Source organism: Triturus cristatus, chromosome 1_1, assembly GCF_964204655.1.
Source record: "Triturus cristatus chromosome 1_1, aTriCri1.1, whole genome shotgun sequence".
In the NCBI taxonomy this organism is placed as follows: domain Eukaryota; kingdom Metazoa; phylum Chordata; class Amphibia; order Caudata; family Salamandridae; genus Triturus; species Triturus cristatus.
The window spans coordinates 84,327,981-84,472,159 of record NC_140579.1 but is presented as its reverse complement, the minus strand read 5'-3'; the positions used below and the strand labels follow the sequence as shown (position 1 = coordinate 84,472,159).

At 46.7% G+C, this 144,179-nt stretch overlaps 1 protein-coding gene across 1 annotated transcript; it reads left to right on the top strand.

Annotated features, from left to right (window-relative positions):
- The first annotated feature begins 25,310 nt into the window (after positions 1–25,310).
- LOC146869529 (phosphoenolpyruvate carboxykinase [GTP], mitochondrial-like) lies at positions 25,311–127,688 on the top strand. The gene is made up of 10 exons (XM_085603826.1): positions 25,311–25,630; positions 87,591–87,845; positions 106,537–106,721; positions 110,231–110,434; positions 111,039–111,226; positions 111,452–111,614; positions 111,776–111,994; positions 118,658–118,795; positions 120,785–120,880; positions 126,908–127,688. The coding sequence occupies exons 1-10, from the start codon at positions 25,605–25,607 to the stop codon at positions 127,360–127,362; spliced, it is 1,929 nt and encodes a 642-aa protein (XP_085459952.1). The 5' UTR covers positions 25,311–25,604; the 3' UTR covers positions 127,363–127,688.
- The last annotated feature ends 16,491 nt before the right edge of the window (positions 127,689–144,179 follow it).

The following is a 144,179-nucleotide window of genomic DNA, read 5'->3' as shown; positions in this document are numbered from 1 at the left end:
GGTAGCATTGTGCCATTGGTCCCCTGTCAACCGATGCGATTGTCGTGAAGTCAGTGGCTACTACACCGCGCTAGTGGCTACGCAGTCAGTTTAATAGAGGGAATTCGAGGGTTCCAGTCCACTGCACTGACCTTTGCGGGACTAGTTATTCACCCACAAAGCCAAGGTTAACATCAGAAGTTTGTTGTCTGCGACGCCATAAACAACTGCATGGTGAGACACGTCTGTGGGGGGAGCCGAGCAGAAAGAAACCATTGTTTCGGGAACTTGGGCAAGTTAGACCCTAAATAACCCCATTTGAAAGCAAGCGCCAAACGCACACAATGGAATCTTCCACAGAGCAAGGCGCTGCTCTAGGTCCAACGGAAACTGCGGATAGCTCAGAAAAGGAATCTTACTTGAAGTACCTTCTAGTTCCACCACGGGAGACAAACTAGCCCTCTATCCCTGGCCCTGCACTTCTGGTTGCCTCCTGTCCACAATCTTATTAGATTATCCTCACTCGACCTCCGGAATATGCGCCCTCCTATTCTTATTCTTCTTCTTTGCTCTATCGCTACCCTGGTGGCCCCTTCCCTCCCTATCATGGCTGCCATTCGAATTAAGTCCGTAGTTAACTGCTTCAAAGTCATTTATCCCCCTAATCTGTCCAAAGCAGCAGAAAAACGGTTCAAGCACAACACCCTTGAACAGTTCCCCGATTCCCTCTTTGTTGATCAATTCCACAATGGGTGCCTAGAGAAGCTCAAAAATTACCTAATTTTTTTCACTCATGATATCCCTTCCTGGTCCACCAGCTACTACAATTCCTTTAACGTCTCCTCCTCCTCATCTATCCCGCATGGACAGCAGCTAAATATTTCCCCTTCCGCCAGCTTTAGTGGCTCTCTCACCATTACACTTTACAATAATGGCACTGTCATGATTCAAGCTACAGTCTCATGTCTCTCTCTCTTTGACCATCTTTTCCACTCCCTTTGTCCAACCCATACAACTATGATCTCCCTAGATTCTTCCTTGAGCTCCTCTCCTTTCTCCCCCCCTGACTCCCCGATGCGCCATCAGGCCACGTTCCCGGGAGTCACAGGCCCACCCTTTATTCCCCCCTACTTCTGCGCCCTCCTCTCCCACTCTTCCCACTTCCCAATATGTTCCTCCCCCTATCCCGTCTGCCTTGCCTCCGGCACCCACTCCCCTCCCCACCCTGCACCTGCCCGAGTCTCTAACGCTTTCGCCTCCCCCCTAATCCATCCAACCTTCCCCCTTCTTAGTCCACCTGTTTTACAACCAGTTCTACCGTTCAACTTTCCTTACCTTCCCCTTTCCCTCCCCCTTTCACCCTATCCCTTTCCTCTCTTCCCCATCCCCCTTACCCCAAATTCTTCTCTTCCACCTCCCCGCTCTCCTCTCTCTTCAACCTCCCCTCCCTCTTCCTTTGCTTCCCAACCATGTCTCCCTCCCCAAATTCTTCTCTTCCACCTCCCCTCTCTCTTCAACCTCCCATCCCTCTTCCTTTGCTTCCCAACCATGTCTCCCTCCTTGACAACTCCTTCCTCGTCTCTCCCTCTGACCTTGCAGTCCCATTCTCCCTCAGTTTCCACCTAGCCCAATCCCCCCCACTCCACCTGGCACCTGTCCCCCTTCATCCACCGTTCATAACCTACAGTTCCTGTCCAGCACCATCCTCTCTTTTCTCCCCATACTCATGGCCTTCCTGGGACCCCCCTCATCCCCCCCCTGTACAGCCACCTCTCCCCTCTTCTCCACGAACCTGTGGCATTCATCTAACCCCCTGGCCTCCCCTCCCTGCTCAGCCTCTTCTCCTCTCCTATCCCCTTTCCTTTGGCCTTCATTTGACCCCCTCCTACTCCTCAACCTTCTCCTCCTATTGTTGATCTCCACTCCTCCTCTCTGTTCAACACCAGTAATAATTTTTCTCTTCCCACCACTGTGTTTCCATACACTCCTATCGCCCACCACCTTCCCACACCTTCCACCTTTGCTCCCCAAATCCCCACCCATTCCCCTACCCCTCCGACCCTCTGCACTTCCTCCCTTATCCCGTTCCCCTACCCTGCCCTGTCCTCCCACACTCCCTGCTCTCCCTCCAGTTTCCCGATCCCCCATCCCGCCCGCCCTCAATCACCCTCTGCACCACCTCCCTTATCCTGTTCCCCCCACCCCTCCCCGTCCCCACACACCCTCCGCACTCCCACCCTTTTCCTTCGTGCCTCCCAACACTCCGTGCTCTGCTCTCCTCTCCCTGGAAAATAAACTTGATTCTCTCATCTCTTCTATCTCCCAGCTTGTAGCTTCTATCTCACTTTTAAGCGCCAAGATGTCCCCCTTCGCTAATATCCTCCCGAGGAGTTCCGTGCTCCCGCACCCCAATAAAGCCAACAGTCTGTCCTCTACAGGCATCTCCAACTTACTAGCCAGCTACATGTCCACCAGCATCACCCCCCCCCTCCACCATCCTCTCCTAAGAATTCTACGCTGTTCACTATTCAGACTATCTCCTCTGTCAGAACCTACCAGCCTCCCTCTTACCGGCCAAAGCCAAAGAAGCGGAGATAAAAATATCGCGCTAGCAACAACAGGGTGCTAACATGCAAAATTGCATGTTAGCACCATTTTTCACTACGCTTCCCTTTGCATCTCTAATGAGATGCAAAGTGGCGTTCCAGAGCAAAATAATAGGAGAAATGTCGCTAAGCAAAATTTCTCCTATTATCAAGCTTCACGCTAACCCTGTTAGAGACAAAAAAAAGCAGCGGTAACCACGGTTAACGCTGCTTTTTTACGTCTGCTAATTTTCAGACTTAGCTATGTAATCCAATGGGAGGTGGATTACATGGCTAAATCCACCATGGGCTATCAACAAGGATATAAACTATACTGAAAAGTATCCCTCTAGACCTATCTTGCTTTACTTAAAGTGGGTACAGATGGGAATAGATATCACAACAATATTTTCATTTTTACAACTTTTTTTTATTGTTTGTATTTATTTTTTCATAATTTATACTACTTCACAATAATTTCTCATACTGTGCAATTCATCTCTATTTAAATAAATAATTATTTCTTTATGTACAATACAAAGTATGAGACACCCCAATGCTTAGCAACTGGCCAGAAGACACAACGGCTTGCCCTGTCTTGGACAAGCTTTACCATTGCTGTTCTTCTCCACTTGGGGTGCTGTATGCAAGCTGTTGTGTGAATGTGATATGTATGTAGACTTTTTTTGAGGTGTGATTGGTGTGGGGACATTTTCATTTGTTGTGAATTATTGATGATACTCACATGGTTTGACAACCCAAAAAAATTTTTGTTGACACTTTGTATTGTACATAAAGAAATAATTATTTATTTAAATAGAGATGAATTGCACAGTATGAGAAATTATTGTGAAGTAGTATAAATTATGAAAAAATAAATACAAACAATAAAAAAAAGTTGTAAAAATGAAAATATTGTTGTGATATCTATTCCCATCTGTACCCACTTTAAGTAAAGCAAGATAGGTCTAGAGGGATACTTTTCAGTATAGTTTAGGTTTTTTCCCCCTGTTCCCTGACCTAAAATTAACTCATTAGGGGGTTACCTTTGTTAGTGTGCTATCAACAAGGATATCCCTATACTTGTAGTTTTATCGCTGCATTACCAGCGATAACCTCCCAAAATGCCGCTGTCGCTGGATTTTTTTATCGCCTAGGCGATTAGCGTTGTTAATAATGCGATAACCAGGCGATATTATCCAGCGATAGCGGGCGTTAAAAAAATTAACGCTAAGCGCCCTTAGCGTTAATTTTTCCTGTTCCTTGTTAATATGCCCCTTAAAAACCCCTATCCTGTCCGCTCTTCGATGGCTTCTGATTGAGGCAAGATCCATTTACAAAACTGCTTGCATCACACATAAAACCTTACACACGTCCTCCCCTCGTTACCTGGCAAACAAGCTCTCGACCCTCTCGCAATGCGGAAAAGCTTCCGCTTGAGCCCCCCCCCCCACCCCCTCCCCGTCTTCAAAAGGGAAAGATCGATGGCGCAATCCTTCTCAGGCAATGCGGTGAGAATATGGAACTCACTTCCCCCATTGCTCCGTGCTACCTCCTCTACCCGGATCTTCAAAGCTGATCTCAAATCTCTCCTCTTCCAAAGACACTTTGAGAACTAATACTTTCATTCTCAGGCCCCTCTTGGAAGTTCGCTCCTCATTGTAAAATTTTGTATTTTTTTTCCTGTACATTCCTCTCTCCTGCGTGCTTTATCTGAATTTGTGTCTATGTAACCATCATTTTTAGTCTCCTGTTTTTCTTTGCAATGTTTTATTGTGTTCCACGGTTCTTTTGTAATGTAACTGGCTCTATTGTACAGCGCTCTGACACCTTCGAGTAATGTCCGCGCTTTATAAAAATGCGCATATAAATAAATAAAACCAATGAGAACGAGTGTGTATGGCTCTCCTCTCCGGTCCTCTTCATCGGTTTGTGGAACGTGGGATGGAAGGTATCGAGGGCAGACATTGGACGTTACCCTGGTCCAATGAGCAGAAGAGTTTGGCAGTTTACTTTCCGGCCATGAACGCACAAGCTTTCCGGTTCCTTCATTTTTGCAGTTTTATATAGCGTGAACTCGACCCGAAGGCATCAGAGCGCTTTACACGGGCACCTGGTACGTCACAGAAGGACACCGTCCTTTTTGGTAGGCAGGGAGTGTGGGGGGGGACAAGTGGTTTACACAGAGTCACAGGAAGCTGAACTGACGCCAATGGTATTTTTGTCCAACGAGGGTCAACATCGCAGGCATTTCAGGAAGTACAGATGAAAGGAGTCATGCTATTGGACGTTTTTGTTGATCCAATGAGTTCACACGGTGGGTAGTTTCCTCTCTGGTCCACCGCTCCTGCCCGTGGAGAATGTCTTGGATTCATGTATTTCCCAGTTATGCGGTCGGAGATAAACGTTTGTGATTGGCTGCAGCTCTTGGCCAATGAGTGGGTTTGCTTCTTACACCTTCGCGCTGAAAATAACGAGTTTTGACACATTCAGACTCCTTATTGGTGCCAGCTATTTCATGGCATTTTATATCCAAGGAGGGCGCCTACACCGTGCTGCCCTCTCTGGTCCAGAAGCAATATTTTATTTCCACTTGAAGGATGACACGGGGCTCCGGATTGGTGGTTTTACATTTTTTGCGTAACATGATTGGCCACATCGCCCTTTAAATATGTTGGTAGGGCATTTGGATTGGGCAAGAAGGCCTCATAAAAGTGATGTTGCGCTCTTCTAGATGACTTTTGCAGGCTAGTGGGCCAGGAATCCAGAAGCACTGGAGTGTGTTGGAGAGTCGAGGAGCTGAGAAGTATGAGAAGGAGAGACCGAGCAATGCTGTGTACTTCCAATGTGAAGGCGGTATCGTCGAGAGAGCCAGGAGGCCTCCGAGACGGTGCTGCGCGGAGGTACGCTCCAGGAGGAGCGTGGCGTCAACAGGTACGGGAGCGCGTTACCGGGTGGGTGGGGAGGAAGCCTGCTGCTTAATGTCCTTCCCGTCATCTCGCCTCAACCCCGGATTCCCTGCACTATCACCCGCCTAGATTGTGTGACACTGCACCGGTGATCCCTCACTCCTTTTCCCCTTCACTCATTACTATTCCCAGAACCTCAAGGACGCCATATTTTTTGTCTCTCTCTTTCTCCCTAACACCAAGTGCACCAAGAAGACCTGACCCACGGGAGAGAAGATGTGCTAGGGGGAAATGTCGCCGGCCTTACAAGGAAACGGCGATAAGAAACATTTTAACAATCCGCTTTCTGCAGACCGGAGACCACAAACCCTGTTCCTAACACGGAGCAGGATAAGAAGCATTATCCCCACCAATACAGACTGGAGTACTATACAAAATAGTCTATCGAAAAATAAAACCTGCATTAAAACGTCCTTCTGTCTCCGCTACTCATTACCCTTCCCTACACATAACATTATGCTTTAACTTAACCACTAGTGAGAAGTGAGCAGTGTGAGCAAATGCACATCGAAGTGCGGAAAACAACGGACCGCCTGTGCCAGGGCACACAACAGAGCCCGATAGAGACCTGTTTCGAGGCCCCCTTTAAAAAACTGCCAGTGCTCAGCACCGGTGAAACCCGGCCCAATTAAAGCCCTGCCCATCACAACAAAAGTTACCGGCTTCATGGTATTTTTTAAAGTTATTTTATTACCCACATGTGAGGGATTCTTTTATGCAAAAGGTCTCACTAATTACTCATATCTTGTGGTTAAACATCTTGTGTCAATACTGCTCTATAATGTATGTGCAGAATCTCCAGTTAAAATTGTATCTTTCTTAGGGAATCCCATTTGCCATGCTCAGAATAGCAATTTGAGTGGGAAACGTGCATTTTTAATTTATATAATGGTTAAAGTGCTAAAATTGTCAGTGTAGATAATAGTGGTATGTATGGTAGGTTAATAAATGTTATAGTTTTATTAGTCACAATTGCAGCTTCTAGCATTTTTTATTCAATGCATGAACTGTGTTTAGTTCTTGTTCCAAAGATTTGTATCTCTGGCTTGTAGAACTTAAAGGCTTGTCTGCCTTAGTTAGTCAGACAGACACCAAACGTCATCCACATTTGAGCTGTTTATTCCTTCAAACAGGGAACTCAAGTCATAGGCTTAAGTACTCCTCCACTTTCATTTGTGAAATCTCATAATGCGCTCAAATGTTCTCATGATAGAGCTGCTAAACATGTGTGAGGACTTAAGATCCAATGCCACTTCTTGTGGTCACTTTCTGTGACTTTGTGAGGCCGCCACCTGAGACTTCACTTCCTGTGATGCAACACGCTGTGATGCCACTTGTCTACTGCATACCTTGGGTAGTCCACCCCACCCCACCTCATTTTGTTTTGTTTTAAAATCTAATGAAGTCTAAAAAATTCCCATAAAACTCTTTCTGCTGCCACACATTATTGAGAGGGACCACATTCCACCTCATATTAAAATAATCTGGATCCTGCTCTAAAAAGCTAGACCGTGGGCCTGCTTCTCTCAGTGCTACCAGTCCATACCCAGTGCAAGTCGTTTGATTTCTGACATTTTATCAGGGACAGAAAGGGGAGAGGCGCGGCCAGAGAACGCCGGTGGATGGGCGGGCTAGGGGCTTGCCATGGGCGAACAAATCGCATCTCTGGCTCGTCCCGGCCCCTTTCCTTTCCCGCCCTGCAGGAGGGGGCATTAATTAGACCACGGGTCAGTGGCGCCAGGACGGCTGCCCATACTAGTTTTAAACCAGTTCTTCCCAGTACCTCATGGGTGCATATACGTGAAATTGTCTGTCGTGCCACTCGCCCATGGACATGTCAGTAAATTGTAGAACAAATGATAAAAATGCGCTGCTATTTTACCAGAAAAGCTTTAATGCCGTAGAGTTAGCGCTATAAAAAAACAAGCATTTGCAATGCAATAGGTCTCGCATTTAGGAGAGTTTGAGCTACTGGCATTGTTAATGACGATGCCCTTTATTTTTGTGTTGTTTTTAAAACCGATAAATTAAAGGCATTGCCATGTACAATGCCAATAGCTTAAGCTCTCACAATTGCGTTCTGTGCCCGTGCTGTAAAGATTTATTTTACAGCGTTATGAGAGAGCGTGTCCAGCCTGCAACAGAAGGCAGGACAAAGCCATTTGAGAAAATAGTAGGAGGCTGTAATTAAAGCCTACCGAGTAACAACACACTTAACAGGTGGTGTCCTCAGGGGAGGGTACAAAATAAGACAAAGCGGTACTAAGGGAGGGACTACAAAGCTTAGACCAATTAAAAACACACAGTTTACAGTGGACAATAACACAAGCCAATGAAAAATATGGGCACAGAGTGGGCGGAGCTTCAAGTCCATACCTGAATACAGCATGCCTCGCAGAGCAGCACATGCGCTGCCCAGGCTCGACCTAAAAACAGTATTTGATGCCCAAATGCCTCAACTAAGAAGCTTATAGGAGCAATTGGCTCTCCAATTGCTTACAATTGACAGTACCGATTATAAACTGTAAAGAGAGGTTTATCTTGCACAGAGGCACCACATAATAAATGACCCATCATTAGTCTCCTCAGCAAGCAACATCACTGGCATCCCACCAAAACCAACTTGAAAAGGAGAAGCCAACAAGAGGAGATCACTTCACTTCCCATCATCCATCCGCACAGGAAGTGACATCACATCCTGCCTTCTCCTTACTTCAGTCAACTCCCCAGGGCACCCCAGGAAAGCACGGACTCAGGCAAAAGCACTGACTGTTTGTGCCAGAAACACCCTGCATCACCCAGCCCTGCATACTATAAACCCAAACACCCACATCGAGATGAAGACAAGCCAGACACTTGCATAGCATTGGCACTACACATAGACACAACCTTGTACACCCCCCACTAACTACCGCGCACACCTCTTTAACTACAGAGCACACATGCTAACTCATGCTCATTAACGATCACTCAGCATACTCCATGCACCAGACGTCGCAGACCTCATCACCTATGACAAGCTTGATACCCTCCTCATCACAAAAACATGGCTCACACCCACATCCTAGGAACCATCTCCACATAGGCTACAGCAGCCATCGCGTGGACTGTGCACAAAAGAAGGGAGAAGTCTTCACTGTCATCCGTAAATCAGCCTGGTCCTGCACCTTATGTAAGTAATACTCGACGCCAAAGGCTTCTTGGGCATACAAGAACATAATTGATGAATTCTCGGGTGGTCTCACCACCTCATCTTTCAGACACACCCGCACCACCCTCTTGGGTAACTTCACCTTCTCAGAAAACCAGAGCTCAAAAAACACAAGAGACACCCTCACCTACCTCATTGACACAGTCAACATGATGCAACCCATTGTTCAACCAATACTCTTCAAATGCCACAACTATGACCGCGTCATCTCAACAGCACCAGCAATCTAACGCAAGCCACACATGGTCCAGACCGAACACCTCACCATCTCTATCTCCCTTCTCAGCATCTAACAACAAAACAAAGTCAACCCAGAAGAGAAAAACTAAACCTGCAGATGCTTCAAAGACTTTTCCATCGGCAACTTAATTCATGAACTCAACTCCCACCCTGCCAGCTCCACGTCCAATGCAACCACCTTCTTAGGTGTCGTCAATGCTTTTTTTGGCTCCACTGAAAACAAGCAGGTGGAAGCCAAAACTTTCAGCACCCCGATACTCTAAACACATCACCGAAAATAAACAGTCCATCCGCAGGCGGGAAAGAAAATGGCAGAAAAACAGAACTCCTGATGACGTCATGAAACTGAAGTCCCACCACGCAACACGTAGACAGTTAGTCACATCAGCCAAAGCAAAGTAGTGTCCAACACCATCAATGACGCGCCCAATAGATGCAGAACACTCTTCATGACAATCGAGCACGGCCTCCACCCCCTGCCGGACCCTCCTCTTCCTCACTCCACAGAAAGATGCAGTGCAATCAACCTCTTCTTCAGTTGAAAAATACAGGATGATCTGACAGTACATCAACGAACGCCCGATTCGCCTCTTATGGCCACACCTACTCGTAGAATCCCATCATGGTCGCCCTTCAAAGCCCTGCCTCTTACAGATCTCAACGAGATACTCAACTCCGTCAAAGCTAAGAGAAGCGAAGCTGGTAGTACCTGCTAAGAACCAGCAGCGCAGCCACACATCCAGCATTCCCAGCCTGGTCTCGGATGTTAGACCTCTTTATTAGAGCGCACGATCACCCAAGGTTTCTTGGCGCGCGGTCACTCGTTCAAACCTGCAAACAGCGGGTGGTTGTGACGGCACCTCTGCTCCTGAATCTGGTGCAGGACCCCCATGCTTCAACCCCCCCCGTGCTGCAATCCGCCCCCCAGCCACCGACAGGCACCCCTTTTACGGTTCATGCATAGCTGCAAGAGCTGGGCACCCTACCAGGTGCCCTGCCTGCCCCCCCCCCCCTGCTTGTCCTATGATGGGGCCAGGGGTGGCAACTGGCATTCTGTGGTGCCTCTGTCTGGGCAGCAGGACAGGAGACACGACTGTGGGGGAAACCTGCCAAAAGTAGGACCATTGGTCGGCCGGCTCATTGGGCATTCGTTAGGTGGTTAATATAGCGCCTGATCCAATGACAACACCAAAGTGGCATCAGGTGACCTCTGACCTCTCAAGACAATATAGAAATTGACTTTTTATTGTGAGGAAAGCACTGGAAGTAACATCAACAAAATCAGTTTTCAGTTGTGGTTGGTGTTGGCACCCAGCATGCTCTCTCTGCGACACAAAGTGATGGGGAGTCCACGCGGTGTCGCAACACCGACTACGCGCATCGGAGGGTGGCGACAGGGCGCATCCAGCATGGAGACAGGAATGAAATGAAATGTATTGATTTATATAGGCCTCATCCAGATCCACAATATATTAAAATAATATATACAGATTTCCAGTCCCATAGTATTACAATATATCATGAAATTCTTTATAAGCAAAAAAGATTATTATTCTTATCCTGTACATCTCTAAAATAGCGGGAATAACACTTTAAAAAAGATTTAAACTTTGTAACAGGACTTTTCAATGGCAGCTGCCAAAGAATGGAACCAGCTTCCCCTGGAGCTCCGTACGAAGGTATATATGTGAGATTTCTAGAGCGCCAACCTAGTCAAAAGGCAGCAAGGGATCAATCAAACAGGATTTATAAGCGCAGCTAATCACCCGGGAGGACACCCATGCACTGAGAACCAAGCTGCACGGGTGGCATCAGTTGAACAGACAGGTCTTGAGCCCCCTTCTGAATTCCTGAAGAGAGGGTGAGGTCCGGACATGCAGGGGGGAAGCAAAGCGCTGTACAAGGAACTTCTCCCACAACCTTCCACAAGAGCTGAAAACTGCTCCTTCTAATGTTTAGCAACGGGTTTCCATTAATAAAAGTCATTTGTTATGGACTAAAGTCCACTGCAGTTTAAAAATGTTGAATATGTTGCTGCCCTCTATAGTGCCAAGAAACTCCGGGATACCAGTGCTTTAAAAACCTACCATGACATTTATGACATTATATCAAAAACCAACACAAATCTGTTTGGTACTGTTTAGAGCACAGGAAAATGTGGGTCTTGTATGTGTGCATCATACATGTGTGTGGCTGCAGGAGAGAGCAGCGGTGCGCATGCGCAGGACACACACGTGGCATGTAGGGCGACAACACACAATATCATGTAAATAAGCCACTTTGAATAAAGTCCTAACCTGCATTCGTTTGTAACTTGTTCCAGCAGGAGGCGCTCTGCAGCCCCTGAGCTCTGCCTTCCACCCCTGACACTGGAGTCAATGCACCAGGTACTGTCACCAGTGCCAGGGTGCATGTTTGGCAAGGAGGGTGGTGCTCTATTGCCCACAGCCCCAGTTCTTGCCCTCATCACTTGTTAAAAGCCCTTTTCCTGAACTGTGGTAAATAAAATTCCTTTACCGGGACTGAATTTGATACAGAATCATAATAAAATAGCTCAGTAAAATGAGAGGCAGAATCCGTGATATTGGAGGTTCGGAATGGGCTTTATTCCAATGATCGATTATAATCGGATGCTCCAAGTTCCATCACCACGGGGGTTCAGGAAGTGAAGTACATACTTTATTGACAAGAAGTAACTTTTATAGTACATACATTACAATGAAGCGAATGCAGTAGGCGTAACAATTGATAAGGAAATTGACGTTTTATCTGCGTAACCGAAAATGGGTGTAATAAGGAGTAAAAAGGAACATGATTGGTTATGATGTCATATATAGGTGGATCTATAAGATAATGCTTGGCATAGATGCGCGCGCAGCAGCATGACGTGTAATTGACGTGTAACTAGGGGGTGAAGGGGACTTGACATTAGCTCTACATGTGGAGACGAAAAGTCTGGGGGGTCAAGTCAACCTAATCCCAAATCATATCTAACATCCTATGTTTGAAGAACTATGTTATCCACAAAAGAAGGACTCTTGGACAAGATCTATTCTATACTGACTGTGCGTGCGGGTACAAGCGTCTAAGTGTCTACACTGAATGCGAGGGGGTAGGAATATTCCATGGTAACAGGGCTATGAATTACTTGCATGAGGACAGAGAGGCCGAGCCTTTGCTCAGTAGCTGGAAGAATGTTTACTTAAGCTGCGAGACTGGAATGCATCGGCTAAGGAGTGAAGCAGATAATTCGAAGGTGAAATACAGTTCTTGGCAGAGAATAGGCTGATGTCAGGCTTCGTGAGCCGCGCAGAGAATGAGACAAAGTTCATGGTCACAGATGCAGGCTCAGACTGGAGCTTTCAGAGGCAGAAGGCAAGAGGAGTTTGATGACAGAATCAGGGCCTACTTGCCTGGACTGTAAAATGGCATAAGTGAACCATATAAAGCCGGTGGCCTTTCATATTTAGGAATGGAATATCCGGCCTATTCATGGCGGATCTGACAGAGGACATGTTGACGGTGGACGCACATGTATTTGCGTCTTCATAACTGGAACTGGAGGGAACATACATGTACTTGTGACATGCACATAGAACCGTTGGGGTCCAAGATAGGGGACATAACTGACCAGGAAAATCCACATTTCCACATTCCCTCCTTGTCCCCTACTTGCCCTTCAAGAGATATCAATCTTCATCAATCCATTGATCTGTTCATATAGCACCATTTGTTCTTCTTTCTTCTTCCGTGATCTTGAATGAAATCTTGGTGGTGGAATACACGATGTGGCACACAGACCACAAATCGCTGGTCCACATTGTAGACATAGACAGCAACTGAATAGTATGAGAAGGCCAATACCTAGGAAGGATAAAACTCTCCATCCCCAGGCTGATATCACACTCCAAAACCAACTGGACCAAGTCCAAGTGCCTGGGTTCTGGTGTATCTGGTTTACAATCTTATGAAGGCGAGTGATGGCTTTATATACAGATGGCGAATTTTCTGGTATGAATACGCAGCAGCTTGATCCGATGACCCTACAAGCTCCGCCCCTATCAGCCAGGATGACGTCAAGGACAAGACGATTTTGAAGCACAACAATCCGCATAGCAGACTGCTCTTCCGTTAAATTGCCTAAGGCGGAAATAGTCTCATTCACTACTGCTTCAAGGGTTCTAGTTAATCTACGTATCAGCTTACTATTAGTAACAGTACCTATATAGGGAAAGATGCCTTTATTAAAATCTACATACTTGTCCCATGCTGTCTCAGTGTAATCGACGATGGGGAGATCTCTCCGCTCTCTGTTGTGTACTAAATGAATATTTCTGTAATAATCAGGAGGAGCTAGGAAAACAGGTGGCAAAAGGAATGCAATGTAGCAGGTACCATCCCAATCTAGAGGTAGACGCATATATGCAGTCTGACCACATATAAAGTAGGAGTGGCGAGAAGCTCTAAATGAAGATTTGCCTTGATCACTGAATTCTACTATAGTAGTGCATTTACTATGGCCCATATGTATGGAACCAACCTTTCTTACACACAATTCACCCTTCGCTGGGAATACTGACATGGTGGGTAAGACTAGTTCAACTTCGGATACGACATTTAGAATCATGAGATTAGGTGTAAAATTACCTAATCCATATACTTCATTTTCTAGATCAGTTCCTGTTCTTTTGGGGCGACCCTCCTTGTCAGGGTAGCAGACCTTGAGTAAAACTAGGTTCAGGTTTCCCCATACCCAATGATCTTGGTAAACTGCTGTGTCTGAGTCTATGGAATTGATTAAACTAAACCATGCTCCACAGGAGCCATTATGTGTAAATGGATGTGGAAAGAAAGGAAGGACTCCTTCATAATTCTGATAGGGAGGGAGTCGGCCACACACCCAACAATTGGTGGCATTACTAGTCTGATGGGAATGATGTAACATACTAATGAAAGTGTTATTGCGCAGCGCAAGTCTATAAGACAATTCATGCGGAGGTAAGTCACTAAAAGAATGTTCAGCAGTAACATTATAAACGTGTCTAGAAATAGGGTAATATATGTGCAACAACATACTTGTAATAATTATTAAAAGACTCAATAAAAACAGAATTAATAATGTCACTATACAGTGGCTACGCAGTGATTTACAATACGCCTGTCGTTTCAACATTTTTCGCGACTGTCCATGATTCAGGTCTAGAGGATACATGTCAGGGACAAATTCAACCGCTTCACCTTGGAGAGGACTTAAACAATCAAATTGTCTGACGTTCTAGGCCTCAATTTCACTTTATAGAGTTCGGTTTCAGTCTTTTCAACCAAAGGAAGTTTTGAATCAGTCTGTGAGGGAGTGCATGGCACAATGTCTATATCCGAGGATAGTCCATGAAATTTCTTGATATGACTTGAATGAATCCAGCCCTTGCGGCCCTCGATCTTCACGGCTGTCCTTGTGGTCAGCACGACCAACTTGGGTGATTTCCACCTGGGCTCCAGCTGAGTCTTTCGGTCGAAATTCCTCACAAAGACAAGATCACCCGGAACAACGTCATGGGGTTTCACCTCAGTGTTGTCGGGAAAGGCTGCAGCTACCTGTGAACGACAAGATTGTAGTGCAGACATCAAGGAAGCCAAGTAATCTGTCAGCATATTACAGTCAATATCAGTTATTTTGCGTGGTATAGGCGTCCCCCACATATTCGGTGGTCTGCCGAAGATCACCTCATACGGGGATAGCCCTGTTCGAGAGTGTGCTACCATTCTCATGTAAAAGAGTGCAACGGGTAACGCTACTACCCAGTCGACACCTTTCTCTCTGCATATTTTGGACATTCTGATTTTCAGTATCTGGTTATGTCTTTCTACGAGACCTGCTGCCTCGGGGTGTCGGACACAGTGGAATTTCCACTGATATCCTAACAGAAGTGAAACGTGTTTCATTAATTCGGATGAGAACGGCTGGCCGTTATCTGAGTGAACAACACGTGGTAAACCGTATCGTGGGAAAAATTCTCGAACCAACTGTTTGGCAGTAGTCGGGGCAGTGTAATCTGAAACCGGGTATGCCTCTGTCCAACGGGACAGAGCGCAGACAACTACAAGAACATATTTGAATCCTCGACATCGTTCCATCTGGATATAGTCCATCTGGAGTACTTCAAAAGGGTGATGAGGAGGATGAAATCCACCCTGTTCTACGGGAACGCTTTTTCCTGGGTTAAACTGACAACAGATCATACAGGTACGGACCTTTTGTTTGGCTGCTGTTCGTAAATGTTTATTGAACCAAATGTGTTGAATGCTGTCTAGCATAGCTTTTTCTCCTAGATGTGCTGGACTATGTATAGTGTTAATTATAACTTGGACCATTGAATCAGGAAGGAACCATACAGACTTTTCCTTCATCATCCATCCTTGGTCCGTTTGGATCCCTCCTAATTCAGTCCATTTCTTTATTTCGTCTGGTGTAGCATGTGTCTGTATGTCAATTACGTCAAGAGTAGGATCTTTAACTGTCATACAATGTGTCGGTGTCGGGACTATTGTCTTTGTCATGTCGGAGCTTTGAGTTTGAGCAGTCTGTTTAGCTGTTCTGTCGGCTAGATCATTGCCTTGGGAAATGATATCAGTAACCTTCGTATGAGCCTTACATTTCATAATTGATATTGCAGTGGGTAGATGTATTGCATCTAATAAGGCATGAATGAGGGGTCCGTGCTGAATGTGGGTACCGTGGGAAGTTAAATAACCTCTCTCTCGCCACAGCACGCCGAAGTCATGTACAACTCCGAATGCATAACGTGAGTCAGTGTATATGTTGACTTTTTTATTCGTGGCTTGAATACAGGCTTGTGTCAGAGCGATGAGCTCTGCGGCTTGAGCTGACAAAGTATTTATACGATTAGTTTCAATGACTTCAGTATCTGTTGTGACTGCGTAAGCGGCTACTAACTCTCCTGTACTTGTTCTCATACATGAACCATCTACATACAAGGTCAGGTCTGGATCTGACAATGGGACATCGGTTAAGTCTTGTCTGGGTTTTGTCGTTATAGTAATAACTTCAATACAGTCATGAGCTAGTGGGTCTGTTCCTATTACTGGCAAAAGTGTGGCAGGATTCAATGTGTTACAGCGTCTGATTTCTATATGTGGCTGAAACAATGTAAGTTCATACCCTGTAAGTCGCGCTATAGTCAAGTGTTGTGTTTGCGTTCTATTCACAAGAACCTCTACTGCATGTGGTACTTGAACTGTCAATGGATGTCCTAACACTATGGCATCGCTTTGTCTGATTGCTAAAGCTGTCGCTGCTACTGATTTCAGGCACGCAGGCAAAGCCTGAGCTACGGGATCTAATGTACTAGAAAAATAAGCACATGGTTTGTGTGCTCCTGCTTGTTCCTGTGTGAGTACTGACAAGGCAGTACCTTCGCGTTCTGTAACAAAGAGTGTAAACTGTTTTCTGTAACATGGCGTTGCTAAAACAGGTGCTTGACATAAAGCTTTCTTTAGGCTTTCAAAAGCTTGTGTGTGTTCCTGAGTCCAAGGGAGAACAGTCGGTGTGGCTGCCTCCTGTGTGGTTAACTGAATGAGTGGTTTTGCTAGAAATGCGTACTGAGGGATCCACTGCCTGCAATATGACGTGAGGCCTATGAAAGCTCGTACTTCCTTTTGTGTCTTGGGTATTGGCATGTTAGCTATTAACTGAATGCGGTCGGGTGTAAGCTGCCTTCCCTCCTTGGACAGCGAGTGTCCAAGATAAACAACTCGCTGGACACAGAATTGCAGCTTAGAAGGGGACACCTTGTGCCCCTTTTCGGCTAGAAATTGTAAAACTGTCAGTGATGCTGTTTCGCATTCCGGTTCGCTTCTAGCGGTGATCAGCAGATCATCGACATATTGAAGCAGGGCAGTGTTGACTGGCATGTGGATACTGTCAAGTTCTCGTTTCAGTGCTTGGCTATAGATGCTGGGGCTTTCTGTAAATCCTTGAGGTGCGCGTGAGAATTTAAAGCTACGCCCATTTAAACTAAATCCGAACAAATATTGACTTTCCGGATCTATTGGGACGCTGAAAAAGGCATTCTTGAGATCAATTACAGTAAAGAATGTTGCTTCGGAATCAATAGCTGTCAATAATGACGAGATATCTGGGACCACAGGAAATTGTGGCACAATGCATTTGTTTAACTCGCGCAGATCAATAACCAATCGATATACTGGCGGGGCTGTAGGATCTGTTCGTTTAAGAATCGGAATTATCGGTGAATTACATACATTGGAGTCTGTTTCCACAACTACTCCTTGGGCAATTAGCTCGTCAATGATTTGTAGTAAAGCCACCACAGCATCTGGTGGTAACTTGTATTGTCGCATTCGTGGTAGCACCACTCCTGCCTTTAGTGTGACTCGATATGGTGTAATATTCATGCAACCAACATCAGTAGGGCCTTGTGCCCATAGATGTGTAGGTAAAGTCTGCAGTCGGGGATCCATGTCTCTAGATACATAGTGACCTTTAAAATCACGTAAAAACAACCTTACTCCTCCCGGAGAACAACATATTATGGCTCCTAGAGCTTTCAGGGTTTTAATTCCTAACAGATTTTCTGGGCATGATTTAGTGAGCAATAAATCTGTAGTTCGGGTCAGAGGTCCTATCGTAAGTGGAAGAGGCTGTGATACTTCATTAACAATAGGTTTTCCTGAAAAACCAAGGGAAATATTCTGAGAGCCTGAGAGGGGTGCCCCTGGAACTTCACTACGTTTTATAGTTGTTCGACTTGCCCCTGTATCGAGTAAAAATTTTCTATCTTGACCTAATAATTCACTATGTACATAAGGTCCTTCTTGATCTACAGGAATCTCGATAAGGGGTAAGTCAACTTCCCTCTCTAGGCTAGTTCATGCGTAACGCTGATACTCAGGATATTCATACTGTGCAGTCTGATACATTTGTCGTGTTGTGGTCTGTGTGGCAGCAGCAGGCAACGGTGGTGCAGCTGGCACAAACTGTATTGGCTGTTGTGCGGCTGGCATGGCCTGGGCATGCTGCATAGCTCCTTGTTCATTCTGATCTTGTCTGAGTGGCCGTGATCTTTCTTGTGTTTTACCTATGGCGATATTATGTTTTAAAACTGGACAATCGTGTACGTAATGACCTGGCTTTTTACAATAATTGCATGTCCCTTTTACAGGTCCTGCTGAATCGGAATGTGTCATACCCTTTTTATGTCCTTCAGCTGGAACTGTCTGGGAAACTAGCATTTTCATTTTTGTGTCTTTCATGCGTCTGTGTTCATGTTCTTGTTCCTCTCTAATTCTATTGTGATGGTACTGTAACATTTGTAACATTTGTGATGGAGTGTTACCTTGCCAGGTACTCTCGAATTTTAATACTCTATTCTTTACTGGGGGCAGAGCATTTTCTACTAATTTTGTTACAAACAGATGCGGGTATGATTCGCTACTTGCTTTTATGCCACTATTTATACCAAAACATTTCTCGAATCGGGCATAGTAATCACTAGTGTCTTCATCTTGCTTCTGTTTACAGGCTGAAATTGTACCCCAATCTTCCTTTTTCGTAGTTAATAAACGTGGCAGTACCTGTACTAGTAGACCTGGTAGTGCTTTAGTTTTGTCCCCAAGCCCCGAACCTGGACCTCGGGCCCTTTCTTCTGCTTCTAATGCTGACCATTCTATCTTTTGGTCTCCTACCTCCCACTCTTTTTCCTTGAGTTTCTCATAAATGCCAGCAGGCATCAACACCTTTAATATTGTCATAATGTCGGGATAGGTATACTCTCCCATGAGTAACATGTCTTTAATTTCTCGGTGAAAACCCGCTGGATCTTTGTCATGACTGGGTACCACTTTCTTCATTTGTAACAGTTCTATTTTTGATATGGGCGTATATACAAATACGCGCCTAAACTCGTTGTCCTCGCCTTTTATTGGGTGCACTTCTCGTAAGGGATTCTGTCTATCCATGTGATACGTGGTTCTTTCCTTGCCGGGCAATGAGACATGCTCTGAGCATACAAAAAGAATATACTGCTTTCTTGATACTAGAATTTCTTTAATTAATTCAGTACCTGGACCTCTCCATTTATTCATAAGCAATTCAGTCAATATATCAGGTAAGGGACCAGGGTCCGAATGCTGACTCCGATATAGTATAATGAGTTGTTGAATCATATAAATCCCAGCTAACCTCTGTTCATCTGGGGTGAGATTCAAAAATGTGCGTACTACTGTATCGTCACTATATTTTCCGGGACTGTCCACCCAATGGACAGCTGCCCTGGCTAAATCTTGTTCATCCATAGAATCGAGAAAATGATAACCCCTTCGTTCTCGGAGTAGTTTGTCGGCGGTTTGGAACGAATGCTCGTTAGACCTTATATTAATTATAGGTATTTGGAAATTCTTGTTATTATCTGGACATATCGGACGTATTGAGTCAATATGACATCTAGTCTGATTTCTATTACAAGATCTTCCTCTACCTACATAGGCTATGGTGTCCGACTGTCCCGCGGGCGGTCCTGACCCTTCTTCCTCGCTTTGTTCGAACTCGTCTGCCTCTAATCTCTCTTTGTGTAGGCGTTCTATTTCTTTACGGATCTTTCGGCACATGGCTATTATACAATTTTGCTTATCGTGTCTCCCTTCTGATATATTCTGGCTCCATCTTGTAAGAATTTGCATTGCATCCGGGTCTACCCCCGGTCGGTCTTGATTTCTGATCACACAGTTTATGAGGAAACGTAACAGTTCCCCCTGTATCTCTACTTTCTGGTATTCCATAGCTCTGTTAATACATTCTGGATCTCGCCCTGTTTGGACAAAATGGTATATTTTATCTAGATGCGCAGTCATTCCTGGTAACTTCGCTAAATACACTGCGGCTCGTCTGATACGCAATGATGCCAGGATCATTTCGTCCTCTTTACCGAGCACCGGGTCATATCTACAATCTATAAGAAGTTCCTTAAGCGCACGGTCACTTACGAATTTGGGTGTACGTGAATGCGCTGACTCTTGAAAAGTAAGTTTATTTATTCTAGGTGGCGTAGAAAAAATATTGGTAGCACCTCCCGTGGCCCCATCTGGGGCGTCGGGTGTGAAAGGATTCGTCGAACGTGACACAGCAACTATAGGTGTGGACACAGCTATAGAAGTGGCTGTAGGAACAGATGCAGAAACAGATGTGCTTGTCGGAACTTGTGACTCGATTTGTTGCTGCAGGGATACGGGTGCTGGGTCTTGGCGTTGGACCTCCCTGGTATGCGGTCTATGTGGGGCGGAATTAGCATACTCGGGAGCTACGTCATCTAAATATGAGGAAAGAAAAACATCTTCTGCGGTTCTAGGATGCCCCTTAGGATGTACCTTAATTGGGAATAATGGGGGTGGCAAGTCTTTCGGTATCTCTGGAGTAGCCTTAGGTAATCCTTCGGCTAGAAGGGGATACATACCATTCATGAGGGCATTTCTTTGTCTATCTACTTGTTCTGATTTCACTCGGATACCTTCCTCAATTAATAGGTTTTCTTGAACTTTATTTGAACTTTCTTTACTCTTCTCTTCCTGTCTACGTGCTTTTTCTGTACGTCTATGAGATTCTTTACGCCATAACTCAACGGCGTCTTTCTGTGACTGTCTGACTTTTCTTTTCCATAACTCTTCCTCGACTTTCATGATGCATTCTGCATCCCAGGTCCCCGCTGCGGGCCACCTCTGACTTTCTGGTAATCCCTTGGTGTAGTCTACCCATAAATCAAGAAATAATATAGCGTCTAAGCCATGTTTGTGATACATGAAGTGCCCCGGAGTATCCCTAGGAGGAATAGGGACGGCTTCTTCAAGTACCCCTTTTCTAGTAGTGATCTGTCTTAATTTCGAGAAGAGCGGCATATTGACAACTGATCCGATACTTAATCTTGAACACACTTAATACAAAAGCACACTAATGAACAACCATTCATACCACAATATGCAGGACGTTTAACACATTAAACATTGAACATTAAGCATTTTTAACCTTTAAAATAAACGACAATGATGATCGTCTGCATAACTGATCACCAAGCATAATTCTTGACAATAACTAGATACTTCGGAATACTTGATATACTGCTAAACAGTACAGATACACTGCTAAAACAGTGCAGACCGGATTTGTGTACCCAAACCCGTCTTGACCGGCACAACCTATGTGCACGTCAGAAATGCCTCCCCAGTAATGGTACTCACCGGGTAGCTTCGGAAACGGAAGGCCTCGGTAACTTGAACTTGAACCGGACTGGACTGGACTCGACTCGTCGGAAACTGGGCTTGACTTCGAACTGGTGGGTCTCTGTATACCTCGGATCTCGCTCTCTCAGCTAGGCTCTGGTCGGGATACTTCGCACTTCTCACCGCCTCGTCTGGGTGTTGATCGCAGTCTCAGTCGCCCCCGCTTGACCGGAGGGAGATACAGGAAATCCTGCTGGTACGCGTAATTGTCCGTCCAGCTGTGGCAGGAGACCGGGCCTGCAACTCACCGCCGGCGCGTGAGATGAGAAAGTGTCCCTATTCGGGCGCCATCTTGTGGTAAATAAAATTCCTTTACCGGGACTTAATTTGATACAGAATCATAATAAAATAGCTCAGTAAAATGAGAGGCAGAATCCGTGATATTGGAGGTTCGGAATGGGCTTTATTCCAATGATCGATTATAATCGGATGCTCCAAGTTCCATCACCACGGGGGTTCAGGAAGTGAAGTACATACTTTATTGACAAGAAGTAACTTTTATAGTACATACATTACAATGAAGCGAATGCAGTAGGCGTAACAATTGATAAGGAAATTGACGTTTTACCTGCGTAACCGAAAATGGGTGTAATAAGGAGTAAAAAGGAACATGATTGGTTATGATGTCATATATAGGTGGATCTATAAGATAATGCTTGGCATAGATGCGCGCGCAGCAGCATGACGTGTAATTGACGTGTAACTAGGGGGTGAAGGGGACTTGACATTAGCTCTACATGTGGAGACGAAAAGTCTGGGGGGTCAAGTCAACCTAATCCCAAATCATATCTAACATCCTATGTTTGAAGAACTATGTTATCCACAAAAGAAGGACTCTTGGACAAGATCTATTCTATACTGACTGTGCGTGCGTGTACAAGCGTCTAAGTGTCTACACTGAATGCGAGGGGGTAGGAATATTCCATGGTAACAGGGCTATGAATTACTTGCATGAGGACAGAGAGGCCGAGCCTTTGCTCAGTAGCTGGAAGAATGTTTACTTAAGCTGCGAGACTGGAATGCATCGGCTAAGGAGTGAAGCAGATAATTCGAAGGTGAAATACAGTTCTTGGCAGAGAATAGGCTGATGTCAGGCTTCGTGAGCCGCGCAGAGAATGAGACAAAGTTCATGGTCACAGATGCAGGCTCAGACTGGAGCTTTCAGAGGCAGAAGGCAAGAGGAGTTTGATGACAGAATCAGGGCCTACTTGCCTGGACTGTAAAATGGCATAAGTGAACCATATAAAGCCGGTGGCCTTTCATATTTAGGAATGGAATATCCGGCCTATTCATGGCGGATCTGACAGAGGACATGTTGACGGTGGACGCACATGTATTTGCGTCTTCATAACTGGAACTGGAGGGAACATACATGTACTTGTGACATGCACATAGAACCGTTGGGGTCCAAGATAGGGGACATAACTGACCAGGAAAATCCACATTTCCACAGAACTGCAGTGGTTTTTACATCCTGGTGTAAGAGAGCGCCTTTTGGCAGCTGAGTTCAGATGCACAGTACAGTGAACGAGCCTGCACAGGCACATGGAGAGGATGTCACCCAACAACCAGAGCTGACGACTTCGGAGCGGAGGATCCGGGTTCATTGGACTCTCGGCATCGGCTTAACATCCTGTGATTCTGGGCAAATCACGTATTCTCCCCCTGCCTAGCAAAAATGAATGTGTCCTGTAACTTAACTAGTGCTCATATAAAGGGCTCCGATACCTTCGGGTCAAGTTCACACTCTATAAAACTGCAAATGTAGCGCCAAGAAGCAGAGGCAGAGAGCACTTGTCCTGCCAGCATCATACAACGTGCGTTCTTTCCAGTGTAAAAGAGAGAGGCGGGTGCACACACAGCTCGTGTGCCCCAACAGCTCTCACTCAGCTGTGCACCCTTAAAATCACATGGCGGGGCTTTCGTTGCCTCTCTTTTTCAAATGCAAGCCCATGGCACAAAAATAAATGAAATCAAATGCAGGTGTCTGAACTTGGCTGCTATACGCTCGCAATAAAAATGTTTACATTATAAAACATTCACTGAGGCGGCTGCTTTACTAGTGGGCTTTTTTTAATAGCAAGTCTTTCACTTTACGGTACATTGTATAATTATTTAAGAAGGAGACGAGAATAAATCAACACCAAACACTCCAATCACAAGCACTCTAATCACAGGGACCTCTGGCGTGTCACGCACGTGCCTTATTACAGCAGCTTTAAAAAAAAAGACAGAAAATAAATCACCATCTCACTGGCCACCAAACACAGCTGAGAATGTAAAGTGGGTGAGAGGAAAGGCAAACTGCGTAAGGATGAAAGGCAGAGCTGATGGAAAGGGAATAATGTCTTTCTAAAGATGATGGGCGGAGAGGATGAGAAGATGCGGAGAAAGGGACAGAGTGGTGGGGTGAAGAGAGGAGAACTGTTGGGGGGTGGAGGAATGATAGCGGATGTTGGATGTCTGGTAACCAATCCCCGCTGAAGCACAAAACCAAGCAACATAAGCACATCGGCAAGAGCTTCTAAGCGCTTCCGGACACCGAGGAAAAAACAAGGGTTTCAAACTGTGCCCAGCATGTGTGAGGATAACGAGGCCATCAGGTTAGCCAGCTACATCCATGCCATCAGGATAACATTTTTCTGCTGCTGGGCTTTCATTTGACAATCCCATGCATTCTGGGAGTTGAAGACATGGGTTGTTTACAAAACAAGCATCGATCTCTTATCTTTATGGGGCCATGTGTTTCTAATTAGCGTGGAGGCGCACACTGCCCCCGACCTCTCAAAGGAAAAAAATCTTGACAAAAGCAAGATTTATTTCCTTTGAGAGGTCGGGGCAGTGTGCGCCTCCACGCTAATTAGAAACACATGGCCCCGTAAAGATAACAAAGTGCTTTGCGACAGCCGCAAAGCAGACGAGCCAGTCCGGATTGGCCAGATGAAAAAGCGAAAGGGCGTCACCAAAAAACCCTCATTTCCAATGGCAGGCCACTGTTTAGAATAAACGGTGACGCCAGCCAATGAAAATGAGGGGCGGGGCTTCAAGTACCCTTCTCAAGTCTACTCTCCTACAAAATCTCTCGCCCAGCGAGTAGCGCTGCAACGCCAGGCGACACCTAATAATACTAGGGCCCTATTTCCTCTAAGGAGGGGTGTGCCCCATAATACTGGAAACGTTATTGGTGGCACTTTATTCAGTATCGTATTCACTGGCGGCGCTTGCTTTGCTCCAGATGCAAAAAGAACTATTGATGGACAGAATGCAGAACAATGTCATACATTCACATTCCGTCCATCAATTGTGTGTCTTTTGCTTTCTCGCCCTAAGTGCGCCAGGTATGCTCAGACGTGAGTCCTGGGCTCACTGTGCCACTGGAATCAAGCTATCCTGGCTGAAGAGGGGTGAAACCCCGAAACCGGTCCTAGGATGCTTGTTTCCGGTCCAGGGAGGACCTGGCTTGGCAGTTTGGGCTGGACTGTTCCCATGAGGCACAGGGTCAAGACTGATTTGCATATGGCCAGGTCTGAACTGGGGTGGCATGGTGAGCTGAATGATGGATTTAACCCAGATCTCTTGACTGGGGGTGAATGTTTTGATTTGTTCTGCATTCCATCCATCAATTGTGTGTCTTCCGCTTTGCTCCAGATGCCAACGGACCCCGGATTGATTGGTCAGACCCTCACTGTAACTGCACTGTCTTGCTTAAGTGCACGTTTTTTGTGCGACCCTCCAAAATATTAATCGTCTCTAATATACTGGGAAGGAAAACGATGTGCAGTCAAAATAAATGGAGCAAACACATACAAATCGCAAATACTGCAAACATGGCCTTGTAATACTCTGCGTTGGAACCTTGTGTTTTGCGTGTGTGTTTTGTGAGTATATCATGCCCTCTCCGGCCATTGTTCGGAGGATTCTCCCATCAAGTGTCTGCAGGCCGCATGCCCGCCTTCTCCTCCTTACATCTTCTTATTACCCCTCCTCTTTCTCCTCCTCCGTCCACGCCCTCGGGTTCATAGTCCGGCCCCTACCGGTAAATACTGGACTCTGCTTCCCTCTCGACTGGTTCCAAAGGTCCCAAGTCACCTGGGCTTCACAAATAGTCCTGTCCCCTCTCCGGGTCCCCTGACTGTCCTTCTTGAGTCTCCTGTCCCGTGAGTCCTGCTCCCCTCAGCTGTCGTTCTTTCCCAAGTCTCCAACTTCTCTGCAGTGTGCTGCCTCCTGTCTCCCCCTCACCGCTCTCTCCGGCTGCAGGGTGCAGACCGGTCTGCAGAGGGCGCAAAGGGACGGTGATCGGGGGCTCGCAACATGCCCTCCTACGGACGGATTTTGGGGTGAGTAGCGCCATCATTTCCTTTACCCTTGTACAGGAGAGTCTCGCGGAGCTCTCAAGTTTCCCTGACGCAGCTTCGATTTTTTTTTTCTCCCAGAACGGTATTTTTCCTTTGCATTTTGGGACTTGTAATCCTAATAGGGTCATATGAGAGGTCTGTGTCATCAGAAGCCAAGAAGGGTCCTGTGCGTGGTGTGGGGAGGTATTAGGGTTCACCGTTCATGTGAGCAGTATAAGATACGAGGCACCCGGAGGTTAGTTCACGGACACTGAATACAGTAAACTGGCAAGATGTGCAAAAGTTCGACCAGCAGCGTCCATGCCACTAACGATGCAAATACCCCTCGCTGCTTTACCTGTGCAAGCTTTTATATTCTGCTAATTCGATCCACTTGGTTTCAGAGACGTGAACCAAGACTGCAACTACCAGAATACACTTGATTGTAACATAAATGCCCGGATGTGGAGCCTTGTGACTGTGGTGAGATGGAGTCCTATCGCACACCTGCCATGGGCGGTGTAAAGCAGCTAAGGACTGTCACGGGTCATGCTGGGAGATATGAGGTTGTGTAGTATGTGTTGAGGGCCCCTATCGGTGGTATACAATGGTAGGCAGTTTCTATAGTTGGTATACGATGATAGTACCTGTGTTGTATTTGAAAGTATTGGGTTTCATAAGTCTAGTTTAAGGCAGCCACAATCAGCAGTATAGAAAGGTACAGGGGTCATCCTTGGTGGTATAGGCAGGAATAAGGGTTAGTTCTGTTGCTGCAGGTAGTTTATGAACAACCTATGTTAATTTGAGGAAAGTTATTGGTTGTATAGGAAAGTATTAGTTCCCCTGTACTCAGATTTAGCAGGTGTAAGGGTCTGTCTGGGCATAATGGAAAGACATGCAGGTGCCTATGGGTGGTTCTGAAAGGTGTGGGGGTATAACTGGACTGCATCGAAAGTTCTAAGGCTTCTATGGATGTGTGAGGGAGATATGACGTACTGTTTAATGGTGTGAGCGCTCCTATAGGTGTATGGATGGGATATGGAGGTAGAAAGGTCCCTCAGGGCAGTACGACCGTACATACCATCATACGAGGAACCCTTTTGATGGTGAAGGTGAGTATGAAGTTCGTGTGAGTGGAAGGTGGAATAAGGTGTAAGGATTCTTAAGGGTGGTTTGGAAAGGTATGGCGGTCTCTATTGGTGTTGAGGCTGTATAGGAAAGTATAACCAAATGGTACTAGAGTCTCTGGGGTGGGCCCATTTACGTGTCTCCAGTAGTTTATTCGAGAGAGTGAGGCTCGTTGTCTGCAGTATCAGTAGGTGAGTTAGCAAGATGGGTTTTGAAGGTGTAAGAATGTCTGTGGGGCACATGTGGGGGCTCCTTGGATGTGTGGAAGTACTTGTGTTTGGTGTCAGACCCCTAGATATGAAATCTACTAGTCCATGTATTTGTATCAAAAGTGTAAGAATTCCTTGAGGTGTACCAGAACATGCATGGATCCATTTGGATAAGTCAGAACGTGTGTGGGTTGTTGCTGTCATGTCAGATGTGAGCGCACCGGTGGTGATACCAGATGGTGTGTGGCCCTTATGGTAGTACCCAAGGTGAAAAGATTCCTAAGGTTGAATTAAAAAAAGTTGAGGGTCATGGTGGAGATGTCTGAGGGAGCGCAGGGTCCTGGTGGTAATATCAGTAGTATGAGGGCTGCAAGAGTGCCTGCGATGTTGTCAGTGTCAGGTCCTTGGGTGTGATGGAGGTGGCATGAGAGTCCATGGGGTACGGGTGAAAAAGAAGGTGCAAACGATGATGCTAGATGTGTGGAATACTGGGGTCGATATGAGGTGTGAGAGGCCCCTCATTGTGATATCAGAGGATGTGATGGTTCACGTTGGTGTTTCTGTGGTTTGTGGCCTCTAGGGGTAAAGGAGGAAATGAGAAGGTCCATGTGGAGATGTGAGATGGAGTGCGAGCCCGTGGTGGTGATCTCAGAAGGTCTGATAGTCCACGGGTTTGATAACAGGCAGCACTGGGCTCTCTGGGTGATATTATAATGTGTTCTGGTCCGCTTATTTCAGTCACATCTATAGATGCTAGGGCCTATAGAAGTGGCTTACATCTATAAGGACCCTTGGCGTCAGAAGGTGTTGGGATACAGGTGGTGTATCAGGTGTGAGACCAGTTTGTGGGTGGTGTCGGTCCTGTATTTGGGAATTATAATGTGTGAGGGGCCCCTCTGGTGCAGTGGGGATAGTTGTTGGTGCATAGGTTCAACAATGTGTGGGTTCTACTGGTGGTTTCAGAAGATGGAAGGGCCTAAGAAGAGACATAGGGCACAGGAGGTGTGATCATGAGATCACATGATAAGAAAAAAATGCCTGAGGAGGGATGCCAGTAATGAAAGATGAGAATACCCATCAAGCACTACATGCGTGTCCTGGCGGACAGGGATCAAGCGCACTGTGACATTAGACACCCCACTCCTTTGGCCAATACTCGCTGTGACTGAACAAACACTCTGCATGCGTGCACCTTACTTGATTTGGAAGGCTGATGATGTCCCCTGAGCAAATGTTGCTCTGTTATAAATAGGGCTTACAGTTTTATGGTATTTATATTGTCAATACATTTCTGTCTGTATTTTTCCATGTTTATTTTTATCATTTTGTTTGTTTATCCATATTTATTTGGGGTAAGAAAACATATCTACGACTAGTGCATTTCTGCACTTATTCAATCAATAAAGGGCATTCTTACTTGAAAGGATGTTAGCGCTTTCAGAAGCCCTGTTTAATGCAGCACTCCTATGCAGTGCAATGAATCATTCAGATTGTAGCACAAGTGTACGCATATCTACAGCTGTTTAAAGGTTCAAGACACAGACCCCTTTGTACCCTCCGCCTGTCGTTATGCACAGATGAGTCATTGTTGGCAACATTAAGAATCAGAACACAAAAACGGAATCTGGGGGTCTAGTAGCAAAACAGCACGAAAATGATGAGCAAGAAAGAGCCAAAGTGCACTAAACCAACGCTAACCATGAGCAGAGCATGGATAACCATCAATAGTGCTCAGCAAATCGAGCAAATAGTGAGAGAAAGATGACTCTCATGATCATTAATCTCATTTGGTAATCCAACTGTTGGCAGAGATATATCCCTTGATCATGGGGATTGTCTCGCAAGTTAGAAGCTCTATTGCTCGAGCTGGCTAGTAAAAATTGGCCAGCAGCACACAAGGTGTGAAGGGTACAGAGATAGGAAAAGATCCTATGAAGTGCAGTGCAAAAAAGAAGATTGGTGAAAGCTAAAAAAGGTTATGTAGGAGGGATAATTCTCAATATTCCAAACAGTCTACACACCTTGATTAAAAGAGTGTAACAAGGTTATAGCAGTGTTGATGAATAACTGCTATGTTAAGGTCAACATGTTTCAGCCAGCAGGGTTGACCTGCCTCCGGCTTTCGTCAGGACCTATGTTGCACAAACACCAGCTACTGCAGAAAGACACATTGATAAGTGTGAAAATGTGACTAACATATATAAGGTTGAGAAAGGAGAAAAATACAACCTTCAGTAATCTAAATCCTCTAGATCAAAGTGTGTAGTCATCACCTAAAAAATAAAACAATTAATGCACCGTGTGCAGCCATCCAAATCAAACAAAAACGTGCTGTAAATTAAGGCAAGAGTCATACTTTGCATTAATAATAAAGCAAGAAAGCATTGCTTACCCCACGTAATCTGGGATTGTACCTCACCTACCCGGGCACCATGCTCGTGTGTAAGGGGCCCCGCTCTATATCGAGGGTGAAAAAAATCACAACAAAAACAACATATTTATTGAGTTTTGCACTTATTTACTGTTTGTTATGATTTTGAGTATTTTATAATTTTTTTAGTATTTAAGATTATGATAAAAGAGATCAGTTAAAAGTACTATCAATTAATCTGAGTTCGAGAGAAGTTTTCTCCTATTCTGTAGTGTGATACTGGTTGAACATCCAGGATCGTGTTACATCAATTCTTATCTGTCAAGCAGAACTTCCCACCCTACGCCCACTCGGAATCGCCAGGTGTACTTCAATCAAAGTTTAAAAATTGGGTGTCGAAAAAGAGAAGACGGTCGTGCTCTGATAACAGTCACCAAACCCTGACTGTAAGGTGTATGTGGACTCGTGATGCCCGTAGTACCGAGCTCCACGTTTTAGCAAAACACGTTTCAGCACTACCCGAGAGCAACATGTATTTTAGACTTAAGTTCTACCCAAACTACAGCGCTTACCTGTCCGTCGTTGCCCCGAGGCTAAAACGAGCTGGAGGGGAGGCAGCGACGGACATGGCACGGGCGTTTAAAAAGGACTGTCCAACACAGCTGAATCTGATTGCTGCTTAAGGACCCGCCCCTACAGATGACACGCCGATGCATCGACGTCGCGTCTACCGAGAACTACAGACTAGCGTCATCCTTGATGGGAACTGTAGTTTAAGGTGTCGGCATTTGTGAAATGTTACTAGACTTTTGTATATATATATGTATATGTGAGGCGCTACCTCCACAGCTGAACAGTATCGAACAAGTAAATAACAAATAGTGGCTGTAACTATTTGTCAAACACGAGCAAAGCAAAAACTCACAATTCGCTCATTGCAACCGATCATTGGCTCTTAAGGACTACAAAGTGATGTCAGCAGACTTGGGAAATGTAGTTCGATCGATGTCTAGGTGTGCTGATAGGAAAGAATCGATGATGGCTCTCAGGGTCGCCTGTCTGTTATTGTATGTTAAGGACTGTGTGGAAAGTATAATTCCAATAGGTATTACCATGTATCGAATACAGCAAAATCTATGGTAACTAGAAGAAACGTTATTAGATGGATAGAATCAGATATCAGAATTGTAATGGACTGATGGGCTACCCATGAGCTGCTATAGATATTATAATAGTCCATTCTTGTTGTAAACCGGTCATTATACCAATAGCAAGGGACTAGGTTAATAATATTTCTCTGGAATAGTCTAGTAAATCAATTGTCGCGATACTCACATATACCATCACACAACTGGAAAGACTATTAAATCCCCAGACAGCACTTAGTTAAGACAAGAGAAGAAACCTTGGTGAAGATGTTTGTAGGTCTCCTAGGTCTAATTGTAAGCCCAATGTCTACAGATTAATCCAGGGTATGTCATCATTTAGACCATGGCTATCACTTTGAAGCTTATGTACCCATTTCTGTTCTTTAATGTACAAGTATCTGGAGATGTCGCTCGTATGTGGTGGTATGATGGGTTTCTCCAGTACTGGCCATTGAAAGTCTATATATATTATTAGGGGATTGGAACTTGGGCAGGTCTATAAATATTGTTTTCCCTTAGACCCACTGTTCACCAGATGTATTGATAACATTAAGAATCACACAAAGAAAGATGCACTTTCCAGTTTATACAACATTTAAATAAATACAGCCAGAGAACTAGATGGTTTTCTGTCTGTTTGACTTTAAAAATCTGTAAAAATAAATAAATATATCAAATCAGCAAACTTGAAGCCTTCGTTATAAACCTCGGCTGCAGACCTTAAAATGCTTACAGTGGCAATGGTGAATCTCTGACAGCAGGAGCACTTCCAGGAGCATCTTTTAACTCTCATTTGGAGGATCGCAGGGGTTAAGAAGGCAGTGGGACACCTCTGAGGTTTCTCTTTTGTATTTTGTAGTTTCCATAAATAACAGCGCATGCACGCTCATACACTCGCCAATCATTCAGATAAGTGTGCACTGACCTGGAGAAACATATTCACGAGTTGAAGTTTTCTTAATAGCCTCCTCGGGGGTAGTAAGCGCTATATAAAATACGGGTACAAATGCAATTTTGTTTACTTAGGGCTAATAGCCCTTAAATTATTATTTAATTGAATGCAGGTATAACAGTCACTGCCTGCAGCGAAGATCTGTACGAAACCTGCAGGTCACTGTGAGGCACGGGAACCATGCAAAAAGGGCCTATTTTAGAGTGTATTATAACGAAATCCTTCGGCTTTATTTGGGGGGATGGTAACGCCGCGTGTTGCAAGGTACTGAAGCAACAAGACTGTAGTATCCTTAAATGAGACTCAACCCAAATAAAGATGAAATTGCTGAGTTCTTTATTTCAGCCCCCCGCATACAGGAAAAGCACCTCCAGCGCTGACAGTCTCCGTAGCAGAACTGTCTTAAGAAAGAATCTAAGAATACAATACATTCTACAATCTAGAATAGTGTGACTCATCTTAAAGCAACATACTACACAATCCCCCTTCTTAAAGGAAACAAAACAACCACAACAACAACAACAACAAAAATCTAAATAAAATCAACTACAATCAAAGATTTCTTAAGATTTTGGTTTTTCAACAATTCTACCACTAGATGTTTTTACGATGTTTTCATTACAAGATAACTATGGTGTAACAGAATCCTGAACATCATGTGTATTGTGTCACCCAGGGGAGAATTGACATCTGATGAAACCTCCGGCAAGGAAACACTTTTAGGAGAGACAATACAATCATGTGAATCCTCAAGATTAACATCAGAAGATATCTTGGAATAGTAGAACAATCAGAAGTTACACTTTCATCATTTGAGTTAGAATTATCAATATGTTGTGAGAAATCACATGTATCTAACCACCAAAAATTCTTGCATTTATGACATTCTTCTGTTTCAGAATTATATGAAACTGGTGCAAGACGACTACAATGCCAAACTTCAACATTTTGAAGTAAAGCAGTGTTGTTCATAACCTTGACTTCGAGTTTAGTTTCACTAAACTTGCTTTCGGTTTTTGAAACTCTCTTAGCATTTTTAACTCTAACCCATTGACCTCTATGTAAGTTAACCTGTTTGGTGCCATGTTTCAAATTTTAATAGGTTTTGTTTTTCATCTGAGATTCTTTAATATTCTCTCTCACAATAGGTATGTCGCAAGAAACGATTCCACTTTTATTTAACCAACCAGGATTGATTTTTGAATGTGGAATTCTGCCTCTCATTAAAGAAAAAGGACTTTTACTAGTAGTACCATGGATAGTATTTCTATATGCCCAAAGGAGTTTTTTAAATTCTTCTTCTTCCCAAGATAGGTTACTTTTGTTAGCAAGTTGGATAACTCCTTTAATACTACGGTTGGCTCTCTCAACAATACCATTACCGCTTGGGTGATACAATGCCGTGAATCTCTGTTGAATCCCAGAAGCATTTAAATAGTTTTTCATTTCAAGGGATTTAAATTGTACTCCATTGTCAGATAGAATGAACTTAGGGAAACCTTCCCTCAAGAAAATATCATCTAAAAATGTTATTACCGTTTTAGTTTTGATGATATCTACAACACACATTTCTAACCATCTTGAAAAAGTATCAATGAGTACCAAAATGTATTTCTGTGAACTATCTTGCCAACAAATTGGTCCCATACAGTCAATGGCAACAACTTCCCAGGGAAAATTAGGGCAACCAGGAGAAGCTAAAGGTGGATTGGATGTTTTAAGCGTTTTATCAGAAATCTCACACTTCACACATGATCTCACACATCTTTCTACATCTAAATCAATCCTAGGCCACCAATATAATTCTTTCAGACGTAGTTTGGTGTGTGTAATTCCTGAATGTCCTTCATGACATAGATCAACTATTTTATTCCTTGAGTTTTTTGGTGGGACAATTTTATCACCACGTAAAACCAGTGTATCAGAAAGACTTAGTTCATTCCGAACTTCCCAAAAACCTCTCAATTCATCGTTGACAAATTTTTTATCAATTCCATTCCATCCATGCATAATTAATTGTTTGAGGACAAGTAATATTTGATCAGAGTTCTCTGCTTCGAGCCATTCTTCTTTGCTAAAACTACTTTGAGTCCTATTTGATGATATGTGAGCTACTGAAAAATCATTCCAAGAATTCATGTCGAGCTCAACCAATGGTAAAGACATACGACTTAGAAAATCTGCAGTAAAGGTTTTGACACCAGGCATATATTGAACTTCATACATGAAGTCCTGTAGTCTCATGGATAATCTAGCAATTCTGGCTGTGGCATTGGTCAAACCATCAGTGGTCAGTAATTTAGTCAATGGTTTATGGTCGCATCGTAAGATAAATTTCCTTCCCCAAAGAAATTTCCTAAAATGTTCTAGAGCCCATACACAAGCTAGGGTCTACAACAGAGTAACGTTCCTCAGTAGGAGTGAGAGAACGTGATGCGAAAGCAATAATGACTTCTTTGTTGTTCTCATCTAATTTTGTCAGTACGCTACCTAACCACCTGCTACTAGCATCAGTGGTGACAATGGTTTGTGCGCAAGGATCAAAACCTTGAAGACTAGGTGCTTGCGCAATGGCTGTTTTTATTTCCTCAAATGATTTTTGTCAAGAAGCACACCAAATAAACTGTGCCTTGTTTTTAAGTAGGGATCACATTACACAAGTTTTCTCTGAGAACTTGTCCACAAATTTTCAGTAAAATTCTGCAAGTCCTAAGAAAGATCTAAGATCCTCTTTCGATTTGGGTGGAGGAGCATCTTTAAAGGCACTTACCAGGCTGGTTTTGGGTCTAATACCTAAGGCACTGACTTCATGAATATTTATGTTAAACCCTTGGCAACCATAGTCGAACAAGCTGGGCTAACCCTGTTTTCCTACGCAGATGACACCCAGATTGTCTTCTCCTTGTCAGGGAGAGACGTAAACAACATCTCCGCACTCAAGTCGGGCCTCACTCTTGTGGCCGACTGGATGCGGAGAAATTGTCTCAAGCTGAATGGGGAGAAGACCGAGGTGGTCATTCTGGGACAGAACAAACATCTTTGGGGTCCTCGCCATTGGCCCATCGAACTGGGAAATGCGCCTACACCATCTACTGCAGTTCGCAACCTGGGCGTCATTACTGACGACAGGCTAACTATGAGACAACAGGCTACTAAGGTCTCAGCCATCTGCTTTTCAACCTTGCGATGGCTTCACAAGATTTTGTGGATGCTCCCCCTCTCCTCTCGTAGAACTGTAGTCCAGGCACTTGTAACATCACGCCTGGACTATGGCAACATTCTCTATTTGGGCGCAGATAAAGCTACTATACATGTGCTGCAGGTGGTGCAAAATGCGGCCGCGCGCCTGCTAAAGAATGTCCCCAGACGCACCTCAGCCACTGCCGCTTTGCGTGACCTCCATTGGTTGAGCATCCCAGAACGCGTTAAATTCAAGGCACTCTGCTATATGTTCAAGGCTAAGCAGGGTAGCGCCCCAGTATATGTTCAGGGGCTGGTAAAACCCTATAGACCCCTGCGCTCATTAAGGTCATCGGACATTGGCAATTTCACAGTACCAAGATGGAAGCTGGCAAAAATGGGAGGCCGCTCCTTTTCCACTCTTGGTCCTAAATACTGGAACTCCCTCCCATTGGCATTAAAATCTGAGACCAACCTACTCCGCTTCCGTAAGGCTTTGAAGACCCTGCTCTTTACTAAGCGTGACCAATAGTCGGCAGAGGCCTTAAGTCAAGGTGACATTCTCTTTTCTTCTACAGTCTATCCCTGGCGCCGGGAAACCCATTGTGGGTAGCTGTGCGCGGTACAAGCTTAAATAAATAAATAAATATGTCACGTTATTTTCTGCAAATTTACATTTTGAAAGTTCAGCTGTAACTTCTTTATCTTGTAAGATGCCCATAACTTTCCTTTTGTTCATCATTAATTTTTTTGTTAGGACCCATTATAAGAATATCATCTTGGAAGAATATTATACCTTGCATATCGCCAAAAAATTCATGCATGAGCCTTTGAAATACCGCAGCTGCGGACGCTAACCCGAATGGCATGCAGCGAAACTGGTAACAACCAAAAGGAGTACAGAAAGGTGTGAGATTTTTACTCAAAGGATGTAAAGAAATTTGGTGATATGCACACGATAAATCAATCGTTGAGAACCATTTTGCACCTTTGGTTAATGAAAGCATTTCATTGATTCTCGGGAGAGGAAATTGATCAATGATTATATTTTCATTCAAATACCTTAAGTCTATGCACATGCGAATTTTCCCATTAGCGCGTCTGGCAATAACAATCGGGGAAATCCAATCAGGTGCTTCAATTGGTTCAATAACTTCTGCATCTAGTAATTTTTTTAAGTTCTGCTTTTACCTCATCTCGAACAATTAGTAGAATGTGACGTACTTTATGAATTTTGGAAATTGCATTGGGTCTGACTAAAATTTTATGTGTAAAACCCTCAAGATTCCCAATGCTGCCACTAAAAACTTTTGGAAATTCTTTTTTCTTTTTTTTTTGACCTTTGTAAACCAACTTTATTAGTTGTTCCCATAGAAATAAGAACAATTGATTAAATTAAACTGTATAGAGCAAAATAAAAATGTAAAAAGTCCAATTTGATCCTAGGGTCTGTTGACCTACTAAATCAAATACATAAGAAGGGTGACCAGATGCCGGAGGAATAAACCGAATACCAATTACTGAATCCAGTGTTAGGTTATAAACGTACATTTACAGGGGTGATTGCAAGCTGGTTTACCTTGGATAGCTATCAAATTTTTAATTATTATTATTTTTTAAATTATTATTAAATGGTGATGCAACCATAATACATACAATACACAGACAAATCAGCATATACAAAATGCACGACCAGAAGACACAGATATACAGAAAAGCAGGAAGGCACTGGGGCATGTCCACAGTTATTAGTAGTTTTCCCTGGATTTTGCAGTCACATGAACGGGGACATTCTGCGGGATACAGTCTGCACACCATTTAGTCCTCCCCCAAACACAATACATATCTTTGTGTAGTCTCTATTTTCACATTTTTCTTCAGATGTGTCATTTCAGTAGCCCTAAATATATAATATATGGCATATTGCCGTAATCAGTGCATTCCCATAGCTTACCACCCACCGTTACTGCCGTTCGAGGAGGCACCATCAGCTCCCCGGATTCCGCATCAATTCCCAGTCACAGGGGGGTGATTCTACTATCGCTGCTATCAGGTCCGTCAGGGGGGACCCACCAACTCGAGCCTGCAGATATTTCGGCTGCAAGAACCCAGCCTCTATTCCTCCACATCTATCACACCTGTCTGTGTCTTGCAGCCCAAAACGGCACATCCCAGCCGGGGTGCAGTACATACCCTGCAAAAATGTATAATGAATGATACGCAACCGGGCACTTGCTGAGATTTCCGCAGTCTGTGAGCAGCAGTATCGCCATTGTTCATCGGTAATGTCCCTTTTCAGGTCAGTCGCCCAGTGCGTCCGCGCCTTGTCATGAGGGATCCGCATTCCGCTCGTATCGTGCGATACATGCTGGACACCAGGTATCCAGGATTTACACTCTGTAGCATCTGGTGTAGTGGCTTCAGTATCTCTGGCTCCCGCGGAAAGCTCGGGAGAATGGCCCGCATGCCCTGCCGCAATCTTACGTACAGAAACATTTCCAGGGTGGTGTGTTGTACGTCCCCAAAGAACTGAGCGGACGTACAAAATTTACCACTACTAAACAGGTCTCCCCAGGTTCGTCTGCCCACTCGAGTGCATAATTGTCTGAAACCTGTCTCCTGCAACAGCGTCAGCCGGGGGTGATACGTCAGAGGCAAAGTTGGGAAATAAAGGGTCGAAACCCCCAGGGTCCTCATAACATACTGCCAGGCGTCAATAGTGCTTGTGATTGTAGTTGGTGCATTATTCCGAGGGCGAGGAGGCGCAAGTATCATTCCATCCAGGGGAATCGGGTCTGCCAGCCAGTAATAGGCGTAATGGGCTTGGGCGCAGGCATGATATAGCTCGAAGTCCGGGATGTCAAACCCTCCATTCAGTGCAGGCCTGGTAAGCAAATTCCACTGGACCCGCGGCCTTCTGCCCTCCAAAACAGTCGTATAAGCTCAGAACGCAGCGTTTTAAGGAAGAAACTCCCCGGGTAGTAAGGGAGATTAAGAAATAGGTATAAAAACTGCGGCAATATCACCATCTTAATCAATGAGGCTCGTCCTGCCATTGACATGGGCCAGGCAATCCAGCGAGTGACGTTGTCGGTGAGCCGACTCATGGCAGTGCCATAGTTTAGTCGGATCATTTCCTCCCTATCTCCCGAGATCTGGATCCCCAGATATCTCAGGTCTGTGTCACACCATTCAAGCGGGTAGTCCAGTGGGAATTTGACCGCTGCCACCGTCAAGGGAAATACATGCGATTTTTTCCCAGTTAATATAAATGCCAGACAGTTTCCCGAAGATTATAAATTCTCGCAGCAGGGGGTTGAGGTTAGTCTGGGGGTCTCGAACATAAAGAGTCAGATCATCTGCGTACATTGATATCAATATTTGTCGCAGGGGGCATCGGAGCGCTCTATCATTATGGTGCTGTCGCAGTCTGCACGCCAGGGGTTCGATCGCAAGGGCGAACAGGAGGGGGGACAGTGGGCACCCTTGTCTGGTCCCTCTTGTAACGGGAAATGCATGTGAAACGCGTCCGTTAACGAGTACCCTAGCCGTGGGCTTTCGATATAGCAGCTGGACCCAGGACACAAATCCCGGGGGGAACCCCATGCGGAGCATAATGCCAAATAGATAATCCCATTCGACGGAGTCAAACGCTTTAGTAGCGTCCAGGAACACCGCAGCCAATGGGAGCTCCGGTGATACATTCCGTAGGATCGAGCACAGCGTACGAAGATTATGAGAGGTTGCCCTCCCTGGAACGAATCCCGCCTGATCCGGCAGGACCAGTTTGCCTATGAGGAGGAGGACTCGATTCGCTATGAGCTTTGCCAATATCTTGGTGTCACAGTTAAGGAGCGATAGCGGTCTGTAGGAAGCGCAAAATTGTGGTTCCTTGCCAGGCTTTAATATTGACGTAATCAGGGCTTCACGCATGGAAGGGGGTAATGTTCCACCCTCAAGAGCCTCCTCAAAGAGTTCTTTCAATATAGGGGCCATAGTATCTACATACGTTTTATAAAATTCAGCAGGGAGTCCGTCGAGGCCCGGCGCCCTCCCAGATTTCTGCTGCATTATAGCCTCGCGGATCCCGTCTAACTCAAATGGGGCGCAGAGGAACTCTCTATGATGGTCCTCCAACCATCCCAATGCAACGTCTCCCAGGAACGTCTCGAATTCCAATGGGTCTCTGCGCTGTGTCGCATACAATTTGGCATAATGGTCAACGAATATATCCTGCACCGTCCCCGTGTCTCGGCATAGCTCCCCCCCTACGTCTGCTATTTCAAGAATATAATTGGAGAACCTAGGTTTCTGTATGGCTTCAGCTAGCGCCCTTCCCGGGCGTTCTCCCTCCCCATACCTCCAAGCCGTCCAGTATTTCCCCAAGAACCTAGATTCTCTCTCAGCCGCATCTGTATATTCCGTTAGCTTGTCCCTAAATTCTGCATGTGCCCGTCCCCTGGCGTCCTGAGTCATCCGCACCTCCAGCGCCCTCAGCTCGGTTTCTAGCCTCTGGAGCCTCCCACGCATATCTCGGAGCACCCCACAGCTCTTTGAAATGCACACACCCCTGATCGTGACCTTAAATGCTTCCCATATAATCTCGACCGAAGTCACGGAACCCCTATTTCTCTGGAAGAAAAGCCCAATTTCCTCCTCCAGCTCGGCATGGAACACCGCATCCAGCAGTGCTGCGGGCTGCAGCCTCCACGCCCGCTGCGCTCCCCTCCCACCCAGCAGGTCAAGCACAAGGTGTACTGGTGAGTGATCAGAGTATGTGCGCGTCAGATGGCGGACTCCTCCAATGCATGGCCCCAGTCCCCTGGATGTTAGACAGTAATCTGTCCGAGGCCATGCTTGACACAAAGTACGTGCCCTCCATGGATTGTGGGTGCATGTGGCGCCAAGTGTCTATTAGTCTGCCTTCTTCCATGATCTCTCGCATCGTGGCCTGTGTGCGATTGTAATGGTGTGGCAGCGCCCTTGATCTGTCCATGACAGGGTTGAAGGCTACATTAAAGTCTCCGCCCCAGATGACGTGTGTGGTGCCTAGCGCCAGTATTTTGCCCCAGAGGACAGTGAAGAAGTCTGGTGTGTCCACATTTGGCCCATAGCAGCTCACTAACGTGAATGTATCAGCTCCCAGTCTCCCCCACACTATCGCATATCTTCCCTGCGGATCCATTAGTTCTCCCTGCGGCACGAAGGGCGCATGGCGCTTTACTAAAATGGCAACACCTCTGGCATAGGAGGTGTAGGAGGAGAAGAGCCTGTAAGTCGCCCATCTTCCCGCGAATGTATTACTAGTGTGTGGAGCACGGCGTGTCTCCTGCAATAGTGCAATACTGATTTTATGTTGATCTAAATAGGAGAGTATTTGTCTCTTCTTTCTAGGGTCCCCCATTCCCCTTACATTCCAGGACAGTATCCCTATACAATTGTCAGGCACCCTGCCTTCCGCTCGCTCCATTAATAGTTACAGGAACCTTCCGTATCCCAATGGGTGTGTCACTGTCTACTTCTGTACAGTTGCACATTCTGTCTGAAAACATCTGAACCAATTCTAAACCATTCTCCCTATCCATCCCCCAACCCTCCTCCCACTGAAGCATCCCAACCATGCCAGTACCTCTGTTCCCTCCCCCCCTTTCCCTTCGCAACTTAACCCCCAACAAAAACAAAGACACTTCAGCTAATTGCCGAAGAGATTCTTCAAAATGGAAAAACACCCTGAGGGATCTCCCAGATGGGGTTGTCACCAGGTGGCTCACAGGTATCACCTGCCTCCCCGGGGACTCGCAGGAACGTGCCGTACACCGTCAGGAAGGCATGGGTGTCCGGTGTGGTCCATGGAAAGTCGTCATTACCAGGACTAGTATACTGTATGATGTGAGGAAATATTTCAACAAGTGGTGCAGGTCCGTCGCCAATGTGAGGTGCACTATTCGCTTCCGCGTTGGTTGCCATCCCACGACAGATAACGCCCCTATCAATCAGTCAATGTCCAAGGTGGTAGTCGATTGGGACCCCGCAGTAAGGCGTTCCCCCTTTATTTCGGCACCTCAATTGCTTCAAGAAGTCCTCAGCTTGCTGTGGTGTAGTGAAGAATGATTGTTTGCCCTGGTGGGTGATGCGGAGCCAGGCCGGGTAGAGCAGAGCATAGTCTATTTGTGCTTGCCTAAGCTTTTGTTTCACGGGGAGGAATTTTCTCCTGTTCTCCTGCACCGTAGCAGTAAAGTCCGGGTATATAGTGAAAGTGACTCCGTCATACTGAAGCTGCTTCTTCTCCCGTGCCACCCTGAGGGCCACATCCCGATCTCTATAGTTGAGGAGATCCAGAGATCGGTGCGCGCTCTCCACCACGAATTGAGAGGATTCTGCCCCCACTGTCGCCATGAGTAGTTTCTCTACGTACAGCTCCATCCTACCTGTATTCGTAGTTTCAGGTATTCCTAAGAGGCGGAGATTGTTACGGCGGCTCCTCGCTTCCATGTCCTCGCTCTTAGCTGCAATGACTTTCAAGAGTTTGTCCATTTGAGTCATTGTGTGTTGCATGCGTGCAGCAGTGTCCTCCGAGTCTGATATGCGCGTCTCCGCCTCCTTGAGCCAGTTTTCATGCCCATCTATTTTACGCACAATAGTGTCCATTCGTGTGGTCATGTCATCCATTTTGCCCACGATCGAAGCTATTCCCTGTCGTACTTCCATAAGGATAGTTTTCATGTCTACGTCAGGTTCCATCGCCAAGTCGGGGGTTTTCGTTGCCATGGGCTCGATGTCACCTTCCGAGCTTGCCTTGGGATTTTTTTTCGACATGAACTGGAGCCGAGGCTGGCGAGGATCCGTCTTACCCATCTCTGCGGGTCACGGGTTGCCACTACTAGTACCCAGGAGAGCTCAGGCAGTGGCTCAAATCTTTCCGCCGAGCGACACGTAGATGTCCCTATCGGCCAGTGTTCGGAGCGCTGCAGCACTCGCTGTGTCTGGGGTGCCTTCCCTCTATAGATTGTCCCCAGGGGTTTTTCGTATCGTGGTCTGGTCGTGTAGTGCTCCGTCCTCCCCGTCGCAAGCGCAGTGCCACACGGCCTCGGCAGCGGTCACCCTTCACGTAAAGCCCCCGCCAGGATATCGCCATACACCGTGCCGCGTTGTAGGGTGTCGCGCAATGGAGCGCCTCATAGGCCCCACTCACCGTCCGTTCGAAGGGCGCTCTCCCAGCACCATGCGACAGAATGGAGACAAGGCCTCTTCAGGTATGTCGCAATGTGTCCGTTTTTGATTGCTCTGTTGTCTCCTCTCGACCTTCGCAGCTTCAATAGCAGCTCCACAAAGCCAGCTCGCACGGCCCGTCCACCCCCGACCTGCCAAGCACCTCTATTCCTCTAGGCCTCAGGACTTAGCCCCGTGTGGCGCCTCCAGGGTATTATGTGGGCGATGTCCTCATGCGTCTGCCCGGTTTGTTTTCTTTTTTTTTTCTTTTCACACCCTCCCAGTCAAAGGTCGCGCTCCCAGTCGCCGCTCCTCGCTGTGCCCACAACGTTTTAATAGCACCTGTGTCACAGCTCCCTGGCGCTACAATAGAGTCGTATACACCTCAGCGCCGCTATCTGTCAATTCTAGGAGCTTACTTTGTCTTGGGCAGCTCTCCGTTGTCAGGACCAGGGCTCTGCCGCCACTACCTCTCGGGCGCCTCCGCTCTGGTCTCAGGTCGCCACCGAGGGTCGCAGTGTGCGATCTTCCCAGTCTTCCGGTGCGCTACGCGCTTTCCGCAGTCCGCCCCCATGAGTTCCCTGGACGTGTCGCTCTTTCCTGCCGCTGCAGGCGTTGTCACTCTGGCATCACAGCGACCTGTCCGCCCCTCTATGGCCTTCTTGTGCCTTCGCAGCCATGAGTCCCAGACCATCGTGGCCTGCACACCTCGTGGGCGCACCGATCTCTCGTAGCTGTGTCCTGCCTAGCACGGTCTCCAGTTAGGCAGACGTCTACCTCCGGTCTGGGATGTTACCTCCTCGTATCGGCTCCTCACCCCACCACCAGCCGCAGAACTCGCCAGATGTGTAGACCGATCAGTTCCCCATCAGTGCCATGCATTTGCAACTCATGCCTGATCAGGAAGGAGGATTAATGGACGGATTATTCCACCGGACTGCGGGAACTTCACCCAAGGGCAGCCATTCTGCAAGTGCGCCACCTAGCGCCAACTTTTGGAAATTCTTCCAAAATCCATTTCTTTGTGTTCTCTGCTTCACACATGACTAACACTTGCTCAGGACTATTGGGCTTCAAAATAATATCAAGAGAACGTTGGTCTTTCTAACCTAAAACTGAAGGCCCATCTTGGGCTACATACAATTTACACAATGCCCTTCTACCCTTGAACTCGAATATTAAAGATCTAAAGCCAAGCATATCAATTTTTTGTCCAGTGAAGCTTTCTGGGTTCACATCAGTTGGTTGTAACTGTGGGCCTATAGTGTTAACGAATTTATTATCCCACACTGATTTAGCGATGATGGTGAACTGAGATCCAGAGTCCGCTGCAACCTGTAAAATTATGCCACCAAAAGAAATCATACATAAGGGCTTATTGCTATCATTGCTTGTAATATTGACCACAACATGCTTAGTTACACCACTGGAAACCTTCGAGTTCTCTAAAGAGTCTTCATCTTCATTGTTATCTGATAAATCAGAATTGCTGTTCGTAATACAAGTTACATGTGATTTTTTTTATAACGTTTCCTCCTACAAACTTTGGAAAAATTTCCAATAATTCCACATACTGAACATTTCGTAGATTTGGCAGGGAATCTTTCAAATCTTGCTGTATTAGAAGTACTCCCACATCTGTAACATACAAAGCCAGACTGATAAAGATTTTCTTCTTTTTTAGAGTTAGAGATTTGATGTGGTTTCCAATTATTGTTTTGATAAGATCTAGGTTGCTTGTAAGTAAGACCTTTGTCTTTCCTGGTGTCAGTAATTTTATTGACAGTCACTGTTTCACTTGAAGGAGAAACTGCTTTAGCACATCTTTCTGATAATTCTGCTTTTTTAACTAACGTAATTATATCTTTGAGACTAGCATCACCTTCAATCCAAAGTTTGTCCTGGATACTCTTATTTTTGGTGCACATAACTATTTGGTCTCTTATCATGTCGTCATGCAAAGAGCCAAATTTGCACTTTATGGCAAGACTTTTTAAAGCAAAGACATAATCCTCAATCGATTCGTTAGTCTCTTGTTTACGTTTATAAAACGTGCGTCTGGATACTGCTGCGCAAACAATAGGTGAATAATGGTCATCTAGGTCAGCTGTGGCACATTTGAAGACATCAACATCACCACTTCTTTCATTTTTCTGCATTTGGTTATAAACTCAGGTCCTAAACAATGCATTAAAATTCTTTTTTTTCTTTCAGGAGACATAACACTACCATTATCCTCAAGAGTAGCAATATAATTAATGAAATATTCTTGCCATTTAATAATAGGTTCTCCAGGATTGGTCAGAAATTCTTTTGGGTTACTTAGAGTAATGCTGACATTTGTATTTTGTGTATTATTGCTTGCTGTGGATGTTGTACTGGATTCACCATTTATATTCACTTACTTAGAAATGCTGTTGAAGTATTTAATATAATAGAAATATGTCAAACAAATCTTACTGTAGAATAGAGTGAAAACGGTCGATTTTCAGTTTGTAACTCCTTAAAATGTTGAGAATTCCTTGTAACCGCTGTTACAATCGAAGTACTTCACTCGTACTGTATTTCTAACGAATACTCAAGATGGCCGCCAGGGTCACGTTGCGTGACCTCGAAGCTTACGCGAGCTGCCAAGAAGCACAAAATAGACGCCTCTTTCTAATCAACGCCGCGCCGAGGAATGGAAGCTGCTGTCATCTGCACGAGGTAAACCGCGCTCGCGCCAGGGAAGTAACCGTCACTAGATTAAATATCAACAGCGCTTGCGTTGGCAGAAATAAGTAGATTCTTGATGTAATACGCTGGGGATTGAAAGAAATCGCAACTAAACTCACTTAAATGTTGAGTTGTCCGTTGTTGTTCCCCTTCGCGAAATAGTGCTCTTGGTGAAATAATGATGGATAATTTGATTATTTATCCGGTTCAATATTTGGCAGGGGGCTGAGCATCCTTGTCGCCAAATTGATGTAGTATCCTTAAATGAGACTCAATCCAAATAAAGATGAAATTGCTGAGTTCTTTATTTCAGCCTCCCGCATACGGGAAAAGCACCTCCAGCGCTGACAGTCTCCGTAGCAGAACTGTCTTAAGAAAGAATCTAAGAATACAATACATTCTACAATCTAGAATAGTACGACTCCTCTTAAAGCAACATACTACAAAGACGTAATAATTATATATGTAGCTAAGCGCTCGTACGCCAATATTTTATCATGGCGCTTCCTGGAAGAGCCACAATAACCAGCACTACCCCTCACCCATACTTCGCACATTCTACCTGCAATGGAATGCCACCGTCTAGTGCCAGTCGGCCGGGACCCGGAAGTTTGTCACGTTCTGAACGGGAGTTTATTGACAGAGCGAAGGTCCCTGACCTGAACGTTATGTTCGAAGCGGATTGTCTGGAATCGGCCAGAGCCCCATACGTGCTTTGTGTGGCACCAGGCGCGCAACACCCATTGGACTCAAAGGGCTTCAGCACCGCCCCCATCGTGTGTGGCAGCCCGGGATGAGACAGGTTCCGGGGCACATACACAGCCGCACCGGAGCAGTTCACAGGCCTTTAAAATACCATTTGCATGTTAATGAGGCCCTGCTGTTGTTTCACCCCTTCTAAGAGCCCCTGCAGCTCCACTCCGCCTATTGCTTAAAGATTCAGCCCCCCTCCACCCCCCCCGAAATTTTTCTTAGCACCCCACCCCGGAAATTTGGCTCTAGTTGCGCCTATGTGTGGCACACAGAGCATTTGGACTTTGTGTGATGACGTAGGCACGCCAGCACGGGCCAAGGCGTGCGTGGTACAGGTGTGTGTCTGCTGCTCCACAGCTGAAGATGCGGCCCCCGGGGGAAGTAAGGTCGGCAGACTAGTCTTCCCCCGGGGTGTTCGCGCGTGACCGGGACAGGGAAGTTAGGGGTGGGGTCTAGGATAGAATAAAGGGGGCTGGGGGATGAAGTCCTTCCTCTTCCTGTCCCCAGCGCCCCAGGGTGTTTAGGTAGCTCTGTTTGGCTTTGTTCGGACGGCGAGTGTCGGGCGGCCCAGTCTGTCGGCTGGAGCAGCCTGGTGGTGCGGCGGCGGTTGAATTGAGCATGGAGGTAGAAATGGGGGCGAAGTCTGACGAGGCGGCAGTGCGCGCGGCGCTGCTGCTACTCGGACGAGCGGGGAGATCGGATCTCCTTCGGCCGGGGGTTTTGGAGCAGGCGTGGGTCGGCATGACCCGCACGCCGCGCTCCGCGTCTGCGGGGGTGGCGGCTGTGGTGGCAGCTTGCCTCGAGGAGCCGCCACCCGCAAAAACTCAGTTAGCGGCGCGGGGGAGGGGTAGAAAAACGAGCAAGTCCTTGAAGCGCGGGGATCGGCGTCTGAGCCTCCCCGCGCTGGGGCCACATGCAGGCAGTGAGGTGGAGGAGGGGGTGGGGGTGGGGGGGGAGTGTTGTTGAGGGGGATAAAAGCGGTGGGGGCCCCTGGGGGCGAGCAAGGTGGGAGCACGGCCGGCACGGGAAGGGGAAGGGTTATCAGGGCCGGGGGTGGGCTTAGTGGAATACAGTGAGGATAGTGACCAGGGGGGGAGAGTGAGGAACAGGCTGGGGAGGAGTTTACGCTGCATCTGTCTGGGAGCGAGTCGGTGGGGGGGAAGGAGGGCTAGTGGAGGGAGCAGCCCATGGACCTCTCCAGAGGGGGCAAGGGGAGGGGTGGGGGGCAAGGGGAGGGGTGGGGGGCGTGGGGCCAGGGCAAAGGCCCAGTTAAGGCGGCGGGGGCGCTAGTGGAAGGGCAGGAGGCCCCGGGCCCCTCCTGAGGTGTGGGGCAAGGCCGCAGGGGCAGGGGTGAATTCAAGGGGGAGGACAAGTGGTAGGGGCTGAACATTGAAGAGCGCATTCGGGAGCAGCGTAAGATAATTGAAGAGACGGAGCGCAGGTGGCGGGAGATGTGTGTGGCCAGGGAGGGGACGGCGGCGGGGGGGTGCCAACCGGCACGGCAGGGAGATCTTGCGTCGGCGCGCAGGAAGAGTGGGGGACAAGCTAGGGTTCGAGGACAGTGGGTGTGGGTAGATGAGGTAGAGACTGACTTGACGTCTCAGAGACCTGGTGGCGCTGGGGCCCCCTCGGTCTGTGCCGGTCTGGGGGGGAGGGGATCAAACCAGCGATGGTTGCTGGTAGAGGCCAGGGTGGGCCGGCGGGGCGCAAGACGGCCTCCAAACGCCGGGGCGAAGCAGCAGGGGGGTCCGCGTTGGCCTGCCCTCCGTTGCGGGAGCGGGCATCGTCGGCGCCGGAGTGTGAATTTGTGCCGGGTATGAAAGGAAAAGGTGCGAAACGTGTGGTGTGTGAGGTCCAGAAGGTGCAGTTTGAGGATGAGTTTGAGGAGGAGCTGGATTATGAGTCTGACAGTGAGGAGTTGGAGGAAGGTGAAGTGCGTGAGGTGCATAGGGGAAAGCGGCAACCGGAAAGCCAGCAGCAGTGGGACACAGACGGAGAGGAGGAAAGCCCAAGTTTCCGGTGGACGGGAGCGGGAGGCACCAGTGAATCTTGCAGGTGAGGGTGCTTGGTGGGAGGTGGGAGACGGGGGGGACGGAAGAAGGCCTGTAGGTCAGTAGGTGTAGGTGAAGGGTCGGTGAGGGAGGTGGGAGCGCCGTTGAAGGGGGTAGACGTGGCGGGGGAAGGGAGACGGTTCGTGGGGGCTGGTGTGCAGACGGACAAGGTGGGGGAGACCGAGGGGAAGGACGAGGTGGGAGAGAAGCACAAGAAGAAGTTGCCATACCTGGGCCTGGCGATGCCCTTGGGGTCACACTTATCGACGAGGATTTGGAAGCACGAATATGTAGATGTGTTCAAATTGTTGCACAGGGAGATACAGGCCAAGGAGGGTTCGAAGGAAGAGGAGTGGGAATTGACAAGCAGACCTCGGGTGCCGGTGAATATGGAGAATTGGACGTCGGCCTTTTTGATCTATGCGAGCATATATTGTGAAAAGCACCAGGACAGGGCTATCGCGTTATTGAAGTATATGGATATTACACGCAAGGCGCAGATGCACTTTGGGGGGTTCGCTTGGCTCAGCTACGATGAGGAGTTTGGGGCCCGAATCAGTGTTAATCTCGATAAACCCTGGGGGGAGGTGGACCAGGACTTGTGGGTACAATGGATGTCTTCCACGCAGTCGTCCGCTTCTACGCACGCGGCTAGTGGGCTTCCGGTGACGTATCGGTTTTTTCAGTCTCGTACCGCCCAAACCGGGGCGGGGTGGCAAAGTGGTGTCGGGAGCACGGGAGGACAGGCCTCCACTTCGGTGGCATCAGGACAGTCAAGTAAGAGTGGGGGAGCTACCACAGGGGCATGTTGGAACTTTAACAAGGGTTTCTGCACCCGCCATCCGTGTAAATTCAAACACGAGTGTTCTATGTGTGGGGGACGTCACCCGGTCACACAATGTTTCACACAGGCCACTCCCTCTGAGCAGTGGCGGATTACCAAAGGAAGGGGACAGGCTGGGCTAAAGGACTCCTACGCCCCTTTAAGGTGGAGGCCATGGGTCCATGGCTCTCCCGATACCCTGACAGGGAGGCTGCGCGGAAGCTTTACTGGGGGTTTGCAGAGGGTTTTCGAGTGGGTTATCAGGGTCCTCGGTAGCGGAGATGGGCAGAGAATTTGCGGTCGGCGAAGGAATTGCCGGGGGTGGTGGAGGCCAAGTTGCGGAAGGAAAATCTGGAGGGTAGAATTGCCGGCCTGTTTGACACGTGGCCAATGCCTGAGCTCATCATATCTCCATTGGGGGTAGTACCTAAAAAGGAGCAAGGGGAGTTTCATCTGATTCACCACCTGTCGTGGCCGGAGGGGTCGTCTGTGAATGATTTTATCGCGGTGGAGGATTCCAGGGTACTGTACGCGTCGGATGATGCGATTGATCTGGTGAGGGCCTGTGGCAGGGGGGCAGAATTGGCTAAGTGTGACATTAAATCTGCGTTTCGCCTCCTTCCCATTCATCCTGCGGATTTTCCATTGCTGGGTATGCAGTTGGGGGGTAGGTTTTGCCGATGGGCTGTGCTGTATCCTGTGCGTTGTTCGAAACATTCAGTTCTTTCTTGCAGTGGGCCTTCACAGACAGATCGGGACACCGGCTGGTGTCCCACTATTTGGATGACTTCTTGTTTGTTGGGCGTGGTCAGTCGGGAGAGTGTGGGGAGGCTTTGCGGCAATTTCAGCGACTGGCCGGTGACTTTGGGGTTCCATTGGCGCCGGAAAAGACGGCTGGGCCTAGCTGTTGTCTGTCATTTTTGGGTATCGAATTGGACTCCGTGGCATGGGCGGCGCGTTTGCCCCAGCAGAAGGCGGGGGAGATGCAGGAATTCTTGCTACAGGTGGTGGCACAGCGGAAGATTGACTTGAGATCGGTGCAACGTCTGTTGGGTTTGTTGAACTTCGCTTGTCGCGTGGTGCGGGCTGGCAGGACTTTTTGTAGACGGTTGGGCATGGCCATGTCCGTGGCGGTGCTTCCCCATCACAGAGTGCGGATTTCCATGGGCGGATTTGCGGATCTGGAACGTTTTTCTGAGCGAGTTCAACGGGGTGTCTTTGGACGACAATATGGTGTGGCAAGTGCAGATTATTTCGGATGCGGCTGGAGCACAAGGTTTTGGCATTTTCTGGGACGGGAGGTGGTGTGCGGAGCAGTGGCCGGCACATTGGTTGACACAGGGCAGGAGTATTGCATTTTTGGAGTTCTTTCCGTTGCTGGTCGCGACGCAGGTGTGGGGGTTGGAGTTTCAGAACAGATCGGTATTGTTCCACGTGGACAACAGGACGGTGGTGGACCTGGTGAACAATCAGAAGGCAAGGGATCTGCGGGTGCTGCGCTTACTGTGCCGGGCGCTAGCAATGACATTGCGGATGCATTGTTTCATTCGCAGTGGCAGCACTTCAGGAGGTTGGCGCCAGGAGCAGAGGCTTGCAGGACCGAGGTGCCGGAGGGTATCTGGAGCTGAGGGGAGTGAGAGTAGTGGAGCTGGTTGAGAAGTCTATTGCTGATTCCACAAGGCGAGCGTATCGATTGGCTTGGGCTGAGTTTGGAGCGTTTTTGGGGTGGTCAAAGGAGACTTGGCGCATGGCGGAGGACGGCTGTGAGGAAGGGGTGATGAGGTTTGTGTTGGACTGTATGGACAGGGGTTTGTCGCATGATACGATTGCGGGAAAGTTTGCGGGTATTTCCTTCTATGGCATGGTGTATTTGGGTTTTGATCCAGCGAGGAGTGAGTTGTTGAGTAGGATGTTGAAAGGTTGGGGTAGGGTGAGGGGGGGGAGTTGGAGGGGCAGCTTTGCGGGAGGCTATCACGTTTGATTTGTTGGTAGAGATATTTGCAGAATTGAGGCTCTGTTGTTATGATGCGGCCGAGCTGGCTGGGTTTCGTTTGTGCATGACATGGATGTTTTTTGGGGCGTTCAGGGTTTCTGAGTTGTTGGGGGCGAGAGGTGCGCCTGGCAGGCGATTTGAGGACGTGCGACTGGACGAGGCACGTCTGGGTATCTGGTTGGGGCGGACAAAAACAGATCAGGCAGGGAGGGGGAAATGGGTGTGGTTGTGTGAGTCGGGTGGGGCGGGGGCTTCTCCGGTGCAAGGATGGAGAGCGTTTTGCAGGCAGGCGGGTAGGAGAGAGGGGGAGATTTTTTGTCACGACTCGGGAAAGAGGGTCACAGCGTTTCAGCTGCTGGCAGTGTTGCGTATGGCAGTGAAGCGCCCAGGCAGGCACCCGGCTTTGTATGGGACACACTCCTTTCGGATTGGCGCGGCGACTGCGGCAGCTCGGCTGGGGTGGTCCTGGGAGAAGATCAGGCGGATTGGTAGGTGGAGGTCGTGTTGTTGCGAGCGGTATGTGCGAAAGTAGGGCTGTTGAGCGCGAAGGGGCGCGAGGGCTGCTGGAGCGGTGGGGCTCTGTTTCGTGTTCTAATTTCTTTTCTCTCCGTAGGTTGCGTGGGGGGTCCGGGAGCCAAGACGGTTACCTGGATCGTTGGACATTCCTTTGTGCATTGGGCCTCCAAATATTTGGACAGGCAGGTGTACGGTCGTAGCCTTGGCCTGCGAAGCAGTCATCATGAGGTACATTGGTGGGGCAAGAGTGGGATGCGCTGGGGTGAACTGCTGCCTGGCTGACAAAGAAAGTTTCACAGAGGGGATGCCCGGACATGCTCGTTATCCATCTGTGGGAAAATGATCTGGTGAAACAATCAGGGGTGTCATTGCTTCATTTGATGCAAAGGGATTTGGAGGCTATGAAACGCAATCTGGCTGGCGCCTGCATTGTATGGACTGAGTTCATCCCACGACGGATCTGGAGGGAGCATTGAAGCCTGCAGCTGTGGAACGAGCAAGGAGGAAGTTGAATAGGGCAATGCGGGTCTTTTGTGAGAACACTGGGATCAAAGTGATTGCGCACACGGGGCTGCGGCTCGAAGAGCCCCTGCTTTTTAGGGACGACGGAGTGCACCTTTCGCACATGGGCAATGCGTATTATATGATGGAGTTGAGGGATGTCATCAGCGTGTTATGGAATGAGTCCATTTGGTGCCGGAGAGAGTGAGGACGAAAGGTGCACAGGAATGGGGTGGGGCAGGTAACCGCCCTCCGGGGGTTCCCTGGTTGGCAGATTTGGGGGGGAGGGGGGAGTCCATGACGGGCATACTCACCCTTCCGGGGAGGGGGATACTGGTGCAAGGTGGGGGTGCGTCATACTGGATTACGATGGATGGAGATGATGGAGGAGGTTGGAAGAGAAGTGAGGAAGCGAATGGGATAAGTGAGGAGGTTGCTGTGTGATGCGGGACTGAGTATTTGGAGTATGGGAGAGGATGGAAAGATGAGAGATATGTCGTTGGGGGGTTTGTTTAATGTTTGGTTATGGTTGTTCAACCCTGTCCTAATAAATGGCCTTTTACGCTAAGAACTTGCGTGGAGTGGTTATTGCGCGACGTACCACCGCAGCCCCAGGTTTGTACGCCTGTAGCACTCCCTCTTCTAAGGCTAGAGTGTAAACTATAGAGGGTTGGTTTCTGGAAACGCAAGCCTTAAGATGCTGACTGAGAAGTGCCATGCTATAACGATGGCCTCATTTTGGGCCTCAAATGAGCGTTTCGGTGCGACTGCTGAGTTTTTAACTGGTCACGAAGGCTGTGGGCGAGGCCCTGGGCTTCATGCCTTAAGTTCTGGGTCCACCAATGCTCATTAGGACACACCAGCACTTATGTATTGTTACTGTCAATCATATGTAGCCAATGCAGTTCTGTTGCATTCTTCGAGCGATATCCGGAAGAACCGGTCCCTGAAGTGGTACACGCCTTTTTATGGCATCGATTCTTGGAAAACATGATCATCCTCTGCTTAGGTGAAACCTGGTAGCGTGCAACTTAGTCAGTTGTGCCAAGGAAAAACTTACAAGTAACAGGGCCGAGCTTAAGGCAGAACCACAAGTTATAAGGGCAATTCACCCCATAGATCAAGGGTGCAATGAAACTAACCAGTCACACAACACGTAATTCCCCACGTCAGCAACGGTTTTTTAAAACGTGTTACTATTTGACAACAACCTTTTGTGTTTTTTTTTATAGGAGACAAACCTAATAAAACAGGTCTTGTATCAGAGCGACAACACTTGCTGTTACAGCACAGGGCGGTGCATGTTTACAGATCTGCTGACAGCACCGTGGTGGGCCATGTGAACAGAATAATAACCGAGCCCGCTGTCTACAGCTTGCTCAAGCGCACAGGGAGGGTAGGACTGTCACTTAATGTAGTAGTAGTAATGCGCTGTATAAATGCTAAACAAAATACAATGTATGGGGAACCACACGCACTTATCTTTGAAAAAAGTATGCTTTTTTCCATGACTGTCTCATTTGTCTCTTGTCTTTCTGGTATTGTACACAATAAACTTACCTCTCATGGAATGACACAATTATGTGTCAAGTTACCAGAGAGCGCTTTGACATCGCCACTGAATTTCTTGGGAAAGTAAATAAATCCGATTTTTTAAATACAATTTTGGAACTTCTTTGGGGCTGAATTTCTCAATATAACATCTCATTGGGCTATTAAAGGACGCCAATTGCATACTTCTAATTAGAAGGGTTGTGTTTCTTAAAAAAGAATTGGCTCCGCACCCTCCACTATATTACTCGCCTCAATAAGATGATCAATGTGTTGGTTGTTTATATTTAAATCGTTTTTAAACATAAATGAAAGTAAGGCTACAAATAGAACTTTGAAGACAGACTAAACGTCCTCATTTAATCACAGAGTGATTACATCAGCACACTTTATTCCAGGTCGGACCAAATATATACTTTTTTCCATCACCATATGCCCCCTCACGTGCAGCATATGGCGCCCTCCCATCCCAGTCCGGGTTGTATGGGAAGAGAAGGAAGTGGCAGTAACCAAACAGACTCGTGTGTAATCCAGTAAAAACCTAATCTGCAGAAACCTGTAACTCCAACTGCAGCCTTAGAAGACGGCGATGGCATATTAAATGTAAGGAGAGATGCTGTCGGACAACTAGGAACCAGTGGCGGTGCGTCCATTGGGGGCGTTGGGGCGTAGCCCCCCCGCCCAGCTCCCGCCCGTAGCTCCCTCGGCATTTCTAAACTTGTCTTAAGTAAACATTTGACGCCGAGGGAGAACCAACTGACAATCAGAGTCTGAAGGGGGTGACTGGTCCGGCGTCATGTTGACTGACATGCTTGTCAGACCAGGGAGGGACAACAGGCAGCAGCACAAGTGCGCATGAGTGGGGAAGGTGAGCGAATTTTCACCCATGCCCAGTCATGCGCACTTGTATTTGCACTGGCTTGCGCATGCCCATTAGGAGCCCCTCGGTCTCCTAATGGGCAGGCGGCAGGCGTAGCGTAAGCTGTGCCGTCAGCCAATCCTGGCGCTGCTGGCAGCGCCAGGATTGGCTGAGAGGGGTTGGCAGGCCCCTCCAGTGCCGTTCGTGAAGGCGCCAAGGGGAGCAGAGGTCTGAGAGGTGGTGTGGACCGGCTGTAAGGTAAGTTTAGTTTTTTGTTTAATACTTAATTTCCCCTGTGCGCGACCCTCCCCCCCCCCCCCCCGAGCCACGCGGCGACTGTAAGGGTGTGTGTTATAACTTATTAGTTGTTATTGTCATTGAACATGCTTATATCAGATATGAGAGTTCTGATTGTGAGTTACCGTCTGTTTTGAGGGGTGGGTTGCTTCCCTGTCTAAAAAAAGAATAAGAGAAATAAGGTTTGTCTTTAGCTGAATTGAGTCCTTAATCATGGGCTCGTAATCTCCCACTTTAACACTATGCAGCAAGCCTGCTCTCGATTTTGCATATTACTTTTTGTGTTGGTTGAAATATCTGTTCTGCTGTTGTTGAGCTCATGGGCTGAAAGGCAGCCGTTTGTAGAGGTTGAAAGACGCCTTTTTGCAGTGTCCATGATATTCTGTGGTGTGCGTTATTGATGGGTTGAGGTTATTTTATGTTCTGTTACATTGTAGTAAGAAGGAAGTATGGTGTATCTTTTTCCTGGGCTGATGGGTCATAACTTCAAAACTACCTGGTTATTTTACATTATATAGGAATTAATGTTTCACCCTGGTCTGTGATGTTGTCGAGTCTCTTGTGTCATTCTGTTGCTGTGTTGCGTTGAACAGAGGCGTTTTGCTTCACCCACTGCACAACATACTTCAACCATTACATTTTACTTTCTGTGTTTTAGGATATATTCGTGAAAGAAATCGTAGACTGGTTATTCTTGGTCTCACAATGCCGTTGCACAAATAACCCTACAGTTTTCCTCCCCGTTATTTCAGAAATTCCCCTACACATGTTGGCTCCAAGAAAACCCTGCGCCCATTGCTCCTAGTGGTGAAGTGAAACTACAAGAAACAGGGGGAGTGTCAATGCTGGTCTGGACTTACCCTGGTATTAAACATACCTCTTAAGATGTATGCTCTGGAAACACACACTAAAGAATGTTTGCTAGAAGGAATACAACTGAAATAAAGAAATCACACAGACGTACTGGCTCATTGATAGGTCATTACTTTTGATAGTCGAGCTCCCAATGTGTCACTCTGTAAAGAACCACGGCAAGCAAAGATAGACGGTTTCATTTTTATTTTTACATATTTCCCATTCGAGTTAATCATTAGTTTACGCAGAAAAGGCTTCTGTAACAGGTTTTGGGTTAACGTACTATCTGTTTTAATGTTTGGTGCTTTTCACCTATTCGTTGATGCTTACAGATAAAATGAGCACCACCAAGTGGGGTGATAGCAAAATGTGTGAGCCTGAGGCAAATGTGTGCTTTATTAAAACATCTGGTGTCATTAGTCAAACACTTCGTTTTATGGATAAAGCACTAAGTGAAGTGGCCAGTAGAAGCGACATGTTTCACTTGCTGATATTTTGTTCCTACTGCTATGGTCTTAGCACTAGAAGTCGAGGGTAAAAAATATTTTAATATTTTATGAGCTTCTGGTATACTGACTATGACTTGGACAATGCTTCTTTCGCTTGGATACTAGTATATGCCAGGTTCCTTCCTTTGTTGTCACTTACTATCTTTAGAACTGAAGCAGAATTTAAATAGATGCTGAACAACTGGAGACAGGACAGCACAGTCATGGAGTTTCCTTCCTAAGAGCTGTCATATCACCGGTGTCTGGTGGTTCTGCTGTTGTTTGCAGTTGTCTTTTAATCATTGATAGGTCGATTAGTGTTATTGCTGTGGCCAACGTTCTTGTCGAAGCATTTGGCTGGTGTTCTGGTTTCTTGCCTTCCCATTTCCTGGCATGATGTGAGTACATTACCTCTCCATCAGCACAAAACATTTTTGCTCCCTCTGTCTCTTTGTCATGTTCTTCATTATGTTGAGTCTCAAGATGTGCCTGTGTATGTCTGTAAGTGTGTGTTATGGTATGTATGTCGGTATGTGCGACTGTGTGTGTGTATTTGTGCTTTATTGTACGTGATTCTTTTTTTTGTTTTTACAATTTGCTTAATGCATGTGTGGATGGTCTATGAATGTTCCTAATTTTGCCTGAAAATGTAATGAAGAAACAGGATGGGGAACTCATTTTCTGGGGATGACTCTCTTTGTTAAGTGGGGAAACTGAGATTATAATGTTAATGCATTTTAGTTTCAGCAGGACTTCACCTAAGAACATGCCCTCTGCAGTGGGCTCTGTGTGTTTGCAGCTCTAGTCTCTGTGCTTCTCAAATTTGCTTGAAAATGCACCCTTTACCCACTTTTTTTTCAAAATTTTCTCGGGGGGGAAAAACCCCATCTAAGGTGGTCAAGCTCGCTCGCTGCGCTCGCTCGCCACGGTGCACTCCGACAGAAAGTTTACGCCCTACCACTTTCAAATGTCACCATCCGCCACTGCTAGGAACCCCTGCCATACCACTGCACCCAGCAATATTAACAGGCAGACCCCACTGCTTTCATATGTGGAAAAAATGTCACTTGCCCTCAGAAACCACCTGCAGTCTCGCAGGATGCCATAGCGATTACTCCGCGCCTGTGGCAATCAAGCCTTTCTTAATTCTCTGTAGTTGATGGCGCCATCTCCCGGAGACCCTGCTGTAGTCTGAGCACTTAAGCATCCTCTCACGGGGGAAGTATATCTTCCCACTCTGTTGAAGCGCTCCTAGGATCATCTCCTTCTCTGCCGCAGTTCTCTACTCGTCAATGAGTCTTTCTTAGCACCTCCCCTTTCACTGTCTTGGTTGATGGTCCTAGGCTGTGCTGATGGTCACTTGGGAGGATACAACAGGCAAGAGAACCTGTCCTTGTCTTTTTAGGGAGGTATAGCTATGGTCTGTGCCCCTTGCAACTCTAGGAGGACTCCCTAGGTTGCTTCGAAGTTCAACTTGTTGTGCCCTGGTTCCAGGCAGCCATCTGGGGGCTGTGAGAGGTTGGCCTGGCATATGCTGTCCTCTAGTTATAGGGGACACCTTGCACCAGTCCAATTCGACTCTTATTGATGATAGGTTAAAGACAACCTTTAAAGAAAGCTATCCTAGTGGTAGCTGTGGAGAGCAGCCTTCAGGCTAAGTCTTGAAGGAGTGTTAAGCTTATTGTTTTACCATAGATAGCCTCTTCAATAACCAAATGAAAGAGTAGTCCACACAGGTGTATATATATAAAATATGTGTATTTATTCTAAGCAGAATCCCACTAGTCTCTTTATGAGGCTGGAGGTAAAGTTACAATTCAAACAAGCATTGATAGTTACAATAAATAGCACTGGAATCATTGGGCCCCAGGGGGGGACCAAACCATATATTAAAAAAGTGGTATAAGAACCACGACAATTCTACAGATAATGCCTAGAGCATTGAGGGTCGCTGGCCCCTTAAGAAACCACCCAAGGTAGTGAGGAAGGGGGCCCACGGGAGACGCGTGCAGTGGTATAAGCTGCTGTCGGGATCTCTATTAAACCCTATGGAGATTGTCGTGGTTGAACTTTACAAGATTAAAAACACTTCTAGCAGGAGTTCAAGTTCAGGAGCTTAGAGTTAAGCTTTTCAAGTGCCCACACCCACGAGAGTACTGAGGTACCACGGTTACCTGCCCCAGGGAAGCCGGGTGCATAGGTCGTTTTCGATGTCAGGTCGCGGGCTGGTTTTCAATGGGAAAACATGAAGAACTGCTGCTAGCAAGAAGCGTCGTCAATGTCGTGAAGATTGAAGATGTAGATATTGAAGAAAAGGACCTGAAAGCAGAAGGGACCGTCTGGGTCACGGCACAGTGACCAGGGGGCTCAAGGAAAAGAGCCCTTCAATGTCGGGTGCTTCCAGGTGGAAGAGGAGCAGCTTGGATCAGCAGCCACGGGCTCCGGGAGGCTTCAAGGAAGGCCAGCTTCTGGAGGGCGACTGTCCCACGAAGGATGAGGGTCGCTGTGGTGTTAGTGTCTGGATTGGATCCACTAAGCCTTGGCAACCGCAACCCATGCAAGAATCACAACACAGCTACTGGTGCAGACCCACGAGGTCTGAGCGAGGTCTCCAGCGAGGAGATGGAAGAGCAGGCCTGGAGCAACCAGGGGAACTCTTGGAAGTGAAGATTGACCTCCGCTAGGGCCCACCAGTCGAGAGATAAGGGACCGCGGGAGGTAGCAATTTGGCGTGCGTAAAGATGCGCCCACGGAGCGGGCTAGGGCGTCGATCTTTGGCACAGATGATGCTCTCTCTGTGTGCCCCAATCATCTCTATTCCACACATTCTAAACTCATAGTTTGATTTCAGTCCAGATTCGCCACTTTTGCTCAATTCATGACGGGCTGCTGCTTCCTGTACAGAAAAGTAATTATTGTCTCCAGCATAGTGATTGACATAAATAATTTTTTTATAAAGTTGAGTGCACACTGTTTTGTTTGGGTTCGGCCACAAAAGCATTGTTTAATCGTGACTTCAAAGTCTGTTTCATTCTTAGACGACACAAACCAAATACAAGGCAGCTCCGAGGAGACACAGTACAATAGGAGCTGTTGGTATTTATTATAAGGTATCAGGGCCTCGAAGTAATTCAAATAAGAAACAGTCTGTGTCCGCCCCACAAAACCATCTTGCCTCCCCCATCGCACATAGAACCACGCAGCCACTGCCATGACAGCTAGTCTCAACTCCGCAATGCCATATTATACTCTCGTTGGTGACACAGCTGGTCTCCTTTCCACCACACACCCTCAGGACTGACTTACAAAAAGATACTACTGGGGAACCCTGTCTCAGTCCCACAACCTTTGATGGGCAATGCAAGCATGCACACACTCAATATTTTAGGACAACTTTGACACAACACACTTAGGAGTGGGCCTTCTGACCATACACGTGCACATACTCAGAGGTTTGACTGTAAAGACAAATTAGTCTTGGCAAAAATATTCAAACCATCCCCGCACTGCAGAAGGCCGTGAACAGCACCGGGTCAAAAGGGCATAGTTGGGTCTTGCAGACCCCAAACCGAAGCCCCCTGTAAAAAGCCGGTCTGGCTGTGTGCATTTTAACACTGTGGATATCTTCGTCCTCCAGCATATTCTGGCACAGACCCACTCACCAACCCACACAGATCTGCCTCGTGCTCCTCACACTCACAGGGAGCAGACACGCAGAACTGGGCCAGGGTGGTAACACCAAGGACCCCATTGCCGATCTCTGAAACTGTCTAATGCTGATTGGGGATGGAAGCTCTGCAGTGATGACCCGAGAAGACTGATGTTCACATGGCATATTCAACGTGCCATGGTTTTGCAGTTGGAGAGTATTTCACAGCACGGATTTATCATGCACATAGGTGTTGCTCCTAAAAACGGTTATGCAGCACTTCACTGTGCAGTGAAAATGGCTTAATAAGAGGGGTACAATTTTTATTAATGTAGCATGTACAGTGGTGCCAGGGCACACAGGCTTGGCAGGACCACCTCACCCCAACAATGGCTCTTTTTAGGTCTCTCCTCCAGAAGCTTTAGCTGTTGTCAAAGACCTGACAATAACAACACATAGTCTGCTTTGGGTCAGCCTGTTGCCTACCATTGGTTGGCTTTCTTGTCGGTATCATTTTTCTTGCTTCTCATTCAGTGGCTTTCCTTCTTCATATGCTTGTTTTTTTTTGAAACCATAGCTTCTTTACCATCCTCTTAATTGGGTGGCTTGTGTTGGGGTGAGAATATGTGGGTGTGTTTCCTTGTCTGAGTGCCTGACTGCAGGTATATCGGTTAACCTGACTTCTATTTTGGTCCTAGTGTCACTCTAACCTAAGCATGGACACGGTGGCCTTGTCCTGTCACCGACAATGTGCGGTCCTGAACCTGTCCTGTGTCCAGCGTGCCATCACAGTGAACCGTGTACTACTGTCTCTGTTCTAGGTAAAGCGCACCAGGTGGTGGTGGCAGTAAACTCGGTTTTGTCACTGAGAGTGAAGCTTATAGGGCCCTCTCGTTTGAAGTTACACTGTTATTGCAGTGCCCAGAATGATGCAGGGGCAGCCTCCATACAGTGAGTGAGTAGCACAAGTATAGTAGCAGGGGTCCGTGAGTGAGTAAGCCTGAGTACTGAGATCAGTGGAATCTATTTTGGATAACCGTGACTTGGTATGGCATAGGATGGACAATGAGGCAAGCTTCTCCAGACAGTGGAAATGTATTACTTGCATTCCTATAGCTGGAGGGTGAGATCCGTTGAGGAGGAATGAGACCGGAATACCTTTAGAAATTCCACGAGGACTTTTGTTGGTAAGGGACTGCTGATTAGTTCTTTCTGGGCATTGCAATTTGGTTGTTGGTAAGGATGGGACTGCAGTTTCTGTTGTGCAAGGTGAGGATGTTTCTAATTCAGGCCTGTCCCTTTTTCTATCCCTGACTACTGCTTCAATGAGCTGATGGCAGCCAGGTGCAGAAACCTCACACTTCATTGTAACTGTGTTGTGGGTGCTCCAAGTAAGAGAAGCACCATTGCTACCTGCTGTGAGACGCATCACTCAGCATAAATACTGCATTTGGAGATTAGCCTGAGAAAGACACTTGAAAAGAGAACCACCACAGACCAACTCTGACATTGAGACGGTCGGTAACATCCTCTATCTAGAAAATTTGTATAAAAGTGGGGCACAAACCACCCTATGTGGTGCCAGTTCCAAGTCTTTCAAGACCAGGAAAGGGAGTGCTCCGCAGAGTACCTGAAGGACTGCTGTGTACCATGGCTGATATATGCTAAACAGCCAATTTCCCCGAGGTGAGGTGACATAACCTGAAGTCTTCACTTTGCTGGAGAAGCTGAGGGTCTGCCTAAGTGTCTAGAAGCCTTCCTGCCTGCTAAGAAACGGAAGGAGTTTGCCTGGTCTTGCAGAACAGTGTCCAAGAGGAGAATCCCATTGTGTCCCCAGGACTGAGCAACATCCAGAGGAAGCGGACTACCTCATAGTTAGCTAGGAGTGACCCGGTCTGTGGAGGGTCCTCCTGGTGTCTCATAACTGATTTCTGTTAGGATCTGCTTCACATATTGTACCCATATCGGCGCAGTTGTGTCTGCACCTGCTGTGTGACAATAGGCCGATCGAGACTGGAACTGCCTGTACTGGCCTGGTCGGGCTGCATCTGCTGTTGTGATTAGAATTGCCCTGTCGAGGCCTGGAGATGCGTCAGCCGACTGACTGGCCCAGTTTGGGCTAACACCATCCAATGCCATCCGGAAGCGACAACCGCCGGGCCCAAACCTGCACTCTAGCATCAGGGCCACTGCACCATGGAGATAAGCTGGACAGTCAGGCATACAGAGGAGTGAATGCACCTGGCTTACTCGACTGCCCCTGCGATTGTCTTTGCTAACCACGGGTCCTCACCTAGAGGAAAGGCTACGACATTGAGGTGAGCACAAAGAACTATTGCATTAACCACTACACCACCAGTGATAAGTCTTTCGAAAACATGACCTGTGTGCACATTTGACTTGTTGGGGTATTTGAGACTGAATCCTGAACCTGATTCATGCTACTTGTGGAGATCAGCCATCAAGGGGTCACCCAGGTTGGGATTAATATCAGGCACCACAGTTGGTGTAACACCACAAGGAAGCGTTGCAACCAGGGTCTCTGCTTGTGTACTGGGTTGGACTGGGCAGTATTTGGTTCTGCTGTGTGATACTTTAGTTATTGCTACTTCAAGTTATCAGGTTGATTTTTGAGTTCTGAGCTCATGCCCCCCACATTTCCTCCTCGAGAAACCTGTTACTCTTCGCTCTTGGGTCCCTGAGAGGTTTATACTACACTGTGAGTCAAGTGAAGAAAGGGTTGTGCATATTCCAGTTTCCAGAGCCTTAGTAGGCCAGACCCAAGACATCCACGGCAAACTACCTCTGCCACCACAGTCGGGGCCCAGTTGCCCTTTTGCCCTGTTGCACCCTTAAACGTGGACTGACAAATTGAGTTATATTTTTGGAATGCCCATATTCAGGGAACAACTTTTACCAATGAATTACCGCTGCGCTGCTCCTTTTGCCCTGATGGGCGTTTGCATATGTATATATATTTTTTAATTTACCCCTCCAAGACTGGTGCCTACCATCTGGGAACGGTAAATTAAAAAAGTAAAAAAAAAAATATATATATATATTGCGATTTTTCTTAAATCCCTTAAAATTATTTCTGCTTAAATTACATTAATTTCACATTACCATCCAATTTACAGCAATCACCATGATGGATGAATTATTGTGGTTCTTTGTGATCTAAAAACTTCATTTACTTTCAAATAACATACCTTGATCAACGATGTATCTCAAGTCCAGTATGTTTTCACTTTCTATTTTCCGTTTTTTTCATGTATAAAAAAATGCTTCTATAAAAAGACACTCTGGACATTAGGACTCTATGGTCCAGCTGAAGGCTGAGTGCCGAAACGCGTCGACCGTCCTTTTGTGCGTGTTACTTATGTTATTTTGCTGAATAAACACTTCAAGTGTTCTCTGTGGTGCCGTGCTTTCCTTCATTGCGACGAACCCCAGGACTAAGGGTGAAGCGAGAGAGAAGTTTGTTCTATATATATATATATATTTTTTTTTTTTTTTTTGAGGATGTGAAACTGCATCGGTAAAAATACATTGATCTGCATTGCAAAGGCGCGGCCTGTTATCTTTGTTAATGCTCGTTTAATCCTCGAACAGAATACAGAGGTCTTTTTCCTTGCATTCGAGTTTATGACAGCCTTGCTACGTCACAGCACAGGGTAGAACAAGAGGGTGGCAGTAACGGCCGAGCTTTCGAGGCTACGTTCGGGTGCCCACCTCATAACTGCACTGAAAAGTGTTGCTGCTGGCGGACATAAATTGCACTCAATAATTCATGGTCGGGAGGCGGGGCCAAGGAGGGGACAGGGGGCGGGGAGGACTCTGCCTCCAGGGGAGGGGTGGGACGGGGCGGGCTACGGGAGGGAACTCCTCGGAATAAATTCTATTACAGGACCGGAGGCTTCGTATTATGCTTCTCTTTCTATTTATTGCTACTCACAGCAGCCAATGAAAACTTGTGTTATATGAAAAAACAACAACATTTCTCATGATGCATACATCACATCACTTCCTGCAGGGCCCCATAAGAGCCAGCCACACCGGAACTAGTCCTCTTTCTTTGCTGCTCACGCAGACAGTTAAGTTGAGACCTCCGATTTATTTGATTTTAATGGATTGTTGAATGTTTCATTGCATGGTGATTTATTACGTTGCTATCGTACTTATGTGAGATTGCCGCTCTGTGCGCTAGTATCGGCGGGTGCGCCCTGCCACAACCCTCGGGTTGAATGCTCAAGCTGACGCGCTGCGGCGCTTGTGGTCTCCGCGGAGACCGGTGACGAGTGGGGCATTGCGCTTCAGTAGCGGTCCAAAGCGCAAGTGTTTCAAATACCTTAGACGCGGCGCCGGCCTCTTTGCATGTCTTCAGCGTGTTCGCTCCTTGCCTCCGATCAGTGCTCAGCGGCGCTCGGCCACTTCACATGCCTTTCAGCACGTGGGCGCTTGACTCGAATCAGCAACCGGTACCGCCCCGCCGTCGGCGGGCTTGAGATTGTGGATGTTAGGCGCTAGGGCTTCCCTGATATGCCATGACGCCTGGAGCCAGTTATTTTTAGTTTCGGTAGTGTTCCCACGTGCGTAGCCCAATTGGGCTGGTTTAGTTGGATTTGGGCTACGCATGTCGAAACGACCCGTTTTTGCTTTCACTTTTATCATTTCGACTGCGTTTTTCCTCGAAGAGCACTGTTGACGCCTGGCTGGCTGCAAAAACGACCTGGGCCTGGAGGGAGCACACCTCCTTGTATCTGATTTTGCTCTGTGGCTCCCCTACGCCCTGTGGGCTGTAATAATTGTTCTACAGCTTGTCGGCCGCCTTTGACACGGTCGACCATCAAATTTTGGTCGATCGTGTCAGGGAGGCAGGCATCCAGGGCACCGCTCTGGCCTGGGTCCGATCCTTTCTGACCCAACGCCATCAAGCTGTCAGACTATCCCAGTTTACTGCCTCCCAGGTCAAACTGTCCTGTGGTGTCCCACAAGGCTCTTCCCTCTCCCCCCTCCTTTTTAATTTGTATCTTTCCCCACTTATCCGCGCCCTCCGTCAGTTCAATGTCACAGCATTCAATTATGCTGATGACATACAACTAATTTTTAACATCAACTCCTCTGCTGACTCTATTGCCACCTTTCAAAATACCCTGTGCTTTATCAGCAACTGGATGAGCTCAAACCATCTGAAGCTCAACCCCGACAAGACCGAACTCGTTCTTGTCGGGGGTCCCCTCAACCCTTGGGATTCTTCTTTTTGGCCTCTCAGCCTTGGCAGTCCACCTAGCCCCGCCAACTGTGTTAAAAGTCTGGGAGTCGTCATCAGTAGTAATCTCTCCATGACGCCCCAGATTAGCGCGGTAGTCTCCTCCAGCCATTTCCAATTAAGGAAAATTAAGAAAATCTCCCGGCTACTTACTTCCGAGGCTCTTACCTTGGCCCTGATGGCGCTTGTAATATCGAGGTTAGACTACGCCAACGCGCTCTATGTAGGCATCCCAGCCTACCAACTCAGGCGGCTTCAGCTGATCCAGAATCAGGCTGCCCGCCTGATCCACTGCCTCCCTAGAGATCATCATGTCCGTCCCCTCCTAAAGAGCCTTCATTGGCTCCCTGTAGCCGCCCGCTGTAAGTTCAAGCTGGGTTGTATCATTTACAAATCTCTAGCCGGCCAGGGCCCCCTCTTTATTTCTTCCCTTCTTCAATCCTACGTCCCTTCCCGCACTCTCCGGTCTTCCCAAATGGTCTTGCTTTCCATCCCTAGATATAAGAGGAAGAAACACGGCGGGCTCAAGTTCTCCTTCCTGGCTCCCACTTTTTGGAACTCCCTCCCCTTGTCCCTGAGATTGACCACTTCGTACCCCAGCTTCAGATCTGCCCTTAAAACTTTTCTTTTCACAGAATCTTATCAATAAACGGCCTTTGCGCTATCTTCTGCTCTCTTTACTTTGGCGCCAAGAAACCTAATGGTGTTAGTTGCGCCCCTATAAATTTATCTAACATAACATAACATAACATACAGCTGTTGCTGAGGAGCTAGGTACCGGTGCTGCTGTGCTGTGGGTTGGCTCCCCCCTTGAATATCCTCCTTGCTCTTACCTTATGAGCAAATACCGCTACAAGTGTGGTTCCACGATGGATACGTGGGTGCATTATGAGGAGGATGACACCTTGTATGAAGAGGAGGTAGGAGGTCCTGCCATTGAAGACAATATTGTTGAGGCCCTGGATGCCTCTGTCCAGGAGCCGGTCAACAAGGCCCTAGAGAAAGCAGTCCCGGGGACTGTACAACAAGCTCTGGCGACGGCTTTGAAGCCCATCACTAAGCAGCTGGAGAGGTTTGCAAAGAAGCATGGCTTCCCTAAACAAACAGAGGGGACGTCAGGTGACTCCCGGGGTCAGCCTTGGCCGCATTCAGAGTCCTACGAGGCGCTTCCGCGTCCGAATCGAGAGCGTGAGAAGGTTCAGGACACTGACACAGAGTCTACGTCCACCTCCTCTGACACCCCGGATGACTCCCCTCCTAAAAAGAAGTCCAGGAAGACTAAACATGCGGAGCCTTCCCCGCCGGCTCCTACACCCTTTACTTTCAATCCCGCAGATATTGTGCACCCCAGATCATCGGACTGGTTACCGGCTCCGGAGGTGGCTGCATACTTGCACGAGAACTTACGCAAGGGGTTTGATAAGGAGGTACGCGATAGGCTAAAATCAGAATGCCCAAGACGGACCTCTCAGACAAAGTGGCGGAGACGCCGGACATTGACCCCAGCATGCTAACATTTCTGAAAAAGTTCGCCAAGGATCCCAAGAAAGGGATTGATCGCGCTTGGCGGGGTTGCCAAGACAAGCTCCTAGACGTGGTCGGGCCCCTGGCAAAAATTTTGGAGATGGCCCTGGAGGCGCAGGAATCAGGGAGTACGATTGACCCCCACGTGCTAGCAGGCTGGACCCAACGGGCTATCTGCTTGTTAGGGAATGCCAACTGCGCGATATCTACAGAGCGCAGGAAATCGATATTGATGCGGATGGATGCCAACCTTACTGAGCTGGCCGCGTCGGAACCTGGACTGCTGGCGGACGGGAACCTCTTTGGTGACCGATTTGTTAAGGACGTTGCGAAGTATGTGGGCACGTTCACTACCCTGGACAAGGCTCAAGCAGGGATCAAGCGCGTATTTCACGCCGGTGTTTTCAATAGGGCCGGACGAGGGCGGGGACGCTCGTTTGGCCGTCAGCACTCCCAAGGTCCCCAACGAGGAGATTTCGGACGCGGCAGGGGTGACTGGGACTCCACCCGTGGTGGTACGTTCTACCCCACCAGACAGCGCTTCAACAAGCGGCGCTTTAACAAAGGCTCCTACCGTGGAGGATTCCAAGCCGCCGATTCCTCAGGTGAGCGCTCCAGATTTACTTCCTCTTCCCTTAGGGGGGCGTACTCAGTTTTTCTTTCACAATTGGGCTCAGATATCACAAGACGCTTGGGTACTACAGACTGTTCAAGGGTTTCACCTAGAGTTTTTTCAGACGCCCCGTCAGGTACAGCGCCCCAGGCAGCTTTCTTTTTCCCAACTCGAGTGCGATTTTATCGATTCAGAAATAGGCGCATTGCTGCAGAAACACGCGATAGCTCCTTGCAAAGAGGGCCCTCGCGGTTTCTGCAGCAATATTTTTCTGGTCAGAAGAAAGGAGGCGGTTACAGGTTGGTACTCAATTTGAAGGATTTCAACCACTTTCTGACTTACAAACATTTCAAGATGGAGGGCATCCATCTGTTGGCGGATTTACTGAAACAAGGGGACTGGTTGGTCCGTCTGGACCTGAAGGACGCTTATCTGTCCGTTCCCATATATCGTCCCCACCGCAGATTTCTTCAGTTTCAATGGCGGAACCGGTGGTACGAGTATTTGGTCCTTCCTTTTGGACTTTCCTCAGCACCGTGGTGCTTCACCAAGGTGCTGAAGCCGGTCGTGGCCTTCCTCAGAGAACAAGGGGTTCGCGTGATTGTCTACTTGGACGACATGCTCATTATGGCGCAATCTCCAGAGCTAGTGGCTCGGCATCTGCGCATGACCATTCATATTTTGCTGAACCTGGGGTTCGTGATCAGCGAACCAAAATCAGTCCTCTCTCCCACGCAGACGATAGACTTTCTGGGGTTCGTCATAAATTCTCAGACGGCCCAGCTCTGCCTTCCGAGCTCCAAGCTACGAGATATCAAGAAGGAGCTACGCTCGTTCCTGTCCAAACAGATGGTCTCGCTCAGGGGGATTGCCCGCATAGTGGGCCTCCTTGCGTCATCCATTCAGGCGATATTCCCGGGCCCCCTGCAGTACAGGGCCCTTCAACGCTTAAAGATCCAACACTTACAGAAGGGCCTTTCTTACACAGACGTAGTCCCTCTTACCCAGGAGGTGAGGGAGGAGATGCAATGGTGGTTGGCCCACGTCGAGGCATGGAACGGCAGAGCAATCTTCGGCTCGTTGCCAGAGGTGGTCATAGAGTCCGACGCCAGCCGTTGGGGTTGGGGAGCGCGCTGCGGAAATATTTCCACAGGGGGACGGTGGTCCCTGGAAGAGTTAAATCTTCACATAAATTGTCTAGAGCTCCTCGCGGGATCCTTTGCGATCCGGACGTTGGCCCCCCGGCAGCTCTCATGTTGCATCCTTCTTCGGATGGACAACGTGTCGGCAGTCCGTTACATCAACAAATTGGGGGGCACGAGGTCCTCGATGCTGGTGGAGATAGCGAAAGCCTTTTGGCATTACTGCCTGACCAACCAGATATCGGTGGTGGCGGAGTACATTCCGGGTCAGTCCAACGTGGTGGCGGATTGGAACTCTCGCCACCTCAGGGACTACAGCGACTGGCAACTTTGCCCACGAGTGGTTCACTGGTTACAGGAGGTTTGGGGACGCTGCGAGATCGACCTCTTTGCTTCCAGGCTGAACCGTCAAATGACGCGTTTTTTCAGCTGGAGGCCGGACCCTCTGGCGCTGGCGACAGACGCCTTGGCACAGGAGTGGACTCAGCAGTTGAATTACGCGTTTCCACCGTTCATCCTCATTCCCCGAGTGTTCACTCAGGTGATGCGTCAGAGAGCGGAAGTGATACTGGTGACTCCCCTGTGGAAGTCGCAGCCTTGGTTCCCGTTGCTGATGGAGGCGAGTTGCGACTTCCCCAGGCGGATCCCTTGGTCCTCGACCATGCTCCAGGGCCCTCAGGGGGAGACACACCCGATGGTGCTATCGGGGCACCTGACCCTGATGGCCTGGAGACTTTCAGGCAGCGTTGGCAAATGCCAGGATTTTCGGACCAGGCTGCGAGCTTTATCAATCAAGCGTGGGCCCCCTCTACCAAGAAACGATATTCTTCAGCCTGGGGATGCTGGGTTCGTTGGTGCATGGGACAACATGTGGATCCCGTGGGGGCAGGATTACCCTATATTGTAAATTTTCTTTCGGAGAAGGCGTCGCAGGGTTTAGCCTACCGATCGGTTAATAACTTCCGCTCCGCCATCTCGGCAGGCCACTCTCAGATCGAGGGCAAACCTGTCGGGATGCATCCTTTAATCTGCAAACTCCTAAAGGGCATTAGAGTAGCCAATCCACCCAAACCAAAGTATTCCTCTTTGTGGGACGTCTCGCTGGTTCTGTCCCTCTTCAATACTTGGCCGGACAACAATGTTGTCCAGGAAACAGTTGTCGGCCAAACTGGCCATGTTACTTTGCCTAGCGGCTTGCAGACGTTCCTCGGATGTTAAGGCGCTCGATATTACAGGTAGATTATTTACTCCGGAGGGAGTTTCGTTTAATATTATGTCTAGGACTAAGACCTTGTCACGTAGTGTGGATTATCATGCTTTTCCAGATAATGCTAAACTTTGTGTGGTTCAATGTCTCAAGACTTACGAAGAATGTACCAGGTCTCTCAGGCCTGATGGTGTAGTACAATTGTTAATAGCTCTGCAAAAACCGTATAAACCTGTTACTGCAGCTACCATAGCCCGATGGCTAAAACATGTTATGCAAGAGGCAGGGGTGAATACCCAAGTGTTTGGTGCACATTCTGTTCGAGGCGCCATGGCCTCTAAGACTTTCATGCTGGGTTCTACAGTGCAAGATATCATGCGTTCTGCAGACTGGTCGTCTGAATCCACGTTTAAACAATTTTATTATAAACCGGTGGGTGATATATCCTCTGTTGTTTTTAATCGGCTTTAAACTAGCATAATACGAAGCCTCCGGTCCTGTAATAGAATCAAAAATTAGCTAGCATTCGCGCCAAGAATTTTCAATTCTATTAAGGACACGGAGGCGAGGATTATCCCACCCGGTTAAATTACTGTAATGTAATTTTTGCCCACCCGTGTTGTATATACTCTGTTTTGACAGAAGTTACGGGTTGTTTATTTCTATTCTTTCAGGATCTGACAAGAAGATGGATTGATCCGGTGTACAGAGTGACATGTTTCCACGTTGGAAGCTGTTGTTGTTGAACTTTAATACTTGTTGAACTTTAATTACTTATTGGACTTCTGTTCGGAGCAAAGAAAGAGGACTAGTTCCGGTGTGGCTGGCTCTTATGGGGCCCTGCAGGAAGTGATGTGATGTATGCATCATGAGAAATGTTGTTGTTTTTTCATATAACACAAGTTTTCATTGGCTGCTGTGAGTAGCAATAAATAGAAAGAGAAGCATAATCCTCGCCTCCGTGTCCTTAATAGAATTGAAAATTCTTGGCGCGAATGCTAGCTAATTTTTGATTCCTCGAGGAGGCGCTTCGGACCTCCACGTTTCAGCAGCCTGCGTACATGCTGCCTTGCCTGGTTCCACATCTGGGTGAAAGTTCATGAAACAAATGTATTACACGAAGTCGAGCGATGTCTGGGGAACAGGTGGGGTTCACGCAGGGGGTGCATCAACGTGCGTGGGTGTGTGACTACTGTAATAATGTTTAGTTTAGAGGTTAGCATTGATGAGACGCACTGACACTGTCCATATAGAAATACCCTTGATGAGAAATTCTCGTACCGCCCAATTAAATGTAAAGTACCGGGAACCTGTGTAAAGTACAAATGTCAATGGAACATCTGGCAAGTGCTAGTATCGCCCTTTGTTGTTCATCTCAAACGTCCTCTAATATTTGATTCTTGTTTACTAGAGCTTGCCATCGATACCTCTTGCACTTCTTGCTTGTGACCCTGCACTTTCACCCTCCACGTCCATTCTCCGGCACCCTCCCTCTCAAGTCGATCCGGCTCTTCAGGTTACTATAAATGAGAGCTGGGTTAACAGCGCCTAGGGGCTAGGAGGAGCAGGAATCAGACAATCGGAGCCCCTCCCTGTCCTGATTAACCTACAGAGGGTACAGACACCTCTGTAGGTTATAGATGTGGTATTTACTACTGTTCCTTTGAGTTGCTAGAAGAGTTACCAGAATCTTATGTTTAGAATACTGTTATGTCATTTTTGATTCCATGCCTGGTCAGTTGCTGTTTGGTTCTTGCTCCCGCAACTGCGTATGCCGTGGGCTCCGTCCTGCATACTACTACTTCCTGTAATCTACAAATAAAAGAAGATTCTGGACATTATCAGCGTTTCCTGGAATTTTGGCGTTCCCCTCCTCTACATATTGGTACCAGGAGTGGGGTAATTTCTTCCACCTATTCTGTGCTGTCCTGCATCTAATTTGGAGCCCACCGGACTACCTTCTCTGAGTGCCTAGCACCCTGACGACCTCTCGGGACATAATTTTGAGGTGGGTCGAAACTTTGTCAATTTTATCATTCACGCAAGCTATCTTATATTGGGCCGCGCACTCCTATTTCAAAAGTCGCTTGCCTGGCTCATTCTTACCGCTCCCACCTCATCGTTCCAAATTCTATGTCAGGACCGGAGGCTCAGATTATGCTTCTCATTCTTTGCTTTATTACCAACAGCAGCCAATAAAAAAACATCTTTTTTATTCCAAAACTACAAATCCCATGAATGCAATGCATCAGAATACCATACAGACTATCAGTACATAAGGCCCAGCTGAGGCAGACACCTCCTCTTTCTTTGCTGCTCCGCAGCCAGTTAAGTGCCTCTTCCCTTACTGCTTTTCTTATGATTGTGGTGTATGGATTGGATGCGCACTGTATATGATAATTAGCTTTCATATGTAGAATGCGCGCTGTTATAATTGTATTTGCTGTATTGCTGTGAGTTTCGCTCTGCTAAAGCGTTTGCCTACTTATTTATTGACGCGACGTTAACCTTCGTTGTCCCCTCCTTACCGTCACGCTGCTCGTGCAGCGGAGCGCTTGCGTCTGTGCTGATCAGCTGGGAGCGCTTCGGCCTCCCCGGCCGGGCGCTCTGTGCCCGCGGCCTGGTTCTGAGTGGAGCGGGAGTAACTGGGGGCCTGAGGACGGCGCGTCTCTACTCGCGTGCGTCCTCTTTCTCTTTTCACGGGCGGCCGTCTCCGCGCATGCGCGGCGGCCATTTTCCGATCTCTGTCTGATCGGAGTTGTTGTCAGAGCGGGAAACGCTCGGTTTTTTCAAATTCAAAGCCCGTATTTGTGCCCCGACTGACGCCCAAGGAGAAATTAAACCTCGGGCTGTACAATATATGCATAGGCTCTGCCGAGAGAGGTAGCAGGCCCTCCCTCCACTGTTTTAATCAAGTATTGTGGCATTTTTGTGCCTGGCCTGCTTGGGGTTGTTCCTCTCCCTCTGATTTACTCCTCCCTTCGCACCATTGTTGTGCTATAAAGGTATACTTGTTACTAGCACCATGGCTGAATACTCTTATGAGGAGGAGTATTATGAGTCAGAACCTGCGGGTTCCTTTGAGCAAGAGCTCGTTGAATCCTTAGATGCTGGGGTTCAGCATTCTGTCAGCTCGGCGCTGGTAAGGGCGATTGCGCCCCTGAAACGGCATTTGAATGATTATGCACGACAGCAAGGATGGCTTCCGGCTAAAAGTACCCACCCCAAGCCAACTAGTAAGAAGGCTTCTAACCCCCACTCTGAGGACTTCGCTCGGCTTTCCAGGGCCCTTGCGAATGATCACTCTTATTTGGCGCGCACTGACCAGGTTGAGTCTTCTCATGAAGACAAGGGGGATTCCTCGGCGGACGGGGAGTCTGATCTAGAGGAAAGGGCGCAGCCTGCTAAAAAGACTAGAAAGGAGCATCATACGGAGCCCATGCCACCGCCTAGACACCTGACTTTCGACCCGTCCGATATCATCCACCCCAATTCTACGGCATGGACCCCCTTGCAGGAAGTGGCGGATTACCTCCAGTCAAACCTCCGTCGCCCTTTTGAAAAGTACGTAAGGGCCCGCCTTAAGTCTGAGTGCCCCAGGCCTGACCTGGCAGCCCGTGTGGCAGAAACTCCTGAGGTGGACCCGACCATGATGACCTACCTTAGGAAATACTCTAAGGACCCGAAAAAGGGCATTGACCACGCCTGGCGGTCATGCCAGGATAAACTTCTAGATTTGTCGGGGCTGTTGGCAAAACTTCTGGAGTTGGGTCTCCAAGCGAAGGAGTCCGGGTCCCCGGTGGATCCCGATTACCTCATTGGTTGGGCGCAGCGTGCGGTGTGCTTGTTGGGCAATGCCAACTGCGCCATGTCTAGCGAAAGGCGGAGATCGATCCTCCTCAAGCTCGACCCGAAATTGGCGGAATTGTCTTCCTCGGAGGCAGGTCCAGTAGCCCAGGGTCTCCTTTTCGGACAACCCTTTTTGAAAGAGCTCACCAAATTCGTGGCTACTTTCAGAGGCCTGGATAAAGCGCAGGAGTCGCTACGACGAGCCTTCCGACCGGTTTTCGCCAGGGCCGGACGAAATCGAGGGCGGTCGTCCGGCCGAGGTCATCCCCAAGGCGCCCAGCGCAGTCAACAACACAACAGAGGAGGTTACCAGGATAACTACTCCGGTAACTCCAACTTCTATCCCTCCAGACGAGCGCGGAACCGGTTCCGCAGAGGCAGGTTCGGTGGTAACCAGGGAAACCACCAGGATTCTGGATCAGCAGGTGAGACTTATCCTTTGTTCGGAGGTACAGTTGGGGGGTCGCATTCAATGTTTCCTGCATGCTTGGCAAACGCTCTCGCAGGATCCCTGGATCCTGGAAACGGTACAGGGTTACAAATTGGAAATGTTCAACACCCCCGTCCAGCGTTCCACCCCCCCCCCCCCCCCCCCACCCCCATCCATTTTTCCCAACTCGATCAGAGTTTTATCACGGGCGAAATACATTCCCTTTTACAGAAGGGGGCGGTTGTCGAGTCTCAACCGCATCCTCGCGGTTTTCTAAGCAACGTGTTCCTGGTCGAGAAGAGAGGGAGCGGGTACAGGTTGGTTCTGAACCTCAAGGAATTCAATGGCTGGATCATTTACCGCCATTTCAAAATGGAGGGCGTCCATTTGCTGCGCGATCTGCTGCAGGAAGGCGATTGGATGGTTCGGCTGGACCTGAAGGACACTTACCTGGCCGTGCCCATATACGCTCCTCATCGGCGCTTTCTTCAATTTCTGTGGCAAGGCGTCTGTTACGAGTACGAGGTTCTTCCCTTCGGACTTTCGTCAGCACCATGGTGCTTCACGAAACTCCTTCGTCCGGTAATGGAATCACTTCGCTCGCGCGGGGTGAGGCTGATAGTCTATCTGGACGGCGTCATTATCATGGCACAGTGTCCGCATCTAGTGACAACACATCTAGAGTGGTCCATTCACCTTCTTCAGGATCTGGGCTTCATTGTGAATTCTCAGAAGTCCGTTCTGGTGCCCACGCAGTCTATAGAGTTTCTGGGCTTTCAGGTGGATTCTCGCACCTGCCAGCTTCTCCTACCCGCACCTAAGATCAGAACGATAAAGAAAGAATTGAGGTCGATTGTGAACAAGCGGACTGTGTCCTTGAGATCCATAGCCCGGGTAGTAGGCTTGTTGGCCTCCTCGATTCAGGCCATATTTCCAGGCCCCCTTCACTACCGTGCTCTCCAACGATTAAAGATTCAACATCTCCGCAAAGGCCTCAGCTATGCCGATCAGATCCCTCTTTCAGAGGAAGCGAGGTGGGAAATGTTGTGGTGGCTCGACCACATGGAATCGTGGAATGGCAGAGCCATTTTTGGGTCCAATTCGGAGGTAGTGATCGAATCGGACGCCAGTCGTTGGGGCTGGGGAGCCCGCTGCGGTCCGATCTCGACGGGGGGTCGGTGGTCTCCGGAGGAACTCTCCCTTCACATCAATTGCCTGGAGTTGTTAGCGGGATCGTTCGCAATTCGCAGTCTCTCCCCGCAGAAGATGAACTGCTGCATTCTACTAAGAATAGACAACATATCAGCAGTCCGTTACGTGAACAAACTTGGGGGTACACGATCCCGCATCCTGGCGGAGATTGCCAAAGACTTTTGGCATTATTGCCTTCAGTACAATCTGTCAATAGTGGCGGAATACCTCCCGGGCCGGAAGAACGAGGTGGCCGATTGGCACTCCCGGTACCTACGGGATTACAGCGATTGGAGGTTACACCCTCGAGTATTCCGGATGTTGAATCTCCTATGGGGTCCGTGTCAGTTGGACCTGTTTGCGTCACGGCTGAACAAGCAACTTCCGGATTTCTACAGCTGGCGCCCGGATCCGGAGGCGCTGGCCCCGGATGCGTTTCTTCAGACCTGGCCACCAATCCTTTGTTTTGCCTTCCCACCGTTTGTCATGATTTCCAGGGTCCTGGCTCAGACCAGACGCCAGCGCACAGAGATGGTGTTGGTTACACCTTTGTGGAGATACCAAGCTTGGTTTCCGATAGTTCTGGAAATGTCTTGTGCGGCACCGATTCTCCTCCCTCAGAGATGGAACCTGTTGCTGGATCCTCTCAGGGCCCCTCATCCGTTAGTGGTCTCGGGGCAGCTATCACTGGTAGCGTGGCGAGTTTCAGGGACAGATGGCAGGTCCTGGGACTTTCGACAGACGCTTCCGCCTTCGTCAAGCAGGCGTGGTCAGATGGTACCCATAGGCGGTATTCATCAGCATGGAACAAGTGGTGTAGCTGGTGTGTTCAACGGGACGTAGATCCCACTGCAACTAATGTCACCATGGTCATGAATTTCCTGGCTTCTTTGGCATCCTCTAGTTTTGCTTATAGGACAGTCAACAATTTTAGATCCGCTATTTCCGCTGGGCATGCTCCGTTGGAGGGCAAGCCAGTGGGAGAACACCCTCTGGTGTGCAAACTACTTAGGGGTATCCGGATGGTCAGGCCCCTGTGTCCAAAGTACTCTTTTTTGTGGGACGTTACGGTGGTACTTCGCTTTTTAGATTCTTGGCCACCTAACGAGCACCTGTCACGGAAACAGCTTTCCGCCAAACTGGCGATGTTATTATGTTTGGTCTCTTGCAAGAGAGTTTCTGATATTCGAGCTTTGGATCTCGCGGGCCGTCGGTTTTCCCCGGAAGGGGTGACTTTCACTATTTCCAGACGGACCAAAAGCAATTCCACTTCAGTGTCTTATCCGGCCTTTTCGGATAATCCCAATTTATGTGTGGTGCAATGTGTCAAAGCGTACGAGGTGAGTACATCTAGTTTCCGTTCTGACTTGCAAGGTCAACTGCTGATTGCTTTGCAGAAACCCTTTCGCCCAGTGTCCTCAACTACTTTGGCGAGATGGGTGCGTTGGCTCATGAATGAAGCAGGCATTGATGTGTCTCAGTTTGGTGCGCATTCTGTGCGTGGCGCAATGGCATCTAAATCCTTTTCCTTAGGTGTAACCTTAGCTGACATCATGAATACTGCGGATTGGTCGAATGAGTCCACCTTTAAGTCATTTTATTTCAAACCTATAATGGATATTGCATCAGTGGTTGGCTCGGCTTTAAACAAGCATAATCGGAGCCTCCGGTCCTGACATAGAATTAAAAATTTGCGAACATTCGTGACAAGAATTGTCAATTCTATTAAGGACAACGGAGGCGAGGATTATCCCACCCAGAGTTTATATGTTATTTGAATATAGATGTAAATCAGGTTATGATGATTTCAGGTTGCATTATACTGACTGCCTTATTGCTCTCTCTTGTTCCCACCCTGTTGTTGTAGTTCTTATACCATTGTGATTGGAACATTGTCTGGGAGATTACCGTTATTACGGAATTTTTATCTTTGTTTCAGATTCCAGTGGCAAGTGAAACTTGTTTCTGTTCAGGATATCGTTGGGAATGGCTTTCCCCTTCGCGATGTGAGGCTTGCTCGCCTGTTTTGATCTTCAGAGTTTCGTTCCTCGGAGCCGAAGTTCGCCTATTGGTTTTCGGATGTTAGTTGGTTCAAGATCTCAGTTCAAGGAGGAGTGATTTGTTCAAGTTCTGGACTTAACAGTTATCAGTCACGCAAAGAAAGAGGAGGTGTCTGCCTCAGCTGGGCTTTATGTACTGATAGTCTCTATGGTATTCTGATGCATTGCATTCATGGGATTTGTAGTTTTGGAATAAAAAGATGTTTTTTTATTGGCTGCTGTTGGTAATAAAGCAAAGAATGAGAAGCATAATCCTCGCCTCCATTGTCCTTAATAGAATTGAATATTCTTGTCACGAATGTTCGCAAATTTTTAATTCCTCTGGAATTTCGTCCTCCATTTCGTTCTCCCTGTTGCTTCCTCTGACGTCGCCGAAAGGAAGTTGCCGCGGTGCATCCTGGGAGACTCCTTGATGACACACTCACAGCGGCGGCCATTTTAGGTGAGTCAGAAACTGGATTACTGCGTTGTACTTACAGCGATTGTTTGCTTCTCATTTGTGTGACGATACGAACGGTGATTTGCACACCATATGCTATTTACAACAAGTGTCTGCTTCTACCAAGTGCGATACCGCCACCGGTGATTCGCACACAGTCTAACAATTTAATTTTTTTCCTGCCTTCACCTTTCCATTTGGATCTTTTGTGGTGTGACACACTGATTCGCACACCTTTCTGTGCCTGTTTTATCAACTAATAAGTCCATATTGCATATATTATACTTCTCTTCTCGGTGGCTCACACGTTATTTTATTTATATATTTTTCTATTTCTAATTTGTGCATTTGTAGTTTTTTCAGTGCAATTTTTTAAATTTTATTACATCCTTTGTTCATTCAGTATGGCGTCCAGCCAGGGAGTTATTCAGCCCGCACCTTTTTTGTCAAAACCAGGCAAGTCTGATTTAAAGTGGAGCGAATGGCTAAGAGATTTCGAAAATTACCTTACGGCCATTGATGCTGATGGTTACTCTCCTTCGAGGAAATTAGCTTTGCTAATAAATCATCTGGGCACAGCTGGTCGCAGGGTCTTTGACAATCTATCATGCTATTCTTCTCCTACATCTGAAGATACTGTATGGAATGTTTTCATCGAAGCTAAATTACGCATGGCCAAACAGTATTCCGACTCAACAAGTGTTCTATTAGAGAGATTTACTTTCGCCATGTGCAAGCAATCTTCAGAGGAGTCTGTGGAAGATTACGTAGCAACTTTGAGGGTTCTGGCTGAGAAGTGTGAGTTTGGCCCCAATGTTGACATTTACATAAGGGACCAGTTTGTCTTCTATTGTTATTCCAAGAAGATCCAAGAGCGCCTTCTTACCTCACGTAATCCCACCTTGGCTGAAACAATTGATATTGCTAAAAGCATTGAAAGATCAATTGTTACATCTAAGGTTTTATCTGGTCATTCTAACCAAACTACACTTCTTCCTACTCAGTCCGCAATTTCTTCTAATATAAGTCTGGTTTCTGGTGACAATACTGTGTGTGCTATAAATGCTAAACAAACTTTCAACAAAAGGCCTTACAAAAATCAACCTTCAAGAGGCCAATTGGTTTGTTTTCGGTGTGGTTCTAGAAACCACATAGCAAACAATCGCAGTTGTCCAGCCTTAGGGAAAACATTTACTAAATGTCAGAAATTTGGACACTTTCAGGGTGTATGTAGGAGTGGTATGAATACTACACCATCAAGTACGGTTAAAGTTTCAAGCATTTCTTTGGACACTCCTGATGTCCAAGATTGTACTTCTCAATTTGCTAATATTTTAGTTACTGTCGAAGTCCTTGAATCTTCGGACAAACCTATTAAAGGGCCATTAGTTGACATTTCCATTGATGGTAGAATTATTCTAGCCATGGCTGATTCAGGAGCTCCTGTTACTATTCTAGCAGATTGTACATTTTACAAATTTTGGCCTAATGACATGCCACATCTTATCTCTGATATCAACCCCAAAGTTTTCGGGGAACAAGACATTGATCTGCTGGGTTATTTTTGGGACAGTCTGGAGTGTCTGGGCAGATCTGTTAGGACAAAAATGTTAGTAGCCATCAAAGGAAGAGACATCATTGGTTGGAAGGACCTTGCCCTTCTAGGTATCGTCCTGGACAAGATCCTCCAATTATCTTAGGTGATTTTCCCTCAAATATTTTATCTGTCAGTCAACCAGACTCAATTGTTGAAGATTTTTAAAAATCTTTTCCAAATGTATTTAAAAATTCTGTTAGCACTATCAAAGGCTACGAACACACTATTATGTTAAAAACAATGCTGTTCCCATAGTGCATAAGGTCAGACATGTACCTCTTAGTATCAGAGATGATTTAAAGTCTCTGCTTAATGACCTCCAAACTGAAGGTATCATTTCTCCTATAGATTCATCAGAATGGATTTCTCCGGTCGTTTTACGGAAACAAAAGACTGGGGACCTGAGACTATGTGTGGATTTAAGATCTCTCAATCAAAACATTCTTGTAGATTGCCACCCCCTACCTCTCATACACGAAAGGTTAGCAAATATTGGGAAGTAAAAGTTTTTCTCCACTATTGACTTACACTCCTCCTACCTCCAAATTCAACTTTCTCCTAATTGTCTAGCACTTACTGCCTTTGTAAACCTTTTTTGGGCTTTTAGGTATCTTAGGTTAGCTTTTGGCCTCGCTTCAGCCTCGAGTGTTTTTCAAAAACTCATGGACAGTTTGTTTGGTGGTTTTTCACAAGTGCAAGCATTCCAAGATGATATATTAATTCACACAGAAACCAAGGAGAAACACCTACAAATTCTTAACAAAGTACTAACTATTTTACAAGACAGAGGCATGACTGTAAAAGCTAATAAATGTAAATTACTTGTTAATACAGTTGAATATCTGGGTCACACTATATCAAGTGAAGGCATCAAACCAACTTTTTGTAATGTAGAAGCTATACGTAATGCACCTCCTGCTTCTGACAGACGCCTTACCTTTGTTTCCTGGCCTGTGCGAATACTATGCCAGGTTCATACCTGATTACGCACAATTAGTGCAACCACTAAGGTGTCTCCTCAAGAAAGGTACTGAATTTGAATGGAATGACACTCTATGTGAGACATTTGAAAAAATAAAACTTTTAGTTATCAATGCACCTGCCATACACCCATTCGTTTCTAACGCCAGTCCTTTTGTTTCTGTGGATGCCAGTCAGAAAGGTCTTGGGGCAGTTTTTGGACAATGGTATGATGGCAAAGAAAACACCATTGCTTTTGCCTCCCGTGCCCTAACACCTACTGAATGCAACTACAGCACGATTGAACGGGAGGCTCTTGGGCAGTTCAGAAATTCTAAACATATATTTGGGGAACTCAGTGTGAGGTTTTCACTGTTCACAAACCTTTGGTTTCCTTATTATCTGGCAATGGTCTGGGAAAATCCTCTGCCAGGCTGGTTAGGTTACTTTCCAAATTACAAGAATATAATCTTATTATAAAATATATTCAAAGGGGGTAAAAACATCCGGGCTGATTGCCTTTCTCGTATTCCTCTCCCTGATTGCAGTGAAGGTGAAAATAATGTCCACAAAGATTGTGTGGTTGGTCTTATAGATGCTGTTTCCATGTGCAATGGCAACATCTCACAGGATGAATGGGCTTCTGCCATGGCACTTGATGAGACTCTCAAAAAAGTGGTGGTGTTCATTAAGAGTAAATAGCCTGCTAATAAAAATTTGAGCAACGGTGTAAAGTGCTTTGCACAGATCAGTGAATTATTGTCTTTTGAAAATGGAGTTTGCGTGAGGAATGTGTGTTTCTACCTCCCACTACCCTCAGAGAGAAGATCATCAAGATTGGCCATGAAGGCCATTTAGGTATTTCCGCTACCTATAAAAGATTAGAAGACATCTACTGGTGGCCAGGTTTAGACAGACAAATGGCCCTTTTCATAGATAATTGCCCTAATTGTGTTGTTTCCGGCAAACATTGAAAAACCAACAAGAAGCCTTTACTTCCAGTTCCATTCCCTGATTCCCCTTGAGAAAAAATTGCCTTGGACTTTTCAGGACCTTTTAATTTGTTACCCTCAGACAAAAGGTACTGTCTGGTTGCCATTGACTACCATTCCAAAAGTAATTAAAGCTAGAGTTGCTGCAAAGCAATCACTGCAAAAGCAATCCTAAGATGGGTTTTCTACATCTCTTGGCCCTGATCTCAAAACTAATGATTGGGTTCTCATCAAAAAAACCTACAAGGTTTGCAAGGGCCAATCTAAGTTCACACTACCAGTTCGGGTTATCAGGGTCACCAAACCTTCTGTCCTTTTAGAAAACAAAGGTTGGTGGAATAAGAACAATATTGTGAAACTTACTGACAATCAAGTTAGCATACTTAACAACGGTTATGGCAACAGGTCTAATGAAGATGATACTGATTTTACTTTTGGACCTGGTTTTGACATCATAAACTTTCATAATGCATCGGTTAACTCTGATTCTACTGCATTTTCTTCCCCAAGTTGCTCTAATGTTGTTTCACCTAGTACTCGTTCTTATAATTCACTAGCTATGACATCTGCACGTAATCAACGAGTTTGTAAAATGCCTGTCAAATTTCATGATTATGTATTATATTAAAGTTTTGTATTGTATGGGGGGAGGGTATGTGGTATTTACTACTGTTCCTTTAATTTACTAAAATGTTATGTTTAGAATACTGTTATGTCATTTTTGATTCCGTGCCTGGTCAGTTGCTGTTTGGTTCTTGCTCCCGCAACTGCTTATGCCGTGGGCTCCGTCCTGCATACTACTACTACTTCCTGTAATCTACAAATAAAAGAAGATTCTGGACATTATCAGTGCTTCCTGGAATTACTGGCGTTCTCCTTCTCTACAATCAAATAGAATATTTTAGAAGAGGAAAGTTGGAGATTTAAAAAATAGAACAGAGTGAATGTATTTCTCCTATTGACTTCTATTAAGGGCGAGGCCTCAGTCAGGGCTATGGTCATGCGTGGGACTTGTAAGTGTGCTGCTGCAACTTAGGTCGGATATCAGAAATGCACATATATATTTTGTTCTTACCTGTCAGCAGCACATAGAAAGCTCTACAGCAAGCAGAGAAAGCGTGACAAAAACATTGTGCACTGGCCTGCGGGAGCAGATTAATGGCAGTTCATATGCTGAATCACACTAGACCAGTCCTGGAGGAATCAGGTTCTTGCATGTAGGAATCGGGAGACGGGAGAGAAGCCTTGAAATCGGTAGTCTCTTGCCTGAACCAGGAGGGTTCGCATGTATGCTGAGCCTAAATAAGCGTTACTCGTCAGTTAAAAGAAAAAGGAACCTTACAAGAAACGCAGATTGTCGGAATGCATAGAGCCCTCAACCCCCAGCGCCTTGATGTCAACTTTCAGGGGCCCCTCATAGGCCGTTGCAGACTGCAAGTGAGAGACATTCAAGCACAAGAGGCAGCCTTGGTTAGGGACCCTTAAGTGAGTTTTACAGGGGAAGGGGTTGCAATGAGTTTACATTATGCTGCTGATTTAGGCACCACTGGTGTTGTAATGTAACGCACTGTAAATAAGCAAAATCACTTCAAGCCAGTATTTTTAGTCCTAATCGGTGTATACTTCATACATCATGTACAAATAGAAAGCACTTTTAAATGTGTTCTAGAGCTACATTAATGATTAATAATTAAGATAAACGAAGGCCTAAAAGCTGTGTTACAAATGAATGCGTACAATTTTGTTTCATGTCCTATTCAGTATCATTCAAAAAATAGAAACCCAGCTATGTCATGCGAAATAACTCTCCACTGAAAAAAACGTGAAAAAAAAGGTTTTCTTGTAAAAACCCTCACCCAACAGGTTTGCCCCTTGGTAGCATGCTTCATCATCGGGTCAATCCCATTCTGCTGCAGATCGGGGCATGATGCGGCCTACGGACTACGTGGGAGCACTTTTTGATTTTACACAATGACAAAGAAGATGTTAAAAAAGGAGTGGGGGTTACTTTGTTCTTGTCCACATCTTGTTGGTTAGCGCATGCAGACTGCACTTCCTCTTCGTGTGTTCGTCCCTTTGGTGGAGTATGGACCAAGTACAGAGTAATGTTCTTCCACTGCTCGCACTCAGATGGAGATACTTTTTAGTTGGTCGGCTGTTTTGTGAAAGAGCACACTGCCTTGTGCGAATTCTGGGCTGGCTGTTGGTTTGTGGCCATTTTCTCTTGGGATTAACCTTTCTAGTATAAATCACTGCAAGAGAGCTCTTATGGAACACCTTCACACACACAGATGGGGGCACTGTGTATTGGTTGGCTCTGCACAGTCACGATGCACCATAAGGATGTTTTCTAAACCAGGTAGCAGACAGTACTGCCCACGGTAACCCGTCCAGTCGCTGTTTGCGCCTCCAAGCACCGGTTATTGGTATTCTAGAAGTAATCTAAACATTACAGCATTTCGCAGGTATAAGGAGCACTGCATGCCGGCCTGTGCTGGAGTGACGAATAAGCTTCCAGAGTTAAAAAAAAAAAGAATTAAAACTATTACACAGTCACTGCTGCAAACAGAAGCAACACAACCATGTTCACACAAAGCGGGAGTTGATATGGTCCTTGACTAGCTATTCGTTATTATTGGCATTCTTTGATATGGTCTGTTATACAGAAACTGTGCAATCCTGAGTACACCAAGCAACACATGAAATGAGCCTGATGAACTCAATGAAAATGTAGTTATAATAAAGCGCGCACTCTTTAGTATTCTATACTACAAGTCCACTTTGAGTGCCAACAACCACACATTGGACTAAAGGAAATGTTTCTGCTTTAAACCTTGTGTTCCACATACTATAATGTACTTTAAACATATTTAAAATGTTTGAGGGACCTGTCGATCATCGCGCCGATAGGTTTGTCTGGTTCAGTTTGGCAGTTCCATCCTATTTGACATGAAATAGTCCACACATATAAACACTCGCGTGTGGCCACTTGCACAGACACACAAAAGTGCTGCCACTTTTATTCTTCCCTCCTACAAACACATGCACACACATTTGTATTAAATTCTTCTAAAAATGTAATAGGCACACGCGTTGTCAAGGGCACCTGTGCCAGGCAATGCATCGCTACTTGATGCCAGACAGATCAGACTGCAGCACCAATCAACTTTCCTGTGTGAAATAAAAGTTGCTGAAATGTAGACCGGGTGCAGCAGCCAGTGGCTTTGAGTTGCGTAGCGAATGTGGTATACTAGGGTGGGAATGTTGTGAATAGCCCTATGATTTCACAGAGCCAACTCTTCTAAAGTAGCCCGAACTTGCCTTTGCATTAAATCCTAGCCATACATGAAACCAGTGGGCAAACAATGGGCAGGCAGGGTATCACAAGATGCAACGAAAGCATTTTAGGAGGCTTATCTGTGGACATTTCTCATCACGTAGACATTTGTAGAGATTGGTGTACCTCAAGTACAAATGTCCTGCAAGACCCCACTGTATTGCATTTGATCCCTGCCATGACTCTTAGCGTCACACTAACATGGCATTAATTGTGCAAGCATGGTCAACCACGTCATCAGTGCATCACTGTTTGTAAATAAGGGACTGTACAATTGGTATCCTATTCTCAAAACGCAGCACAATAGATTTTAACAGTGAGTTGTGCTTCCTGACATTTAGTACATCTGGGCCATACTCTCTGCTCTCATGCACTCCACTCAAAATGCCACTTTCCTTCGGTTGCAGATCAGAAAAAGAAGTGGTTTATGTTGTGGCATGTGGAATGAAGATGCAGCGATGTTTAAATATCTTTCATCAAAGGGCATTTCAATAGGATTTGTAGAGGTTCTTCAAAGATGACAGAAAACGTTTCAAGTAAGCAAAACCACAAAAATGATGTACTCCTGTGTTGTCAACATAATTAAGGTATGGGATAGCCACAGAGGAAAATAGGAAAACATGCCCCATTTGAGGCTATAAAAGTCTCAGACCATGAGAAGAAATTCTTAAGACTTTTTGGGAACTAGGAGAAACTTGTCTCGTGAAGAGTCTGACAGTGCAGAAAAACCATCCACTAACTCCTCTACTAAAACAAACAACCAGTAAAGATCAGATGTGATGCAAAATGTAAATAAAATGCACGATTTGCATGCTTGGAGGACAAACTGAGATAAGCGTGGCAAAGCAGTCCCACTTGTTAATGGCAGAAAAACCCCAATAACCTTAATAGGGGTAAATGGAGACAATAACCAGTATTGGTAAGGCCATTAGGTCTTGCCTATGCAAACGTTAGTGGCTTTGCCTGTGTCTTACAGCCATGTTGTACAGCATCATGGCAAAAAGTAAAGTTAGAAAAAAGTGCTGGCTGAGCATGGCGCTTTACTTTTAGCCATGCTGCGCAGTCACGCTGCACTACAACATGGCTACAGCAAACCCATTAGCTTTCACATAGGCGAGACCTATTGGCCTGCCAAAGCTTGTTCCAAAAACCATGACAAATCCAGCATTCTAGAAGCCAAAAGGATGCAAGCCAATGTCACACCTATTGGCAATGTGTGTGTTTTTCTTGTTGTTTAGCTTGCGTTAATAGTTGTTTAAGGCAGTGCTTGAAATGGAAAAATAGAAACGCAGGTACTCTATACAAGAGTACCTGCGTGTTTCTGAGAAGTGCCGGTACTTTCCAATTAAAAGTATTGCATTTCTTTTGAGAAGTGCCGGTACACTCTCTCTCAAAATAAAAAAAAGTGCTGGTACTCTGTACCGGACAGTACCGGCCCATTTAAAGCACTGGTTTAAGGCATACCATAGATTTAGTATGTCGTATGCTTTTTTCCCCTATTCCAGTCTCCTGTTTCGTCTTGGTTGCCCGGTGAGGTAAACAGCTTTTCAAAAGTACCTAAAAGCAGGCAAATCTGTGTGCACTGTTCTTGTTCTTTACATATCCGTCCATCAGAGTTTGGAAGACAACGTTTTTGTCTGTTGTTCGCTACTTGGGTGGGAAGTCTATCTGGTCCCTATGTAGAATATTCCTTTCCATTATGAGGTATTCTCCTGCTAGTGATGATTCAAGCATGGTCAGATATTTGTTTGGAGTAAGAGCAAGCACATCTCTAAAGGCAGAAGGAATGGGCCAGGCCACGTGTTTGGAAAGTTCCAAGTTTATACTATGGTGTTGAAACGATTATTCAGTTTGTCTTTTGCGGTCATTTTGAAAACATGCGTCTAGTTAGTAATTTGTATTTAGTGGCGCCGTGGAGAATATTCTGTACATCAATAAAAGATAGATTCATATTAGAGTCTGATTTAAAATTGTATTAATTCCTTGACTGCACAGGTGCCTGCGTGCTCCTATGCCTCGTACTTTCGTACTAATATTTGTACAAACACTTGAGGGACCTTATCCTTAACCGCTGTGGCACGTGCACATCACATTTATGAATAAATCAGTAGAGTGTACAGCAGCCCTTTTATGCCTTTTTAATACATAGAAGCCTGCAATTACTTTATAAAAGCCAGTCTCTAATTTCCTTATTGCAGTCGAGTTTGTGATGTATCTAGAGGCCTGTAATAAATAAATGATGGACCCGATCAACTGTAATAACTTTTTCAGTGGAGTTCTGACATCATAATTAGGGCTCCCTGTTTTCCGTTTTTACAGATTTTTACAGATAAATCCAGACAGAAAACTATGTATATTCCTGTGTGTATTCATTTTCAAATACAGAAAAATATGGAAAATAGGCCTGCTTGGGTGATTTTTTTTTTCTACTGTCAATCATGAGTGCCAGGTCAGTAGTGTACCGATTGAGAAGTATGGGAGATAAAAAAAAAAAAAAGACAAAAGATTTCTTAATTAAGCTTAACTAAGGGCAGTTCTACAGTTATTGATGCTATTCTACAAGGCAAGTGTTTTCAGACAACGCTATTGCACTGTATACCGATGAAACCATTAGGACATTGAAATGCGAGTATACATTTACAATTTAAATAAATGTGGAAAAATACTTATTGCTGCTTCATTTATACAGTGAACACAAAATAAAAATGGATAAATATAGAACAAATTAGCAAAAAATAAATGTGGATCAATACAGACGGAAATGTTGAAAAAATAAATACCATAAAACCGGGAGACCTAATCATAATGTATCCTGCCAGCAGCCAAGGTGAAAAGCAGTTAACAGCTTCATTTAAGTAACTAAAAGGAGAAATGGCTTTTCGTTCCTCTGATTTTCTTTTTCTAAAATAAAGAGTGATCAGCAAAAATTTGATTTTTGTGGCAACATGTTTATTTTTTCCACCTAGGTAACTACAGGAACAGCATAGTATATATTGCTATACGTTCTGAGCCACAGCAGATTTTCTTAATCTTAAATTGATTCTACCTTTCTTTTTGCAACACACTTGTAACTACTTTTTATTGTATGTATTTTGCACTACAGAGTATACTTTTGTTCTTCATGGGTGTAAACATAATAGCTCTTTCAGATGCCAGAGCCAGTAACCAGGGTGAAGGGCGGGTCATGGAGTATGATTACAGCTGCAGTTTAAACAAGGAAACCAGGAACTCGTGTATACTTCCTCTGCTAGGTTTTTGTGAATAGAAAAAGTGATCAGCAGAAATGAGATATTTATAGCAATATGTTTATTTTTTCACACTATAGGTTATCATAGGAAAGCTACAATCTCTGGATGTTTTGTGTCACTTGAGCCACAACACTTTTTAACTTGAGTTGCCTTAAACTGATTCTAATAAATACATAAAAATATGAACTGCTTTTGTTGCATTTAATTGCAATCTAAAGATTCTGCTTTTATTCTTCTAGTCTTCAATGAACATGAAAACGCAAGTATGGCGTAACCATGTATTTTAAAGAATAAACTATAATCTTCTGTACATTATAAGGCTATTACAAGTCACCTTGGAGTTTCATGACCCCCATAAAGAATTTTTGTTCTTTTGGTCTCGTTCCTCTAGATGGTGATGGAACTGTTGGTGACTTGCAATATCCTTATACTGTACGTCAGAGGGTACTTTATCTGATATATTATACGTTAATGGGGTAGTCAGTTGGGTAAGAAAGACGTTGGCCATGCTTCTTCACTCATGTGTGTGGATGATATGCACACCTTGGTTTTTCCCCTGGCTTATCAAGAAAACCCCAAGAGGAAAAGAGAGGGAGGGGGGGCGGGGGGGGGGGGGGGGGTGAAGGGGTTATTCGTATTTTACTGTTGTAAGCTTTGTCTCTATGTACAGAAATTAGGGGAAATGGTCTGTTATTGCTTTTTGACAAAACTTTAGAGCGGGCTGCCCTGAGTCGAACTGAAATAGTGAAAAGGCGGAATAGAATGTTTTGCCATTCTAAAAAGAAACCACGACCTAGTCTTTGCACTGTCTGACGCGCGTTCTCTTTTCTTATAATCTCGTGTCCTCCCCCTTGCAGGATCTGTTCCCATTCGCTGAAACAATGTGCAGCTGCACAGAAGAGTCCAGGTCGCTCAGTGCATGCTCTGCGGGTCCTGAATGGGGATCTGGACCTGCTATCTGGCAGGGTGAGGGAGTTTGTGGTGAGCAGTGCCAAGCTATGCCAACCAGACAGCATCCACATATGTGATGGCACGCCAGAAGAGGAGCGCAGTGTGCTTGCACTGCTGCAGAAGGATGGCATGATCAAGAGACTGAGCAAATATGAGAACTGGTAAGAGCAGGCAGCGGGGTGGCAGGGCGTGGGTGGGCGTTTTTGTTACCTGGCACTTATATAGTGCACACTGAGCAGTTATTATTTATTTTATGTCTTTATGGGATTGAATTGCATTTGGTAGTCCAAGGACTACTTCCAAGGCATTTTAACAATTGCAAGGAGGTACTAGAAGGGAAGTGCTTTAAGGTTAGCTACTTGACTGACACAAGAATTGAGACACTGAAAGATTCAGGAAATGCTCACTGTGAGACCCTCCACTGCAACACCATCAACTGCACAGGCACTGTGAGAATGTACTTTTTTTCATCCTGGACACTGTTAAAAAAAAAAAAAAAAACTCTTCTCTCTCCTCCAGGGTACTTGAAGATCATTTTATTTTGATCTGGAACTTATTCTAGAGTCCCATGCTGTGCATCATTCCACCATCTAAACCTGGCATCCCGAAACATTCGCTATTTATTTTATTTGTTTTTGAGTGTTGAACAGGCGACACAGTAGCCTTCTTTTAGAATTTTTATCACTGTTGGGTTTTGACACATCGCTGAGAACTCTAGGTAGACGGCCACCAAAAATCAGGGGAAAGAAAAGTGGCTAGGTTTAAACCGGTTATTCAAATTAAGAATTGGCGGCAAAGCACAGAGACGTTGAGAAAAAGTACACAGATGCTGAAAACAATCGCTGAAAAACAAAGGAAAAAGGTTCTTCAAAGCCTTTAAGAAAATGCTCCCTTTCGTTTTTGCCTGAAGTGACAACATAAACTAGCACGTCTTCCAAAAGATCAGAAACCTGAAGGCCATAAGACTGGTGAGAAATGAAATTCTAAAACCTTGAAGATGCAGGAGATACCATCTTTAAAGGCTGTAGGACTATTAGTTTAAGAAGATTTGCATGTCCCAGAAGAAGCAGATGCAGGAGGATCCATGGGGGAGCAGAAAGTGTCTGCAAGAGTCTGCATCAGTAGTATGAGAAAATCTCAGAAAAAGTAATTTCGACATCAGAAACAAAATGTGCACCTACAATTCCTTAAAGTGAAAGCCACAAGAGTTGTATTTGAAGAAAGGAAACAGCCTTAGATGCTGAAATATTTGGCAGTCGAACAACCTCAAAGACCAAGGAGCCGACTGGGCCGAAGACGAGACCTCAGTGCAGATAAACCTTGGCGCTTGGCTTCAAGAGACTGAAAGAAAGGACAAGGACATCCCAAGGGAGAAAGATATACCAGAAGAAGAGGGGATCAATCGTCAACATCGAGGCGGCTTTGAGAAGAGAAATGAATGCCTGAAGTCGAAATGGCAGCGCTGCTACTGGAGAAGGCGATTGATCACAGATTATGTGCTTCAAAAATCCCCCACGCCAGGCACAGAGACAGTGGAAGAACCCCTAAAAGCAACCCCAAAACCTCTATGGGAGCTCTAGGATGGTGAGCATTCAATTGGTGAGGAAGAAAAATGTCCCCTTAAATGAGGACACACGCTGGGATGAAAAATTAATGGCAGGATGTAATAGCATATTCACCACAGGGGGAAGTAGATTCCTACCCATGAAGGCCGCCCCCCCAGTGTTGATGGGACAATTTTCAGAGTGGGGGTGCTGTCATCAATGTAATATCACTGAAGGGATTTTAATGCGTCACAGAAAGATCAAGTGTAGCAAATGAGCCACGCCCATTCAGCAGCAGGTAAGGATGTGATTTGCAGCCTTGGGTGCATTTTGGAGCACACTGTCGCAAATCCATGATTAAAGCATGGGAGGTAGGATAATGCCATTTGGAGGCAGCATATATTCCATTGAAATGGCCACTAACTTTGCACAGATATACTGATAAAACTATACAGAGCACACATGATAGATAACGTGTCGGTTTTCAGCGAGTATTTATCATTTGTGCATCACTGAGTAACATGTCTTGATTTGTTGTGATCATATGAAAACCCTTTGTTTCCATCACACTTCAGAATTACAAAAAAACGTGCTTCATTTGTGCTCTTGTAACTGGTGATATATTCTGAAATATTGTACAGTTCATTGAGCGGTATTTAAGTTGTGTTGTGTGTTAGATAAAAATAGGCACCCAGCCTTTCCTTTCTCATTCACTGTATTCCAGGTAAGTCGATCACATAGTTCATAGATCACTTTACAAAATCCTACAAAGTTGCAGTCAGAGAAAGAAACGTAAACACCAATCTCCATATCCCTGAGTTCCAGTTTGGTTTTACTGGAGTTGTTGCAGCGCTCCTTGCATCCTTACTATCAGCACCCACCATCACCCCCCGATGAGCGTTGCCTGTACCCTACTCTTAGGAAGAGAAAACCGGCCCGTAAGGAGTACAGCTAGCGGAAGAACAGACCGTTAGGTTTCCTACAAGAGTCGCTACACCCAAAACGGAGATGAAACCAACCAATTCCTTCAGAGCATAATTCACGATGGTAAGGAAGCTATCAGTGAACCATCCTCATTAAAGGCGGTAACTTTGAGAGGGGAAGGAATATATGGCCTTACCTCAAGACCTGTGGATACATTAGAACCAATATATCTGTGGATTTCTTAATGGAGACAACAGCCCATAAGAGAGCCACCACCAGACAAACACAGCAGAAGGCTGTATGTAGTTAGGAGAACACAGACAGGGCAGCACAACTAAACAGAGAACAGTGAGCTCCACTAACCAGCTCAGCAGATGCTTTCATCAACCATGGAGAGTGAGACCTCATGCTGTATCCACCAGAAAACTATAAAAATAGGTTAAAATGTGCCACTCAAGAGGGAAAGACCCGATCAAATACATTCGCGAAATCATCCTTAGACATAGCAGACATTGCCAATAGATAATTGTGTATTGGAACAGTAGTGACAAAACACACAGTACTCATGATTCCAACCTTCAAACCAAAGGTATAGGCCTAATTGGTCAATAGACCACATACAGGAGACTACCTGTTTGGTGGAGCAGTAGATGACTTGCTGGAGCAAACGAAGGTCACTGACTAAGCAAGAACGATGGGAGCCGCTCGATACAAGGCGTCCTTCAGAAGGGCTGCACAGTGCAATAGACAGGGACGTCTCTGTTTTTCAACCTTAACAGTTCCAGATATGCCAAGGGTCAGGAGAACAACTGGAGAATGCCTGCACTCTCATGAAGAGCTCTAGGCCAAAGAAAAAACTGTTCCCTAAAAGTGAAGAGTGGAAAGACGCAAGTAAATTGGCAATGCTCCAGGGGTTGGACAGACACAAAATGGACTAGGCAAGCCATCGAATACGAAGTAGACAAATAAGAGTGACAGTAAAGCCAACCAATGTTAAACAGTGGGTCGGTCTCAAGCCTCTCTGTTCTTGGGAAGCATACAATCTGTCTTTAGCAGCCAGACAGCTGTATGTTCTGGTAGGCCGACCTAGAAATTGCTGTCGTCTAAAGGTGATGTTCATATGTTGGTGAAAAACAAATACATTAAAATTACCTATCACAGAAATGAATGAAAAAAGAATGAAATAAAAGTAGAAATATAAACCATATGTCACCATCCCTTGCGCTGAAGTGGAATGCTTTTTGGGTGGATGATCATAAGTAAAAATGACATGCAGTGAAGAAAGCCAATAACAGGAGTGAGCTGATAACCACCCTACGCTCCATGTTGTGGTGGATAGAACCAAAATGCAAATACTAATTGAACAGACCAGTGGATGAAGAGGATTGACCAAAGCCCCTGTGTAAAAATTGACTTTTGGTTCTGGCTCAAACGTACAAAAACGCACAAATCTGCTAGCTGTGGTATACAATGCCCACAAAGAACGCTATATCTCAGGTTGTCCACTATACACAAAACATCCATTTTGTAATGTGCACTAGTAAAAAGGTAATCCGGCTTGAAAAAACATGGCATCTACTCCTGTGCACCAATTCCCCTGCTGTTCTGGGCACAGTGAAAAGGCCTCCTGCCCGGGTCACTGTGATGAGGCCCCTTTCTCTCCCCTGTGTGAATATATCCTACTGCTGAGCACTGTGAGAAAGACTTCTCCCAGTTACTGTGAGAAAGACTTCCAGGCACTTTAAAAGGCATCCCTCATCTTCCTTAGCATTGTATGTGCCACTCCAGGGCTCCATGGCACTTTTGAGATGATCTTATTCTCTTTTAGGCACTATGAAGATCACTCATCTCTCCATGGGCCCTATGAGAAGGTCCGCGTCCTTCAGGATACTGTGGGAATGCGTACTCTTCATGCCTGGGCACTGTGAAAAGTTCCCTTTCTCCCAGATACCATGAAAAGGCTCCTTTTTATTCTCGCGGGCACCGTGAGAAGGCCCACTTAATATCCTGGAAATTCACCAGTTACCGTTTACTGAGCTAACTCTAAATTGCGCCCTTCTTATGACCTCACATATTACGTCGCTGATGATTTGTCAAATGACATCACTGGTGACAGCAGGGATAAGACCATAGTCACATAAAGTTAATATACATTAGGGACCTGTTAAGCAACTGAGAAGATCAGGAGGCTGAGTAGACACACGGATATTGGATGCTCTATTTATGCAGATATCTCTTTTTACCGACATTTAGCCCTTTAAAAATACATCGTGGATTGAATTACTATGACGCAGACCTCTTCTCGCATTTTTAACTCTCAGGCTCCATGCCTGCATTAACAGTTCAATGCTGATTTACTTCAGACTGCTCTTTGTGAAAGGCTGTAAATCCAGCAGCTCATAGTTCAACAGAATGGTGTTCAGGCGTACCTCTCTTTTGCCTTGAATGCAAATTGCTAGCACTCTAGTTGTTCATTAGACCACTGTAGTGATGCTGCAGTTGATTACTTGGGAGTTAACCAGTGGCGGTTTCTAAACCAGGGCGTCGGGGCTTCGCCCCTTTACTTTAATCCCCCAGGGTCGGCCATTGTCAAAGTTAAAATACACACTTTATTTATTTATGCATTTTTATAAAGCGCGGACTTTACCCGAAGGTGTCAGAGCGCTGTACAATAGAACCAGTTACGTAACATGAGAGAAATGTTACAAAATAGAATGTACAAAAATAGCAGGACACAGAATCAAACACAGCAGGCAAGAGGAACACAATATCAAACACAGCAAGCAAGGAATGTACAAAAAAGAAATGAAAATAAATTTACAATGAGTAACTTTACATCCGTTTTTTGGGGGGGGGTTTAACGAAAAAATTGTACAAACGCAAATTTCTTGAGTCCGATTCGGAGGAGACTTTTGTTGCTGCGATTAGATTCTGGCACTGTGTTGTCACTGTCATGTTACACCGATGCATTCCCTTAATCTGCTGTCTGTGGGTGGGCCCGGAGTCTATAGTTTTTGCCGGGCTGAGGAGCTCACAGCCCTGAGGCTTGTGAGGTCATCAGCTCGGCAAAGAAAGTGCCTAAAGGACCAGTCTCCACCCCCTGATAACATGGGGGTAAAAATAGCCCCGACGTTTTAGACTAAAGCCCTGTAACATTGGGGCTACACGTCCGTCAAGGAGTGGAGAGGATGGTCACCCCACCCTTTTCCAACTCGTCATTGGGGGTGGGTCTCACCCTGTGATGAGTTGGGTATAGGGTGGGGTAGAGGCTGCAGGGAGGCGGGTTGCTCAAAAATCGAGTCTGCGCAGTTTGTCATCACTCACCGCGCAGACTCGAGTTGTATGCTTCCCGTGCGGCTGTGAACAGCAGGATTATGCAGACCAGGCCCGGCTCCAGGAATTTTTATTTGGGTGGGACAAGGGTGTATTCGGGTTTGCCACTGCGGGCCTGATTTGTCTCTTATATGTCTAGCCAGGCCTGCTTACAAGCCCTCCTTTATCTCTTCTTAGTCTTACAAGGCCTGGTAAAACGTACTCTTTTCCAAATCTTTCTCAATGTTATCACTCTCAAAAACAGTTTTTTTCCCCATTTAATGTCCCTTTGATGGGAAGAGGAGGTTTCTGAGGTGGAAGTATCAGGCAAGTGACACTTCTAGGGCCCCCTCTGTGCGATCCTTCAGGGAGAAACCCTCTTCATTACTACCTCCACCTGACCCCGGACTCTGCAGCGCACTCCCTTGCAGGCTCCCTCTGTGCAAGCCTTCAGGGAGAATCCCTCTTCATTACTACCTCCACCTGACCCCAGACTCTGCAGCGCACTCCCTTGCAGGCTCCCTCTGTGCAAGCCTTCAGGGAGAATCCCTCTTCATTACTACCTCCACCTGACCCCGGACTCTGCAACGCACTCCCTTACAGGCTTGATTATCCACTACTCCTCTCCAGTGCACCTTATCTCACAGCTGTCCTTGGGCCCCAGCCCCATATCAGCCACCATCCGGTTCCAATTTCATTCTTCCTGGGAAAAAACACTAGTAAAATCACCTTCAAACTTGAAACTTTGAATATAGCAGTAAATGTAATTAACATGTACTTTAAAATATGTTCCACAATAGCCCTAATGACCCTACTGTTAATTAATTAACCAAAAACAGAAAGGCCATGTCCGGGCCGGCTTTAGTGCTGATGCGGAAAAAAAAATTGGCGCCGCAGCAATAACCTCTTTCTCGGTAGATACCTTTACTACCACCTTCCAACAGTGCCCCTCATCCCTCCATGGCCCCCCCCCCCCCTCTTGACCTCCTCCTCGGATTCCCTCACTGCGACCCTCCAACAGTGCCCCTCATCTCTCTGTAGCCCCTCCCCCTCATGACCTCCTCCTCAGACTCCCTCACTACCACCCTCTACCGGTGCCTCTCATCTCTCCATAGCCCCTCCCCCACCCTCCCCATGACCTCCTCCTCGGAGTCCCTCACTGCCATCCTCCACCAGTGCCCCTCATCTCTCCATAGCTCCTCCCCCACCCCATGAACTCCTCCTCGGATTCCCTCACTACCACCCTCCACCAGTGCCCCTCATCTCTCCGTTGCCCCTTTCTCATATGCATTTCATTTGTTGTGTAGTGCTACTCATATCAGTGTAGGGTGTCACAGTACTTTACATCACGCACACGTTCTACAGAGAAAATAAGTAATTCTACTGGGAATGTCACATAAGGCAATGAGGATTACAAGTGTAGGAATCGCGTCATCCATGCTGGTGGGCAATACATTTTACGAGGATTTGGTCTGGAGAAGAACAAACTCAGGATTTAAAGAGTCCTCCAGTGGTTGGGGGTTGACCTTACTGATAAAAATGCCGTCTTTCATTGCCACATTGCGCTGTGCCTTACCTGCGCCTGGAAAACGCCGAACTGCTGCTGCCTGGACGGGGTGCCCACGCTGTGTGTCTCCCCCGCCGCCTCCACGACATCGTAGGCCGCCGTTGGGGGAGACTACAGCTCCCGTGAATCACCGCTGCCCCGCCCACTTCCTGGTGTTAGCGCGCCCGGAGGCGCTTCAAAAGCCGCGGCTCCCTCGGTGGAGCGGGGGGTGCCGTCTTTCATTGCCACATTGCGCTGTGCCTTACCTGCGCCTGGAAAACGCCGAACTGCTGCTGCCTGGACGGGGTGCCCACGCTGTGTGTCTCCCCCGCCGCCTCCACGACATCGTAGGCCGCCGTTGGGGGAGACTACAGCTCCCGTGAATCACCGCTGCCCCGCCCACTTCCTGGTGTTAGCGCGCCCGGAGGCGCTTCAAAAGCCGCGGCTCCCTCGGTGGAGCGGGGGGTGCCGTCTTTCATTGCCACATTGCGCTGTGCCTTACCTGCGCCTGGAAAACGCCGAACTGCTGCTGCCTGGACGGGGTGCCCACGCTGTGTGTCTCCCCCGCCGCCTCCACGACATCGTAGGCCGCCGTTGGGGGAGACTACAGCTCCCGTGAATCACCGCTGCCCCGCCCACTTCCTGGTGTTAGCGCGCCCGGAGGCGCTTCAAAAGCCGCGGCTCCCTCGGTGGAGCGGGGGGTGCCGTCTTTCATTGCCACATTGCGCTGTGCCTTACCTGCGCCTGGAAAACGCCGAACTGCTGCTGCCTGGACGGGGTGCCCACGCTGTGTGTCTCCCCCGCCGCCTCCACGACATCGTAGGCCGCCGTTGGGGGAGACTACAGCTCCCGTGAATCACCGCTGCCCCGCCCACTTCCTGGTGTTAGCGCGCCCGGAGGCGCTTCAAAAGCCGCGGCTCCCTCGGTGGAGCGGGGGGTGCCGTCTTTCATTGCCACATTGCGCTGTGCCTTACCTGCGCCTGGAAAACGCCGAACTGCTGCTGCCTGGACGGGGTGCCCACGCTGTGTGTCTCCCCCGCCGCCTCCACGACATCGTAGGCCGCCGTTGGGGGAGACTACAGCTCCCGTGAATCACCGCTGCCCCGCCCACTTCCTGGTGTTAGCGCGCCCGGAGGCGCTTCAAAAGCCGCGGCTCCCTCCGCGTCGCGGGACGCGCGCGGGCGGCGCCGGGCTGAGCCCGGGCAGAGGGCGGGCCGTCTGTGGCCGTCAGAGGCCGAGTGAGGCCGGGCCGGGCCACCTTCCTAACATTTACCACTCAATATTTATAACATCTCATGGTATCACCTAACAGACGTTTTAAATGTTTATTTTGTAAACATTGCATCTGACCATAACCAGGCTTGTGTCCTCATTGTTAGTATAACCGCTTTGACCTAACTTTGCCCATTATTGTACATAATTTGAGGTCTGAGGTTGGTGTTAATTTGGTTACTTGTATATCTAAAGATGACCCTAAGATCTGGCAAAGAGAGGCAAGTCCAGGTCTCCACCTCTAATGGCACTTTTACGGGTACAATTGACCAGTTTTTTAAACGCTCTACTGCCATACTGGAGAAAGAAATCGCTCTAGTTGAAAAACGTCTTTCACTAGATATAATTACAGGCAAGCGATCCTCTCTTGGGAAAATTAATGAGGCAGTCTCCCCCATTCCGCTTTCCCTTTTAGACACTGATAGCAGTGATGTTAATACAGATTTAGTGCTTGTAACTGTTCCTGAGACCCAAACTGTGGAGTTAGCGGGGACGGGTCAAGATAGCTCATATACCACTGCACATGATAATATGCTAAATGGAGGGACTACTATTTTTTTAGACCAGCCTGGAGAGAAATCAGGTCTCTCGGACTCACCTAATCTTAATATCAGTAAGGAGCAAGTGACTTCCCCTCCCCTTTCACAACTTCTACCCTCACAGAACCCTGGGAAATGTAAAAGGTTAGACTCTCCCGACTTAGATGAACATATTGAGGGGGCGGGAAGTACTATTGATTCATCTATACAGTTGCCTAATACTAATGTGGTGGTTCAACTTGAAGACCATAATACCACAGTTAGTATTGCAGAAGGCATACTTCTGGCTAAGATAGAGTTACTAATGAAATCCCTGCTCTTACCACTATTCGAAAGGACAAGACTATTGAATACAAAAATGGATTCCTTGGATAGGTTGGTTAGAGATAATATAGCATCTACAAACAGAACTCTTGCCAGTTTAGCCCCCAAAGGCTTGTCCCCCACTGCCCTGTCATCATCGAAGTCTACTCTGGTGAATAACAAAGCAGGGGCCTCAAGTTCAAAAGCGGGACCCACTACGTTAAAAGCCCCGCAGCCAACAACTGTATCGGCCCCCAAGAAAACAGTTAGCTCTGAGGGCGCACCTAGACAGAAGGCCGCAAAGCAACCCCAGGCCAAGAAAACTCTTAGTAGTCACGACCAAAACATCCGGCCCTATATCAAACCTATCCCGAGGAAACAATGTGTTAATCTCCCCCCAGAGTCACAGCCTTACACCATCATCTTAACTGGCGTGGCTCCTTTAGTAGATGGTAAAAGAGAAACACACAAGGACCTCTACAATAAAGTAACATTCTGGCTTAATAAAAATCGCCCGCTCCCACCCAACATGAATCCTGAAATTCTTAATGTAAGAAGGGTGGATTGGATAGGTTATGGTAAGAAAGATCTTGAGGGGGACTGTGTGGTGATAAGTTTCAGAGAGCCATGGGTGGCTGAATTTATCAGCAGGGAACCTAGATTCGGAAGAGTTGGGGATGTGCAAACATTATTGTTGAATTATTTCTATCCTGCTTTATATACAAGTAGACCCCACACCCCATTTCAACATTCTAGAAGAGACAGGCCAAGAGGGAGATTTCACTTTGATACCCCAGTCTACCCTTTGTTTCACCCGCACCTCACAAACCGGTTTGCTCCGCTATCCGGCTTGGAAGGTGTGGATTGACTTGACAATCTACTACCGATTCCCGGGCCGAGTGAAGTTGTACTGAGTTCCCCTAACCCTACTCCATCTCCCAGGGCTGAGATTGTAACAGGGCTGAGTGGTAATTCCCAAGGGGAGGTAGAAAGGGTAAAACTTCCAAATCCCACATATAGACCCCTGGTCCCTGAGGAGACTGTGAATCCATTTAACAACTTGCCGAAAGAAACAAGTAATATCCTCACAGTTTTGTCTTGGAATATAGCGGGATTAAAAGGGAAAATGTCTGAGGATGACTGGGGCTCTTATGTGGACTCTTTTGATGTTATCATTTTACAGGAAAGCTGGTCAACTGATGCCATCTTTCGGGTTGGCTATCTTAACTACTATAAACCAGCCTGTAAAGGACCTAAAGGTCGTCCTTCAGGTGGTCTGGTTATTTGGATCAGACAATCCCTAGCCTTTAAAATTATAGACATTCCTACCTTAAGTAGTGATATTCTTGCCTTGAAATTGTCTGGTAAAAATATCGAGGACTTTTTTCTGATTAACATATATGCAAGAGGGCAACCTGGTGGAAAGCCTGCGAGAGCAGCTAGCGATAGCGATTTAGATTCCCTATTAAACAATATTACTAGCGACAAATGTATAATGGTGGCAGGTGATTTTAATTGTTCTTTTGAACCTTTTCCTAGTCTTGACAAAGAAGGATATGGGGAAATCGATCAAATTTGGAATATTCCACCATTATCCATCCCTCCAATTAAAAAAGTTACCGAACCCGCAATGCAGTGGTTAGGTCTCTGCCTTGAATGGGATCTGCGCGCAGCTAACGGTAGAACTAAATCAGATTCGATGGGAAAGGTCACTTTTGACAATTCCCAGCATTCGAGCCGTATTGACTACTTCTTAATAAAGATAGAGTTTTGGAAAATCCTAGAGGATATGGAAGTAGTCCAAAGACCTGAAAGTGACCATAATCCCCTGGCAATTAAATTACTACTGAATGAGGGTCTCAGATTGGATTCTGCATCCACTACCGTTACAGCCGAGGCTGTTCTCACGAATGACTGTAGAAGGGTACGCTGGACTAGGCTTATAGACAACCCTACCGTATTAGAAAGGGTTGCGGTGGAGGTCTCAGCAGCCACCAATTCGATGGTACCCATAGTTAATGAAGGCACTTCCCTGGAAGAAATAGGGTCGATCCATGAGTCTCTGTTTAATAAGATTAAAACTTTTTTTAATGAACCCACAAAAGGAAGGAATAATGGTCCAGTACCAACTAGGACCAAATGGTATGATAAATCTTGTCGTCTTGCCCATAGCACCCTAATAGCTGCTATTAAATCCAAGTCAGCCAATGATATTAGGCTAGCTAGGGTTAATTACAAGAAAGTACTTAAAGAGGCAAAAACCAACTGGGACGAACAGCGCTGGTTAGATTTATACCAAGCTAGCACCTCATCTAACCAACAAAAATTCTGGGAGGTTGTGAGGTGGGGTGGGACTGGGGACTCGAAAGTCCCTGTTAACCATGTGCCTGCAGAACAATGGGTCAAGCACTACGCGACGCAGTTTAGTAACACGGTACGGATCTCCCACTCTTGGGAAGATGCCAGTGTACAGACTGCGGTGCCCATACTTGACCACATTGTCTTCACAGAAACAGAAACTGTAGTTGCTCTTAAACAAGTCCAGAACGGTAAGGCCCCCGGTATGGACTGTGTCCCAGCGGACCTTTTTAAGTATGACCAGGTGCATTGGGTTCCGTACATAACTACCCTAGCAAATGCGATAGCTAGAGGGACCAGGATCCCAAATTCATGGAAAGGGGCAGAGATCCTGCCCGTGTATAAAAAAGGGGACAAAACTGATGCAGGAAACTACCGACCCATCAGTCTTATTGATGCCCTACAAAAGGTAGTGGCTAGAATGCTTTTAGGAAAAATCGACACCTGGATGACCGAAGCTGACATTCTCTCTCCATTACAAGCTGGCTTTAGGGCTCACATTAGTACTGTAGATCAGATCTTAAGATTTGTTATGATCTACTGGAAAACTGTGTTTTTGAGAGGTGGCACGATATACGCTGCATTTGTGGACCTCAAATCAGCGTTTGATTTGGTCCCCAGAGGAAAGATGTGGGCTGCATTAAGAAAGATGGGAGTTCCTTCTGCGCTCCTAGAATTTACCATCAGGATGCACGAGGGAAATTTTGCTAGAGTTAGGTGGGGCCGCCAGGGCCAGGTCACAGAACCCTTCCCTGTGACTCGTGGAGTGAGACAGGGCTGCGTCCTGGTCCCTACCCTTTTCATACTTTTTATTAATCAAGTGGTTAAGTTTCTCTCAGAAACCCCTACCGATGCCCCATCACTGGGTGGGACTAAATTCCCCCTTTTAATTTTTGCTGATGACACGCTCATATTGGCTAAAACACAGAAGGGTCTGCAGGTAGCTATAGACAAATTTGTGGATTTCTGCAATGAGAACGATTTAGAAATTAACATCAACAAAACCAAATTTATGGTCTTCACAAAGAAAAAACCACAGAGGGGCAATGTTACGATGAACGGGTCTAGTCTGGAACAGGTTGAAGTTATGACCTATCTTGGTGTGACAATGGACTATAGATTACGCTGGAAAGAGCAAATAGCGGCGCTTAGCTTGAAATTTACGCGTCTGTCCGGTTGTCTGGTGAAGGAGCAGCGGAGTTCTCTGACCAAAAGGGTATTGCCCGCTCTTAAAATATATAGTGCAAAAATCAGCTCTGCCATATTATACGGGGCTGATATATGGGGTTGTGTGGACCTGGCTGTCCTTGATAGGATACAGAACAAATTTTTCCGAAACCTAGTCAGTCTTCCTCCATCAACACCCGCTCTACCACTATTGATGGATATGGGGTTCCATTCAATTAAACATCAAGCCCAGTACAGGATGGTGGCGTTATGGAGACAAATATGGTCCACACCGGAACTTGCCATGTTTGCCCAAGAGCTTCAGGATGTTAGATCACAACAGGGGGCAGGTGAAATTCCATGGTTTAAGTCAATTAGAAACACTCTTATCGGAATGGGCCTCCCCCAGTTGTGGTTTGAGCCGGGCTCTCACATCTTTCCCTCTAAGAAAGATTTTAAATCTCTCTTCTGGTCTATGGTTAAAGATGAACACGTTGCTCTTTCAGAGAAACCGAACCTGACCGGTCTGTTTCTGCTACATAAAATAGTCCCTCATACCGAGTGCTTTTGGGATGTAATTGTCAAAACCTTAGATAGGAAACTTTACTTTCAGTTCCGTCTAGGTACATTGCCATTACGGGCCTTCACCAGTGGTTGGCAGAAGCCGGCGACTTCACTTTGTCCATGTTGTACTGACCATAAAGAAACAATAGGTCATTTCTTGTTTGTTTGTAATGCTTACCGTGAACCACGCCACAAGTGGCTAAAGCCTATATGCTATAGATTAAAGACCCGGTCGAGCAGTGAAGCCTTGCTCATTCTAAGAACTAACACCTCTGAATGTCTTTCCATTGGATTGGCCAAATTCCTTGGATGGGCTTGGTTATTAAGGTCTAAGACAGTTTGTAACATACCGTCATGAAAAACCCATATAGTACGTTACTTTACTAGATTGTGTCTCCGACCAGTATTGATGTTGTGTCTTTTTATATGCATTTGTTCAATAATAATCTTCTCTTGTCGTCTTTATGCACATATTTAATTTAATTGAGGTTTTAATCAATTCTTAATTCTTTTTGTTCTATTGTTCTTTACGCTTAATTTTCATATAATGTCATTGATTATGTAATATTGTTTTTATTTATATGTATGTAAATATTTTGTCTTTTATGAAGAATATTCGAAATAAAGACGTTAAAAACTGAACTGATAAAAATGTATAACTGCCCAAACTCTTTTTAGCAGCATTAGAATAATGAAAGACGGTGGACGTTCTAACTATATCGCAACACAAAAAAGCCAAAGTTTGTCTGCAGCTCTTTGATGACAGTTCATAGGTCACTTTCCTATGTTAGGATTGCAACTTCTGAACTGCGAGTAACACAGGGATCTCTGTGACAAAGGCACTAACCCACTGAGCTATCCACATAAAATACAGTTTATCTGCATTTAAAAACTACCAACAGACAAATGATTGCTCTCCAGCAGGATCATAAATCACCATTTATCTAAATATGTGTTATTGTTGTACATGGGTGGCAGATTCACTGTGAAGGCCAAGGCTCATGTTTGGTGGGCCAGGCTCATGTTTGGGTGCCCACCCTCTAGAATCGGGACTGATGCAGACACCATGTTTTGAGCCCCAGCTTCAGTGTCTCTATGTTACTGGGCCTGCACTGGTAGCCAGGAGCTGAGGAGCAGAAAAGGTGGTGCGCACTGCAGGTTCGTGTCAGCCTCGCCTAGAAGCTTGAGCTTCCCCGACAATTGAAGGCCCCGATGGTTCCCTAGTGCACCCCCAACTTTGCTCGTGGGCCATGGCACAAAGAGGGGTAAGCTAAAAAAAAAAAAAAAAAAAAAGCTTCGCGAGTATTTTCTTAATTTGAACAGCACGCAAGTTGCTCTTTTTGGGTTAATGTCAACTTGAATTAATCCAGTTTTCCGTTTTGTGCTACGAACAATAAAAATACCCAATCTCTCATCCAGGTCTATCTAAACAGGGCCTCAAATCGTTGGAAAAAAGGTGTTAAGGTTACAATAATTAATCGTACTCTTTTTGTTGACACTGGGTGGATGAAAGGTTGAGTCAGCCATGCTGCATTTGAAGAGACTCACAGGCCTGCCGTAAGAGCATTAACCTACTGAGCTAGCACACCACCTCTCTAGGTCACGGAAAAACACTGCGCCCTTTCAGAGGCAATGGCCTTTCAAGAAACAGCCCTGTTTGCACATTGAGCAGAGCACGCCAGCACCCGTCAGAAAACACCCCAAATCAATTCACCTCCCTGCACCTCTGAAAACGAGTGAAGAGGAAAAGTCATGAAGGATTATGTAAAGCAAAGTTGGAATAGGGGCAAAGGATCTGAACTCATTCTATGTGGAGCGCTTTATACTACACAACTGGGAACGGATTGGTCCAAGCACTGGGGCGCTAGATTCACTGTAATTCAGTACAGCAATAGTACAAACCATGTTCCTCTGAATGTGTTACTCTAGAGTCTTTATTGAGCGAATTACTTGCTAGACGAACTCTCCCAGTATTTGTTTTCAGCTGTAATGAAATGAGCTCATGGACTGCGAGGTGCAAACCCTCTGCCCTCTCCGTAAAAGACGAGGCAGTGGAGGGAGGAGGTCAGGGGGGCCTCTGCCTCGCACCGAGATGACACTGGCTGCAAATCAGCTCCTATTCAAGAGCAGTTGTTGGGCAATGCGGCAGGGCGTTGTATGCGGTAAAGGTGTTCACGCGAGCCATATGCTTAATGACACACAATACGACGGCTCTGTTGTCTACCGTGCCCGCTGGACTCATGAGTGTCCGTTTTTGGCTATGAGGAAAACTACCCGCATCATCTCCTGTGCTACAGAAAATTCATGTGGCTTCTGCTCTGAGGGTGCGCGGTCTATCCTCGCCCGGCTTCCACCACAAATAGACTCCGTCCAGACACCGAGATCATGCGGAGACTCCGTCCAGACACCGAGATCATGCGGAGCCCAGGGATACCAGCAGACACTGCAGCTCCCAGATGACCCTCATTTTATTTTTGATGCTCGGACTCTGTTAAATTTGATTCTAACTTTAAGTCTAATAATGATCAATTCGTCCCTGCAAGTACGACTCGCCTAATATTAATCCAGTGCAGTGGTCTAAGATGTCATTGCCAATCGCTGTATCAGTATGCCAGAGAAATTCAATGTATGATGTAGGCTCCTCCACGTAGGGGCACACTGTTTATGAGGTCTGCGCCAGTCTGCAGCCCCGCCACAGCATCTCTCAATAAATGAATGTGTTGCAGGACATAGGTTGCACATGATTTCCATCACACACCACACAGTTTCTATAAATGCGATTTAAGAGAAGCAGCCAAGTGTTTTCGGTGTTCCTGCTGGCAAGGAAACAGAACTATTAATTCTCTACATGTACCAATATTATACCATATTGCATTCAAGTTTTCTTAATCACTTAATGCATTTTAACCTTTATTTTTCTGTGTGGCTTACAGTTTTAAATCGCACAAAATGAACTCCGCAATGCAAATTTAAGAAATATGGTGCCCCATAATTGATCGGTTAGCCACATACTTTGCTGGCTATGCAGACGAAACCGTGAGAAATGCAATTAATTGAAAAGATTTGCATGGGAAATGGCGCCCGGCCTCCCAAAAAATGCTGACCCCCCTAAAGTGAACCCCAAAGCTGCCTCCCCCTCATCCCTTCCCCTCCCGTGTGCAGTCCAGCCTCTCCACTCTCAAACTTCACCAGCCGCCACTGGAGTTAACTGACACACTGCTGCTGGTGTTGGAAGTGCATGTTTCACTCTGCATGTCAGAATGTTTTACTAAAATGGACGAGGAAGATATTTAAGACCACACAGAGATTGTGATCTAATTTTAGCTGTCTAGAGCACAGACCATAATTACTATAACAAAAAGAAACTTTTTTTTTAAATTTACTGCTGTATTCTCCAGTTTTGATTCCATCAAGATGGAGCTCAGGTGTGCCACACTTTTATCCTAAATACAGAATGTTAGCACTCTTGTTGCTCATTTAAACTTTGTGGTAAAGCTGCAGTTGACCACAACAGAGTTTGCTGACAGACTGGTGTTGAAATAGCATGCTCCAGTCTGCGCGTCCGAATATTTTACTGAAATAGATACGGAACCTTTGAGAACTCCTCGAAAATCTGTCCTTTCCTCATTTTAGCTTTCTAGCACTGTAGCCACCATTTCTATGACAAAAAGAACACCCCATAATTTTGGTAATTTTTAAAGGAAATTCTTTAGGTTTTCCAGCTTGAATTCCTTGAAGATGGCTTAAAGTGTGCTATGGTTTTGTCATACATAGAAATGTTACTGCTCTAGTTGTTCAATAGAACCCCTTGGAAAGATTCGCAGAACGCAGGGGAAACAACTGACAGGCGGCTGCTGAAAGTATATGTTTTACTCCGAACATCAAACTTTGTACTCCGATGGCTAAGGAAGATAGTGTGAATATAGAAAATGTGTTGCCTCCTGGAGCACCTTCCATAATCTCTGAGAAAATCATAAGAGAAAACACTTTTTTTTCAAACATGGTTCATCAAATCTCAGCAGAAGGTCAGCGTTTTTCTCATGATAAAATCACTGTAGAACACACCACAAATCTTAAAATGAGTATGGTACACTCAACAGATTTATATTCGAACTAAAAGCTGTTATCGCCCTTTATATGTGCTCCTTTTTATGGCCCTCAAAACCTGGCATTTACTACAATGCATTTCAAAAGGGAACATGTCCACATCATCCATAATGACTGCCACAGCATCTTGTCCATGTTGTGGCTAGCCAGTCATAGGGAAGGGGCCTCTTTGGAGAGTCCCTCCCCCACATGCCTATTGGTGTCCGGTTGAACTCACCCTGCCTGCCTCTTATGTTTTTTCATTTGTTTTCAGGATGCAGGGACCATGTTCCAGAGTCCTGTAATGGCTGCCATAGCTTATTGCTCAGGTTGTGGCCAGCCAGTCATAGGGAAGGGGCCTCTCTGGAGAGTCCCTCCCCCACATGCCTATTGGTGTCCGGTTGAACTCACCCTGCCTGCCTCGTATATGTTTTTTCATTTGTTTTCAGGATGCAGGGACCATGTTCCAGAGTCCTGTAATGGCTGCCATAGCTTATTGCTCAGGTTGTGGCCAGCCAGTCATAGGGAAGGGGCCTCTTTGGAGAGTCCCTCCCCCACATGCCTATTGGTGTCCGGTTGAACTCACCCTGCCTGCCTCTTATGTTTTTTCATTTGTTTTCAGGATGCAGGGACCATGTTCCAGAGTCCTGTAATGGCTGCCATAGCTTATTGCTCAGGTTGTGGCCAGCCAGTCATAGGGAAGGGGCCTCTCTGGAGAGTCCCTCCCCCACATGCCTATTGGTGTCCGGTTGAACTCACCCTGCCTGCCTCGTATATGTTTTTTCATTTGTTTTCAGGATGCAGGGACCATGTTCCAGAGTCCTGTAATGGCTGCCATAGCTTATTGCTCAGGTTGTGGCCAGCCAGTCATAGGGAAGGGGCCTCTTTGGAGAGTCCCTCCCCCACATGCCTATTGGTGTCCGGTTGAACTCACCCTGCCTGCCTCTTATATGTTTTTTCATTTGTTTTCAGGATGCAGGGACCATGTTCCAGAGTCCTGTAATGGCTGCCATAGCTTATTGCTCAGGTTGTGGCCAGCCAATCAGGATTGAGTAGTCCTCTTTAAGGTGGCCATTCAGAGCCTATCTGGACACCTACCCTTGTAACACATAAGTAAACTGCTCTTCTGGTAGCCGACACACCACGTCCACTGTTCTTCATTTCTATTGGGGTTAAAGTCATTATTTGGGGAGTATCTTTTATATTAATCATGCCGGCATTGTTGCTCTTCTTGTAGCTGGCTGACCAGGACGGATCCTAAGGATGTGGCACGAGTGGAATCAAAGACTGTGATTGTGACCGAAAATCAGCGGGACACTGTGCCCATTCCTGTTGGTGGTGCCAAGGGTCAGCTGGGCAACTGGATGTCTCCTGAGGACTTTGAGCGGGCGGCTGGTGCACGGTTCCCAGGGTGCATGAAGGGTAAGTTGGATGTGAGAGGAACCTACTTTTTTCCCCCTGCTTTCTGACAGCTGTCTATTTTTGGTTGCAAGTTTCCCTTCCCTCATTCTAAAAGTGCTCTTTCGATCCTTTCCCCATTAGAATGCCCTCTCCATCCCTTATTCTAACACTCTTTCTCTTACCCCTTGTCTTAATGACTTTCTTTCTATCTCACGCCATTGGAAAATGGATGTTTGAATCCTTAATAACTTTCCCCTTTTGACTAATCTCTACCAAAGTTGGCAATGACAATAATTTAGAATACATCTAAGTGCGTGACGACTTTCATGCAGATTAGTCAAAAAATTCAGAAGTTTCAAAGGGGGGTGGGGGGGAGGGCAAAATCATTTTTCACTCGTGCTGTTGACTTAGCGCAGGGCCAGTTGGATCGCCAGGTGGAAGCACCATCTCAACCTGTGAGTTTCAGACCACATTTGTTTTATGGTAGAGCCACTTTTTGAAATATTAGTCAACCTTAACTTCCTTCTAGCACCAATTTGTTTAGAGGATAATATATATATATATATTGAGTGGAAAACAGCCAAAGGTTAAATTCAAGTTATAGTTAGCCTTGGTAATAAGACCTTAAAATGTGTTTTAAAAAACACCTCTGAAATTCATTGAAAACATCACATTTAAAGTGCAGTTATGACTCCAAAACCTAAACAAAAATTACTGAAAACGGCCAGTTATGGTTAGGTGAACTAACTTACAAACTTATGCACTGGTAACCATAGCTTTACTTTTTTAACCTTTGGTTTTTCAGTGAATTTCAGTTTTTTTAAATGGTCTGAAACTGCTCCTTGCCCCCAATCTTCTATTTACAGCCAATCCCTGCTGCAGACGCCCTGCTCAGTGAGGGCTGGCACATAGGGCTAAGGCCTGGCATGTGGCCAAACCCACTATGGGAAGCCAATTCCTGCTTCACATGGGGCCTTCGACAGTACCTCTGGGGGGTGGGGGTAGCACTGGCCACAGACATGGGTTGGGATCATGGTCTGGCCGTTTGCTCGCTCCTTCGCCAACCTACTGCAGGCTGCCAACCGCGGCCTTCAGCCTGTGCATCATTGTTGACCGCAGGGCCTAGTTGCAAACCTCGTGTGTGGCCACCTCCAGCTGCATCATTCATTTTTCTTTTTTTCATTTGAGGATTTTGCAAACCTTTGGACTCTGGGAGGCTCTAGAATTCACAAATCCAGCACATGATTTCTGAGTCTCACCATGTTTAAAAAAAAATATATATATATATCCACGTTTTTGATGGGGTTCCTTTGGGGGCCCTCACGTGCTTTAGGGTAGCTTCACCCTGTTCCCGTATGTATTTTTTTTCTTTGTTTGGTGCTCCGTGTTGGGTAATAGCAGCGACAACACAATAATAATAATTATTATTTTTATTCTTCTTCTTTTACTTCCTCTCTCTCTCTCTCTCTCTCTCTCTCTCTCTCTCTCTCTCTCTCTCTCTCTCTCTCTCTCTCTCTCTCTCTCTCCTTCTCTCTCTCTCTCTCTCTCTCTCTCTCTCTCTCTCTCTCTCTCTCTCTCTCTCTCTCTCTCTCTCTCTCTCTCTCTCTCTCTCTCTCTCTCCTCTCTCTCTCTCTCCTTCTCTCTCTCTCTCTCTCTCTCTCTCTCTCTCTCTCTCTCTCTCTCTCTCTCTCTCTCTCTCTCTCTCTCTCTCTCTCTCTCTCTCTCTCTCTCTCTCTCTCTCTCTCTCTCTCTCTCTCTCTCTCTCTCTCTCTCTCTCTCTCTCTCTCTCTCTCTCTCTCTCTCTCTCTCTCTCTCTCCTTCTCTCTCTCCTTCTCTCTCTCTCTCTCTCTCTCTCTCTCCTTCTCTCTCTCTCCTTCTCTCTATCTCTCTCTCCCTCTCTCTCTCTCTTCCTCTCTCTCTCTCTCTCTCTCTCTCCTTTCTCTCTCTCTATCTCTCTCTCTTCTCTCTCTTCTCTCCCCCCCCCCCCCCCGCCCATGGATTTCTGAATGCGTGGAGGGTTCGTAAATTAATGATTGATATCTCTAAAATTTTACCTCTTCAAGTCTAGACTGGAACACTTTTTAAACTCTAATTTCTCAAACTACTGACCGGGTTTACACCACACTGAACAAATGCACTTACTCCCTTGAGTAAAGTTCCATTTGCATGGCAAGTTTGGTGTAATTCTGCTTATCCGTGTGTCCTGTACCTAGGGGAGTTAAAATTCGAAATATCAGTTTCTGTTTTGGCCCTCAATAAACAGATCTGCACCCAGCTTGTCATAAAGAACCAAAGTGGAACCCATTTAAGCCCAGATTTGTTGACTGATGTCAGATTCATTAAGAAAGCAAAACATGCCTTTAACCGGAAACCCTTACCTAATCCTAACTACAGGCACTAACCTCTATAACATATGGACACACCACTGAAGTACCCGAACTACATGTACTCCAGGCACCACAAGTCACCAAGGAGTATCATGGTGACAGTGGGATTCCAGAGTCCCTTGCTGTAGTATCTGAGTAACGCGTCTGATCTGCCATTTCACTCCTTCAATTCAGACCGTTTAAATCAAGAAAAGGATGCAAGCTTTATGGGCGCCGCCATTGTATAGTTCTGACCACTCACTAATGGAGAACATACGAGGTCCACCCATTTTCTAACATAAAAAGCTGAAGTAGAAGGACAGCTACAGGTGTTTGTTGTTGTGTAGCTCCTTCTTCATGTTTACCTGACACATGTTCTCTGACCGACATACATCTCCCTTGTTTCAATGCTTCTCTAACCCACTCCCTTTGTGTATTTATTTATAAAAAAGGCGCGTTTTCTGATCTTATCCATACCCAGCCATTTTACAGGCTTGGAGTGCCCCATAGATTATGCACACACACAATAGGAACCCTGATTAGTTCCAGGTTTTAGGTGGAGTGCAGCTCCTTCATATGGAACACTCTCACACTACTCACCTCAAATGCCTTTTTTTCCAGCAGAGTTTGTAAGCATAAGATTCGCATAGTGCCATCTACGCCGAGCTTGAAAACTGACGGTCTTTTGCCATTTTTGCAGGAAAGTCTTTAAGCATAGAATTAGTTGGTGCCATCCACGTTGAGCTGAAAAATGGTAAAAGCCTTTTACCACTCCACATACTGCCCATCATCTCACTTTGTTATTGAGGGAGGACAGGAAAAGCTATGTGCCAGTGGTGCTTGTGGATCAAAAGTGATGCCTCTAGTAACCTATCATTTAATGCTGCATACTACATATGATATAATTTGCTTTTTCCAAGCGAATTATGAAATTAGAACAAATTCGTTGTAATAAGAACATCTGTGACCGTTGATCACAGGGAGATTATTTTCTCTCGACTTTACCTCTGACTCCCTTATGTTTTCTTTCCATTTTTAATAACACCCTACTTTTTAATCTTTCTTTTTCTCACACCAGTGAAACGCTGTCTCCAATCTACCTGATTATAACTTTATCCCCATGTATGGTAATGCTCCTTGCATTGTATCATGTCTGCCCCATAGGTCGCACCATGTATGTGATTCCGTACAGCATGGGTCCTATTGGATCTCCCCTCTCTAAGATCGGAGTCCAGGTCACAGACTCGCCATACGTCGTTGCCAGTATGAAAATAATGACACGGATGGGGTCCCGTGTGCTGGACACTCTTGGGGATGAGGAGTTTGTGAAGTGCCTACACTCCGTGGGACGACCCCTGCCATTGCGAGGTAACTAAGTAGCCATCTGGGATGGAGCTCCAGTCCGGAGAGCCAGAGGTCCACTAAGAAGTGGTAGCGTATCTCCCATCCGTCCAACGTAGCGTGTTCCTTGATATGTTGAGTTGGGTTTTTTCCTGATTATGGACAGAAGAAGCAGTGTGGCTTGTTGTGTAGTTTTGGGGAGAGCAGTGGATTATCAAGAAACTGGCTGTGTGAAGTGTTACACGACTGTGGGGGCTGTGGAGTATTGTGTCACTTGGATTGTATTTGAGTGTCTTGTTTAGTATTACAGGGTGTGGAGTGGCCGATGGGAGTGTTGTATTGAATGGTTGGTTGGGAATGGCTGGAGGGTGGAATAAGTTGTATCCCATAGCTGGGTGGAGACATTCGCTTGCGACTGGTATTGGAGTGTCTCCAGAGTGGGGGTTCAAGGGGACAAGTTTGAAGAGTTCCACCACTGACCAGCATCGCTGGGGAGGAGTTTCTTTGGTGTGAACAAGCGCTCGTATGGGGGTTTGAGGGCATGACATGTGGGCATAAGCTTCGTTCTTTCAGCCTGGTCAGACTGTACTTTTGACATTCATGCATATGGGTCCCCTTGCCTCCCACAAAGCACCGCTTACCAATGGCTGGCCTTGTAATCCGGAGAGCACCCTGATTGCCCACGTGCCAGATCGGAGGGAGATCTTCTCCTTTGGCAGCGGTTACGGCGGCAACTCTCTGCTCGGCAAGAAATGCTTCGCACTGCGCATTGCGTCCCGCATTGCCAAAGATGAGGGATGGCTGGCTGAGCACATGTTGGTAAGTACAGCAAAAATGTGAGAGGGGGAAAAGGGCCAGAGAAGGGAGGCATGGGAGATGGCCATAGGATGCTCAAGGCTAAGCGATGATGGGTTAATCACGCGCTAGTGAGCAGAGTAAAACTGCAGAGTAAGACCGATGGGAAGAATGACTGGCTGAGCTGGGCATAGAGAGCTGGACTGGCTTCATATTTTCATAAATGTCTTTCTCACCAACTTCTTCCAGATTTTAGGAATCACGAATCCCCAGGGACGGAAGAAGTACATTGCAGCAGCTTTCCCCAGTGCCTGCGGGAAAACCAACCTGGCCATGATGAGCCCCTCCCTGCCTGGCTGGAAAGTGGAGTGTGTTGGGGATGACATTGCGTGGATGAAGTTTGACGCTGAAGGTGACCATCCTTCCTGCAAGCGGCTCTCTTCTGCTAGCTTCATGTGTGAAACCTCCTCTCACTTCTCTCGCTCGACTCACTCGTTCGACACATCTGCATTTCCTTCCCTGATGCTCCCCCTTTCATCTCCCCCTAACCCTTTGCTTCTGTCTCCTCTGCAGGGCGCCTCCGAGCCATCAACCCTGAAAATGGCTTCTTTGGCGTAGCGCCAGGTACCTCCATGAAGACTAATCCCAATGCCATGAGGACCATGCAGAAGAACACGATCTTCACCAATGTGGCAGAGACCAGTGAAGGCGGCGTCTACTGGGAAGGCATCGACGAGCCTCTGCCTTCCGGGGCTACGGTCATGTCCTGGCTTGGCAAACCATGGAAGCAGGGTGAGTGCCTTTGAGGGGAGCAATGGAGGATTCCCTTTAGTAACCATATCATGGCTATGCCCCCTGACTTGTGGCCCTTTTAGTCTTTGTTACAATGCATACAGGCATACTCAAATCCTGACTGCCTAGCAGGGCTATAGCGCACAGACCCGGTGGTCCGTCAAGCATGTCCCCATCACCCTTTGTATCCGAGGCAAAAGGGAACTGTGAGATCCATCAAGGAAATAGAAATGGTCTGTCCGGTGTGCTCTTATGGCGCACACACAGAAAGCCTGTCCGTTTTATGCGGAATGACAGATGCAGCGAAGACCCATTGACCATTCCGCATTGCACAGTGTTACAATGAGACAACATGACACCATGTTTAGTACTCGATGTTGACATTCCCTGTGAGCTGCTTGTCTCAAGTTAAAATTCTGACCAGGCTACCTTAGTTTTCCAGCCTTCCATTATTCATGAAATAAGATGAGCACTGGAAGGAATGCAACCTTTTCGCTGTGTTCACTCCTGTCCCGTGGACATCCACAGTGGGTGCTGTAACCTGCTAACTCGGCACAGCCACATTTGGTATGTTCCAAGGACAGACTTTTGTTATTTCCAAAGTGCTATCACTGTCACTCTTGCAAGAGAGCTATCTCTGCACAGCTTGCACAGGGACAGATATGGCTAGTACGAGTCAAAGATATATTCGCCCCACCTGCTTCTAAGACAGATCCTTTTTAGTTTCATGTTTCCCTAATGGCCTTTACTGAATGATGTGTCTCCACCTATATCAAAAGTACTGTGGCTGTTAATTTGTAAACGTTGATTTAGTAAACTGTATCAAAAACATATTTACAGCATGGAGGTAATCTATGCTGAAATGCTCAGACCAAGTTTAAAGTTAAATCCCAAACACCAATTGTCCCTGTAGCGGTTACGATACAGAAAACAACATTTTCTTGGGCTTCACTGAAGTGCTGTGACTTCCAGTGGCATACGTACTTCTGGCTGGGCTGGAGTGACTTTGCTATACTCAGGATGGGGGGGAGAAGCCCACTGACGGCTGGCACGTAGGATATCTGAGACTTGATGCATTTTTCTGAAGAGATGAAATGGTTCTCACTGGGGCCCGTGTCCACCTGGACGCCTGGGCCAGATGTATACTTGGGTGCTGAGATTTGTGATGCTCGGGGAGCTGAACTGTGAGGGTCAGTGGTAGAGTTGGGAGGCATGGAGAACTGAGTTCGAGGCACATCGAGAGAGGGAGTAAACCCTGTGATAGTTATGACACCAGAAACTAGTGGATAATGCAGGGTAAGAAGGGACATGTGTTCCATTTTCAGGTCTCGTCTGATCCAGCGCTTTAGCGCTGCTCTCGCGAGAGCTTTTGTTAAAGGGGGATCTGGAAGTGCAGACTAGTGCTTTTCAGGCCTCCAAATACAGTGCATGTGCGCCGGGCGCGCGCACCATTTGTCAGCCTGCCTGATCTCTTTCGCGGGCGCTTTGATGTTCTCAGTGAGCCGCGCGGCCACTGAGAACATCAAAGCGGCCGCTAAAGTGCTCACCATTTGCCACCCCCTCCCTTATCCCACTTCCTGCTTGTTTTTTTGGGCTTACAGTCTCCATGCCCTCTTGCTCCTTCGTGCTGCTTTACCCTTCCCTCTGCTTGTGCTTCCTATCTCCTCCCACTCCTGCTGTTCTTTCTTTTTTTTTAAAGTCATTTTACTAAGCGCCAACGCGAACTGAAGGTATCGGAGTGCTTCACTTGAGCACCAGCTGCATTACAGACGGACGCATTCATTTTCATGGATGTACAGCTAGTAGGTGTGCAGGGGCGGGGATCTCATAGCAGCAGTTCTCAGAATACTGTACAGTCAGTACAGTGAGGCTCAGTTCTGCAAGCCTCGCGCCCTGTTGCTCATCTTGCTGCCAGCCTTTCTTTTAGGGTGGCCTTCAGGCTCACACACCTCGCACCTAGCCACAAACCACAGAGGTCGAGCATCTTTTGAACTGGTCTCTAATTAAAGAAATGACCTAGAAACCAAAGGCATTTCACAAGTCATCGTCCCGCAGCCCATGCGCACGTAGAGTACTGTCAGCACACGGCTCCCAAGCCAGGAACTTTATTATGAGATCCGCCTTATATTAGAATGATTCAATTCAGACCTCTCTGTTTCGGACCGGGGGAATGTTTTAGCGATTTAGCAGGCAGACAGACGTTTGCATTTCTTCAATAAAACGAGAGCGAAATGGGCTTTGACTCATTAAACTAGGGAGGTCCGCCCCTTAACAAGAAAATCCATGCTTTAAATGGACAGTTATTAGGTAGCTGCACTTTTGAATTTGAAAGGCACAGTTCCGTATTTTTAACTAGCAAACTTTTAATGATAGCGTATCTGCACTTCTGCGTTGCAACCAGGTATCCTGGGAGTCAGAGTACCTGCACTTTAATGTTTAATTTTTAATCAATTACTGAATTGATGACGTGTATGCCCAGGTGTGCCACACTTGTTGTGTTGACACCAAAAGCTCCGGGGGGACAATGCAACCAGTATTCAAGCATTAAACATTTTTTAAATGCATAAAATGTTAGACAAGTAGCAGGAGACAAAATATGCAAAATGGCCGTGATGCAAACAAAATGAAAACGTGAGAATGACATCTATCCAGGAAATGATGCATGGCTATAGAGCAGAGGTCTTCAAACTTTTTAACTCTGAGCCCCCCCTAAGCAAAATGTTTTGAGGTCAGGCCCCCCTCCAAAACTTCATGACCAGGATTGGGGGAGCGGGAGGGACATGGCTGCGTGCAGGAAGCGAGGCTTATAAGATGATTTCAGGAATACTTTTTCTATAGCTTATGAACTGCACCAAATAGGAGACTTATAAAACAGCAAATGCATCAAACAAAAACAGATATCCCAAACAAACTGCTACCCATAATTGGGGTGTTGTGAGCCCCTCACACTGTTTGACCCCAATGCAACTATACCTGCTGCATTAATAATAACTGCAGTCCTGAGTAGCAGGCTATCTCCTTTGCTTTTTTTACCTCTTCCCCTCCATGATGGATCATCACCTCTGTCCTAATGCTTGAAAGGACAATAAGCTCTGATGCCCCTTTTTTTAAAGGTAGACGGTCATAATTGTGATGCAGTGGGCCCCCCAAAATCCATGGGCCCCAGTCCTGCTGCATCTGCTCCTTTATGATAACCAGCAGTGGCCACTTACACACTTGGCAGCAGTACCAGCTTCACTAATGAATGTCCCTTTTAAAAAAACAAAAACACTTATATTGTCCCCTTCTTTGGGGTATCTCGCTGAAGAAGTGGTCTCAGACCATTTGTAAACATAAAAATGAGTCCGCATACAGTGCTCCCTATTCTGGGCCTTCTGTTTGACAATATCTATGAATCTCGCTCCTTTCCTCTGTCTCCTAGACCATTACTGTGAGGCCCCAGGGGTCGAGAGGATTAGGGCTCTGCATCTGAATGCACCCTGCTGGCCTTCTACCTGCCACCCCATGGACTCAGCTTTCACAAAAAAACTGCCCCTGAATGGTTAATACTGACTTTGAGATGCCTCTGCCTGAAATTGAAGTGCGGGTGGTAGTGCAGAAAGTTAAAAAAGAAACCATGGAATTATGAGTTTCTGCAGCAGCGTTTTCCACATAATTATCAGTGTATTGCATGTGCTACATACTCTGCAGATTTCAACAAAAAAAAATTGATTCTAGCTCAAACGGAACAAAAGTTACTTAAAGCGTGACAAAGTGTTCCGGAGCAGTGGAAGGCCCTTTGCAAAGATTGACTGGTAATCTTGTGGTTGCTTACTGCTGTATTTGGGTGCTACACTGGTACTAATGAGGTGAAATATTTCCCCTGACAGTGTTACCGTGAGTTAAAATGACAAAATAATGAAGTAATATTAACCACAAAATGTGGCGCATTGTGCCGCATAATTTACCTTTTCTTGCTGCATAATTTAGTCAACCCTGCCGCATAATGTTGTCCTCTTCTGCTGAATAATTCCAGTGGATCTGCTTAAAGCTTTATGGTGGCAAAGATCTATTCTTTTTAAGATGTAATGTAAAGGAGTTATCAGCTGGAATCTGGAATAGTGGAGACACTTACAAAAATGTCTGCATTTGATACAGTTTGATTACTTATTACTAAAAAGTATGTTTTGTAAGAACTTGTTTTATCTCAATCACTGCATCATGTTGCCGCTGCCTAGCTTAGAGTATGTAAATACTGTTTTAAAATAATGACTTGCATGTTCACAGTGCTTTCTGCCACAGGCTGGGACCTCATAGCACTATATACAGGGCCATTGGAATTATGCGGCAGGAGAAGACCAAAACATGCAGCATGGTTGACTAAATTCTGCAGCAAGCAAAGGCAAATTATGCTGCATATTTTGTGATGGCATTACTGCACTATTTTGCTACTTTTACACTTGTTAACATTGTCCTGGCCTTTATTGCCCCTCATAAGTACCACATTAACACCCACATATAGCAGTAAGCAACAGAAAGGTGACCAGTCAACATTTAGAAAGGGCCTTCCACTATGAGGTAACGTGTTGCTGCATTTTTTAATCTGCAAATTATACAGCAGATGATGGATTGTGTGGCAAATGCGGGAAAACCATAACTATGCGCTGTGAGTGCAGGGTGAGAATGAGGAGTGAGTTGTCCGAATGCAGGTTGAATTCCCAGACACTTGAAGTTAATCAGCATGTTATTGGCGGGCGTAGGGTTTCAGATACAAGTTAAACTATTGCTACTATGGAATTAAATCAGGGAATCGAGGGTGAAGGAAATAAATAATGTGCTGATCCTGCAACAAACTTCCAGTCTTATGATTAGGGTTGCCAGCTCATTATTCTGATGTTGCAGAAGGTACACAAATAAACAGTCACCTAAAGCCCTATTTTCAGCACTTTATCTGTGCATACTGGGAAAAGCAAATATAAAGCACTTTTAAATGTGTTCTAGGGCTGCCTGAATGTTTCATGACTGAAAATAAAAGGAACAGACAGAGTCAAATTACAAATGAATACCTACTTTTTTATTTAAGAACCTATTTAGTGTCAAAGCAAGGTCTTTGCAGGCTCATTAAACATACATGGCTGGTATTTTTTCTATTGGCAACCCTTTTTTTATATTAATTTTCATGAAATGCATTTTCACACTACAGCAGTATATGTAAAATACAAATTTAAGGAGGAATAGGCAGAGCCGGGACCCAGGGGTTACTGGAAAAAGAAAAAAAAAACAGCCTCCATAACCTGTTTCCTAAGGTATGCAAATGGTCTTTAAAGACCGGTGAAAAACGTGGGCGTGCTGGAGTCTTAATAAGACTCCAGACACTGCCCAGTGAGCCCCCAGCAGCACACTCACTGACCTCTTGCCCCACGGCACTCTTAGGGCTTCGGAGTAAATGAAGACAGCCTGGAAATGCAGCGAATAAACATCGCTGCACTTCCAGGCGTCTTCATTTACATGTGCTTGCAGAGGCCTTCGCGCCCCCCTGGGAACCCATCCACGCCCCCCCAGGGGGGCGCGCCCCACAGTTTGAAGAACTGTGCTATAGAGGGAGTTTTGTTATGATTTGACTGATTTATACTTTTTTAAACGCACAATACATATAAAGGTCTCTTGGCGGGGGCTTCGTACTTCCTGGAAATAACATTCCAAAGGAGCCAGAATTACCGGGTTTTCTCTAAAACATATCAAAGCAGTCCGGTTCGAGGTTTAGTGCTTCAGGGAACGCTGAACCTCATTTGCCAGATAATCACCGATTGCGAGTAACCCTTCTAAGAAAGGGAAATTACAGGATCCTATTGCACAAGCCATCTGTGTTGTCAGGTTTCGCCGGCACAGCGCTTGCGCAGTACCCATGGCAAAACAGCCGGTATATGTGTGCAGGTCCGTCATGATCCTTTTCCGAGAAAGACCTAAATAAGCAAATTTGTGTAAATGCATGTAGTCTGTGTGGACCTGGGGAACTGGGTTCGAGCCTCGGTAACGACGCTGAACATCCTGTGATTCTGGGCAAATCACTTAATCTCCCTGTGCCTAACCAAAATGAATGTGTGTCCTCATGTAACGTAACCGGTGCTATGTAAAGCACTCTGATACCTGATTGGATTTGGGTCAAGTTTGCGCTATATAAAACTCTGCTAAAAAAAAAAAAGCTCCTTTGAGGGGGAGTTCCTTGGACTGTCAGATCCAATCTGCACTCTAAAGGATCATTTGTTACACGCCCTCATCCACTCTCCCTGTCACCGAGCCACCTTTCACACTCCTGGGCGACATGAAACTTTAGCAGACACCGTGGACCACACAAAATCTCAAAAATTAACACGCATTGGCATAGCCAATCGGTCTCGTTTTTGGGACCTTTGTAAGTATTTAGTTATGCAGCACAATATCCTTGGTGCAACAACACCAACTGTTGCATGGCTAAACACTTATAAGGTCCCAAATGCGAGACCTATTGGCTATGCCAATGCTTGTTGGTCATGGAGACCATTCTACTTGCAAGGTGGAGGGGGCGGAGTGTTATCGTCACATAGTCTCAGGGATGCTTGATGTCTTCTTCTCCCCCCCCCCTTTTTTTTAATACATTTTTGTTTATTTATATTAACCCTCAATCTGTTCCCTTCTGTTTTCCAGGTGACAAGGAGCCATGTGCCCACCCAAACTCCCGTTTCTGTGCTCCCGCAGGGCAATGCCCCATCATTGATGAAGCCTGGGAGTCGCCAGAAGGAGTGCCCATTGAAGCAATCATCTTTGGGGGCCGGAGACCCAAAGGTAAGTCCAGTTAGTGGTATACATGAGAGAGGGGGGCTAGTGATGCCATCAGCTGCTGATGAAAGGTGATGGAGCACTGCTTGTGGAGGAGGTAGGGTGATCTTTATCAGTGAAATAGTACATTTCATAGGGTTTTCCCCATCTTGCTTCATATACGCATGGTGGGTATTTGATGCCCATAGGCATTCACCATTGCTGATAACCCGAAATACATGAAAGTTGTTGAGAAATATATAGCCACCATTGCTAACACCAGGCTTGGAATTTTATTGATCTTAGCCTTTTTTTTCCCTTTTTCCTCGTTTGTACTCTGGGCCTGAGGCTTCACTGCCTGTTTTTAAAATTTTTACTTTACAGAGTTTTATATAGCCCGAACTTGACCCGAATCGGGTATCGAAGCACTCTACATGAGCACCAATTGCATTACATTTTTGTTAGGCAAAGGGAGATTAAGTGATTCGCCCAGAATCACAGGATGTTCAGCGTCATTGCCGAGACTCGAACCCAGTTCCCCAGATTCGAGGTCGACCGCCCTAGCCGTTAGGCCAACTCCTCTCCCCTGGAAACTTTCACCTCCATTTATACCCCAGGCCTTGGGATTTACTGCTCCTAGGTCTTCACCTCCATTACGATCTTCCTCAGGGGGTGTTTATAGAAGATAGTTTTCACCTCCAGTGTTTCTTTTCAGTGCATACTATTATTCAATAAAATGCGGGGTCATGGCGTTTTTTAAATGTCTATTAAAATCTTAGAGGGTATATTCTGCCTATTGCTTTTCCCATCATTTATATCACCATTATACATCCTTCGGGATTAGAATGCACAGCCCACAGCATTTCAGCTCCATTATTACCACCCAGGAGTGGTAGTAGCGGCTCCTGCTGGGAGTGCTGCGGAGCGGTGAGGCGGGGCGGAGGGGGTAGAAAACCACAGAATACGGCCGAACGGAGGTAAGTACATTAATAAATAAATAAAACAAATCACATTGCGCACGCCGCAACGCCAAATGTGCGTAATGTAATTAGTTTTATCTATTTATGTACTTACCTCCATTTGGCTGTATTCCGTGGTTTACTACCTCCTACCCTGCCCCTCCCCGTCCCGCCTCACCGCCACGCAGCACTCCCACCAGGAGCCACTACTGAGGAGTGGGAATTTATTATCTGTAGACAGTCACCACAATTATTAGCCCGCAGGGCTGGTTATTTAATATCCACAGCCATTCACCCATACATAGCTCCATGGGGGCAGGTATTTACTGCTCATAGCCTCTCTCATCACTTGGCTCTCACTCTCAATACTTGGCTGTTTACTTCAGTAGCTTTTCCCCTCAGTGAATACCCATGTGGGGTGGATCTTTACTTCCCACATGCAAGCCCCACCCCCATATCTTTGCCCACGATCTTCCAATTATGGTTTTATAAATGGGATTTGTGGTGAGCTGGTTATCTTGAGGCGCACCACTTATTTAACATGGCCCTCCCTCCATTGTCTCTGTCTCCCATGTCACATCGCACATGAATCAGGTTATGACCTCATCTAAACTGCAGAAGTAATCTTTCCATTATTTGTATTCCAAGTCATGTTGTGGGTCCCCTTACCTTGCTGCTTAAAATGATCCCTGTGAATCTCAGGGAAGTCCACCCTGGAGCCTCAGGACCTGTTGAATCTTGCTTTTGGAAATGCCTTAAGTAGTGAAAACACCTGGGGCACTATTTGGGTATCTGGGAAACATTCAGCAGGTCCCATGATCAGTTTCAGTCTGTGATGACTTCATCTTGTTCTGCTCATGCTTGAAACTCCATGTGGCCCAGTTATTAAACGCAGCATATCTGACAGTGCCATTTTTATTGTGGGGCAGTAGCTTCGAGGTTTGCTGTGAGGTACCACTTAAAGGTCACCGACTAACTCTCAGGCCTCACGCCTTACCCCTTAAAACCCCATCAGTTTCTTTACGGTGTTGTGACCTCTGCCATCTTTCACTTCTAGGAGTGCCTTTGGTGTACGAGTCGTTCAGCTGGCGTCACGGGGTGTTTGTCGGTGCCGCTATGCGATCAGAGTCCACGGCAGCAGCTGAACATAAAGGTAAGACCTGTGCCAAACCCAATCTGCATTTGACAGCTGTGGGAATGCCTCCATCGACTTGTTTGGCAGAAGCATGGGGAGAGTCACCCAACATGGGGCCTTTGAGAAGTGGATGCCAAGTGTTAAGTGCCTTTCAAGGTTAGAGGTATGCCAGCCCACTCATTGTGGTCCGAAAGTAGCTTGGCAGAGACCTTACCCAGTGAGGTCTGAGATGCAGGATCCTTGCCCATCATGGCTTCACTGTGAGTAGTAGGGTCTGCCTAGTATTGTGTAAAAAATAAAAAAAAAAGCAGATCAGCAGCGTTAACCTAAGATGGGGTGTGTATGTGTTTGACCTCTACGTAACCTGACACGTGTAAGGGCTGTATAGTAGTTGCATCCATTACTGGACATGAGCTAGGTCTCTAGATGAGGGACGTACAAGAGGCTGTTGGGCATTTTCAGCATGGTAGGCATACAATCCGTTTTAGAGATGCAGTCGCTCTACAAAGTGGTGGGATTGAATGGTGAAAGGCCAAACTCTTGAGATGCCATGGCTAAAGATAAACCCTTCTGAGGTCATGAGCCTGCAATTCAGGGGTTACTTGCCTGTGTAACCTGTAACGACTGTCTGACTGTTAGGATTTCACCAGGCCCTTGCTCCTCATGATGCATGAACTACAGACCACTAGGGTCTATAGAGGCGATGCAACAAACCGTTTAGTATAAACGCTCTCTATTGTCTTTCTCACTGTAGTTTGTCATTTGTACACTTTTTTCTCTCTATTTTCCAAAACTTTACACATATCTAGATTAAGGACAAGATTTTGATTGGGGCTTACATATTACTCCCTTTGAGCTAACAAATGCTACCGACCTATAAAGGCAACAATAGGCAGAAACTCATTGACCAGTACGGAGAACATAGGACTACTTTATTTCATCATGTCAGACTCAACTTTTTAACCTTGGCGAAGGTAGCAAAAAAGTTATAAATAAACTACTGTTTATCTCCAGGTGATCCTCAGTCACCTCTTACAAGCCCTTTCTACATATCGCCTAGGCAACCCATCCACTAAGCGCTCCATCTTTCAAGCCTGTTGGGACTTGCTCAACGAGGAGCAGGACCAGAGGATGAAGCACTCATTCTTAGTGGGGGAGGGTCCTTGTTATCTAAAAGTAAGACCTCCATGAATTTAGGTAGAACACAATTTTCTGCACTACACCCCAAGGGAATTTACACTGCGTTGTTTGGTTATTGTATCTGGCAGGATGTATGGTGGATCAATTACATTCCTCTCCCACCCCCTTTCTGAGTGTTTGAATAAAGATAAACCCAGCCTCATCCTGAAGCAAGGTCAAATGGATACATTTGCGAAGTTAGATGGCATAGCACCGATGGACCCCGGGTTTGGCTGTGTCACAACAATGCAGGCGCAAGCCACCTTGACTCATCAGTCTCTGCAGAATTCATTCAGTGATGATCCAGTTCTCATGCTCATCTCCATAGATCAATATTAGGGAAGTGGGCATGGCTGTGGTGCTCCCCCACCAGGATCGAAGAATACGGTGAATCGAGTCAATGAAGCTCAGGACTGAATATCCAAACTTGAAGTGGTTAAGGAGGTGCAAGCCAACAAGTCTGTATCTTCTAAATAGATGAAGTAGAGGATGCAGCGGGACGAGCCTGCCACATCAGTCTAAGATGCGTGGGCTTCGCAGAGGGTGTGAAGGGCAATCATCCCGAAGCCTTCCTAGAGCCAGTGGCGTACTCTCTCAGATGGTTGGTGTTCTTGTTTTGAGGTAGAGCCTGATCATTGATCCAACAGCCTCCTGCAGAGATCACAGTGGGGTAAACTTCAATTGAGTGACATAACCCATTAATAACAGACATGGCACACTAGACTCCAATGGAGGCTTTGTTGCAGCTGCTTTGTGACGGCATGTAGCTTACATTATGCATGGCAGCACTGCCATGCCTACAACCAATAATACACCTTTTTTTCAAGAGTGCACAGATCCATTTCTAAGTTCTATTTGTTTTATTGAATGTGAGAATGGTAACCGAGGTAGACCTTTTAGCCACAGGGCTCTCAAAGTACACCCCAATTGACTAAGGACTAGAGGGAGGGGAGGCAAGGCTCAGCAAACCAACATGTAACGACTTAATGCTTGGGGTTAAAAAAACACTAGTCTTAGCAACACTCGTCTTAGGATGGCCCTGCAAAAAGAAACCGAGAAATTCCATTGACTTAACAAAGGTTCCATTGATTCCCCAGCAATATTATGGAAAGCATTTTAATCCGTAGTGAGAGGCAGGGCTGTAGACTACATCTTGAAAATAAAACATGGCAAGCAGGAGGAAATCTGTGCTGCAGAGTTGGTACTCCTTAACGTGGAGGGACTATACAGACAGCAACGCCACTGAGATGCTCCTGCTTGATATTAAGAATGGCAAATTGCAGCATCGACAGCTTCTCACAGAAGAGGCCAAAATCTGTGGTTATTGCCCAAAGCCAGTTTTACGACCAAGATGATAAAACTGTAAACTTATTCTACGGACTGGGGACTAAAAGGAAAATATACACCATTTCGTATACACCTGAAATACGGAAGGGCAGAGAGTAACAGACCCAGCAGCAACCGGAGCACTGAGTTCTAGCAGGGAGGGCGCTCTCAAATAGTGTTACCCTGAGGCCTCCGTAGCAGATCTTTAACTGAAGAGCCTCACTGACATGACGAGCGACCCCATTGACTACCCCATTACCGAGGAAAAAGGTGACTGGCGCTATTGGGCAAATGTCCTCATAGAAAGCCCTGGGAACTAATGGATTCTCCGTAGAATTAGTAAAGTTACACTCCAGCACACTGGACCATATCTATTGACCACGCACACAGCTGCAAGGGAATTAGGTGAGATACCGCAAGACTCCATTGAGGTGGACATAACCACAGTGCGTAAACCTGAGTGTCCAGTCAATTGCTGCGACAATTTCATTTATGTTGAAGCTATAATATATGTGATGTCACAAAAGTCAATGTCTATCACGACTAACAGCACTATAACCATGGCCTGGTACTAGCAGTCCTTCAGATAGACTTTGACAAGACTTTAATAATCTGAAATGGGAGCACATGTTTGCCCTCATATGACTGAATCCAGGCCAGGTCTTCCTTGCATACCATAGCTGCATTGTGGCTGAGACTAGCACTGAGCTTAACCGCCAACCAGATACATTTAGCACCTGTGACAGGAATGGATCAAATTAGAGACCATGCAAAGTGCATGGTCCCTGGTTTGATCCGCTCCTGTTATGATTGCTTAGAGAAGTGAGGGTACCATTTTTATCAGGAGAAGTGTGGAAACGCATGGTGATAGGAACTTGTGGAACACTACATATTCCGGAAGTTTCTCTCAAAGAAATGTCAGGGAAATAGGTGATTTTACCCAAAGTTTGGGGTTTCCATGGCATTCTGAGTAAGAAAACTTAGTGGGAGCCATGCAAGTCGCGCCAACCTGAACTCCATTGGGTGTTTAGTTTTCAGAAATGTCTAAATTCAGAACGGTTTCCTGGTTGTTGGCTGACCCAGAGTCCGAATAGTGCTGCCATTCAGCATGGCAAGTGACGGGAAATTGGGATTTAGCTCAATTGTGAAAACCATATGCCAAAACTACGCCTAAAAGAATGCAGATTTCCTTTTGCTTGCCATGGGAATGCTCTGGTCCTCATGGGGGATCAAATAATGTTAGGGGTATATGATGTCAAGACAGCCCCCATCCCATTATTTCTTTAAGAAATATCCCTGGCATCAGTGTGCTTTCTGCCAGCTCCCGGGAAAGATTCGGGGCAAATTCTCCAGTCGTCCCCCGGAAAGGGGGACACAAAGACTTCTGGGTAGTCTCCTGGGTTGGAGGCTCATAAGGATGCCAGGGCTTACTGCGGGTAACTCCCGCCTCCAGTTACCACCAGACTTCGGGGTGGGGGAGTTCTGCCCCCAATGGGGCCAGTAGGGTGGTATAAACTACTGGGCCCTTTCTGGCATGTCCTGATTCTTGGGCGAACCGGCCCGAACTCTTCTCTTTTGACAGGGGGTCTATGGAATAGTCAAGCTGCCAGATTGGAACTGACCTGGTATTGTAAATCGGTCTTTGACGAGGATCCAGGCATGGCAGATTTTATGGCATACTACCAAGCGTTTTACTTAGCGGTCATGACTGACTGTATGTTTGTTACCGTGGAATACTCTGAGCGAGCTTTGGGTGATGAATGGAATAACACCTATACATGATATCTGTGGGGGCTGGGTGGGGTAGGTGTCAGCAGTGATGATCTACCAGCCACTAAGATAGTACTGGTAAGAAGGAGAGACACCTTGCATGCCCTGGGGTGGACAAATAAGCTAACAAGAGAAACCCATCCCTGTGCAGGGATACTCCCAACATAGTGTTGCAGCTGTTGAGGGTTTCCAGGGCTGGGGTGTACTTGACATCTTTATAATAGGGATTGTGGTCAATTGTAAGTCTACAAATTCATTCCCAACCGTGAGGAAGGAGTTTGGACTTTTATAGCCCCAGTTCTTCTGCTGCTTACAGCTCCGCCATGCACTGACACTCTACCAAACCATTCTTGAGGAGCTCCCCCAATCCACCCATTAGTGGTGAAACTCACCATGTCTAAACTCGCAGATAAAAAGATAATGTGAATGTTTAAAGCAGTGGTGATGCATACGCCAGGCACCTTCTCAGTACTAATAGAGGCATAGGAGGCTTACGTTGGTCCCTTGGATGTAGTGGAGCGGCTTACTGCACTGATGGCCCCTAGCCCAATAGCCATATCATCAGCCTACAAGCTTATGCAATTTAAATATTCACGCCATGCATACTTCACAAGAATAAGACTCTGGAATATTGGTAGATACTCTCTCGCAACAAACCCCCTCGCCCCTCCCACCCCATCTCCCCCCGCCCAACATGTATGAAATGTCAGCGAACGGTGACTTTCACTAGGGGCTTCTGGGATGCAGTGCTGGAGTTACTGTCAGCATATTAGGGCACCGAGCAGTCCTCAAGCCCCAGCCCCCCTTGTGCTACTAAACGGTCTAGATTAAATGGATTTAAACAGATGTTGCCTTACTTTTAGGGACCTAGACTTGAAAGACGCTACAAGGGAGACTGATCGGCACAGGAGGGAGGCGGAAGCTCTAAGCCTGCTTAAGCAGGGATAGACAGGTGCAGAAAGCTAGACAAAACAATAAATGAGGCTCAGAGCCACCCACAGAAGCACAGCAAATGGTGGGAAACGAACAATATCGAGATGCCTCCAACGAATGCACTCCATTGCGTTTATAAATGTAGTAATTGTTCTTGCTATGTTGCACTTTGTTATATCCAGTTTTACATGCTGTGTATCTAATGTCTGCTCTCTGTGTCTATGGTGTCTGTGAGGTGATGTAGAACCCTGGTGTGCAGTAGATGCCACCAATCAGACGGAGGAGCTCAGAATGGCTAGGCCTGAGCTGATGCCAACATGCTTCTGGTGGGGTGCTATTAAATATAACTTCCCTCAATAAATCAACTTCATGCTACAATTGCTTTGGACTTCTTTACTTAATAACCTACTTCAATCCACTTTTACGTACAGATAGGACTAATGTGCTTGGTACTCGCAAATGGGGGGATGTCACTGTTCCATGCCCCCTGGCATTTTCTTCTCCTGTTGATTGGTACATGAATAGCTAGTAAAACAGTTTATTAAACAATGAAGTCTAAGAACTTTGTAACAGCGCCCCTAAGGAGTCTCGGAGTGGCCCACTCAGAATGGTGTTTTTGAGATATATGGTAGCAAAGCCACCATGTTATCATTAGGAGAGACACACCGGATGTAGTGTCTTTGAGAGCTTTTTCCTAGTTGGGGTCTGTGAGAGCCACAACTCAAACGGTCTCTAAGAACTATGTGAGTCTGACCCAACATGGTGTCTATAAGGACTTGGCAACGTTACCCAAAATATACAGCTGTTTACCGTCTTCCCTTCTTTCTTGTCTCCCAGGGAAAGTCATCATGCATGACCCCTTCGCCATGCGCCCATTCTTTGGATACAACTTTGGCCACTACTTATCACACTGGCTGAGCATGCAGAACCGTCCATCTGTCCACCTTCCCAAGATCTTCCACGTCAACTGGTTCAGAAAGGACTCCGAAACCAACTTCCTGTGGCCCGGCTTTGGGGAGAACTCGCGAGTCCTGGACTGGATCTTCCGACGTGTGGATGGTGAACCTGGTGCCCGGGTTACACCCATTGGTTATGTGCCTGCAGAAGGAGCACTGGACTTGCAAGGGCTGCCCCCAATTGATACAAATGAGCTCTTCTCCCTACCCAAGGGATTCTGGGAGCAGGAGGTAGGCGAGGTCAGGCACTACCTGACTGAACAGGTGAACCAATACTTGCCTGGTGAGGTAGTTAGTGAGCTGGACGCGCTGGAGGAACGGGTGAAGAAGATGTGAGTGTCTAAAGGAAGAAGGTGCAAGTCTTTACTGCCTGGCTGCTCTGTTAGTGAGGGAGTAATGGTTACACTCCTACAAGGGGTGAAACTGTGAAACATTCCATTGTTTACATGATTTTTTAAGGACAAAAATCTGATTATTTTTCAGGGAAGACACTCTTCATCATGAACCATAGACAGCTTTCTGTGGGGAGGAAGGGGAGGGAAATAGGGATTGGGTTTGGTCTTTTCGGTGTTTTTTGCCTTTTAACTCTCTTTGTACAGAAATAAATTGAGGGAAGTGTGTTTTCTGTACTTGTTGAAGAAAAATAAAGAACTATGCTGTGAGTTTGGATTACTAGACTCAAGTCTGTTTGCGAAAAATGTTGGAGGTTTGTTCTTCTGTCCTATTGCAATAACTGGTCACTAAGGAAAATCAGTTTGGCTCATTCATTTAGCAAGGTATCCAAGAGACTAAGGTTATGTTGCACTCCAGTTGAATAACCACATTACTATATTTAGGAGTTTAACTCTTTGGGAGCACCCACATTGACAATTAATAAACTCCAAGTCCAGTCAGAACAGCTACTTTTGTAAATACAATATTTCCTATTTACAGGGAGGTTTAATAAGCCAGCTGAAATTCATTTATAGACAAAAACAAAGAAAGGCAATAGGTTCTGATTCCCAGATACGATCCAAGACTTCTGTACAGCGACTGATCACCCGGGGGCTAGATCTAGGCTGACCCTGGTTTCCCCTACGGGAACTGGGCAGGGAAGGTGTAGGCTCGTTACACTTGCTGTCCTAAATTGTACTGCATCCCTGCAGTTAGGTTTTGGGGATTCTGGCCTGACAAGTCCTTGTGTCTCTGGTCGGATTGTTGCAGCGCGGAAACCTGCGTAACGGGAATCAAGGCAAAACCCGTACCGAATAGCATCCCTTTATCACAGACCAGACATCACGTTAACACATTCACTCATTCAATCACTGGTGGGGCCCATAACACCAACATTCACACTTCACATCTTACTGTGAAGAAACAGGCTGAATTATGCTGTCGGCGCAGGGTACGCCTGACATCTTCTGAGTTCGCCTTCTAAATGTACAGAGACACGGAACACTCTGTTGCCATAGGAACTTCAATTTATTAGCTGCAGCTAGGTACAGTTGTCCTAGAAGTACATCAGTGGTAGGTTCTCAGGAGACTGCCACTTCAATCCGTGGCTCACAGTCTTTTATAGCGCTTGAATCCCCTAAAGCAACAACCCCCTCAATGTGCAATAAAAACGAACAAATCATCCAGTAGCAAACATTCTTTGTACAAGATACAGGATAATAGGTAATAGAAATTCCTTCCCTAGGGTCGTGTTCTCTACCTGACCCTATAGGCCAGGTGGCATGAGCATTCCTAAGTTAAATTAATTTACAACAGGACGTGTTTGCGTGTTGCAGGTGGTGATTCGTTAAACAATTGGAGAGGCAGAGAAAGATCACCAAGGGTCAATAGATGGTTATCACGGGAATTAGTTGCTTCGAGCCGGGTCTCAGAATGTACTTTGCTCAGAGAGACAGGAAAAGGTCGTTTAACATGTTACAGTACAGAGTATGAAAGAAACGCTACGAAGGTTGTCTGTGCCTGAGTGAGGGCAACATCGCAATGGTGTCAATACGCAAGATGGAGCCGTAATCAAATTTCCTCAACTGGTCTGCACTTACAGGAGAGATAAATGTTCCAAGCGCAGACATGGAAAGAATACCTTATGACCTATGGAGAGAGATTTATTCACACATCTATACACTAATATTCTTATATCTACAAACCTTAAACCTAAACATTAAGATACTCCTCCCACGTGATCAATGGATCATTTAGTTGGATTGGAGTGATGATTTATTCCCGCTAAAACATACTCAAAGATCCTGATCTATCTCTTCTCAATAAACGACCAAACACATTTTCTTGTTAATCAATATTTTTGTTTATCTAATTAATGCAAGAATTTAGTTCCATCTAATACATTTATTAATCATTACGCAAATCACAGAACACCATATTTACCTAATCTGGCTATCAGTCGTCCTCTAAGTCATCAAATTTGGTCGTCAATTAGTCAGAATTCGAAAGTTCTTCATGCAGCACGCTACAGTCCCAAAGATTGGGTCAAGGACCAGAGATGTGCAAGCATCGATCAGTGCCCATAGATTTTAGGTAGTCCTCAGTTCATCAAGAAATTGGGCAGCAATTCAGTCTGTCAAAGATTCAGGAACGCAGCCGTCATGTAGAGTCACCGTCGTCTCCGTCAGCAAAGTAAAGTACGGGAGCAGTAGAGATAGAGATGACCTCTCTATTCTAACGTCACTTTTATAATGAAAGTAAGGTCTAAAAGATACATTTTATAAAATTTGGGCTCATCCCATTGGTTGGTTTGGATCGTCTGGTGAGGTTTCACACAGTTCAGGAGGTTATGTCATTAGACATGATCCATCCGGTTCCTTGCATTAGTCCTTTGTTTGAATACTTGGCGAGCATCCCATCGTGACCTTGCTTGGGCACAGCAAATCTAGGGTCATGCCGAGGCCATTGGTACATGTGGTGGCGCAGGCGCACTTCGCCCGAAACCTCGTGGAATGGTGGCCATCGCGTCGAGTCAGTCAGGCGGCCATCTTGGTTTTAGGCCCAAAGGACAACTTAAGCGAAACAAACACAAAAAGTAATTAAAACATAGAAATAACGAATAAAATGTTAAACCCTCACTAATTCCTCTGTGTGCTTGTATTTATCTAGCGTATGGCGACATTTAAAGCGTTCATATTCACACATTGATGTCATCTGGTGCAACATATGATAACGTCACAAAAGCAACATATATCATGCGATATTCTATTTTTCTAGTATTAGTATGCGTACGTATGTTAATTACAAATTATTTTAGCCATGCAAAATGCAAATCCCACGTGTATTTCGTACATTAGTAATGTTGATTAAACTTCATGCAAACACATTAATAATATTACAATTAATAGATTATTCTAATTAGTATAAACATGCAGAATAGGGGGGTATACAAAATTGTGTACTACCCGCTCCATTAGGATCACTCTAGATGTCTCCATGTAGACTTCACCTATCTGGATTTCTCTCTTCCTCTCTTGGTGAGGGACCTGCTCTTCATCTCTTACTGGAATTTCACCATACTCTTCTTTAGCCACACTTTTGGTAGAAATGAAGCATGGTCTTGCCCTGTAGTATGAAACGGCTCCAGCATCCCCATGAATATGCTCGTTGGGCCGAGGAACGGTCTCCTCACAATCCAGACACTAACCTGTTTGTGGCTTCTAAATAGGACCAGATTCATCATACTCCAGAGGCAGTGGCAGGAACTAGAGGCAGCCAAACTTCAAGTTTCCTTGAAAGGTTAAATACTCCTTCGTACAGTATGGAACTGGTTTGGCAAATGAGAATTGTGGCTGCCCCCTGCTACTATCATGACTATTAGAGTGTCGGGGCAGAGATCCAGAGGAAGAAGCACGCAGGCTTTTGCATCCACATAGGGAAAAGACAGCCAATCTACAAGAGAATTAGCATTTTTTGCAGTCTACCACACACTCCCATGGACATGATTCCACATATACTCCATGTGTGTGTATGCGCAAAAAAACCTTGACTGTGAGGAAGGGCCACAAAGGACACCAGGTCTGAGATGCTGCTCAGGTTTTACAGGGAAAAGACCAGTGGATCCACTCCAATCCACAGGTAAAGCTGGCTCTGCCACAATAGTATGTCACTGCCAACTACCAGTCTCGTCGTAGGCCGGTGTCCGTGAGGGGTAGGGGTCGTGGAGTATTCCCCCTTAAATACGGGTGGGGATTTATTTTGGTTACACCCCAATTAAACATCCTTCTGGAAGTCTATCAGCATCTCTTTGTGATGTCGCTGTGCTCCACGGGAAAGTCTAACCTTTGCAGGTATGTCTAATATCAGAGTGAGCAAGTATCTCGAAAGATCTCGTGATGTCGCCTCAGATGAAGCACAAGTTCTATGAGGAATCAGGTAAAATCGACAAAAGGGTGACAGTTTGCAAATCCCCAGCCACATAATACATTCAGACGCGTCTTACAGAGATCGTGAGTACATCTCTCTCCTTTCAAATTTCAAGTAAAGTGGAACCCAGCCGAGCAACTTCTTCAGATCAAAATGTTGGAACTAAAAGCAATGTCTAGCAATGACGATGTTTCAAACAAAAGTATAAATGAAAAAATACTCTTTCACACAGATATGACAAGCAAGTACCCTGCAGGTCTCTACACAAAGCAAAACATGTATTTGTTTCTTTTGCTCCTGCACACCTCGGTCAACCGATTTCCAAGGCTACACAACCCACGAGAGGGAAAATTTGGAAGCGAGATATGAAAAATATCAGTTCCAACGTACTCTCAAGCTCCATCCCTAACAGCTTGCTCCCCCTTGAAGGATCATCCGATGCTCATAGCCTGACCAATCACTACTTCCACTCCATGAGCACGTTTCTAGACAAAGTAGCTCCCCTTCAACTGAAAAGAATCACCAAAAAAGACTCAAAACCGTGGTATGACGGCAGGTTAAATGAAGACAGAAGATCCCTCGAATTAATCGAACGACGGTGGAGATCTATCCCATCCGCTGACCACCTCAAGGCTCTAAGAACTACGAGAAATGCCTATTTTAGAAAGGTCAGACGATGTAAAGCGGACTTCTTCAGCACTCAAACCTAGCTAAGAACCGACCCAAAAAACTATTCGAATTAATCAAAGCGCAAACTAAGGATGCCCCATCCCCCCTCCGCCAGGATAATCCAGACATAAGACCCAATTGCGAGGATTTTTCTGCATTCTTTACTAGGACGACGGAAACATAAAGACGGACCTGCTCAACGACTTAATAACTCTCACGGACACTCAAACAGTCCCTCCAATTACCACACCACTAGCCCGAACCTCCAGTTCTTCAAAATTCGACCTCAAACAACGCATCATGGTCCTCCTTCAACTTTTACAGTAAAGAATCCATTAAAAAAATCTGATGGCCTTGAATCCCTCCAACCACTTCACAGACCCTCTCCCCGCAAATTACCTAAAAGACTTAATACCATTTGTACTACTTCTAATACCATTTGTACTACTTCTGTTGACCAAGATCATAAACATATCCCTCAGTTAAGGAACCATCCCAGATATCCTTAAAGCAGGACATGTATCCCCTATCTTAAAGAAGCCATCGGCCAACCCATCGGACTTAAACAACTAACGCCCAATATTCAACATCCCCACTCTGGCCAAACTCCTAGAAAAATGTGTTCATACACAGTTGGGCAACCATATAGTCCATTTCAACCTGCTCAACCAATACCAATCTGGCTTCCGGGCAGAGCACAGTACAGAATGAGCCATGACACTCATAATAGACGACGCACTAAAAATCCTTGACCAAAACGAAACTCGTTTACTAATCTTGCATGACCTATCTTCGGCCTTTGACACAGTCAAACACGACAACTTGCTAGACCTCTTGAAACACAGAATGGGTTTATCCGGCTCTGTACTTACCTGGCTCACCTCCTTCCTCCAAAACAGATCACAAAGATTCAAGGTCAACAATTCCTTATCCAATCCCGTGCCAGTAACTTTAGGAGTACCGCAAGGATCATGCCTCTCACCCACTCTTTTCAACCTCTATATGGAACCACTCACCGAACTCTTCAGCGCATCTAAGGTCCACTATCACATCTACGCAGATGATACGCAACTCTACTTAAAGATCCATTCACTTGGGGACATCAAATCTCTCAATTCAACGCTGGAAAAAACTCAATCCTGGCTGGCCGAAAACCATCTGAAACTAAACGCCCTCAAAAATGAATTCCTCTAATCGCCCCCACTCAACCATTCTTCCATCATTCCTGACTGGCTGAATCACCTAACAGCACTCAAAGGTCAACCACTCATTGTCGGTTCAGCAAAATCACTGGGAGTAACGCTGGACAGAAACCTAAACATGCAGAAACATATCAGTGCCTCTACAAAAGGAGCACATTTTCAAATAAACACCTTAAGAAAACAGAAACCCTTTTTGCCCGCAAATGACTTCAAACAGGCTGTGCAAGCCTTAGTAATCCCAAGAGTAGAATATGGATGTGTCGCCCTTTGCGGTCTTCCCAGATCAACGACTGCCCCGCTAAGAGCCACAATCAACACAGCGGCTAGACTGATCACAGACTCCAAAAGAAACTGTCATATCTCCCCGGACCTTAGAGTTCTCAATTGGCTACCATTCGAGGCGAGATTTCATCTATAAATCGCTTGTATGACACACAAGGCCCTACACCACAATACCCGAAGTTATCTATTTTGATTTGATTTGATTTGATTTAAATTATTTCTAGAGCGCACGTATACCAGCGGTTTCTTGGCGCTAACTCTAACCGGATCCGGGGCTAAAAGGCAGGGAGGGTTGATGGAGGATTAGTCAAAAGACTTCGTGAAAAAGTAAGTCTTGAGGTGTCTACGGAATTGTGAGTAAAGAGTAATGGTACGAAGTTCAAGGGGGAGGGAGTTCCAAAGGGTAGGGGCAAGGGTGGCAAATTTAGAACCTCCCCACTTCTTTCTCCGGAAGCGGGGGACGGTGAGGAGGGATTGGGAGGACGAGCGTAGTTCCCTGGTGGGAACGTATGGAGTAATCTCAGAAGAGATAAAGGCCGGAGCCAGGCCAAGACGGGCCAAAAAGGTGATGGTGGCGAGTTTGAATTGGACTCTGGCTCGCACGGGGAGCTAGTGTAGAGATTTCAGAAGAGGGGTAGAGTGGTGAGATTTAGGAAGTTTGAAGGCCAGGCGGGCCGCCTGGTTCTGAATCTGCTGTAGGCGCCGCAAACTATAAGCGGGAATGCCGGCATATAGAGCATTGCCGTAATCCAGGCGGGACACCACCATGGCCAGAATTATAAGCTTGAGAGCAGAGAAAGTAAAGAAGCGAGACACTCTGCGTATAGTGCGCAGGGAAAGGAAAGAAGAAGATACCAGAGAGCTAACCTGGGAGTGAAGGGTGAGCTGAGAGTTGATTTTTATGCCTAGGGTTTTAACAGAGGAGGAGGGTGCAGGAGAAGGGCCAAGAGAGGGAGGCCAGAAGAGGGAGGACCAGGGGCTGGATGAACCACCCGTCAAGACCAGCTCGGTCTTGTCGGGGTTGAGTTTGAGGTGATTGTGGTTCATCCAATCCCTGATATGGAGCATGACAGATTGAAAGTTTAGAACAGAGGAAGGAGAAGAAGATAGGTTGAAAACAAGCTGGAGGTCGTCCGCATAATTAAATACGGCGACCTCCATCTGTTGAAGGGAAAAGATAAGGGGGGCGACATACAGATTAAACAGGAGAGGGGAAAGGGAAGAACCTTGGGGAACCCCGCACTGAACTTTCCGGACGTCCGCTGTAAAATCACCCAGGCGAACGGCCTGGGTGCGGTCGCTCAGGAAGGAGGATAGCCAGACCAGGGCAGTCCCCCCGATTCCCGCCGCCTTGACACGGGATAACAAGATGGTGTGATCTACCGTATCAAAGTCGGCTGAGAGATCGAGGAGCACAAGGGCCTGGTGCTGGTTGGTGTCCATACCCTCCCTGAGGTTGTCCAGGACCGAGATGACAACGGACTCCGTAGAGTGTGCGGGGCGGAAGCCGGCCTGGCGGGGGGCAAGGGCTCCATGCGTCTCCACAAAGGAGCTCAGAGCGCAGGTGACATGGCGCTCGAGCACCTTGGCCAGAAATGGCAAGAGGGAGATGGGGCGGAAATTGGCAGGGACAGAAGGGTCTGCCCCGGGTTTTTTCAAAATAGGCACAATAACCGCCGACTTCAGGGGGTAGGGAACTACGCCTTGAGCAAGAGAGCTGTTGAGGAGGTGAAGGGGGGGGTCTGGGCAGGTAACAAAAATATGGCGGAGAATGTGGGCAGGGCAGGGGTCAAGAGGAGAGCCAGACTTGACCAAAGGCACTAAGGAGGTCAAACATTCTCTAGTGATAGGGGGGAGGGTGGTGAGTTCACCCTTGGGAGGGGGACATTGGGGGTCCACAAAGGAGGGAGAAGGAGGGGGAATGTTGGCCTTGATGGTAGCAATTTTATGAATAAAATAATTATTAAGGGAAAGACAGAGTTCTTCGGACGGGGCGGGCTTGAGGGTTGTTCTGTCCGAGAACGCTAGACTGTGGACGATTGTAAATATCTCCTTTGACTGGTTTTCCGCGGCTAAGATTTTGGAGGAGAAGTATGATGTTTTGGCCTCCAAGATGTCTAATTTATACTGGGTAAGAATGTTGGTATACTCCAGTTTTAGCGTGGGGCAATAGCTTCTCCTCCATGCCCGTTCAGCGCGACGTACTTTTAGTTTAGTGGCCTTAAGCTCAATGTTAAACCATCGGTTGGCGTCCTTCTCGCGTTTGGAGGTGATGCGTTTGAGCGGGACAATGGAGTCGCGGCCAGAGGAAAGCCATTGATCTATGGCATCCACCTGGGAGAGGGTGGAGAGGCCGTGTAGGGGAGGGGGGGAGGAACTGAGAAGGGAGGAGAGACTTTCTGGGTTAACTCGGCCCCACGATCGAACCCAGGTGTTTTTGGGGCGGGGGGGCTTAGTTGGGGGATGGATAGGAAGGGAAAAAGAAATCAAGTGGTGATCAGACCATGAGCAAGGCGAGATGGAAAGAGATTCCACAGGGCAGTTCAGGGACCAGATTTGGTCAAGTATGTGACCTTTGATGTGAGTAGGTGAGTGAACGTAGGATGTAAAATTAAGGGATTGGAGGGTTTCGGAGAATTCCTTGGAGGACGCACATTCAGCGGGGTCGGATGGCCAGAAATTGAAATCGCCGAGAAGCAAAATGGAGGAGTTATTAATTGTGATAGTGGCCAAGACTTCCAGGAAATCAGAGAGAAACTGTAGAGGAGATTGAGGAGAACGATAAGTGAGAAAGCAGGTCAGAGGAGGAGAGGTAGAAGTGGTGCGAATCACCAGAAATTCGGAGGTCGCGATGTCAGGCAGGGATAGACTTTGGAAAAGTAGATCGACACGTGCGATGACCGCTACGCCGCCCCCGGCTTTGCCAGGACGGCGATCCGCCCTGAGGGCATAGTAAGTGGCCGGTAAGGTGGATAATAGGGCAGGGAGGGAGTCATCGCAGAACCAGGTCTCCGTTAGGAAAAGAAGATCTGGGGCATGGAGATCCAACAGGACCGCAAGCTCATGCGCATGGGCGACAGCGGACCGGGTGTTAAGATAGAAGGCCGTAAGAGCTTTAGGGGTTGACGTAGGAACTGTGCGGCAGGGCGAGAGGGGGGGGCCAACTATGGGAGGAGGGATGGAAAGGGAGAAAGTGGGGGGACGACCAAGGAAAGAGATGCGAGAGCGTGTGGAGGCCATAATGGGCCAGGGTCCCTGGAGGCTGCGCAGTTGGTCCGGGGAATAGGTGATACGCGGGGCAGAGTGACATGCCCCTAGCCCCGGCCAGTCGCGGACGGGCGCAGACGGGCTTGCCTTAAGCGCGCCTTCGGCGCGCAATCGTCGCGCCCGCTGCGCTCGTCCGCTGCGCTTCCTCCCAAGACACATGATTTATGCTAAATGGTCGGGGCGTTGAAGAGGGCGTGGCCAACCGAGGGGGCGTGTCACGTGGCACACCTCGCCCTCGAGAATGGCGACCAGGATGATGTGGTTCGTTGCAGCGTCAGCGCGCTGTTAGAGGAAATGCCAGAGAGTGCGAGTATGCTGGGTAGGTTTAAGAGCAAAGTATCACACACAAAGGTTAAAAAACAAAGTATCCACGCTCCCGGCTTTTCGCCTCAGGAGTCCTGCGTTAGTGTCGCGCTGAGAGAGCTGCGCGCACTATATATAGATCTGGTAAGGGGGCGTGGCCAACCGAGGGGGCGTGTCACGTGGCACACCTCGCCCTCGAGAATGGCGACCAGGATGATGTGGTTCGTTGCAGCGTCAGCGCGCTGTTAGAGGAAATGCCAGAGAGTGCGAGTATGCTGGGTAGGTTTAAGAGCAAAGTATCACACACAAAGGTTAAAAAACAAAGTATCCACGCTCCCGGCTTTTCGCCTCAGGAGTCCTGCGTTTGTGTCGCGCTGAGAGAGCTGCGCGCAGTATATATAGATCTGGTAAGGGGGCGTGGCCAACCGAGGGGGCGTGTCACGTGGCACACCTCGCCCTCGAGAATGGCGACCAGGATGATGTGGTTCGTTGCAGCGTCAGCGCGCTGTTAGAGGAAATGCCAGAGAGTGCGAGTATGCTGGGTAGGTTTAAGAGCAAAGTATCACACACAAAGGTTAAAAAACAAAGTATCCACGCTCCCGGCTTTTCGCCTCAGGAGTCCTGCGTTAGTGTCACGCTGAGAGAGCTGCGCGCACTATATATAGATCTGGTAAGGGGGCGTGGCCAACCGAGGGGGCGTGTCACGTGGCACACCTCGCCCTCGAGAATGGCGACCAGGATGATGTGGTTCGTTGCAGTGTCAGCGCGCTGTTAGAGGAAATGCCAGAGAGTGCGAGTATGCTGGGTAGGTTTAAGAGCAAAGTATCACACACAAAGGTTAAAAAACAAAGTATCCACGCTCCCGGCTTTTCGCCTCAGGAGTCCTGCGTTAGTGTCGCAAAAACTGTCACTCTCATGTGGTAACAGATCCACCAGAAGCTCCAAGAATCTTCTTTTGAAACCGCAAAGATTTGCCAAGAAAAAAACATAAAACCAATCCTTCTCAGGAATGGCCCCTAGGATCTGGAATGCCCTACCCCCAGAAACGAGACAGAACCCCTCTACTGCCTCTTTCAAAAAAGAAGTGAAATCGATTCTCATGGCTAAGTTTACGTGAAATATTTCATTTCCGGATTTTTAGTGACTACTTTGTATTGGATCTATCACACCAACTCTTGAACTATATTCTCAGGGATATTATGTTTCTAAAAAATTTGTATATAACCTTGTAATGAATGTATATTTTTTTCCCCCTAGTGGTAGCTACTTCTATGTATTAGACTCAATCATAGATTCTCTACTATATTTGTATCTGCTCCTGACATCTTGCAGGTAAAGCGCTCCGATACCCGCAAGGTTCTTGTTTGTGGTTGGAGGACGTTGTCTAGGGATGGGTAGTGGAACACCTGTATAACGTGGTGATAGGTCGGTTTTTAGCAGGGGTTATTATGTTTGGTATTTCCTGGGTTGGGTGTTGGGTGTATACCCTGGGCTGGTGGTAGGTAGGGTAGAGTTATGAGCACAGCCTGCGGTGACGAAAGATAGGGAGTTGGCGGGGTCACCTGAGTGTAATGCAGTCCTTAGCTGGGCAGCTGCGCTCCAATCTGTGACAGATCAGAGTCCGTTACATTCAGACAACCTTCTGTTGCCCCCTCCGTGGAGCTGCTGAATAATGAATATCTTCTCCTCGGGAGGGGGCGCGGGCGACGCGCTTCTAGGTGAAGAAAAAGGAATGGGCCAAACCCTCGGGGGACATTCCCGGACATCTGCCCCTCGCTACAGCAGGAACATGAAGCGGGGGAGGGGAGGGGAGAGCCGAGGCGGGGCGGGTGCTGTTGCTGCAGTCACTAGAGAAAATGAGCAGGAAGACTTGGGCAGGACAGTGACAGGAGAAGTGGGTGAGGAGGCGGGGAAGAGACAGGGACATGAAGGCAGCAGGAAGTAGAATAAACTGAAGAAGAGGGGCGGAAGAGGCAACTGAGTAGAAGAGAGAAGGGGGAATGAAGGGGTAGAGAAAAGGACAGCAGAGGGAATGCAGCGAGGGAGACGGGGCAGAAAAGTGGGCATGAGAAGATGGAGTGCGGGAAGGGGAGAGACGTCAAAGAGACCAGTGAAGTGGGGCAGAGGCAGGAGAGAGTGGGAAAGGGTGTGAGGAGAAGGGGCAGTATAGGAAGCGAGGCTACAGAAAGAGCGGGGCAGCACAGCGAGCGACCTGCTGGGGTAACAACAGGACTCAGGAGGGTGGCGGAAGAGTGTCAGGTGAGGGAAAGAGTGGCAAAGTAGAGCGGCAGACGAGGGAGTGCGAAACTGAGCGATCGGATCGGGGGATGAAAAGGTTGGAGAGAGGATAGAGAAAGCGAGACTGTGAAGGAGGGAGAAAAGTTAGGAGAGGCAGTGAGAAAGGGGAGATAAATAATAAGGAGCAGCGAGGTAGTGACTGTAAGGGGGAGGACAGCGCACAGAAAGTGAAGGATGAAGGCGCGGAGAGAAGAGATGGAAAGGAGCTAACTGTAAACTGAAACTAACAAAAGGAAGTCTCTGACTAGATAAACAAGCACAAGCCCCGCGGAGCGTGGCGCGTGCGCTTGGCGGGGGAGCTTGATGACAGTTAATAGCTAACTGTAAACTGAAACTAACAAAAGGAAGTCTCTCACTGGATAAACAAGCACAAGCCCGGCGCGTACGCTTGGCGGGGGCGGGGGAGCGCATTCCAGGCGGGGGAGCGGACCCTTTGAAGTGCTCCCAAAAGCGGAGTGCATGGCGGCACGATGCGCGTGATTGTGCGCGTGCTAGCCATGCTATCCGCTTTTGGGAGCACTTTGAAAAGCCCTTTTATAATAGTCTCGCTTAGCGATCGTTTACGCGATAGTAAGGCGAGACCTAGAAATGGAGAAACACCAACAGGTTCACATACATGCCAACATTTCAGAAGGGCAAAGCGGGAGATTTTAAAGAAAAAATCGGGAGAAAGGAGCCTTGAATCGGGTTACTGTCATAGATGGGCTTTGGAAGCGTGCTGCTGCAGGATCGGACATTTGAAACGCAAATGCATGTTTTTTTCTTACCTTTCAGAAGCATGGAGCGCAATGGCAGGCAGAGAGAGGGTGATGCAAGTGTTGTGCACTGGCCTGGCAGTGCATACGCCCCCCCCCCTCCCTCCTCGTGTGTGGCAGCCCGGGTTGAAACAGCTTCCCGGGCACACACACAGCCGCCCCCCCCACCCCCCCCAGTACTTCACAGGTCTTTAAAAGACCATTCGCTTGGTAATGAGGCTTTGTTGGTTTTTCACCCCTTCTAGAGCCCCTGCATCGCCACTCTGACTATAGCTGGAAGAATTAGCACCTTACACATTACCAAGCCCGGTCAGCTGAAACCCCGAGGAATCTGGTTTCGGGATGCTTGAATCGGGAGGCGGGAGACTAGTCTTGAAATCGGCAGTCTCCCGCCTGAATCGGGAGGGTTGGCATGTCTGGGTTCAGTTTAAGCATTAGAACACAATCGCGGAAGCAAGCACTCGCACAGAACGACTCAGATTACTGACGTCTTCAGCATGTGACCTGGAACCAAAAGGAGAAAAGATTCACCGATTCTGTTTCGACTGCGAAAGATGACACCAGCATGGAACAGCGTCCCACCACAAGCAGACATTGGCGAGAGATAATCCCAGTAATGGGAGACTATCTGCACAGCAAGCACAGAGTGGCAGAGTACACTACAAAAAGAGGGGTGCTGGCTCGAACTCGAAGCAATACTAGAGGAATCTTTCCCAAACCAAAGTAGGTGTCCTGCGAGCCAAGAGTGATGGCACCTGCCCCATTAAAGTAGTATTTTCCACACAAACTGTAGTCAAGTAGTCTGTGGCTGCACCTTTTCCCCCAAACATGTAGTTACTAAACTTTTACATATTTGTCCAAGGCTTTGTTTTAGAAGGCAACCGAAAAAGCCAGCCCAACTGGTCGGGGCAGGGGGGAGACGGCTGGACCCACACATCCTCAGCTAAGACCCTGGATACTGGGCAATTGCAAGTATAACACAGAAACGTGTGAAGTGGGAGATCCTACTTTAGTGAAGGGACACTGGACTGGAAAATGTTTCTGCAGCCCCGGGACAGGGAACAAGAGAACAAAGCCACGCAGTCTGTCACGTCCACCGAGAGATCATGGTAAAGGGCAGCAGGGGAACCAACGTTTTGTGCAGATTTGAACCATGTCCTATAATCCCATTCTCCTTGCCACGGTCTCCTGTTCTCACTCGCACACACGCCAGGCACGCTTTAAATCCCGCACCATGGGAGGAACGCGAAGTCAAGTACTGGACTGAGAACCAAAACCGGCCCTGGCAAAGTGCTCGGCCGCCCCCCTGGGGTTTGGGGGGCGGCCGAGCTCTTTGCCGGGGTCAGTTTCGGCCGATTTTGTTACAGGGCCGATATTGCAGCTATGCTGCAAAAACGTCCCTGTAACAAAATCGGCCCCCCAGAGGCCCAAAACTGGCCCCCACCCTGGCGGCCTACCGGGGAAAAGCCCGGTGCCCGCCACGGCCAGTCCAGCCAGCCGGCCTAAATTTACAGGATACTGGAATATGCTTCAAGCCAGAAGAACAGGTTTACAACAACGATGCCCCCCTCAATGAGTATGGCGGACATCGACCGACTGATCGCTGAAGGCTGCTTACAGGGTGCAGCAGCCCCCCTCGAGTACCGGCGAGGTAAGCTTGCCTGGTTCGCCTACGGGGCAGCCTCAGTTCTACCATCGAAGGTCAGAACAGAAGGTGGAGGAGGTACCTAAGAGCACTCGAGGGCTGACAAGTCCAATGGAGTAGGGGGGAGGGGTGGGGCACGTCGGAAAACAATTGAACAGGGCCGGGGAGCACAACTTTTAAAAGCCGTGCTAGAACTTCTTTCTCTACAACCTCTGACGTTTGTGGAGTTGCACCGAGCCCACTGCACGCGCTCTCTCTCCTTAGTTACACTGCCTGTCACAACATGACGAGTCCTTTCTCAAACAAACGTCAGGTTTGTTTGTTTTTCCCAAAACGGCCTTTCACCTTTTAGCTCATGAAAGCCCCGTGGCTTGGCCTAGTAGATCCTGTGTGTAAGTAGGTGTCGTCCACTCCGACTCCCTATTGGCCACTGCAAGACATTATCTTCAGCTCCCTATTCTATAAACAGGCCACCGCTATCTCGGAATCCGTAGAATCACCCTGTTGATTCCATATAGACCTCCCGTGAGACTCGGTAAACGTTCTGGGAAATAAACAATAGCCCACATCAGGCCCGGCTCTAGGAATTTTTATTTAGGTGGGCCAAGGGTGCATTTGGGTGGGCCACTGCGGGCTCGATTTGTCGCATATATGTCTAGGCAGGCCTGCTTCAGGGCCCTCCTTAATCTCTTCTTAGTCTTACAAGGCCCAGTGTTTTTTCTATGTAATGTTCCTATGGTGGGAAGAGGAGGTTTCTGATGTGGGAGTATCAGGCAAGTGACACTACTCAGGCTCCCTCTGTGCGAGTCTTCAGGGAGAATCCCTCTTCATTACTGCCTCCACCTGACCACGGACTCTGCAACGCACTCCCTTACAGGCTTGACTCTGCAGCCACGGAGACCAGGAGATATCGACAATGACCAAAGTCCTCAGGCGAGCTGTACCACGAAGGATGTTGAGTGCTGGGGGGGTGAGTGTCCGGATTGGAGACCAACAAGCCTTGGCAACTGCAACCCACGCGGTCAGAGAAAAGATGCTTCGGTGTGGACCAGCAAGGTCCTGTGAACTCCCCAAGCAATGGAGAATCAGGGCACGTCTGGAGCAACCAGGAAATCCCACTGAAAGTTAAAGTACCCTTCTCAGGTACCCACAGGTCAACGGACCATGGATCGCGAAGGGACCTCAAGAGGAATCGCAAAATACCAGCCCACGGAACACTCGTGTAGTGTAGGCCAGTAATTTTCGGTGGAATCACTGCTCGGGGTCTGGACTACAAGTAGCCCAAAGCACAGCTTCAAAGATTGCCAAAAAGCATATGCTGCTGCAAATGTGCATGGTGTCCAGGGGTTCGGGTTGCACGGTCCCCACGAGGGCTGCGGGTCTCACGTTTGCTGAGAGCACTGGTCGGCCTCGGGGAAGCTTAGGAACCCACCTCCTGTGTTGCAAAATCTTCGGAGTCCTTCAGGAGCTGCGTAGATGTAGTGTAGATAGTTGAAGTACTTGGTTTCTGTAGCAGAGTTTCGTCCAGGTAAATCTAAAGTCCTATAACCAGGGGTTCCTACTTTTTTACCCAAGGAAGGGGTGGGATACACTCTGGGGAAGCACCTATGGGAGGTTCAGGGCAGAGGGGAGGCTACACCCATGTCCTTTGTCCAGTTTCGAGCCAGAGCAGGGGCTGATAGCCCCTGCAACCGGTTTGAGCTGGACTATGCACAGGGACACCAAATGTGCCCCCAGTGCAGACATCAAAGCACTCTCAGTGTACCCAACCAGCCCCAATACACTAAAGCCTGTCTTAGAGGTGGTCACGACTCCCTGTGACCGGAAACCTATTGTCCAGCCATACCCTGCCGGAGTTTCATCCAGCAGCAGGAGGGCAGACTCGTGCCTGTGGCTGGCAGCATCCATTTTCTGATGCCAGGGTTTGTAAAGCTGGTACCGTGTGTACCGGTGCTGTTATGTTTCTCCCTCTAGTAGTGTGGAATCATACCCCCATACCAGTTACTTGTGTGGAGGTATGATTCCAAGGTGTTTGACTACAAACACGACATGTTTCCATGCAGCCGCTTTAAAGTTAGCATTTACCACGAGGTTATAATGCACTTAAGTATATATGGTTGGCTGCATCACAAACAACCTCGCAATAGAGGTTCCAAAAGCCGCAGAGGGGCTCTGCTCATGCATGGGCACCCTCTCATATAAAACCCAGCACCCTGCCTTCAGGATTGATAAAGCCTGCCATAGGGGTGACTGATAGGTTTATATGTGCAGTGATTAGGATAGCTATAGTGAACCTATATCTAAGTAAGGGTTGCATACACCACCTTGCACAGGCTGCTGTAGCAGACCTGTTGTGCCATTTTGAATGGTCTC

Excerpts from the sequence above, each read along its gene's own strand:
- LOC146869529 (XM_085603826.1), top strand. The coding sequence starts at position 25,605 with ATGCCCTCCTACGGACGGATTTTGGG. Across the intron at positions 87,846-106,536 it reads CTGAGCAAATATGAGAACTG|CTGGCTGACCAGGACGGATC; the intron begins GTAAGAGCAGGC and ends CTCTTCTTGTAG. Across the intron at positions 118,796-120,784 it reads TGGGGGCCGGAGACCCAAAG|GAGTGCCTTTGGTGTACGAG; the intron begins GTAAGTCCAGTT and ends TTTCACTTCTAG.